Source organism: Ostrinia nubilalis, chromosome 7, assembly GCF_963855985.1.
Source record: "Ostrinia nubilalis chromosome 7, ilOstNubi1.1, whole genome shotgun sequence".
Taxonomy (NCBI): Eukaryota; Metazoa; Arthropoda; class Insecta; order Lepidoptera; family Crambidae; genus Ostrinia; species Ostrinia nubilalis.
Window position 1 is genome coordinate 6122784 of NC_087094.1, and position 138071 is coordinate 6260854.

Consider the following 138071-nt stretch of genomic DNA (forward strand, 5'->3'; position numbering starts at 1 on the left):
CATCAAATTGACAAATCAACAACTCTTGGAAATGCTGCTATGCGATGTCCCCTTAATCCTCAGAAATAGGCATGTTTATGTAAAGCGATTTCATAGCAGCTATTTTGGTTGTTACTTCGTGCACTATAGGATGAACAGTTGGCTGTTAGATGTGGGAGATATCACCTAGTACACGTTCATAACTTCCCGTTGCGTAGAACAGTAGGGTTATAATAAGTATTTGGTCCACTCGTTGTATGGCATTTGGTAAGGGGTTTCAAAGAGCTTCCAAATTATGAATCCAGAAACAACACCGTTTCTTTAGAGACGCGGAACCTCGCTCGGAATTGCATGTCATTATAATAATATTTTTCAATAGCGTTCAGCCTTATTGCGTTCCTGCGATTAGATCTAGGTATTTCCTCGAGGCTCGAAAGAAATGATAACGATGACAGACATTATTTACCACTATTTAGGTCGATTTAGGTATAAGAATAGGATTTAAGATAACGCGCAAGCACTCTCAAATTTAACAGCTGCTTAAGACGATTTGACAGTTGTTTGAGTAATGCTTAGCGTTGAATGGCGTTTCAGTATGTGAAAATTCATTTGAGTGGCGTTTGAGCGCAACTTAATTTGAGAGGTGCTTAAAAATTGAGAACTGCTCAGATATTGTTTTGAGTATGCGAAATGTAAGTTTAGGAGCTGCTTAACTATTTGAGAAGCCGTCAAATATTTAAATGGCGTTTCAGTATTCGGCCGTAAGGCTGTGGGTCTAGTCAAAATGCACTTTAAAATCGCAAACCCATCGCAAACCAGTCGAAAACAAATAAACAAATCGCAAAAGAGGTCGATAACAAAAAAGGCTTAGCCAAACGGCAAAAAATCGAATCGCAAAGCCCTACCTATCGATAATCGAAAGACTGGATTGAAATTTCCCATACAAAGGCTTAGCCAACATGCATTTAAGACTCAATCAAAATCGAATCGAATCGCAACACCTGCCATTTTCATTGCGATTACTAAAACCCCGGTGATAAGCTTCGATTCGATCGAAAACCAATAGGGTGAGTTGCACCACCTAACTTTGACCGTAACTATGACGTTAACCGGTGTTTTTTGTATGGAGTTTGACAGATTTTAGACGTTTGTCAAAGTTAAACTAAGATGGTGCAACCCACCCTAAGGCTGTTTTGACAAATCCGTATATCGCGATGTCGCACAGTAGTTTGATTTAAAAAAAAGGTGGACATACGATCGAAAGTCATAATTTCACCGAAACAAAAATTGTTTTGGATAGCATTTTGAATGCTGATCAACATTTGTCATTATGCATTTTTCGATAAAACGAGCCTTAAATGATTTAAGGATCTATTCAGGACTACTCTAGAAAGTTAAAAAATCTTTCATAACCATTGAAGTCAAGGGTTCTTGCTTGAAGACCAAGAAGAAGGTATATACCTATGGGGGATATTTGCCAACAACCCACCATATATTTTCCTCGGAATCCTATTCCGATTCTTAATCGTTAAGATTATTGTTAGGCAGTTCGAGTCAGGAAATAAAGGTAGGAAGAACACGGTAGAAGGAAGAATATTATTAGCGGATTGGAAATTATATTTAACAACAGGAATAGCAAGGGATTGATTAGGATACAATAGCAATAAAATTAATTAAATCTTAAGAGCAAGGCGATCGCGGAAGAAGTGTCACGACGACATATTTCAAATCTCTTCAACGGCGATGAGTGAGCGGAGATCGGTGACCGGCGTTGAAGCGAGACGGCAGCATACGTCTTCATGGGTGTGCGAGTGACGCAGACGTATTGTGACGGCCGCAGCACGCATGCGCCAACCATTCGGTCACGTTCCGTCAAGTCGGGGTTGGCCCAATCTCACAAGCGGAAGCGGATCGCTCCGAAATCTAAGGCGGTGGTCCAAGTTAGGATTGTGGCGGATAGCCGCCACAGTACTCCCCTCCGCAGACCGTGACTACGGTCGATAAAAATCGGGCAGCCGGACTCTTCGACCACTGGAAGTCCGCACGACGTCTTCTTCGGCTGGTTGAGCCGTCTTCTGAACTTCTTTAGACTCATACGCTGCCTTGAGCCGGTCAATGGAGACATTGACATTCTTGGCGTTGACGTCCAAGGTGAAGTATTTAGGTTGTCGGCTGACAACCTTGTAGGGTCCAGCGTATGGTGGCTCCAGGGCGCCTCTCACGCGATCTTGACGAACGAAGACGTGGGAAGAGGTGTGGAGATCGCGTGGAACGTAGAAGGCCGAAGTGGAGTGCCAGGTGGTAGGACGAGGAGCAAGCTTCGCCATGCACGCGCGAAGACGAGTCGCGTACTGGGTGACGTCAGCTGTGAGGTAGTCGTCCTTGGGGCACAGGAACTGACCGGGTAGGCGAAGTGCTTCGCCGTACACCAGTTCGGCAGGGGAAGACTGGAGATCTTCCTTCCAGGCACTACGCATGCCTAGAAGAACCAGTGGCAGTGCTTCAGTCCACTGTGAAGCTGGAGCGTGGCACATGATCGCTGCCTTGAGCTGGCGGTGGAGTCGCTCAACAATACCGTTGGCCGCTGGGTGGTAGGCTGTGGTGCGTAGATGGCGCGCACCAACCAAAGAAGTGAGGGCCTGGAACAGGTGGCTCTCAAATTGGCGACCACGGTCTGTGGTTACCCGCTCAGGACAACCGAATCTGGCAATCCAGCCAGACACGAGGGCAGCAGCACAGGTCTCCGCGGTGATGTCCTTCAGCGGATACGCTTCAGGCCACCGAGTGAACCTGTCTATGACAGTGAGGAGGTATCTGTAATCACAGGACAAAGGTAATGGCCCTACGATGTCGAGGTGTATATGAGAGAACCTCGAGGAAGGTGGAAGAAAAGAGGATAGAGGAGAGGTAGTGTGTCGGGAAACTTTGCTTTTCTGGCATTTCAGGCATTGCCTAGACCACTCTCTACAGTCCCTGCGAATCCCTGGCCAAACAAATCTTTGTGTCACCAGTCGCACAGTAGCTGATCTTCCTGGGTGGTGTAAGTCGTGTAGCACATCAAAGACTTGCTTGCGGAACTCGGGCGTAATATACGGACGAAGAGATGGCAGAGACGTGTCGCAGTAGATAGGCGTGTTGCTTGCCTCAGTGGCAACTTTTTGCAGTCTCAAGGCTGTTCCATGCTTAAGAAGCTCTTGCAGCTCTGGATCACTCTCCTGAGAACGTGCAAGAGACTCGTAGTCCACGGCGCAAGCTACTTCTTCGATCCGTGATAAGGCGTCGGCGACGATGTTGTCGCGCCCAGGAATGAACCTTATGTCGGTGGTGAACTGTGAGATGAAGTCAAGGTATCTGAATTGCCTAGGCGAACACTTGTCTCTGTTAAGCGAGAATGCGAATGTGAGTGGCTTGTGATCCGTAAACACAGTGAAGGTTCGGGCTTCAACCATATGTCTAAAGTACTTGATGGCTTCGTATACTGCAAGTAACTCTCGATCGTACGGGCTGTACTTCTTCTGGGAGGCGCTCAGTTTGTGAGAGAAGAAAGCCAAGGGTTGCCAGACTCGATCCTTGAGTTGCTGTAGCACGGCTCCGATAGCTACGTCAGAAGCGTCCGTGACTATGGCAAGTTCAGCAGAAGGGTCTGGATGAATAAGTTGTGTGGCTTGCGACAGAGAAGTCTTACAGTCTTCAAATGACTTCAGCATTTCCGGCGTCAAAGTAATAGGCTGTGAACCTTTGATCCGAGGGCCAGCAAGAATACTGGTGAGCGGTGCTTGGATCTTAGCGGCATTTGGTATGAAGCGTCGGTAGAAGTTGAGCATACCGAGGAAACGCTGAAGCTCCTTGACGGTCTTCGGTGGTGTGAAGTTCTGTATGGCTTCTACTTTAGTCCCCAGAGGCTTAGTTCCAGCTGCAGAGACTTGATAGCCGAGGAACGTAATCTCCGACTGGCCAAGATTGCACTTCGAAGTGTTAACTATAGGTGTACCAGAATCTCATGGCAAATAGGGAAAATAAACTTTGTTGAGAGCAATACTGGGGAAATTGGAATAAACGATCTTGATACTGTTTAATTTTTTACTTTTATGACTTTAATATTAATGAACATGAAGTACGAATATACATTTTAGGTAGGTATGTGTATGAAGAATGTTGTTAATACATCGGGAAAGTGTCTTGAAAAATAAATAAATCGTATTATTAATTTAAGTAACTAATTTTATTATGCATCATACTTTTAACTTGTCACTTCATTCAGAACTAGAAAACGATTCTAAGAACTCCACTTGCAATTTCTTGTTCTTCAATAGATGATCAAAATAAAGAGATAAAATCTTTTTCAATTTTCTTTACATGGTCATAACATTTTGACCATTCCCCTGCACCAATTTGTGAGATATACCTGAAAACCCCGATAAAGCAGCTATTAAGAATAATATAAATAAACATAACCCTCCTTGTGACGTAATTGGGTAATAAACTAAATGTATCAAAATATTTCAGTCCAACTTACTGTCAACTCGACGACGCGCTTTAGAATCAAAGATTGACTTTGAATTATGCTTTATTTTACAATTCACATTGAAAACAATATGACTTGCTTGAGCTTTTTCGATTTTTTCACAAAAATAACAAATAGTCAAGAAGAGATTACAAAATTTTTGCAGCGGCTGACAGATTTCATAATTTTCGTTGACAGGTGACAATTAAACCATAGACAATTGCCATATGAAAAACACACTTTTCCAATATTTTTGTTTGCCATGAGATTCTGGTACACCTATAGTAACCCGTACTCTTTCAGACGTTCAAACAGCTGACGCAGGTGATCCAGGTGGACTTTTGGGCTGCTGGAGAACACCAGGATATCGTCAAGGTACCCGAAACAGAAGTCAAGACCCAGAAGAACTTCATCGACGAACCGCTGAAAGGTCTGCGCAGCGTTCCTTAACCCAAACGTCATGTATGGGAATTCATACAGACCAAACGGCGTGGTGATGGCAGTCTTGGGGATATCAGCTGGATTTACCGGAATCTGGTTGTATGCCTTCACCAGGTCGATTGTGGAGAAGATGGTACATCCTGAGAGCTGGTAGGAGAAGTCATGTATGTGACGGATGGGATACCGATCTGGAATAGTCCTGGCATTAAGCGCACGGTAGTCGCCGCATGGTCTCCATCCATCGTCCTTCTTCCTCACCATGTGCAGAGCAGAAGACCATGGACTCTCTGAACGTCGAGCCGTACCACACGCAAGCATGTCCTCAAACTCCTTCTTCGCTGCTTGGAAGCGAACTGGATCAAGACGTCGAGGCTTGCAAGATACCGGCGGACCAGGGCTGATCCTAATGTGGTGTAGTGTGTTGTGCTTGGGTGGAGAACGAACGCCTGCTGGTCTGGTAATTTCTGGGAACTCGCGCAGAAGTGCGTGAAACTCGGTCTCACCAGTGACGGCTTTGACAGAAGCGATGTCGTCTGAGGTTCCAGAAGTAACAGCTGCTACGGACAGGGTTGTGATTCCATCGACCAAACGTTGATTTCTGCAGTCCACAAGCAAATTGTAGTGGCTCAGGAAGTCCACACCGATGATGGGCTTTGAAACGTCTGCTATGATGAAGTTCCAAGTAAAATCTCGCCTGAGTCCCAAGTTCAGGTGTAACAGTGCAGGTCCATAAGTGTGAATGACAGAGTTGTTCGCTGCGACGAGATCATACTTGGTCTTAGTACAGGGCGTCTTGATAGCAGATCGCGGGAAAACACACAGGTCTGAGCCAGTGTCCACGAGGAACTGCATTTTCGATGTGCGATCCGTAACGAAAAGACGGCCTGTTGCAGAGGGGCAGTCGTGGGCCGCTACTTCCGACCGCCCTTGAAGTTTTCCGACGGGAAGCTGCAAGGCTGCTTACACTTCTTCGCCTTCGTACCGTAGGTGTAGTGGTAGAAGCAGTGTGGATGGTCAGGCGGTGGTTGTCTTGGTTTGGAGCGGCTGCATGAGCGATTGTAGCGGTTGTTATTTTGAGATCTCGCACGCGATCGGTTCTCCGACTCCTCAATCCTGCTAGTCAGCATAGCCACTTGCTTGGTCAACTCTGCAATCCGGTGTTTCATGTCGCTGTAGGGAACTGCAGCAGAGGAAGTGCTGGCGACTTGCGGGACTCTTACGCTGACTTTTAAAATTTCCTCATTGCCCATTGTTACAATTCGAAAAATCGCTCACCGCTTATGACCACACCGCGGCCTTATCCTTTTGTAGATTTTTTACAATCTTCGACTGCTTCGGAAATTCTCCTTCTCCGTCGTCGGGGTCACCAGATATGGGGGATATTTGCCAACAACCCACCATATATTTTCCTCGGAATCCTATTCCGATTCTTAATCGTTAAGATTATTGTTAGGCAGTTCGAGTCAGGAAATAAAGGTAGGAAGAACACGGTAGAAGGAAGAATATTATTAGCGGATTGGAAATTATATTTAACAACAGGAATAGCAAGGGATTGATTAGGATACAATAGCAATAAAATTAATTAAATCTTAAGAGCAAGGCGATCGCGGAAGAAGTGTCACGACGACATATTTCAAATCTCTTCAACGGCGATGAGTGAGCGGAGATCGGTGACCGGCGTTGAAGCGAGACGGCAGCATACGTCTTCATGGGTGTGCGAGTGACGCAGACGTATTGTGACGGCCGCAGCACGCATGCGCCAACCATTCGGTCACGTTCCGTCAAGTCGGGGTTGGCCCAATCTCACAAGCGGAAGCGGATCGCTCCGAAATCTAAGGCGGTGGTCCAAGTTAGGATTGTGGCGGATAGCCGCCACATACCTAAGTAAAGGGTTGATATCTACTTAATCTATCTTACACGATAAGCAGTAGACCAGTAGTGAATATTATAATGACAATAAAAACAACTTAGACTACCTAGTACCTACATACAAACTTAGGTTCTAGTTTGAAAGGTTTTAGCGTGAAATGAGGTAATAGGGGGCTGTAGTAAGTTAGACTAAGTATATTTATCTATTAATAATTACTTTAAGTGCATTAAAATCAACAATGAATAAATAAAATATTTAAAATTTTGCATGTCCATTACTCGCTTGGCCGCGCGTGCCCGCAAAAAGTATTTATGTAGTAATGTTAGGCACCATAGGTACTTACAACTACATAAGGTTTGCCCGCTACAGTTTGCAACAGTAGCCAGAAAAAAAATAAAAAAGATTTTTCTCCATACAAATTTTCTTGTCATATTTTTTTTAAGCATGAAAGGCTCGTTTTATCGAAAAATGCATAATGACAAATGTTGATCAGCATTCAAAATGCTATCCAAAACAATTGTTGTCTCGGTGAAATTATGACTTTCGATCGTATGTCCACCTTTTTTTAAAATCAAACTACTGTGTGTCGTTTTGACAGCTAGTTTGACAGCGAAGCATAGACGTATAGATGACCCACGCTGAACTGTCCCGCCAAACTCAATGACAGGGGGGCGCTACCATCGTTCAACTTTATGGTTTCCAACATGGCAAAAATCGGAACCAGCGATTCGGTATTGACGGTGGCGCCCCGCTGTCAATGTCATCGATAGGACAGTTCAGTATTTTGGAACTATAAACAGAGAGCAAGGAAGAAACTAATTTAAAAAAAAAAGCTAAAAAAAAGTAAAAACAATCGCAAAGTCATAGACATTTTTTAACTTTTATTCGATTTTGAATGAACTTTTATATCGCCGCGTCCGTTGGTGGTTCAATGTGCATTTTGGCTGCCATTTTCCGATCGAATCGAATTACTGGTGACGCGGCGACTGACATTAGCGAAAACTTCCTATTGGTTTGCGATGGCATTTTGACTAGACCCACTGGGTTGCATTGCACCATCTTACTTTGACTAACAAACGTCAGAAATCTGTCAAACTTCATACAAAACACAGCGGTTATAGTTCCAAAATACTGGACTGTCCTATCGATGACATTGACAGTGGGGCGCCACCGTCAATACCGGATCGCTGGTTCCGATTTTTGCCATGTTGGAAACCATATAGTTGAACGATGGTAGCGCCCCCCTGTCATTGAGTTTGGTGGGACAGTTCAGCGTGGGTCATCTATAGTTGAACGATATATATCGTTGTATAGTTACTGTTAAAGTTAGGTGGTCATAGCCCCGATTACGGTAACTTTTAAGGTTTCCAATCCAGACACGCTTCTCGATTCTGCGATACGATTGGTCGTTCAACAGCGTACGTCAGCTGTTTTGACCAATCGTATCGCAGAATCGATGAAGCGCGTCTGGATTGTAGACGTTAAAAGTTACCGTAATCGGGGCTCTGCCTTACACAAACATTTGTCAGCTGCCCCCTAGACAAGTTGCACTTTTTGATCAAATAGAAAATCGAATACGTCAAAACGACTATTCGACTGGTTTGCGATAAAAAATTCCCATTTTTTCTAGCTAGACCCACCGATTGCCCTTGTTCCTTTCCTTTCCCATCGTGTATGTATGTATAGTTCCAAAATACTGGACTGTCCTGTCGATGACATTGACAGTGGGGCGCCACCGTCAATACCGGATCGCTGGTTCAGATTTTTGCCATGTTGGAAACCATATAGTTGAACGATGGTAGCGCCCCCCTGTCATTGAGTTTGGCGGGACAGTTCAGCGTGGGTCATCTATACCGAGCACGAGTCAAATAGCTTTGGTGACGGACTTCACATGAAAATGCTGCCAGAATGAATATTGACCAAACATTTCTTTTTTCATACGTTACCATCTTACCATGGTGCATGGATAAGTTAGAGAATGAGCTAAACAGTCGTTTATAATCTCTCTCAAAGGGGCCTCTCCACATAATTTACTCTCCATGCCTTCCATTTATTTAAGCAGTTGACGCTGTTTTTTTTTATCTATGACGGCAGAATTGTCAAATTCCAAATGTCAAAGTTGTCAATCTCAAAACTGTCATTCTCATTCGTATCGTGAATCGATTTTAAAATTTTGTTTAACAATTTTATTTCAGAAATACTTTATAAAATAAATTGTACCAGCATTTTAATATAAGCGTACGCTGACCTTTCAATAGAAAAAATACGTGCAGTGTTCATCGGAATATCTATCAATCTTAAAATATTTTTTAACATTAATCAGGTCAGGAAACACAATGGTTCGTCAAAGAAATACTCGCACAACCGATGAAGCAGGTGATGTTCAAGAACCCATCGTTTCTTCCACCGTTGACATTCCTTTCCCAACTATCACGAAGCCAAGAGTATGCAATATACGACAAGAACGTATTGGACTCTTCTATCCTCTCCCTATAACAAGTACCTATCGTTCCTTCTATTTGATTCCTTCCTTATTCCTTCCTGATGTAAATAATTTTATCTTATAAATAAATTTTGGCATAGTGTTTATTAATTTCATCTTTAAACATTTTCTATTCCCATTTACAGACTATCAACCCATGGTCACTACTACTACTGATAAGAACATAACTACTTCAAAGTCTCTCTTTCTTGTGCTGATAATCTTTGTATCTTCTGTGATGACTTTGGCACTCGTTTATACCCAATTCCCAGATTTAGAAGAGTAAGTTGTGAAAAAGAATTTAAGATTTTAATCATTGTTTTTTGTGATGGAAATAAAATTTTAATATTCTTTTACTATAATAATATGTTACAGACATGAGAAACCTCATGTAAAACTGCCATGGGATTTGGAAGAGGCTAAGCAACTGGGACTTGTATTGGATCGCTACAAAGACAAATACTTTTATGAAGTAATGTTTGGAGTGTTTGTCATTTATATTTTGTATCCTTTTCATATTATAAAAAAGAAAGTATCATAATATTATGTAAGCTTTGTAAGAAACTAGTATTTTTATCGCCAAATCTCATAAAAAAATATTATCCTTCACTCAAGTTACAGTTTGCAAACATTTGCAATACCTGGATCAATTTTCCTGAGTATACTTTCAGGATTTCTATTCCCATTTTATTTAGCTCTTCTTTTAGTTTGTTGTTGCTCAGCAATTGGAGCAAGTTTATGTTTCTTTTTGTCTAATTTACTTGGGAAGAAGCTTGTGAACAGATATTTTCCAGAAAGAGCAGCACAATGGTCAAAAGCTGTTGAAAAGCACAAAAATAACTTGCTGAACTATATTATATTTCTGAGAGTGACTCCATTTTTGCCCAATTGGTTTATAAATATGACTGCACCTGTAATAGGTGTGCCTCTCATTCCATTTACTCTAGGAACATTTATTGGTTGGTATATTATTTGTGATTACAAACTATTTTAGAATTAATAATTGAATATTTTTCATATGGAATTTGTTTCATTTCAGGAGTGGCACCTCCATCATTTGTTGCCATCCAAGCTGGTCAAACACTGCACTCCCTGACATCCACAAGTGATGCTTGGTCATGGACATCAATCATCGTTCTTAGTGCCTTTGCATTAATATCACTGATCCCAGTATTATTAAAGAATAAACTACAGGAAAAATTTGATTGAATATGAACTAGTAATTTTTAGTTAAATGTATTTAATATTTATTAAATAAATTTGTTTTGTACATTCCATTTTTTCTTATTTTTTTAACAATATGATCCAACATGGCCAATAAATGTGTCATTGCTATGAGATGGTTGTATAATAGGTCTCCAGTACCACCAGTTGTACCATACTGAAAATAAGTTTTTTTTTCATTTACCACAGCATAAAATTAAACAATAGAGACATGTATAAATTAACATAATTAATACTTACATAAGTATTGTTCCTTCAGTTCGACTTTCAAAGATTTACACTGATGCTTGCACTCTTCAGCGGGTTTTAAGTTAATTATTCTGCTTCCACTCAGTGCAAGTAGAAATGAAAAATTACATTCAGTATCAGGAACTTTGGATAAATGTTGACTTGAGTCAATAATAATAAATCTTTCAGTACTCTGTCCAAACTTAGGTACTACCTTTGGCCTGGGAATAAATTGTCGCAATATTCTTGCTGCATGCATGTTGTTGAATTTCCTGAAATTATAATTGGAATATGTTACTACACAAATAAATATAGGTCATTATAAATAATTAATATTATGTTGTAAATAAAACATACACATACCAGACATAAAATGTGCTTTCCCCTATATGATTTTTTGTAAACATTTCAGTAGGTGTAATATAATATTTGTTGTCAACATGAATCTTTGGTGATTCTCTTTCAAATGTTACTTTATTTACATTGAATATTTCTGTTAGCATGTGAAAATTTATAACTTGTTGATCTGTCTGAAATGTTTGACAAAAGTGGAATTGAATGTCAATAAAATGTGATGTTGCGTTTACACTGGGCGCAAATTAGCAAAGTCAAAAAAACAGTGGGGTGGGGATGAAAAATGAATGAATTTCATCCTCACTCCTCTGTTTTTTTTACTTGACTCGGCTAATTTCCGCATAGTGTAAATCCGCCATTATAATTTTAATATGTATAGTTGGTTTTGTTATTACCTCATAAATGAAAGGAGCGTTTTGTTGGTTGTTAGGTGTTGGGTTTATCATCTCTCTTACATTATTGACTGAGCTACACGGCCAGCAATCCATGTCCACCACAGTGAAGAAAGGGTTTTGTATCAGGCACGTTTCATGGTATAAATCTGGAAAATGTAAAGTATTCTAATTAAAATTATTATTGTTTTTAGTAAATAGAGTATGATGCTAATCCAATTTTAATGATAACCTATGCCCTTTAATGAACAGAAACATATCAAATATTTGTTGTAAATAATTATAATTATGTGTTTTAATCAAAGGTAATGATAGGAAAATAATGAGCTATGAACTCACCAGTAAGAGACGGGAATAGTGATATAAATGGTATTGCAATTTTTCTAAACAATCTCAAGCCAGGATAAATGTATTCTTGTAAGTGACAAACAATACAGCTGTATATTATTTGGTAATGATAAGCACAGCAAGCTAACACGATTGTTAAAAAGAGTAAAACTTTGTATTTTGTTTTGATTCTTTCGTTATTGGATTCTCTGCGTTGTTTATTATCCAGTTCTTGAAGGGTCTCAATGTATATGTTCCTGAATTCTTCTTCACTTATTCCAGAATTCAAACATTGTTGACGAAATCTCTTGATTGACTCGGAATAATCCTGTAGAACATTTTGGTTCACCATGGTTTTGTAAAAAATTAGGCAAACAAAGTAAATATATTATTAATTATTAGAATAAAACAGTAGCATTGGCCACATCTGCATTTAAAGTATTTAATTATTTTAATTATCTTCTTCTTCTTCTTCTTCTTTTATTAATGGCGATGAACTTGTGTATTTTCGCCACAAGGCACACTGTTCCGCCAATATCACGTGCGCAGCTTTTACACAATGTTTTTTGAGAAATTTAAATTCAAAGGTATACTAAGCAAAATACCTAAAACAAAGAGACATCACAAATAAGACAACACAATACATAAAAATAACATATACGAGTGAACACAAATGGGGAGGTTTAGTTTGGAAAAAGTTTTACTGCCAACTCTTGCTTGTTACAAAAGGTTACAAATTAATTTTATTAATGTTAATGAATTTAACTAGAGATTTCAAAGTATGGGGATTAGTAAAGTTAAGGACACATTTAAGGTTAGTTGGAAAAGGGAATTTTTTGGGAAGGAAGTCATACAACGAATGGTCAATTTTGGGGCAGTTGAAAAAGATGTGATTAGCTGTTCCTTCATCCAAGCCGCATTCGCATATGGAGCTATCCTTGATCCGCATTTTTGCGAGGTGTACAGGGGTACACGCGTGACCTATACGCAGGCGACAGATAATGGACACTGTTCTTTTTGGTAAGTGGCGGTGCTTGAAAAACCAGGGTCTTGAGGGAATATCCTGTTGGATATCAGCATAATATCTGCCTACGTATCTCTTGGAGTTAACCCAGTGAGTATTCCACGACTTGAACAGGTGTTTACGTGGGAGCGAAGAGACATCATGAGCAAATAATCTGTAGTGATCCAGTGAACCTGTGGATATAGCGTTTTTAGCACATGAATCTACAGTTTCATTGCCAGGGATACCTCGGTGACTTGGGATCCAGGCTAAAGTGACATTTAAACCGAGCTGTTTACACTCAAAAAGGGCTTCTCTAATTTTGAAAACGATGGGGAATTTAGTTTTGGATTTAAATGGATTGGCTAAAATAGATTGGAGGCAGCTCAGAGAATCAGTAAAGATCAAGGTGTTATTAAGACGGTGTGAGATAGAGTAACGAATAGCTTCTAGTATAGCGACTGATTCTCCTGTGAAGACTGATGTAACTGGAGGACACTTAAAGCTTAGTGCTATTCTGTATGCAGGTATCCAGACTGCTGCGCCAGTGCATCCACCTTCGTCCAGCTTGGAGGCATCAGTGTAAATTTTTAACCAACCTTGCCAGTGCTCAGAGACAATATTAATGAATTCCTGACCAGCTGAGCACGAGTCCTTAGATATGCCAAAGTTGAGGATTATTGAGGGATTGAAAAGAAGGGAATCATAGCTATTGCTGAAAAGAGGATTCAATGGAATTTTCTCAATTGGAGTAGGGAGGCGGGTAAATTTCCTGTAACTCAACAAAACACAAGGTGAACTCTGAGAGGAGTCAGAGCTACTCAGTGAAGAGAGGAGAGCCAGTTTTTCATGCAGAGGGTGATTGGAATTTTGAGAAGTTTTTACGTAAAACCGGTCGCTTAGGTATTGTCTACGCAAATATAGGGGAGGTTCCACACATTCAATTTGCAGAGCATTAATAGGCGAAGATTTCATAGCTCCCAGTATAATGCGTAGACACTTCGACTGAGTTTTATTAAGTTTTTCGAGAGCAGCTTTATTACAGGGGTCCAAAAGAAATGAGGCATAATCGAAGTGGCTGCGGACAATAGCGTTGTAAAGTAATTTCTGTGAGTATGGATGGGCACCCCACCAGGTGCCTGAAAGGGCCCGGAGGATATTTAGCCCTTTTTCGGCCTTACCAAGGATGTAATTGAAATGAGGGATGCCAGACAACCGGGAGTCTAAAATTATGCCTAGGAACTTCACTTGGTTGTTACAAGGAACGCTATCACCGTTCAGTGTTATATCTACCTCTGGTGTATTACGTTTACGGGTGAAGGTGACACAACTACATTTTGGGACTGAAATGGATAATCCATGGTTTGTCATCCAGGCATTGAGATATTCCAGAGCAGTGTTTAGGCGCGAACTTGTTTCGGATATAGATTTGGATGAATAATAGAGGGCAATGTCATCTGCGTACTGAAGGATGCTGCAAAAAGATTCTACAGTTCTACTAAGGTCGTATGTGTAAATGCTGTAAAGTAGAGGGCTGAGTACGGATCCTTGCGGAAGCCCTTTCCAGACAAAACGGGGAACTAGAGAGTCTTGGTATCTCACTGCTATTGATCTTGACATCAATGTGTTGCAGATGAGACGAACCAGTTTCTCCGGGATACTCAGATAGAGCAATTTTTGCCTGAGTATTGGGAGTAACACATTATCGTACGCAGAGGCAATGTCTAAGAAGACCCCAACGAGGTACTCCTTGTTTTTAAAAGCTACGCGAATATCCGTCGTTAAAATACTTAAACTGTCTAGAGTACTATAACCTTTGCGGAAGCCAAATTGGGATTTCGCCAAAATATTATTAGATTCCAAGAACCACTCCAAACGATTTTTAAGCATGTGTTCCATTATTTTAAGGAGCACGGAAGAAAGGGCTATGGGACGATAAGAATTATGATCTAAAGGTTCTTTTCCTGGTTTGGGAATGGGGATTACAATTTGTTGTTTCCAAGCTTCCGGTAGAGTACCTTGATCAAAAAACGAATTTAATAAATTAAGAAAGAAAAGTTTAGCACTAGCCGGGGATTTAATAATAAAAGAATAAGGGATTCCATCTGCTCCAGGAGATGAATCTTTTAAGCCGTCAAGAGCTGATAAAAGTTCTTCTAAGGAAAAGGGACCATCAAGATTATTTGATTGGGGGAGAAAACAACTTGTTGAAGGAAGATTATCCATAAAAGGAACAAAAGGAGGGGCCAGTTTGTCTGCAAAGTCATTTAGCCAAGCTGTAGGGTTGTTTGACGGGGCATTTATAGGGATTAAGGAAGTGCGGTATCTTTTGATTTGTTTCCAGACAATTGAGGAAGGGGTCCTTGGAGACATACTCTCACAAAAACTAATCCATCCCTTCTTTTTTTTTTTGGCTAAAAACTTTCTAGTTTGTGCAGCAATTTTTTGGTAAAGGATGTAATTCTCCATGGTCATTGAACGGTTGTACCTTTTTTCAGATTCCTTTCGTTTTTGGACACTGGCTGTACATTCAGAATCCCACCAAGGAGGTGATATTTTCCGAGACGGATTTTTCAAAGGTATGTGATCATCTGCTGATGTTTTTAATGTGTTCACAAAATCACAGTATACTGAAAGGGAATTAACATTATTTACAGAAGGTAAATTCTTTAATTTTTCGTTGACTGATGCATGATAGGCAAGCCAGTCAGCTTTATTTAAATTATATTTTAAGAGGGGAGGTGGTCGATTTATTGGGGGGTTATTGTTAGGCAAAGATACTAAAATGGGGAAATGATCACTACCGAGCGTGCTGTTTAAAACTTTCCAAGAACAGAGTGAAGTCAAATTTGGTGAACAGAATGACACATCAACAGCAGACGCTGGATTTTGTGTAGGGGCACATCTTCTTGTTGGACAGCCATTATTCAAAATACAAAGGTCTAGTTCATCCAAAAGGTCTAGGAGCAATGAACCTGGAGAGTCGGAATGGTAGGAGCCCCATAAAACGTGGTGCGCATTTAGGTCACCTAAGATGATAACGGGAGGAGGAACAGATAAAATAGCAGAGCGCAATTCATTGATGGAGGAAGCGTTAGGTCGGGGAATGTAAACAGATAAAAGGGAGATATCAAATATTCGCATAGCCACGACATTAATGTCTTGGCTATGCGAAGGAAGGGGGAGTTGATTATAAGGAAGGAAGCGTCTTACAAGTAAGGCACTTCCCGCGTAGCCATCATTCCTATCATCCCGGAGGCATGCATATCCCGATACACGGAAATGTGAACCAGGAACCAGCCACGTCTCCGAGATAGCTAGGACTGATGGTGAATATTTATTGATAAGATAAGTTAAATCATGTTTTTTGCGTCTAATACTTTGGCAGTTCCACTGAACCACCTCCTTGTCCATTATTATTGTAGTTTAACTGTGAGATTTGGGAAAGCATTTGCGCAACGTTGGGCGGTAGGGCGGTATTACGACCAGAAACAATATGGATGATGAGAGATAGAACCATCTGCAAAAGGTTATCCTCTCCCGGGGAAGGAGAAGAGTCACCGTTCAAGGCACAACCATTAGGTAGGGAGGAGGCACAATTGCCAATTATGGCTTGGTGTGCCTGCTTGTCGTAACCCTTATCTAACGGTGCATGAGGGCGGGATGTTCGGGGAATGGTCTTTCGGTATGAGACGGTTTGGTTGGGGCGTGAGGAGTGAGGTTGGGAAGGTTGAGAAGCGTAGCTGCTGGTTTGATGGGAGGATGGTGATTTTGTAATGTCCGCATATGATGTGCGGACAGGAGGAAACTGAGAGGAGGCCTGGGAGTATGAGATGTTATCCTGAGACATTGTTACCTTAATAGCCTTTTGACGAGAGTGCTCAGGGCATGATTTGTTTGTTGCAAAGTGGGAACCTAAACAATTGATGCAGGTGGCTTTGGCTTCTGTGGTATTACATTCCTCTGCCGTGTGTGGTTGGGAGCAACGATAGCACCTAGGTTTAGACCTACATTGCGTCTTGATGTGTCCAAAACGACAGCAGTTGAGGCATTGGATTGTCGGCAATTGGTATGTCTCGACCGGAATTGAATTATGGCAGCAGAAGACTCTTTGTGGCAGGACTTGTCCCTTGAATGTCACTACCACTGATTGTGTGGGGACCCACGATGTTTGATTATCCTCCCTAACCAGTTTTCTGTTTAGCCGACGAGCCTTTAAAAGTATACCACAACCGTCGGGGGTTGTTAAAGATTCTGCTAGTTCGTCCATTGACCAGTCAGTTGGAATGTTCCTAATGAGGCCCATGCGGGTCACATTATAAGTGGGGATGGAAGCAACATATTTATACATGGGCAGAATTTCATTGTTCAGGAAGTTATTTGCTGCACTGGCTGAAATGAATTGTACAGAAATCTTGTTTCTGCCGATTTTCGTGACGCCGTCCAAGATGATGCCTTGAATTTTATTGGTTACTAAAAATTTACCAAACCTCATGGGTTGAATGTAGGCTGGAGAAGAGGGTTCCGATTCTACATGGGAAACGTGAACTAAGAAAGGTCCTTTGTCTTCGTCACTATATGTTTTTGGGGCTATTACAAGTGAGGGGTGAGTGTACATCAATTGGCTATTTTGAGTAATTGATCCATCTGTATTCGTCCTCTTGGCCGGCTCGGTATCAACTACCGTATCTACAAGACGGCGTTTGGTCGCCGTTTGGGAAAATAAAGGCGGGGAAAGCTCCATAGCGGCGGCCTGATCTGGAGGATCAGGCGGATCGGGAGGAATCACCTCCATTCTGCTAGGTACTTACCAAGGAAAGATCAAGTTAAATTACCACCACCGTTGTTTTATTGATAATTGAGCTTAGGATTGGATTTCTGTAAAAATGAACAGTGAAATTACAAAAAAATACGCTAGAATTCCAGAAACACGTGTAGCCACTGATACTCGCGAACGGAACCTCCTTAATTATCTTTATTTATTTTCAAATAAAATCGTACAACTTATTTTGACACTTTTTTGACAGCAATGACAGGATCATCATTTTTGTTTCTTTTTTGTTTTTCAGCAAAAGGCAAGGACATTATATCATACAGCCGTGCCAGAATACTTCCCACCCCTTGAGTTTCAGCAAAGTTGTGATGCTTTACTGAGACGTCATTATGTAGACCTAAGAGAATCCGAAAACTCATGGTGCACTGTTTTTTTTCATTTGCCTATACTCTGTACACTCATGCACGTTCACGAACAACTCCTGTCTTATAGAGATGAGACGTATTTACTAGAACAGATCCACACACTAGGTATTTTACAGTACTAAGTGGCACCTATTCCAATTTTTAAAATACTTGATCCACCTAGTATTTTTTAAATTACACGATTTCCGACCCTACCATCAAAGTAATAGAGGTTATTATTGCATAATCCGTAGTCGTGTATTACGCGCACCGCGTATTTCTCGCTAAGCTTATGTGCGAACGTAGAGATTCACTCCGTCTCTGTCTGACAAACAAATTTGAGCGCAGGCAGGTGTGAGATAGGAATAGGTGTTTGATGTATTACGTAATTTAAACTCTATTTGTACACAGGTAAGGTTTGAAGTATGAAGGGAGGATATCAATCAATCAACAGCCAGCAAAAACATTATTATTCAATTTCAAATTGCATTATTAATACTACGGTTGTATCTTTTCAAAGAAAATTGTATTTTAAAGTCATAATACGTGGATTAGTCCGCACTAGTCGCGTCAAGTATGGTAAATTACTACGTACTAGGTGGAATAGGTATTTGGATCAAGTATTAATAAATACTTGGAATAGGTGCACCTAGTATCAAATTTACCTAGTATAACCCATCTCTACTGTCTTAGCCGTAGCTATAATGTAGTATGTCTACCTATTTACTAGTTACTACTCTCTTCCATGCTTTCTACATATTTTTTCTGATGGCTTGCTTGCATAGTCTCTGTTCTAGTAAACTCTCTAGAACCTCTACCTATTATACACCTACCTACGTAGAGTGACCGAGCATGAAAGAAAGAAACGGACTACTGCGCCGGTATAGCCTACTTATTTTCAACTAAGTAGGTAAATGTCTATTGAAATACCTATCTGAAATGCATCATTAAAATTTAAACTCTACATTAGTCCGCGAGTATGGGACTCCATGGAACTTTAAAAGAGCTCGCTGCCCAGTAAACATATACGACGGTCTCAGAACGTTTGTTTGGTTTACCGCTCTTTTTCAGTGCTGATGTACCTACTTAATTACTCCTTCACGCTCACAAGAAGAACTCTTGAACCTTTGAAGAGATGCAGTGCTGATCAATTCATATCCTATTAGCACCGAATGAAGAGTGTTACATGGAAAAATGAATGTCTAGCTTTACGCATTACCGTTACTAACCATACCTACTAAATAATGTAGGCTTTATTATAACGAAATATGTACTACAGTTAAAAATTAATTAATAATTTAAAGCACAGAACTGGGAAAACGGGTCAAGGTGAGGAGTGACCACGCGAGGTACCGACATACATTACTTACTTACTACTTACTTCACCCTTAGATTAATGAAGCCTTCATCTATCATTTCGTTCGTTTCAGCCGAAAGACGTCCACTGCTGGACGAAGGCATCCCCCAAGCATTTCCACAAAGACCGGTCCTGCGCTGCTCACATCCAGGCACCTCCCGCGACCTTCACCAGATCGTCGGTCTGCGTGATCGAATCAGAAATGAGGAGATCCGTAGGAGAACCAGAGTGACTGACATGGCAGTGGACGGGGCATATAGCTCGTAGAGCTGATGGCCGCTGGGGCAGGAAAGTTCTTGAGTGGCGACCACGAGCCAGAAGACGTAGCGTGGGCAGGGCTCCCACTAGGTGGACCTACCATTTATCTTTAAATATTTCCGTGTTTGCTGTTTCCATTACCTACTAATAAAATTACAATAATTTTAATGATTATTTTACTTATTGAATAAGGTACCTATTTGCTTTAATTTACGGATTTTAAATAAGCATTCGTCATTTGCCTGTTTTGCTATTAGTTTTTACCTAACGATCATCGAAGTCAGTAGGTTGCTGTTCCCCATCAAAATGGGTTTACATTAAAACATTGTAGGTGATTGTTTCATAAGAGATCGACGTAGAATCGACCAATATAGTACATAAATACAAAGGTTTGCGAAAGGTCCGTTACACAAATTGCATTATTATGCATGTACTCGTAATTACCACGCAAAAGGGATATCACATGCACAATGCACGCATTGCCGATGAAATTCAATGTAAAATGCATTATTTATCATCGAATGAAAATAGTCCTTGCTTTGATTTGTTAATATAATACAAATTCACAAATAATTTGCTATAATTTGTATTAGGTATATTGACTTCTTTCACTGAGACGATAAGATAAGACAAAGTAGCTATGACTTGGGGCCTTTCGATAAGGCGTTCGATGTAATAGAGTCCTGTCAATACGCGACGATAATAATATGCTCTCTGTCTACAACTATTGAAAATAAAGTGAATACAGTTAACTAAGAGAAAACAAGTGAAGTGGGAATGTTTGTGTTGTGTTAGAAAATCTATTTGTGGTCCTTCAAAAATGTTGATACCGTTCGGAGAATGCGGAAAGTTAGTGGAATAAGATGGACATCAACTCGAGAGCACAAGGTGTGGGATCGTGGAACTGGCCTCTTCTGCTGTCGGTTGTGCTCTTGAATGTGCGTAGGTATTTCATAAACTAGAAAATCATGACCATAGAGATAGACAGGCAATTCATCAGTGGAAAACACCCTTCTTTTCTTTTTCCATAATATAGACGCAATGTTTTAGCCGCGCCCATAAAATATCCAAATAACAAAGAGCAATAAGAATATCAACCTCACCTTCTGGACTTTAATGTTGAGGATTAAACGTGCTCTGCTTAAGGGCAACGATGTTGTGGAACAGGTTAACTCTACCTTATAGTTACAAAATTCGTCTTTATAACCATAAAAAATAATATAATGTGCCAAGATAAATTATTTACAAAATTACGCCGTACAATGACGTCAATGACTTCGCCTATTACAAAACACACGAGAAAACAATGTCAAATATGCACTCTTGAAAGATAACGGTATGATTCTACCTATTTGCAAAGTTATTTTCAAATGCAAGTAATCATTTTACAACTAATGCATACCCACTTACCTTACTGATGTTGTCATAGATTTTAATTTAGTCGCTTAACTCTATCGAGTAAAAAAATAAGTACCTAAGTAGGTGATGTGCACAACCGTTTGTCATCTTTGTGTACTTTTATCTGCTCGTATTTTTATGCAATGGTACTTTTGTCAATATTAACTTTTCAAATAACTAAGAATTACTCAGAAAGTTATAAAATAAAATAGTACGAATTGAATAATAAGCGCAAAAGTCACGCGGTTAACTTATCATGGTGACGGGGAATAAGGCGTTTTGTTCAGACGTCTGTTGATTGCTACTGATACGTAATTACAGATCATCTAAGATTGTATTTAAAGATAAAAACTAACATGCTTATTTCTTTAGATGAAAAACGAACGAAGTAGGAAATCGTCTGAACCACCATAATTTCCTTGTAACAAACGAAGAAGGAACCTAGGTAACCTGCCTAGATTTAAGTCAAGGTACACCATTTAAACATACTAATTATAATCGAGTATCTTTTGATTATTGGCTAAATGGTGCATCACCTACTTATGTTGATACGGGATTATTCCCACCACTGCAACTCCTGTGTAGCCAGGATCTACAGCTTGACCGCCAATAAAAACCTAACCAGTGAAGGTTAAGTTTGTCCCGGGAGAATATTAAACTGTCATTGGACCCGCAACGAATTTAATCAGAAGAATATTGGAGGAGTTTATAGTTAATGTTAGACTTAGGCTGATATAAAAAAAAGAAAATAAGGAAACATGATTACTATAATAAACTACTTAAAAGTTAAGTCAGTTTAATTAAATTTAGCGACTAGACTCGGAACGATCGTCGACGGTATAATAATATCGCCTATTTGGAAAAATACACATTGACCTGATTTATCACTTCGTTCGTACTAAAGATAAAGCGTATGTTCTATCTACATTCGATAGAGTTTCCTAGAATATTATGCACTTAGACTTACAATACGTGCAAGGTACACTAAGATAAGAAGGTAACTTAATTAGTAATTTGGCACCACCCACTTGATAAGGTATCTTTACAACACGTTACTTTGTATCTTTATTTTTTCTATAGAGCTAAGTATCCTGATAAAAACGTGACCAGTAGTTGATACTCCAAACGCGAAAAAGGTGACGCATGTTTAACTTAGATTAAAAAATACTACAACTTTATCGATAAGAAACAGGTGTGTAACCGCAGGCAGAACTTAGGTTTAGGTTGTTACTACTTATGCAGTAATTAAAATTTTCGGGCTTTCAGATTTGCTTGCCCAGCTTGGTGCTATCGTATGGGGTTTTCTTGGTGCACTCGACAGAACTAGGCATCCCACTATGGCTTGGCCTGTCCACTCCTGCAATATTCGTGCTGACCTATGGCCTTACCCGTAAGTGTACAATTACATGATCTTCTAAGAGCTCACGAGAATTAGAAATGAGGCTATTTTTTTAGTATAGCTATGACTTATCAGACTGACATTAAGCTCTAACAAAGCCTTTTATTCCTTGTACCTAAGTGATTTTACTAACGTACCTAAACTTGTAAACATAAATGTGCGACGATGTTTGAAATAATTTCAGTGACTGTCACATGAAGAAGATTCTGTTGCCCAAAGGCTCCGAAATTTACAAAAATGGTCTTTGGTTTGTTGTTTACAGAGATGTTTTACAGGTTAAAAGGACCTGGGTTCGATTTCCAGATGGGAGTTGGGTTATGGTTCTGTTTTAAAGAACAGAGAGGACCTGTTAAGCTGATGTCTATCATCAAGTTTGTTGCAGCCTATAGATGCGACGATACAAAATGTTAGTTAATAGTAATGTTTGATTGCAGAATGCTGGTGTCGCGATGCGGCAGACACGTGGGGCGGGCCGGTCGGCTACCGCGTGATGGCCACGGTCGGTCTGATGCTCGTGGTCGCTAGCCTCATCCTGTGTGTCTTCGTCCCTTACTACTTCCAGCCTTGTGTATATGGCGTTTTAGGAGGCATGTATACTCGTAATCACCACAAATACTCTTTATTTTTTCCTCAATTTATTTTAAATATTGGCGAGGCCACTCGAATATAACTTACCTACTTGTGCATATTTTTTGATTTACCTGTTACAAGAGTTAAGAATATAATAAATGTTTCAGGATTCGGGTCTTCATTAATATCGGCACAAGTCGACGCAGTTATCTTTGACACATACGACACTAACTTAAGCATTATACGAGGAATATGTTTCGCCGGCCAAGCCATAGGACAGTCTCTATTCCCTCATATTTTATCAGCTCTGATAGAAACTTACGAATACTCATATTCTTATATGGTCTTAGCTGGCATAATTCTCCAAACATTGCCGGGAATTATGCTGTTAAAAGTCAGTGAAAGAACCAAAAGACCGCTATCGTTCTCTAGATACAGTGATAAGACTTACGCAATATTCAATAACGAAGGAATGAATGGTTACGTCAATGAGCTCCAGTTACACGATTTGAGCACGAAATCCTGGCAGAGTCCATCGGATGACAATTTACATAGACACGAAAATGGTGGTGAACTTGAGTATGACAATGAAGCCAATGTAACTATCACACCACCACCAAGCCCTGAAGAGAAAAGGCGAAACATATTTGGCGTGGAAATACTGCCAGAAATTCCGGAGGAAAGTGAAGATAGTGAGGACGAGTTCGATGATGATGTTAATGAAATTGACACTGATAAAAGTAATAAGAAACGATTTAGTTTGGCTATTAAAAGACTGAGCACTATAGGTGATAGTTTCGATGAGTACATAGTAAAGCAAATAAGAAGAGATTCGGTGCAAACTGAATACGATGGTAGTGAGAATAATAAGGAATACTCAGAAATAGAAGTTACATACGACACTATATCTCCAGTGACAGATATCCAAAGAGAGAAAATATTTAATTCTTTCAGCTTCCGTTGTCAGTCTGCCTATGCAAGTATGAGAAGAAGAATGAGAATGCCTTCGTACAGAGTGTACAGGTTACGACGGAGGCTCGTGTATGTGATGTATAGTATCAACGACACTTTTATCAAGCCGCTTTCAAGGTCACTGTCATGCTGGCGGTTTTATCCCGCGTTGATGATGTGTTTCTGCAAACTAAGCTTATCGGCGGTATCGCTTGTATTGATGCCACTGATTGCGACACAAGTTAAGCCGAAAATATCTATGACAGAGACGAATTTCCTTATTTCACTCCACGGATTTACTTGGATTTGCTTCTTATTATGCACTCCCTGGTTAGCACAGACACCAAAACGTAATTTTAAATACGTAGCTGTATTTGGACTTATTATATCGACTGGTGCAAGCTTTGGTAAATATTTAATCTAAGTACTATTATTTAGGCTACATACTTAAGAATGTCATCAGCTAAGTTTACCTTTCTACTTGTTTTTAACGAAACAATATCAATTATAATGAAAATCTTCAGGAAATTAGTTTCTCATTATTGATTAAATTAATACCATTTGTTTTACAGTTTTGGCAGAAGCAAACAACCATGACCATTACTCTATCGGATGTGTGGTGGCCGGGATCGGCTACGGAGCCATCACCTCGTGTTGGGAGACTTCGGTTCAAGACTTTGTCGGGGCTCGCAAGTGGCCGAAGTTCCATAGCACTTTAGAGACCCTTTCCTCGATAATTTTGACGCTGTTTGTGGTCGGACTGTGCTTCATCGTAGAGCAAGAAGGAGGCTTACAACGCAGTATGTTCGTGTTAGGCGTAATACTAGCTGCAATCACCTTTGTGTGGTGCATCATAGCAGCTGTTGCCATTTATGTTACCAAAGTAAGATCTCTTATTAGAGGTAGATAAAATATGATTGAAAATTAGTCTCCTTGTATTGTAAATAATTTGAAATAGTCTAAAACCCTTGAGCTATTTTTATGGTTTAAAAAGAAAATTAATTTACGATCAATAAATTATTTTTATATCAACGAATTAGCTACTTTAATTTTATCGTAAGTGTTTTTACAATCATTTATAAGAAAGTTGGCAAACAAAGATTCGATAAAAACGGTTTGCGGAAATAAAATTTTCCGCTGTGATAAAATATAATTAAAGTAAAGCGCACATTAGATAGTAACAATCACAAGATATCAGTTCGTTGACTCAAGAGTTGGTAGGAAGGAATACGTCATAAATAAGTAATAATAGTAATTTAGCACATGAGTATTTCTCAAAAAAAATGTACATCTTGAAAAAAAAAAGTGTGCTTTGAAACAGTTCAAAAGTTTTATGTTTATAAATCATCACACAAAAAAAACACACACACAATTTTAAAGGATCAATATTAATCTTTAAGATAACGAAGAATTATAGCTATAATCCTACTTATTACCAAATATTTAGATATTTTAAAAATAGTCCTTTTTTACCTTTCATACAAAAACCTGTTTGCCACCCTAGCTTTTTCATGTATTTTTGTTTCATAAAATGCGATACGTAACTAAATTATTGTAAATTTCTTTATAATATCGTTCTACAGTAATCGCAGTTTCTGTATCAAATTGATTTTCTATGGGGTGTCATAATGAATTGGCAATTTAAAGCAAAAAAACAAAATGAGTCGCTCTCATTTACTATTTCGTTATTTACTCTTTAGTTACGATTTATTTCTACTTTCCCATGGTTTCTGAACAATTCCGTATTTATTTTACACGGACAACAATAGCTGCACTCTGAATGGCTGTTGGCCTGACGTCTCCGCCATTACATCTATCGCGAAAATTAGTGAAAACGTGTGTGTTTTGTGGGATTACTTTTTCGTAACAGGAAGTAAAATCAGCGATTATAGAACGGTAAGTCTTCATTTAACCATTTTTTGTAATACGTGTGGTACGAACATTTAGTAAGCTTTTATATTTGCTGTAACAGCTTTTATCAAAAAAATACTTGTGTCTGATCTCATTTTGTCTAATATTTCGTTACGTTTTTTACGAATTTCGTTACGTTACGAAAAAGTACAACATAATGCTGAGTGTATACTGTTATTACCTGACTAAGCATAGTAATATTCACTACTTAATTTATTTCAAAAAATATAGAGCGTCAATAACAAAAGGATTGGATACTATCTGCTTTACAGAAGTGCCACCAGCAAAAAATAGTCAAATCATTTAGATTACGTTTTTATGTGATTACTTCTTTTGTTTTTTTAGGAATGCCGCCAAAAACCAATGCCGAAAGGCAAAAAGCTTACAGAGAACGACTCAAAATGGATAAACATGATGGAACAAAAATAATTTTATTAAAATAGTATGAATGATTCCTCCCTTATTTTATTTCTAACCCCTTAATATTACCCCGTATTTGGGTGCATACTTACAAATATTTCGAATTGAATAAATGAAGAGCATTCACAATATTTCGCCAATGTATAACAAGCCTTATGGCCTTACTATTTCGTTACTACCGTTTCGTTACGTACATTTTTTTTGAGAAATACTCACATGCTAATTAATGCCTACATACAAATCTCTACAATCTGAGACTCCGAATAGACTACTTTAACAAAGCCGACAAGAAGAACAGGCGAAGAATCTAGTGAAGTTGAATTTTGAAGAGAGTTTAATACTACTCACTTTGCTAGTATTGATCCTTACTTTCTTGAGTAATTCTCAAATCTTCGACAAAGCGACCGAGTCTATCCATGAACTACATTATAAGTAGGTTTCTGACTCAGGGTAGAAAATAACTGTTTGTAGAGCTTTCGTTAAGTAACGCTTTAATTATTGTTGACACGAATCTTTGTTGTAAAAAACATCCGTTTGATAAGGATTCTGCGGATGGTGGAAGGTGTATACCTACATACGAGTGTTTAATACTTCATTATCAGATGGAAAATTACTATCTTTCAAGAAGTTTTCCTCGTAATTACGTTTAGAATTTTGGAAACCAATTTGATAAGTACGAGTAGCCTTACGTTAAGCTTTAGATCCTCTTAAGTGCACACTGTGAATTGTCTCATAGTAAAAGAAATTTTGACAAAATTAATACCGTCTCCAAAATAGGTGGGCTAAATAATTGCGTTATTCACTTATTAGGGCGAAAAATTACCATGATTTTATTACCATACTCGTATTATATCCATGGAAATATTATGTACAGTTTAAAATATTAATGAAGAAGATTTCAATGCGGAAGAAAAGAAATTGATCTATTTCGGTTGGGGTTTTTAGATGTACGCTAACAAAATAATATTTCTACGAACTGAATGACAGCAGAAAACAACGTAAAGGCCGAAGGAAATAGCGCATCAACAGTATTTGTGTACTGTCAGCTGTAATCTGTGTGTGATGTGATATAAATGAGTTGTAAAGCTAACAATAATATGTATTACACGACTGTACAAATTGTGTCAGCCTCTCACGAGACCCTCACTTGAATGTAAACTACGCGAGATAACTAACTAACGAGACGACTCTGAAACGACTGGATGCTGCCATAAGTGGAAAACAGATACGTGGCAATGGCGTTCAAGGCAACAGTTTTAAACGAATCAATTCGAACAATTATTTTGGTAATCACCTTTTTAAAAGTGAAGATTAAAATGAAAGTACCTAGACATTTTTAAATAAATGGTGTGGTTAATTTACAGATGGTGGTTGCGTTACCATTGGTAACGTCGAACATCGACTGCGGTGGAAAAGCGTTCCATTGTGTGAACTCGACACATTTTATGATATGCGTGGATCTCGGTGGTGGTGTCTCCAGTACCATTGACAGCTTCGTCATCCCCTGTCCACCGTCCACTGTGTGCGAAGGAAATAACCATTTTGAGTGCGAATTTCCACGGACAACGACTGTAATACCTATAACGGAAAAAAATGTGCCAAGTGAATTAAGATTTAGTGAAACGACAATTACGGACACTAGTACAACTGTTATTGAAACCAGGAGTGAAGTTCTTCCAACGGAGGCAAATTTGAACACCGTGAGTACAACCACATTGCAAGAAGATAGTGTTACAACAGATATACCAGTTACTGGACCTAGTATTTCAGAAAGTTCATCTGATTATACAAATATAGTGTATACTTTGACAACAGTACCAGAGGAAATAACCACTGTTGCAAATACCATTGATATATCTGCAACAACTCCCAGTGGTACTAGTTTAGCGGCAGACACATTATCACCATCAACATTCCCCACCATAAGCGATACATTTACAGAAAACTTTGTAACTACTGATACGACATTGTTAAACGATTCTGAAACTGTGACAATTAATGAAATTTTATCAGAACAAAGCGTAACGGAGACTTTGAATAACACTTCTGATATTTACGCAACAGAAGGTTACTTTGCTGCTACAAATGATGTAATTGTTTCAACAGTGAATGAACCATCTCTTGTAAATAACACAATATCAAGAACATCTCTTAAAAATGACGTTAATGTTACAGAAAATACTGTAACTATTGAAAGATTATTGTCAAATTATTCTGAATCCGGAATAATAAATGAAGCGATAACTGATGAAATTACCACAGAAATTGCTAAAAACACAGTATTAAAAGATAGTTATACAACTGAAGGATACTTTTCTGTTACTAACAATAAGACCTCAACCAACGTACCAGCCAAAGTAGAGTCAATGACTTCAAGAAAAACGTTTAAAAATAATGAACTCACTGGTTCAGAAATCAATAATACTACTGACAAATCAATGTTAGATTATACTGAATCTGTGACAATAAACGAAACTGTGGCGGATCAAATCGTAACGGAAACAACAATAAACGACGCTGTAACCAATCTAATCGTAACGGAAACTGTGACTAACGCATATGACAGTTACACTACAGAAAGATATTATGTTGATGCAAATACAATTGCTACAACAATAAATGAACCATCCGTAATGGAATCTAATACTTCGGCTTCAAGCAAAACTATTGAAAATAATTATGTTACTGGCTCAGAAAATATTGTAATTACTGAAAAATCATTATTGAATAATTCTAAAACTGTCACTATAAACAAAACTGTAAGTGATCAAAACATTACAGAGACTTTGAATACCGTATACGATACTTACACAACTGAAGGATATTTTATTACTACAAATGAAGTTATCACTACAACGATCAACGAAGCATCCGCTGTTGAATATAACATTAGTAAAACATTTGAAAACAATCCTAGTACTCTTATAGAAAACAATATAACTACTGAAAAATCATTGTTAAACTATTCTGGATCGATAATAGATGAAACTGTTACTGATCCAAGTGTAACGGAGATTTTTAATAACGGATATGATACTTACACAACAGAAGGATATAATATCATTCTTACAAATAATGCGATTGCTACTACAGTCAACGAACCATCGGAAGTTGCGCATAATAAATCTTTAGCAAACAATACCTTTGAACACAATGATGTTAATGTAATAGAAAACAGTGTAACTACTGAAAAGTCGTTGTTAAGTTCTTCTGAACCTGTGGCAATAAATGAAGCCGTAACTGACCAAACCGTAACGGAGATTTTGAATAACAAGTATGATACTTACACAACAGAAGGATATATTGTTACAAATAATGAAATTGCTGCTGCAGCCAACGAAATATCCGGATTTGCGTACAATAAAACCTCGGCAAACAATACCTTTGACAACAACGTTAATGTAACAAAAAACAGTATAACTACTGAAATATCGCTGTTAAGTTCTTCAGAATCTATAGCAACAAACGATGCTGTTACTGGACCAAACATTATGGAGATTTTGAGTAGTACATATGATGCAACAACAGAAAGCTATATTGTTGTTACAAATGATGCAATTGGCGTTATAGTCAACGAACCAACGATAGAAGACCATGAAACATCCATCAAATATAATACTTTTGTCAACAATGCGGACCTATCTACTGCAAAAGGGATTATTGATACTACAGTAGGTATATCTACAACAGTAGCAAATATAGATAATGTTAACACAGATACCATTGTTACCCAGTCTTTTGCAGAACTTATTACTCCTGAACCAAGTCAAAGGTCTACTGATAACATTTTATCCGAAATTGCAACAGAAAAACTTACAGAAGCAAGTGACTTAAAATTAAATATGTCTGGAATTCCTTATGATAGCACAAGTGTGAATGTTGCACAGGACTATTTTACGACTGAAATCACTTTAAAAGATACTTTAACGAACAACATAAATGATATTGAAGAAAATTTACAAACGACGCCAAGTATACAGACGTCTTCTATTCTTGTACTAGACACAGTGAATGATTCGAATTTAGAAACCGGTGGATTTCCACTAGATGTATTCGCGACTACTTCAACGATAAAGACAGAATCGATTTTACCAGAAGAAGTGACAATATCAGTATCTACAAATGTACCTGCAAATACTAGTCAAATAATAAACGAATATAACAATGGATTATTATCAAATAATGAATTTACAACGAATAGTTTTGTAAGTGATAATAGTTCACATGATACAGCTACACAAAAAATTGATAATTTACAAGATATTGCAACTACGGCTGGAAATATAACAAACAATAATATGATAGCGGCTAATACTAGTAACGTCGACTATACAGAAGCATCAATAATAAATTTGGTGAACCCCGGTTTAGATACTACGACAATATCAACAGAAAATAAGCCTAATGTTATCGTAGAAAGCAGTGATACACTTGTGAAAGCCACTGAGGGAACTGTTAATGAATATAACTCCATGGCATCTACGTTTGATGAAATGGTGTCCACAGATGCTACAATGCCAGGAAGTGAAATTATCTCTACAACTCTCGATGAAAGGAATGCAACAGTTTCTTTAAAAGAAAGTACTGTGACTAATTCATTTGCAGACACGGGAAAAGAATATTCTACGCCTTTAGCCACTGACAGCACAAACCTTAAAAATGTTACTGAATCTATGACTGAAATTTCACTTGTGATTAACGACTTCACGGAGAGTGTTGATAAAGGTGGTGATAATTTACAAAAAGAAATTATATATAATAATAATAGAACTGTGGATAATGTTAGCATAAATGAAACTAACTTTAAAAGTGAGAATATTAATGAGGCTTCTAGGGCTGATATGACTGATGATTTGCAATCACGACAAAATAATTTGTACGATAATAATAATGAAGGAATTTTGAAAAACAACAATCAGAATGTTTCTGTTCAAATATCAAGTGGATCTGCAGATGTCAATAAAACTACAAAAGATTCAATAAATCAAAGCTCTCTAATCGAATCTAAACCATTATTAGAAGTATTGGCAAAGGAATATTACGAAAATGAAAACAACACTAATAATGCGCTATTAGCGAAGAATATAGAAAATGAATCGAATGTGGATTCACAAACAATTTCATCACCACAAAATACTATACCAGTTAAAGAACAAATAAATATAAGCAATGGCTTACAAGCTAAGTCGGAAAATAATGCAGGGACACAGTCATTGGTAAATGACCAAAAGCTAAGTCAAGATGTAGAGCTACAAATTGACACCATCAATCAAACCAAAGTACATTTTGAGGAAACAAATGTTTTGCCTATATCAGATAACGGTACGTTAGATGATTCATCAACACTTCAACAAAATGTTGGTCAAAACTCACAAGCCAGTATAATTAATGTAATCAATAACATCATACCTGATGCAATAGTTATAACATTAACATCGGATGAAGGCTTATTACATTACTCTTCGGCACCTGATCAAAAGCTAGAACAACATGTTCCAGCTAGTGCCATTAATGTCATAAACAATATAGAGTCACCTGTTGAAACAGTTGCTGCATCGGCCACAGATGATATTCCATTACATCAGTCTACAGCGCTTTATGAAATACTAGATCAACATGGCAGTACCATTAATGTGATAAATAATATAAAGTCTTCGGATATAACTGCAACATCAAGCTCCGATGATAGTTTGTTATACCCGTCTTCGGCCAGTGATCAAAAGCTAGATCAGTATGCTCCAGCCAGTATAATAAATGTGATCAATAATATTGAGTCTTCTGATGTCATTGTAACAACAAAATCTGAGGATAATTCATTACATCAGACTTCAGGACTTGATCAAACACTACACCAACGTCTGTCAGCTAGTACTATCAACGTGATCAATAATATAAAATCGTCTGATGTAATCGTAACGTCATCATCCGTTGATGCTTCAATGCAACAGTCTTTAGTACATGATCAAACTCTAGATCAACATGCATCAACTAGTAATATTAATGTGATAAATAATATAAAGTCCTCTGATGTGTCAGTTACAACGATAACGTCAGATGGAACTCCTTTACATTATTCTCCAGATTTGGATCAAATAGAAGCACCAACAAGTTTAAATAATGTAATAAACAGCACAATGCCTTCGGAGGTAACAGTTGAAACCTCAACATTAGATGACAGCTCATTACATCATTCTTTGGCACTTGACCAAACGCTAGATCCACAAGCAATAATTTCGACAAAGTCTACTGACGGCACAAAAGCAGCCTCGGATGGCAGTAGTTCAGGCCAGTCATTAGTAGTTGATCAAAACATAGTTCAAAATGCGGAACTGTCTTCCGCAACACACACAGTTAATACTACTGATGTCACTTCTAACAAAACGACTATTTTGGCAGTAAATGAAGATAGCAGAAACTCAAATAAAGTAATAGTGTCGTCTGGAAATATAATCAGTATAGTATCAAACTATGGCTCTAACCAACCACCGATTGATCAGAAGCTAAATCAAGCAGCAGAAATAAGTTTGACAGAAACAATTGACAAGACTAGCGTGACTTTAGGTGACACAAAAAAATCTCTTACAACAACTGATAATTTAAAACAATCGTCGTTTTCTGAGGATAAAGGTGTGGTGTCGCCAAATATTGGTACAAATGTTGGTAACTCTGAAGGTACCACTAACGAGAATTATGAAAGAGAAAATAAAACTTTGACGTTAGATTCATCATCATCTGTATCGATCGCGGAAGCCAATGTACATAATCATTCAGAAGGAGCCTTGGGGAAACCAAAAATATTACCAAATATTTCCAATAATGTAGGTGTTGCTACAACAGTCGATGTCACTACTATTTCACCGAGAAGCACTGTACATTCTTCGACCCAGAGTTTGAACGTCGATTCGAACAGTGGCGACAGTGTCAAAAAACCAGTAGATACATTTTGTTTCACCCGAAATCGTGGAAGATACGCTGATCGAGATGACTGTACGAAATTCTACATTTGTATTGGAAAAACTGAGCCTATTGTAGGAAAATGTCCAGCAAACACAGTTTTCAGTGAAATTAAGAAACAATGTACCAAAAACAGATCGCACTGCATCAGGGGAAATGAATTTCAATGTATATCTGAAGGTAGATTCAGTGATGTATTCAGAAATAATGCTTATTACATATGTATAAGAAGACATAACAATTTCTATAGATTTAAATTTCAATGCCAAAATGGATATTACTTGAACAAAACAACAGTGAAATGCACTCAACAAATACAAACAACGACACAATCTTCTACTTCTGTGGACAATAGCAACAGCGAGAAAAGTGTGAGTGAAGGTGTAAATAGTACAGAAAATAAAAGTAAAAATGACAAATACAGTCAAAAAGAAAGTAAATCTGGTGAAGAATTTGAATGTAAAAAGGAAGGAAAGTTCCCTCATCCGGATAACTGTCGAAAGTATTATGTGTGTACGAAAACGAAGAAATCCGAGTACCGTATGAAGAGAAAGAGTTGCGATTCCGATGAAGTTTTCCACAAGAATAAAAAGAAATGCGTGGACGCAGATAGTTATGAATGTTAGGAGGCGCTAGATGAAAACAAAATCCATACTTTAATCTTTCCATTAGTTTCGTAACTATGTTTTTAATTATAAAATGTAAATAATTTGTTTGCTTTATTGTTTATATCTTAAGATGTTAAAATTGTTAATATAATTTATTTCTGTCTGTATTAAAAATAAAAAACAATTTTAGTTTTCATTAATTGTCACCTACTGCTAATTATTTAAAAAGTAAATCTTACAGATATTCACAGTCTTATAACTCGTCTACATTCCAATTCGTGGTCTTCTATAGGCGGCACCAAAGTTGTTTATGAACTGGTCTTCATCATCCCTTTCTAAAGTAAGGCAGAACTTGCTGGAAAAGACTGTGCATCGCACAGCAGTCTCCCCTTGAATGGGTCTCGATGGACAGAAGTAGGCTGCCCGCACTGGGCTGTTATCATCAGTGACACTGAACTTATAGTTCTTGCATTCAGGTCTGCCGTGGACTGGTTTTAAGTTAGAAGAAACGCCATTGTCTATTCTACGGTTTTGACTCTCAAAGATCTCTGGTTTAGGCGAAGTTGCTTCAACAGGGCACTTGTATTTTTCGGGCGATGAGCAGGTTCGAGTGAAGCCGTTGAATATGGTGTTGCCAGCGCATTTGAACTTGATGCCTTGGAAGCGGGTTTTGTTGGGTATGCAGAGGATGTAGCCTTTGCAATCGGGTACGTTAGGGTCGGCGATTCTTTCGTTTTTGTGGCAGCGTAGAGCCCTGGTCAGAGCAGGGTCCATATAATTTATGGTGCTATCACATACGTCACTCGAGTCTTCGTTGCAGACGGTGTTGGCAGGACATTTAAAGGTAGGACCCATGAGGTTATTGCCTTCGCAAAGCCGCAGCTTGGTAGTTCCTTCGCAGACAAATCCATAGGGACCGCAGTCGAAACTTTTTGTGTTGAAGTAGGTTGCTCCCGCATGGTATGTTGTTGCCTAAAGACAATAAACAAGATAAAGTTAAAGAAGTAGTAGGTGAAAAAAATTATGGAAATTAATAGAATTTGGACAATAGAGCAATTTATAATAATTATTAAAAATTGCGTAAAAATATAGTTATTCTTCGAAATGGAAAATTATAATAATAAATTGTCCAGAAACACCCGGATAAATGCATTTATGTTCATAGAAAAGATATTTTGTAGTGAACTAACTAAAATTAATTTGGATGCAATAAAATAAATAAATAACTTTTTAACTTACCAATAACATAAACAATAAAACACGTTTCCGGAAGGACATTTTCACAGTTCACAGTCAAGGTTCCTCTCAAGACGTCTGCACCGCGACTAACGGATGTTCTCTTGCTTTCTTCAAAATCACTTCACGGACAATTATCGCATTTAGCACCTCTCATAAACACTTGGCAGCCAAAATATTCGTCTATTTTCGTTCTTATGCTAACACAATAGAGTCGTAAACTTGATGAAATGTGTATGTGCTTGACTGTACAGGTATGAAGAAATGGATCTGTGTCACCGGCCCAATGACCAATGTGTCACTAGTTCTTTGAAAATTGGGATACTTTTACACATTTGTCTTGAAGACATTGTTTGTATGGCCGAAACAGTTACCGGAGACGCAAGCTCAATAGTAGCGTAAGTGGGTTAGCTAAATTGTATGCATATTGCTATTTTAGAAAAGTGCACAATAACTTTCACCTTTTCTTGTACATTTTAGAAACTAAAAATCAAGTATATTCTGAAATGACATCATCAGAAAGCACGTAGTGAATGATTGGACGTAAGCCCAAAAATGAGCACCAATGTTCTCTATCCTTGGGAGTCTCCCGATTTTTCGACCAAGCCGAATTATCATGAGGTAGTCGGTCTATTGAGATAGTTATGCCCTACACTCTACGTTTGGTTAGACTAAGAAGTAATCTAATCGTAAATGTAGTAAACTATGGCGAATGCCCGTTAATGCTATTTTTCATCAATTCTGCGACAGATATGGCCACTTTAAGCTTGCTAAATTTTTAGCTACTCTACTTATACAGGGTGTTTGGCGCATCGTGTGCCAAAATGATTTGGCGGATAGAATGGGTCATTTCCTATATTTTCAGCCCCCATAACACGTTCCATGCCAGGCGGCTACTTTTATATTAATTTTTTTAGTAATTTCACCAAAATACACAAATCGCATCATTTAATTTCGATTTTACAAAAAACTACTAGGCGTAGCCTCAAAGTAAATATTTTGTTTTGACGTGCATTGATGTAGGGTTGCATCAAATCTAAATTTACTGGCAAATATCATCTAGTTTTTTTTTAATTCAGCTTTGAAGTTTTCCGAAAAGTTAAAAATGGACTGAACATTTAAGTTTACATGGCTATAAAAAAATAAATAAAAGAGATAGCGATCTTCGGATTTTATCAAAAATTCTCTAGTCTATCCCCATTTAAACGGTATACTAATCTTGTTTAAATAATAACAATAACTTCACAAATTCCTTAAATTAGTGCATTGACTCTACTCGGACTGATTTGCGAAATTTGTGTTTATAGCCCCTTTTGTGTGAATAGTACGTTATTAAACACCTAACAGGTAAAAATTATTTATCTTATGCAATGTAAAAACCTTTTCCCTTTCGTTTTTCAATGTGGATTTCTTGAAATTAAAGACGAAAATAATTATTTTGATCGTTTATTAATTATTACTAATTTTGTTCAAAATGTCCGCCTCGGCAACTTATACACTCACGACATCTTCTTCTAATTTCGACTGTTTTCGTATGCAGCCACATTTCTCTTTTTATTACTACAAAGGCGTTTTCTATTCGTTGTTGTAGTTCTTCTATTGTTTGAATCCGTTACGTACACCAGTTCTTTAGCTCGTCCCCAGACGTAAAAATCTAACGGAATTAGGTCTGGGGAACGTGCAGGCCACTGTATGTATAGGGCCATCTCTTCCAATCCACGAGTAGAAAACGCCTTTGTAGTAATAAAAAGAGAAATGTGGCTGCATACGACAACAGTCAAAATTAGAAGAAGATGTCGTGAGTGTATACCTACGTTGCCGAGACGGTCATTTTGAACAAAATTAGTAATAATTAATAAACGATCAAAATAATTATTTTCGTCTTTAATTTCAAGAAATCCACATTGAAAAACGAAAGGGAAAAGGTTTTTACATTGCATAAGATAAATAATTTTTACCTGTTAGGTGTTTAATAACGTACTATTCACACAAAAGGGGCTATAAACACAAATTTCGCAAATCAGTCCGAGTAGAGTCAATGCACTAATTTAAGGAATTTGTGAAGTTATTGTTATTATTTAAACAAGATTAGTATACCGTTTAAATGGGGATAGACTAGAGAAGTTTTGATAAAATCCGAAGATCGCTATCTCTTTTATTTATTTTTTTATAGCCATGTAAACTTAAATGTTCAGTCCATTTTTAACTTTTCGGAAAACTTCAAAGCTGAATTAAAAAAAAACTAGATGATATTTGCCAGTAAGTTTAGATTTGATGCAACCCTACATCAATGCACGTCAAAACAAAATATTTACTTTGAGGCTACGCCTAGTAGTTTTTTGTAAAATCGAAATTAAATGATGCGATTTGGGTATTTTGGTGAAATTACTAAAAAAATTAATATAAAAGTAGCCGCCTGGCATGGAACGTGTTATGGGGGCTGAAAATATAGGAAATGACCCATTCTATTCGCCAAATCATTTTGGCACACGATGCGCCAAACACCCTGTATTATTCTAAATAGGTTTATAGTTTACCACCACCACGACTCTAAATAAAAAGCTGTATAAATAAAACTTGTTTTATAACATCTAAAAATTATTTTATTGTGTATTTCCTAAAAATAAAACTAATAAATACATCACTCATCGTCCGAAGAGGACTCGCCGTCGCTATCCGAGCTCGTCGTGCTGTCGGCTTCTCTCGCGGGAGTTCCCGTTTTGGCCCTGAAATAGGGTAAGTATAATTTTTTAACAACTTTCGTGATTATTTGCGCGTGATGAGAGGACTGGTCAGTAGTCATGTTTGATTTAGAGAAAAAGTGTAAATAACAAATGTCTTTATAATATTTTTTTTACTAAAAACCCATCATCAAATCCGGAACATCATTCATGATACAAAATTAGTCAAATCCATTGACCTAAGATATAATTTTGAAAGAACATAAAAATAACATCTTGAAGAACTGAATAGAATGAATGGATTGCCTTGCACTACACCTCAAAAGAGTCTATTATAATGATCTTAAGAACTTGTATTTACACTTTAGTATGAATAGCAAAAAAGATTTGAGTACTGAATACTCGGTGCTAGTATAGCCAGCTCCCCAAGTAGGCATAGAAAACAAAACAGGCGGGTTTAATGTACAAGGATTTCACGAGCGAGTAGTGAGTGACCCATTGTAAAAAAACTTATACACGGTGCTCGACTCGTGAGACAAGCTAAATTACACCATATTGTTGAAGACATTGAGTAGACATATTTTTTTTAATACCTTTCTGTACCTAGTACCAGGCCTGTTCATCTCCGCGAGTTTACATCGAAAACAAAACACGCACGATGGCCCACCTACAGGATACTATTTGACAAGGCCTCACATACGAGCGAACATTGACTCACGCACGCGTATTCTTGTGTATGACGGAAGAAAATAAAGAAAATGGTGTACTAAATACTGTGCAGTATTTAACTACCTAAATAATAATAAAAACACAGAATGTACTTTTTTAAGTTGCCTCAAGACACTGAGTGGTAAATAAGTAGTTAATATTATTCATGATATTCATGCTAAATCATGTATTTCCTCCGCCATTTTCCGCATTTTGGCTTCCTGGGATCTGTTCAGAACTGCACCTGAAGCTTGATGCTGTCTTACTGTGCCAGTATAGCCAGTACTTACATGTAGTAAGCGTCGACGAGCCCCAACGCCGTCGGGTGGATGGAGCCAGTGAGGTCCGCGCGTTGCTTCTCCAGTAGAGTCTCGACTTCTTCCTGGGATCTGTTCAGGACTGCGCCTAGAGCTTGAATGCTGGCCGGCACTGCTTCTTCGAAACCACACTCGGCTAGGTATTCCACGGCTGACTGTATAAATTGATAAAAAAAGATAATATAAATAAAAGTAGTTTTGGAAAAACGGTCAGTCAGTTGACTTAAAAATAATGACGTCAAAAGTAGATGAAAATATCGTTATATCGATTTCCGTGGCTTACGATGAAATAAGTGGATAGGAACTAATAATATACATACATACGATAGCACATCATAATACAATTTTTTGTTGCAAAATCGACCCTATTACAGGTACATAAGATACAATAATGTTTAACGTAACGTGCCGTCGTCTGCATAATATAAATCAAAGACATCAAGCTACTTACCGCAGCAATTCCTAGTTTCCCCACACTAGCGGCCTTCTGGGCTACATCAGCTAACACCTGCGGCCTGCTAGGCACTCCAGTGGCCTCAGATTGCTTGAGCTTCTGTAGGGCCTCAGAGACTGTCTCCCATTTTGTATCTGAGCCGTCTTTGACGTCGGAACACAGCTCGATTATATTCGAAACGGCATTTGCTGACAATCTGGCGGACGAAAATTTATGTGATATAAATAACATATAACTTTTTAAAAAAATAAAACCGACTTCAAATGCGTGAACACAAAAAAAATCTAAAAATTAAAAATATTGCGTATAAAAAAGTTCATCCCCAATTTTCCACCCTTGGGGGTGAAATATTTTCTTCAAATTCGCATGAAACCACCCTTTTGATAATACCTATTCAACAAAAAAATAATCGTTCAAATTGATTTATAATCGGCGGAGATATTGCGTATAAAAAAGTTCATCCCCAATTTTCCACCCTTGGGGGTTGTTTTTTCTATTATTAAATTTAAATGGGACCACCCTTGAGGTATTACCTATACGCCGAAAAAAGATTTGTTCAAATCGGTTCATAATTGGCGGAGTTATCGCGTAACAAACATAGAAAAAAAAAAAAAAAAAAAAACATACGGGTCGAATTGAGAACCTCCTCCTTTTTTGAAGTCGGTTGAAAAGTAAGTCAAGTTTGTAAATGTATTTGTGTAAATTAGTAAGTCAAGTGTATAACAGTATAATAATCTAACGTTTGACAATTTTCAACCGACTTCAAAAAAGGAGGAGGTTCTCAATTCGACCCGTATGTTTTTTTTTTTTTTTTTTTTTTTTTTTTCTATGTTTGTTACGCGATAACTCCGCCAATTATGAACCGATTTGAACAAATCTTTTTTCGGCGTATAGGTAATACCTCAAGGGTGGTCCCATTTAAATTTAATAATAAAAAAAACAACCCCCAAGGGTGGAAAATTGGGGATGAACTTTTTTATACGCAATATCTCCGCCGATTATACACCAATTTGAACGATTATTTTTTTGTTGAATAGGTATTATCAAAAGGGTGGTTTCATGCGAATTTGAAGAAAATATTTCACCCCCAAGAGTGGAAAATTGGGGATGAACTTTTTTATACGCAATATCTCCGCCGATTATGAACCAATTTTTTTTGGTCTCAGTGTACTGCCTACCTTCAGTGGTAACATCAAGGTAATAATTAGTTAACTAAAAAGCAAGAAATAAGTAAAATTTTATAAAAAAAAAATAAAACCGACTCCAAAAAACCTACACTAAAACGTAGAAAAATAATTACTAATTACCTACTTATTTATTAGGACGAATTATTAATATTTATGTAGGTATACCATGATTGATACTTTTGGAGTCGGTGCAGGCAAACTTTACATGTTTCATAATCTTGGCACCGACTCCAGAAGTATCAATCATGGTATACCTACATAAATATTAATAATTCGTCCTAATAAATAAGTAGGTAATTAGTAATTATTTTTCTACGTTTTAGTGTAGGTTTTTTGGAGTCGGTTTTATTGTTTTAATATTTCATCTTAAAAACATGAATCAATCAATCAATTTGATACTTACTTTTGCATTGGTGTTCTGCGATCATTTTGATTCATTTCTGTCTCACTTAAGTTGCCGAATTTCAGTATATCCGCAGCTGCATTTCGCATTTTGTCTTTTACTTCTTCAGCTGAAACAAGAAGAACATTTTATAAGCCCTGTCATTATAAAGTTGGTTTGAAGAAAGAAGAAAGAGATGACGCCGATGTCCTTTGCAGGGATTTTTAGCGGGCTCTATCTATCTGAGAATCTATATAGCTGAGAACCGTTAATCCAAGAGTTGATATTGTCGTCTGATTCATGACATTAATTTACATTGGTAGAGGTAGGTGCATCCACTCCTGCGCAAAGCGCTCGTCTGCGCTCACCATTTCCATATTTGATTGACCCCTTCCCTTGGGCCAAACCCTCTGACTAGTAAGTAGCTGGCCCCCTCACTCAGAAAATGGCCAGATTGCCCCCTTCGGGACAAAATACCCTCCTTGGCTCAAAAAATGGTCAGATTGCCTTCTTTGGGACAGAATACCCTCCTTGGCTCAGTAAATGGCCAGATTTCCTCCTTGGGTCAGACTACCCTAAGGGGTAGGGTCAGGGTGGGCTAAGGCCCACCATTCTACCCCCACTGACTCAAAAGCTGGATTTACGCCCATTTTATTATGTTGTCTTCGTAACATACATTGGTACTGGTAGGTGCTGGCCATATACTGACGAGGCGCACGCGCTTGGCGATGCTGAACACCACGAGCTGCGACCACGCCTGCGTCAGACGCTCGCCCGAACCCGCCACTTCCAGGGTTGTATGGTATAGTGTTTATTGACAAGGGTTAGATGAGACTGCCTTATTTTGGGTCAGACTGCTCTCTATTGGGTCAGACTGCCCTCTTTTGGGTTAGAATACCCGCATGGGCTCAGTAGTTGGTCAGACTGCCTTTCTCTGGGTCAGACTAACCTCACGGGCTCAGTAGGTGGTCAGACTGCCTTTTTTTGAGTCAGACTGCCCTTTTTTGGATCAGACTACCCTCACGGGCTCGGTAGTTGGTCAGAATTCCCTCTTTTGGGTCAGACTGCCCTCTTTTGGGGCAGACTGCTCTCTTTTGGGTCAGACTACCCTCACGGGCTCAGTAGTTGGTCAGACTGCCCACTTTTGGGTAAGTAGCTGGGTCGCTTTGCTGGCAGTAACTGGGTACGCTCATGTATATTGTGTTGTTTGGTTTTAAACATACTCACATTGGTACTGGTAGGCCCAAGTAGCAATTGGTATTAATGGCAAAATCTTACTTGTCTTAACCCTATCTAAATTTACACTTAAGCTAAAACCAAATTAACTTAGAATAGAGATTTTTTTCTTTAAGACTTTATATTCTTCATCGAGCGCTACTTAAGCAAATTAAGAATACCCAAAACCAAGTTAAGTATTCTTTAGATAATTTGGTCTTAAGTTATTCTTAGCTTAAGTTAAAAAAAACTTATTTTACTAAATTATGATTTTTTGTATGCTCACTTAATACTAAATAGTATAGATAAAGTATTATTTAAGTGTTGCAAAGTAAATAAAGTATTCGTAGATTTACTTAGGACTTTTTAAAGACCATTGTCTTAGAAATAGTTTTCTGAAGATTAAGTTAATTACTTTTTGACTAGAATTAGTACATTTTGAGAAAAAATACTCTTAACGGGACGATTTCGATAAAACAGGATCACGCACGCCTATTAATTCAAGGTAATGCACCTGCGTGCGCAGCTTATTGTATTAATTTTTGATACAAAATGCGTGCGGTCGCCCGCAAACTAAATTATGCTATTACTAGCGGCCGCCCGCGACTTTGTACGCGTGGATCCCGTTTTACCCCCTTCATCTATCTTACGCGGTTTAGATTTTTTTATACAAATGTTTTTTTCCGCTAATTCCCGTTCCCGTGGGAATTTTGCAATTTCCTGTTGTAAGTAAGCTTTAAGTTTACTAAGATACCTGCAAGCCAAATTTCAAGCGTCTAACTTAAGCGGTTTAGATTTTTCATACAAAAGGATTTTCCCGCTAATTGCCGTTCCCTCGGGAATTTTGCAATATCCTGTTGTAACTAAGCTTTAAGTTTACTAAGATACCTGCATGCCAAATTTCAAGCGTCTAACTTAAGCGGTTTAGATTTTTCGTACAAAAGGATTTTCCCGCTAATTCCCGTTCCCGTGGGAATTCCTAAGTATACTATAACCTGCCCAGAAGTACGAAGAATAATTGTACCAAGTTTCGTTAAAATCCGTCGAGTAGTTTTTGTTTCTATAAGGAACATACAGATGGACGTACAGACAAAAATTTTACTGATTGCATTTTCGGCATCAGTATCGATCACTAATAGTTATTTTGAAAATATATTCCATGTACAGAATTGACCTCTCTACAGATTTATTATAAGTATAGATAAGTAAACTGAAAATATGATTTAATAAAATATTGTCTAAAATATTTTCGAAATTGTATGGTAAAGTTGGGTACAACATGATATTATACAATTTAACTAACTAGGTGACCTTTAAAAAAATCTTAACATAATAAGTACCGAAAAATATTTCTATTAATTGTAATCCACACTTATTTACGCTTCTCAATCTTCTCATTTAATAAATTAGAAACACTGTGTGATTAAATTTAACAAAATCACAAATTGTTAAAATTCCATAAAAACAATTAATTAAAAACTTTTCACAATAAAATACGTCATGTGTTCATTAATACGGCAAAAATCATATGGCCGATATTCAATAAATTAAATTGCTTATCTCTGAGTGTCGCAATTACAAAGTTCAAAGAATACTTTACGAAATATGCGGGTGGTGCAATTTACCCGCCCTATATATTATAACAAAACTAAAAACGTAAAAACCAATTAAAATCCTATTAGAACCATTTTCGACTTCCACACGGACAATCCGAGGAAGAAATCATATAATTAATAAATTAGTTAGTAAATGAATTGTTCTTTAATGTATAGCAGGACCAATAATTTAGCAAGACTGAGACAGAATAAAAACTATATAGTTTTAACTAAATAAAACTAAAGATCTACTTGATACCATATGCACTTAAGTAATACTTCATCAAGTGAATTTTAAGTGTAAGTTAAATCTAATGTTTCTAAACTAATACTATGTAAAGTATAACTTGACTCAACTCTTTCTTCACTAAACTTACAAATTCAAAATCTTCTATACTCTTGCTACATTAAGACAAATTAGAATTACCGCCATTATGAGCTATGTGTCACAAAAAATAAATCAGAAATTAACCAATAATATCATAACAAGAGGACATTTAAATTGAAATACGTCTTTGTTACACTTTTTCTAGTTGCATAAATGTCTAGGAACGTTTGCATAAAATAAAATCTTATTTTATAACCTCAAAGTTTTCTTTATACAATTCAATTTTGTAATATTTTATTTATCTTATTAGGTTTTTTTCAAGGCCCTCCTGTTTTATAACATTATCCATTGATTTTACACGAGAAACCACAATGCGTTTTATATTTCCTATGCAAAAATGACATTCACGGTCTATTCTAGACATAATATAAATTAGTTATTAAAATAATTTAATCGCCATTTTCATTAACCTTTATCTAAAGTTGATTTAGTGTTAAAGATCACAATGTTTACTAAATTAAAGTTCCTCTTTAATAAAAAGTGTCTTACATAGTTCTTCATGAAGTTAAATAAACCTTAGCTGTAAAAATAATTATTACTCTTAAATAAGTATTCAAGATATCTTCAACTCTATTTCCTTGTCTACAGTCATACTACAAGTTATATTATAGTACTTGTTTAGAAATTCTTAAAACTACACTCTTAATTAGGGTTTAAGTCTGCCTTAAGCGTTGTCTTAACTCTGTCTCAGTGATTTCCAAAGGATTGTGCCCTTTTTTGCTTACCATTGTCTTGGGGCATAACTTCAAGATTTCTTGAGTGCGACTATTGTCTTGGCCAAGACAACGGCTGGAATTAGGCTACTAGTCTTCAAGATATCTTCAATGCCTTATGAAGATAATCTGTTGCTACTTGGGGGTGCTGGCCATAGCGCTGAGCAGCCGCTCGACGAGGCGCACTCGTTTGGCGATGCCGAACACCACGCCAGCGCCAAGCGCTCGCCCGAACCCGCCACTTCCAGCGTTTTACAGTATAGTGTTTTAACATTATCGTATTGAGGAGGGAATGGGAGGGCAGCTGCCCCGCTTGGAAATGATATGTTCCTAGCTGGGCAGGCTGCTCCTCTTAGTTCAGACTACCCTTACGAGCTCAGTAGCTGGCCAGATTGTCCCCATCCCCTCTGGCTTAGAAGCAAGCAGGCTACATTCTTTCCCCCACCTCACTCAGCTGACAGTACCTGGGTGCGTGTATATTGTTATTTCCGCAACATACTTACTTTGATACTGGTAGGTGCTGGCCATAGCGCTGAGCAGCCGCTCGACGAGGCGCACGCGCTTGGCGATGCCGAATACCACGAGCTGCGACCACGCCTGCGCCAGACGCTCGCCCGATCCCGCCACTTCCAGCGTTTTTATTATCTGGTTTAGTTAAAAAAACATATTTGTAACTGGATTTTTGGGAAATTAAAGGTAAGATCATCAGATTATCATTATCATCGACATTTCTATGTGACTATTAGAAAATAAAAAATATTCAATGCTTCGGAGGGTTAAATTAAAGTCGGCCAAATTGAGCCATATCAAGCGCCAGATTTTCGCGTTTGCTAATAACTAGATTCTTGCGTATAAAGCCTAGCCGCAGACTATAGACTTTTTTGTCGGCATCGGCCGACTAACTATCGAGTTAGGGTCGGGCTGTCAGTATGGACATGTATGAAAGTGCGCACACTACACTGATTTGGTATCGGCTGATTCTTTATACAAATTAGAATCGGCACAAACTATCGGCCAACTAAAGTCGGTGGACTGCACCTAGGCTAACTAATAATTCAGAATAAGAAGTGAAGAATTAGCCATACCTCTTCCATGACTGACGGTTCTGGTACATAAACATTAGGTACCAAGGTGTCCAATAGATGCGTTGTTCTTTCGAAAGGCGCATGTCTGAAAAAAAATACATTATATTTTTTTACAAAATGAATATTTAAGTTTCGATATCTTGTTATAATAAAGATCACAAACCTGCACGCAACTGTGACCAAATGTCTGTAGTAAATGCTCTCTTTGTAGGCGTCTCCAACCAGTTTGTAGTTATCACCTTTCATTAGAAGGGCGTGGACTCTTTCTGCCAAGTTTATATCCTATAAAGAATAATTTATATGATAGTATAAATAACTTTAACTAACAATCGAATTAGGTAATCGTCATAACCAATCAAAAGATACTTGAGATAGCTACCTGCAAGTGGTCACTACAAACACCCATGGCTGTTATGAAAAAGTTTGTGTCTGTAGGATGTTGGGCATCTAACTTTTCACGACTTTCCAAATCAACTAGTATACCCGATAGTATGTCGATGCGAGGTCCCCCTAAAAAGATAATGGCTAATTATAAATCTGTTTAAAATTAGTCAGTAGCAATAATAATACTATTTATTACGAATTTTCATTCGCCATAAACCACTGCTGGACAAAGGCCAAGACAGGATTTCCACAATGACCGTTACTGCGTCGCCCGCATCCAGGCACCTCCCGCGACCTTCAACAGATCGTCAGTCTATCTAGTGGGGGGCTTGCCCACACTTCGTCTTCCGCTCCGTGGTCGCCACTCGAGAACTTTTCTGCCCCATCGACCATCAGATTTACAATCTAGATAGACTTATAGATAGTAAAACTTATAATTCAAATAATATTTAACTTACTTTCTTTGCAAAATAGACATAGTAAATGGTAATAGGCGGCGAGTCCTGGTTGAATGCCCAGTCGTTTGAATTCTGCCACGATTTGCAGTCCCAGTTCCTGTAATGTCTTGCCTCCACCCCAAGCAGAGACTGATCGGAGACACGACGTTAATGTATCTTGATTTGGTGACAGGCCCTTGAAAAGCAGGGAGAATATTTAAACATTTGTAGTACCATAAAATATTCTCCAACTAATTCGTCGCCGCCGCAAAGGGGCGAACCCTTGGCGAACCTTTTTTTTATAAAATTAAAATTACACAGGACAGCGAAAAACGAATAGTGCCTGAAGAATGGACCATTTCTTTAAACATAACTAAATATTTGACCGTTTATATGATGTTCGCCCTTTTGCAGCGTTGGCGTTATCCTAAGTGTTGAAAATACTGTAACCAAGAAACAAGTTCAAAGTATGATGAAACATCTAATTTATGCCACATTTTTCATTTTAGTCCTGTAAAGATAAAATTATTTCAAGAAAAACTTGTCTTTAATATTAATTACCAGTTCTGCCATCTGAGTTAGCAAACTCTTTAGTGCTTCTGCACGCAAAGCTGTGCCTTCTTTTAGGAAACCAACAGAACTCAATAGAGTATTGAAGACACTTGTAGACAGAGGGATTCCTTTTTCTATAGCTTCTTGAGACAATATATGAGCTCTCTCTGCCTGAAAATGCAAAATTAATTATGTATTTCAACTATCAAAGTCTTTGAAGCTTGTAGACAATACCAAAATGGGGATTCTGGGATGGCTTAAACATGGAGTGCAGGTGCGGTTTTGTTCCCCATTCGATGAAGCACCTGATATCGTGCCCTGAGTGCCCAAGCAACTGCACTCAGGAGGATTTGATGAGTGCTACTGACAACGCCACTCTTGTGGCAGAGTTTTGGGCTGACACTGTGTAGGTTTGTTATTGACCCGAAAAGAAGAAGAATACCAAACATCATTTTCATCCTCTTATGTATGACAAATAGTAAAAGTTAAGGTAGATAATAGTAATCATCATCATCATCATTTCAGCCAGAGAATGTCCACTGCTGCACATAGGCCTCCCCCAATGACTTCCACATCGCATGGTTGGTAATAGTAATATGTTAAAGTTATTAAAGAATACAATGTTCACTAACTGATGGATAAGAGTAATAATACATATGAAAAAATAATACCTGGTAATGTTTTGCCATTCCTTGTATGATAGCACAGTATGCTTCAGGAGTTTTTGGTTCTATTGAAGCAAAGATTTTATCAGCTAATCCACCCAATCTAGAATACAATGATAAACAATGTTTCAAACCTAATAAAATTTAAATCAAAAAGAAAATTGTGCAAAATGTAGTTTCCAAAGTTCTAAATGTATAAAATTTATTTATCATTTTCACTAGTTCCAATAAGAACAATGAAAACAGATTTTTTCTATGGTATTTAAAATTGTATTCCTAGTTCACATTAAAACTTACTTCCAAGTCATAAGTTGTCTTTCCCTGACATTTGCTGAAAACCACCTCTCTTCAAGCCACTCCATGGAATCTGGTTCTTTCTCATTATAAAAGCATAGGAATTGTAAAAAATCCATTTTTGTCTCTTCGCTGATACTCTCAATGCCACCAAGGAGTTGGAATATTTTTATTGAGTCTTCTAAGAGGGCATTACTTATTGTATATTTTAAGTCATCTTCTGTAACCTGCAAATATACATTTTTGCGTAATATTGTTCATATTCATTCTGTTTGTGCAAATGTTAGTAAATACACCAGTTAACTATCAATTAATTACTACTTCTTAATACATGTAGTTATATTACCTTGCTCTCATCGTTATAAATAGGTCTGGGCGCGAAAGCGTCAATAATCGGGTCAGCATTGTAGTAAGGAGTTTTCAGCTTGGTCGGTGGGTCCCACTCACGGGTGTTGAACAAAGTGGCGTGCTCATCTCTGACCCACGCTGCGGCTTTGCGACCAGCCTCCGCCGACAACGCATATGCTCGCTTACGGTAGTTTGACAGTGGAATCAAGTATGGATCATCGTGATATCTATAAATAAAAAAATATACATAACTCTGTGGAGTAACTGATGATGTAGTTTTTTAAAGAATTGTTATTATACTTACTTGTAATGAGCAGCTGTAGGATCCGGCCCCACAGTCGCAGCCAATGCTTGTAAGATATCAGTAGGGCTTCTTGGAATTCGCGGCGGTGGAGAAATCCCATCACTTGACTTACCACTTTGAGGGAGCTTCTGACCTTCGATAGTAGATAGCCGGCAGAAACAGGCCAATCTAGACCACTGCCTGAAAGTATTTCATTCACAACATCAACATTAAAATTAAAGATACATGGTACATAACCTATAAAAATTGTGCCCAAATTACCTTGGTAAAATAATGTTAGAATACATTTTCTGTATTAAAAATACAGTAATATAGATTTTTGAATAGATTTTATGAATTAAATCAAATGTTAAACAGGTTTAATGTGTACAAAATTACACAAAATACATTGAGGATACTGTCACTGTCATTGTGACATTTTCGAGTTGACATTTATTATCGTCTAGCTGCTGTGCAACCCAGATATCTGAAACTATACAGCCTACAATAAGTTAGTCGAAACTATTGATTAACATGAGCGAGAAGCGAAATTACGAGAATAAGAATGGTACTATTTTGTTTTTCAATTTTCTAAATTATTAGTTTAACACTGACTAGCATTAATAAAAAAAATGGAGACTGGTTTGGCTGTATCACAGATATGGATAGATGCAGCATGTGTCAAAAATTGTATGAAGCCGAGCGTGCCACTTTTTAAACGTCATTAGTGTCATTTTAGCGAATTTTAGTGATTGCCGCAACGTGAAAGTAATCGTCAGTGTTGCCAGAAGGTTACTTTTGTAACCTTTTAGGTTACTTTTGAACTGCTGTGGTTACTTTTAGGTTACACTAATGAAAAGGTTACTTTTAGGTGATTTTTCAGAAATTGTAGAATTAACTTTACAGGTTATTCAGTAAAAAATATTAATAGTAACAATTTAAAAATTATGTCATAAAGTGCATTTAAACTTGAATTTGATTTATTATTTGTTAAAAAAAATGAGTTTTAGCGAATGTTTTTCGATAATAAAACGCAAATCCATGAAACGTTTTTATACGACTTGTCACTTTTCGAATTTAGATGATCAATTGTATTCATTTTCCATCCATGAACAACCTTACACAATCATCGCTCCGCACCCCCCCCCCCCTATTAAGGTTACTTTTTATTCAAAAAGGTTACTTTTTTTTATATTTCTGGTAATTTCTGACTAGACCCGACTGGCAACACTGGTAATCGTATCATCGTACTGCATTCGCAAAGTCATCGAATGATATCGTGTGACTCGATTCGAAAATTAATTAATTCCGATAAAACTGATATTTTGTTAAATTTATAGCTAGTCTGACTGTGGATTAAAATAATTTTGTAGCGGTACACGTTATTCTACAATTCTACATTATTAATTTGCAAATAATGTTATTATTTTTGTTGTGCCTAATGTTTATGAAATTAATGATCGTTATTCCATTATGTTAAATAGTACTACTAGTAATTCATACTTAATTCCATACTTTTAAATATCCTAGTAAGTAAATGACATAGTTTCATAAAATAAAGACTTTTACTCAAGCTTTTTATTTTTAATAAATGTAAAAATGCGTAGTTTTGCCAATACGTTTTCTTTCATAAAGCTAAGTCAGGTACCTACTTTTGAAGATATTTCTAAACGACAAAATCTCGGCCGTCGTATACATAGACTAGTAATAGTGTATACTGCGATCACTGACCTAACTTCTCGATTTGTATATTTCGACGTTTTATACAGTGCACTCTGTCTTCCGCGATCACTGATCTAACTTGTTTTATAATTCTTCTACTACTACTTTATTCTAATTAATTACATATTTGTTACTCGTTGCTGTTAATTACAATTCTCAATCCGTAAATAATTTCTTCTCTCTACCGTGTTCGTACTACTGTCCTCGTAAAATCATCGTATCCGATTGTTGTAATCGGATTACATGAACATCACTCGACCATGTATCGTCACCGTCGTGGCAGAATTAAATAACTGACACTTTTGGCAAAAACCACTTTTTCCACTTTTTGTATAGTAGAAAGTGTTACCTATATTTTGATCTTACTCTCGTGGCAATATCTATGATATTTCCAAAGATATCTTCAGTTTAGTGAAACTATTGACCATAAATTACAACTCTGTTTGTTGTAGAATTTACGTGGCAAAACTGAATAAGTGACTTTATTTAATTCTGCCACAACTCACTGCGAACGTTGCTCCAAAATACTTGTACTGAGAAAGTCAACAAGTGACTTTATTTAATTCTGCCACAACTCAATCCGAAACATTGCTTCAAAATACTCGTACAATTGTGTTTTTGATTTATTTCATTTTTGTAACATTACTTTAAATGTTACTTTTAATTTCAATGTTCATTACTCAGATGTTGAATCTGGATAGTTACCTTCATCATTATCATCATTTCAGCCATATAGGACGTCTACTGCCGAACATAGGTCTCCCCCAATGATTTTCAATATGACCGGCTGGTAGCGTTCTGCATCCAGTGCTTTCTTGCTACCTTTATGAAGTCCACGTTGTGCTTTCCGGTACGTGCCCTCCACTCCAGAACCTTGCTGCCCCATCGTCTGTCAGTTCTGCGTACTATGTGCCTTGTCTCTTGTACAGAAAAACCGAGCATAGCCCTCTTCAAAGCACGCTGTGCAACTTTGAGCTTATTTATAAGGCCTTTAGTAAGAGGCCGCGTTCCCGAGCCATACATCATCAGTGGTAACAAATACAGATCGTAGATTTTCGTCTTTAGGTACTAACATATTTTGGATGAAAGGATGTTGTGTAGTTTCCCGAACGCTACCCAGCCGAGTTGGATTCGACCTCTTTCTCTACCTAGTTAACGTTTGTCCGAGGTAGACATACTTGTCAACAATCTCGAGATTCGAGCTCCTAACCGAAACTGGGTAGGAGGGCGCAACAGACATTCGACAAAACTGACAAAAGCTTCGTTTTTCTATGTTGTTCACCCGAAGGCCTACCTTTTGGGAGATTAAGGTCTTCGAGCATTGTGCCGAGGTCTTCCAGTGATTTTGCACTGACCACACAATATCGTCGGCAAACCGAAGGTGAGTGATGTACTCGTCGTTGATGTTTATGCCGAATCCTTTCTATTCGAGGAGTTTGAAAGCGTCTTCCAATGCAGCGGTGAATAGTTTCGGAGATCCGGAGATATAACATCTCCCTCATGCCTCGCTGCAGAGGAATCGCCCTCGTACTCCACTCCTGTACTCGGACCAACATGGTGGCGTGTATAAGCACATCAGCACCTCGATATGTACCGATACTTTTCAGAAACCGGCTTGTTCGGGAGGCTGGAAGTCATCGAACCTACGCGCGAGATCATTCGTGATAACTTTAGAAAACAGCTTGTAGACATGACTCAGAAGTGAGATTAGTCAGTAATTCTTTAGCAAGGTTTTATCCCCTTTCTTGAAGAAGAGTACCACCACGCTTCTGTTCCATGCCTCTGGCGTTGTTCCCTGGAGTAAGACGAAGTTAAATAGTCTCTGAAGGACTTGACTTTAATATCGATGTTCCACCCGCGTTCAGAAGCTCCGAGGTTATTCCGTCATCACCCGGTACCTTGTTGTTCTTTAGGTGTTTGAGAGCCATCCTAATCTCATATAGGCTGATAATGCTGATATCCACAACATCTTCGTCGAGGTATACAGCTGTCCATAAAACTTTTCAATCTCACCCAGAACCTCGGCTTTTGTTGACGTTACACTACCTTCCGCAGTCTTCAGCTTCGTAAGCTAGCTTCGCCCAATAGAGTAGTCTCTTGCGAACACTTTCGAGCCTTGGTTCCGCTCTATCGCCTCTTTAATACGATTTGTATTAAAGTTGCGAACATCATGTTGTAAGGACTTCCATATCTGTCTATTGAGCTGCCGATGTGCCTTAGCGTCAACGGAGATCTGCAGAGACATTGAACGTCGTTCTGCTATGACGTTGAGGGTAAGGAATCCCTATGGATCCCTAGGGAGAGATCCCTATTACGGTTTTATTGTTTTTGGATTATTTAATTTTGATATTCATTTCGATGTTGGTTCTTTCAATTGTATTTCAATGTTATAGGTATCTGATGTTGATGGTTACCATACCAATTTGTTAAAAATTTATAAGTATTAAATAAGTAGGTATATTCTAGTATTATTTAACAATTTTACAGATTTTGACTAAAATTGCATTGACAAAACAAATAAAATAAAATGAATAAATCAACATTTAGGTCAATAAAAGTGTGGCAAAATTAAACAAGTGTACTTATTCAATAGAAATATTCGTTTTTGTAATACTTGGTTGAGGCAAAACTAAATAAGTGACATACAAAAACTAAATAACTGCAACTTAGTTGTAAAATACGGTTGTGGCAAAACTAAATAATTACATTTTTATTTTTTTATTTAAAATAATACAAAGTAACATCATCGAATACTATTGAATTAATAAAGGTAAATTTGCTGTATAAAATATCAAAAGACCGACAATAAAATATTTTAACCCTTAAAAGTTATCGCCATTTTTAACGAAAAAAAAACACAAAAACGTGAATATCTCGCAACTTTGGTTTTGTCAGTTATTTAATTCTGCCACGACGGTGACGGTATGTCCATTTGGACATATCGGAATGGTACGCTTTGACTAGCAACTTGCTGTATCTACTCTAATCCATATCTGTGGGCTGTATAGTGGAAATATCCATGATCGTAAATAAAAAAAGTTATTTTGGCGCCAATGCAAAAATTTTTTTCTGTGAATCCGGTAATGATAGAGTTTGTAGGTACTATCAGTACTATTCTCTTCTATTCTATATCAAATCTGTGTGTTTCTATGACTCTTTTTAGGGTTCCGTATCCAAATGGCAAAAAACGAAACCCTTATAGATTCGTTATGTCTGTCTGTCCGTCCGTCCGTCTGTCCGTCCGTATGTCACAGCCATTTTTTTCCGAAACTATAAGAGCTATACTGTTGAAACTTAGTAAGTAGATGTATTCTGTGAACCGCATTAAGATTTTGATGCAAAAATAAAAAAATAATAATAAATATTGGGGGCTCCCCATACTTAGGACTGAAACTCAAAATTTTTTTTTCATCAAACACATAGTTAAGTAGTTACGTGTGGGATATCTATGGATAGGTCTTCAAAAATGATATCGAGGTTTCTAAAATATTTCTAAACCGAATAGTTTGCGTAACAGACGCTTCCACTTCCAAAGTGTAAAAAAGTTGGTCTAACTTCTAAAGAAAATGAAAAATCTAAAAAAAACATAATAATATGATGTACATTACTATAAAAACTACCAACGAAAATTGTTTTGAACGAGATCTAGTAAGTAGTTTTTTTTTAATACCTCGTAAATCGTAAACCAATATAAATTAATTTCATAAATCAATGGTACGGAACCCTTTGTGCATGAGTCCGACACGCACTTGGCCGGTTTTTTTTATCTCTACAACGTCTAAATATTGTGGTCTAAGTTTAAGGTTGAGTGGACGTCATTTGGCTGAAACGAACGAAGCTTAAGGTATTAATAGTTTGTTTTCGTGTTTGATGGTATACATTTCATATTATCGAGGTATTTTTCTGCAATCTTCCCTTCTCGTCAACCAAGATCTTTAATTTAGTTAGAGAGCTAGGTGCGAGTATCTGTTGCTTGTGATAATATTTCATAGGAACGACGAGGGAAGTCAATGACCGTTAATGCAAATAAAATTCTAACACACAGAATGCAAAAATTTAAGATGAACATTTTTTCAGGACCTACTCGGAGCTTTCTACCTACGTAGAGGATGTGGGAATTTCTAAAAAAACAAAGAATGGACAACAAGTACCTACTTAAGTATAACAATTTAATTTTAATAACGTAAGTATTAACATTTTTAAATTAAGTAATATTATCTAGGTCAATATTGTTTATTTCTTAATCGTAGGCAATTAATTTTAAATTAGTATAAACAAATTACTTTTATAACATTAAGTCTTAAATTACACAAAACAAAAATGAACAAATTAAAACAGCACTATACGTAACAGAATTAAACCTAAAGCTTGAATTATCAACCGACTCCGCCACTTTAAATTCAATATTTTCCGAGCTGTGTTCTTCAGGATGGCACCTGAATAGCGTTTCATTGCGCATAACGCACGAGCCGTTTACTGCATCGAAAATTTCACCTTCCAGGCACTCTATAGACCTGGCTGTGATGAAATCGTTGACACCTTCAACGCATGCAATGTATGAAAAGCAGTCGTCACTGTAAGGGTTGGGGAAATTCCCTATGTCAGTGCAGTTGTACTCGGGCGCGCACTGGTAACTGGTGACGTTGGTGCACTGGCTGTGTACGTGGTTGTAGATGAAGCCAGGAGGACAGGTGAGGTTCATCTGGGCGAAGTGCCCAGGGCCTGCAATAAGGCACATGGTGAACCCTTCGCAACTCCCCACATGGTCGTTAGGATACTTCCCAGGAGCCGTGCACTGCCTCGCTATACTGGCACCCTGGTAGAAACCCTGAAATGATTTAGGAATATTATCAGTCATGTTTGTAAATATGAAGGTGTACACAGAAGATGGGTGTGCACAGTACATGGTCAATATTACCTTGTGCATTGCTTTATCTTTATCAATAGTAATAGTAAATACACTATGAGTAGGTATTAATATTTGATCGTGATAATGTCATGGACTGATTTTATTAATGGGTTGTATAAACAACAGATGTGTTTATGAGGAGGTGTAGAATAGAATAGAATAGAATTTTATTTATTGCTTAATTGTAAGATGAATGAAACTGAAACACTTTTTGATAATTCACACTAATTAGGGGAGGCCTAGTTCAGTAGTGGACGGCTTGCAATGATGATTATGATGAAGTAAATTAAAGTAAAGCTAAATGATTGGATATTTCTTTGACACCGCTTTGAATAAGTTTATCTTAGCTACGAAATTAAGAGTTAGTGCTGTAGTATTAACACATATTACTATTATAAGGAAGCTATAAACTTATTGAGTATTGAGTCTAAAAAAATGCACGACAATTTCTAAAACCATATAAACTGAATTTTCGAGTTAATCATTTAAAGAATGAAATGGAAAATAGCAGACAGTCGCGTAACTGTCCTAAAAATACGTGTATTTGATAAAAAACATAAAATCGTTAATTATAATGTAAATATGTACTCACAATAATAATAATTAACGTCCACACATGGTTCATCTTGAAAAACGAATCACCACAGCGCACGATAACGTATTTACTCAAACTAAACAGTAGTCGTGTAATAAGAATTTGAAGATAGTAGCGTGTTTGCGACCTGATATATTTTGTACCGAATTTAAACCACTTAATTATATTTTAATGCCCTCCATATCTTTCGGAAACTGAGATTGTAGGTGGAAACTAGATGAAGATCATTGCTGTTGCTATCAGTTAGTGATGCAAGTGGTAGAGTTAGATGAACTTTATCGACTGTTTGTAACCTACTACTTTCTGAAAATGAATTTAGTTTGTTCAAGTGGTTTTTCTATAAAAAACCTGATGTTCCTTATAATTTCCTTACTCTCAAACCAAAAGTTAACGAATACATTCTAGAAGATTCATTTCATCTCTTAATTACAATTGAGAATGTTACTAGGTATACAAAATCACTTGAAACCTATGTTACAGTTAAGCTTTTACATTTACAAATACATTACGACACCTTCAGGTTCAATTGTCGTATAAACCATTTTGGCCAAATCGAGTTATATATACCATTTTAATCAGAATTTTTTTCTCTATCGAGCTGTATATTCGAAATATTGAAATTCGCTAAAAAAATGTTTATACGCCCCAAAAAACTATAGCGTAAAAAATAAATAAATACCTTATAAACAGTGTAAAAACCGAACGCTTGTTTTTGGTATTTTTGCTAAGATGTATCAACCATACATTTTTTTAAGCCAGGACGTAAAACTCTCTCGTAATTGAAAATGGTTTTTACGCCTAAAGACATGGCGTTTTATGTCCAGATTCAACGTCGTAAGTCCACGTATTCAATATGGTAATTATCTGTTTCATATTCATATTCATTTATTTATTGCATCACATATGTATGTATGTACAGTAAGTAAGTTTTTCTTATTTATAAAGTTAAAGAAAGTTGATTGTTTCTACTTTTAAAGATAATAACTAGATATATAAGGTTGCTTTCCAGGTCCAGTACATCCGTGAATAGTAATGATGACCGGGTCATGAAATCGAAACTCTATTTAGTCCGTCAGACAGAGAATTAGAAAATTTAGACTCATACTTTAATTTTTTCCCATAATCGAAGAATTACTGTATTATATTGAGTTGAAATGTCGCGTGACGTCACTTTTGAGTAAAAATTCTACTCAAGCGTGACGTATCGCGCCATTTCAACTCGATGTAGCACTGATATTATTAAATTATGAAAGAAAATAAAAAATATGAGTCTCATATTTTCTAATTATCTGTTTGACGGACAAATAATTGAAATTTTGTCATCTAGCCTATTGATCTCGACTAAATGTGATGAATTCAAGACTTTTAAACAAAGAAAACAAGCCATAGTGTGCTCATTTTATACCCTTTTGAGATGCTCTGTAATAGTTTATTACTTTACAAGTACTCCAACTTTTAATTGTTGCCAGTAGTGGTTACTTTTAGCTGTAATTTAAATTTGGGTTTCTTGTAAAGATATAAATTCCTTAGAGAAATTCTCAAAAAATTACAAATCCTTCTCCTGAGCATACTGGGGCTCTTCTCTTCATGCAAAATTTATCATAACCAAACGAAATCAGAATCAGAGAACCAGAAAAGCTGTCTTAATGTTTTGCTGTAATTGTATTTTTTTGTTCAAAATTTATGGTGATTAGTTTTGTTTAGAATTATTAGAAATATTATTTGTTTTGCCATAATTTTCCTGCAAAATTTTAAAAATAATGTTATTTTTCGTATGCAAGCAAATTTATTATTTCTACCTCAACCAAATATAGTTTTTACACTGTTAAATATCTTTGTGCAAATTCTCTAAACAACAAAAGCCTGGAAATAGTAAACAATACATTATTTACATACATAGTTTTAATAATACATTTGAATAAATCACTTTATCAATGGGTATATAAACCAAAAAAAATACATCTAATGGTCTTTAAGCCATCAATTTCAGTCTCGTGTTTACAAAAAAATCAAATACGACGTAAAGAGTTATTTTTAGGTCAAATATAATGGGTCGTATAAACCACCGAGTGCCTTTTTCAACGACGTAACTCCAAGCTAACTTTAAAACTACTGAAGATGCCCATTTTTTAAATATTTAGACTTTTTCATCGCAAAAATTGAAAAATGTTTTCTCTTGGACATTTTTTTATAACTTCTCAAATAAAAAAGTTACGAATTTTTTATTAAAAAAAAATCGTTTTTTGGCTCTCCTGAAAAGTAGGGTTTTGGTTTATACGACAATTGAACCTGAAGGTATCGATTAGTTTTTATTTCATTCAAAAATACCCAGTAGTTATGATTTTATAGGCATTCAAAGTTCGCTTAAATATTGAGTCCCGCCGACGGTCACGTGACCCCGCGTGACGTACATTCACAGCGTCCGCTCACTAGAAAACGGATATAAACATACTTAAATATTTTTTTTTTGTAAATACAAACTTATTATACATATTAACACCCAGACCCATCACAGAAATTAAAATTGAACCAAACCCAAACTTGATGCGATTGTGTCGTTTTATTGCGAATTACCTTCCAGCTCCATCATTAGACCCCGATTACAATATAGAATTAAAATACTCATCAATACAAAACGAACGAGCCCAAACTCGATGCATTTAAGTCGTTTTATTATAGAGTTCCTATGGCCACCTTCCAGCTCCATCATCAGATCAGCTCCATGTCATCATAATATTGCATGGTCATCCAAATCACATGTGTTTGCGAAATTTCAGCTTAATCGGTTGCCTGGAAGTGGGTCTTAATTCAGTTTGCAAGATTCCACCCATACAAATATGAGCCAGTCGTTGTAATATGACGTCACGCGCATAAAATGGCAGGCCGGCCGCCGCACGCACTTTTAAAATTCAATATCTTGGAAACTAATTGACGTATCGAAATAATTCTTTCACGTGTATTTTTTATTTTTAACAGAGAATACAGAAAGCTAAAAAACAAAATTAGTGAACATTCTTCATTATTTTAAGGCAGACCATTAATGACCATGCTATGGCTAGTGATTAAAGTTAATATTTCAATCAAAATCATTAAAATGTGGGCGTATTATGAGGATATGTAACTATTACAATGTTTTTTTGTTTGGTTACGTAGATAATGCATGCTTGATTACTTTGGAGCTGTTGTACCTGTACTAGTACCACCTAGTACGGAAAAAAAATCAACAATGTACTTACACAATTTAGTTGGTGCAGATATAATTCGCTGGAGCAGTACACAGACGAGTGTTGGGGTTGAACACAGACGTGGTGGGACAGGTGTAGGTGTAGCCATAGAGTGTGGTGTTAGTAGTGCTGGACACGCAGAGCGTGTAGTTCTTGCACGTCGTGTCTGACGTCACAGCAAACCGGCCAACGGCTGTGCAGGTCACTGTCTGTGCGTGCACATACACGATCATTGCAGAGCAGAGGACCTGAAAAAGTTACCCTCTCGTTAAGGTTACAAATATGTGAATAAACCTTTGACATGACGTGATGTTACAAGTCACAACTTGAATTAACTTAAATTGATACCACTTGTTAAACATGACTATAGAGCAGCGGTTCCCGAATGGTGGTCCGCGGAACCCTGGGGTTCCGTGAAAAGGCCGCAAGGGTTCCGTAAAAAATATTATCCCACGTTTCGTGACCGACCGCGACGTTGTTCGCTCGCACCGACTTGTTTACGCACAAGGGAGGGGCAGGGCGTGCGGGCGGAGTAGTACGGGGGTTCCGCTAGGAAAAGTATAATCAATTAGGGTTCCTTGGCAAAAAAAATTGGGAAACCCTGCTATAGAGGACTCTTTAATGATACTAATGAAAAGAATGATACTTACAGCAAAAATGATGAAGTTTATCTTGCAGCTCATTTTTGTAAAAAGACTAAACTAGTTCAGAAAGTTCAAGAATCTATCTGATGAATAACGTTTTCAAATCCACCATTTTATACCCTGAGCGAAGATATGGTCGTAAAAGAGACGAAGACGTAATTTATGAGTTGAATCCTGAATTAATAAAATCCAAGAGTCCTTGTGCATATGATTTGTGTGTGATAAAAAGCCTATAGATAAGCTTGCACTTTAACAGCATTACTATGTTGACCATCCATTACAGTCGTTAAGTATATTGCCCCAATAAACTCTTTGAAAACTATCGACTTTCTGACGGCACTATGTTGGTTCTTGATAAGAGATAACGTTGTTTGAATACGACTCTAGCTTTACCTAGATTCCTTGGAGGTGTTGTTTGTATGATTGTCAGTTGCACAGTCATGTAAAAGTATGTAATGATGTGTCACAAAGTTATTTCCTTGTTTCATATAGCTTACTCGTGAGATTCTGAATTCTGAGTAGGCCTATTTATTTTCCCAATACCTACGGCTAAAGAAAATTTATCAGCCTTTTAAGTCTAGGTTACTACTAAGTAATGTTTTACAACAGATCACTTAATAAGTGGATAGTTACTAGTTTTACATCGATTTATCTATGCAAGTATAATATGAAATCTAACAGAACAATAGTAGGCAATGGTAAAACATCAAAGGGGAATCGAAGTAAACAAACAATAACAAAACAAAGGGTCGTTTTAATTAGCAAATAAACGGTAATTACTAATTACATAATCCGTTGTTTGTGGATAGCCTTATCCGACTAATAAACCCCATAATCTTACATCGGGGATGATCTATGTTGATTTTGCGGCTAGTATAAAAGTAAGAATCTTTGATCGGATAATTTAGTTAAGATCATGGCGAATCATATTAACATTGCTGTTTTTCTCGTGAGTGAATCTATTTTTAATTTTAAATTATGCGGATCGATGCAGCAGTCTTTAGCTTGATTTGTTGTCCACCCGGCTTCTACATACATATGATTTCTTCTTGCAAAATTAATATGTGAATCAGTTCAAATTATTTTATTCTAGGTCCTGTGTGTAGCATGGCAAGCCTATGGTGCAACAGTCAACTGCACCGCGACCGGCGCTGGGCGTTTCGCCAACTCTGATGATACTACGTGCCAGAACTACACCTTATGCGTGTACGACAGTTCCACCGGCACTTACCTCAGCTACGACTACGTTTGCCCCTCTACCTCTGTCTTCAATCCCAACACTGGGCTCTGCACCGCCTCAAGCAACTACGCCTGCACCGTCACCACTACAACTGTAGCGACAACCACCGTCTCCACTGAAACGTGTACAGCCGAAGGCTTTTTCGCAGACTCGAGCTCTTCCGACTGCTCTACGTACATCCAATGCGTCCTAATTGACGGGACCTACGATGAAACCACTCTGACATGCCCAAATAATACTTACTACAATCCAAACACTACTTTATGTGATTCTGATTACGAATGTACCACTACTACGACAACGGTTACTACGGAGGCAACCACTACGGTATCGACGTCATTTTCGTGTACTGCTGCTGGGCGATATGCGAACCCTGCAGATTCAACCTGCAAAACGTATTATTACTGCGTGGCTGCCACCACTACAGGAAACTTCACGGAGTACCTCTACACCTGTCCATCTACTTCTTTGTTCAACCCTACGTCCAAGCTATGTTCGGGTAGCTACACTTGTTCATGATTTCCGTCGGGCACAGTTGTTTTTAGAGTCATCGGCTTTGTACTTATTTGTTTATAGTTAATTAACATACAAATTACCTAAGTAGAATTTAGGAGTTAATCAAAAAAGTTTATTTTTTGTTAAAAATGTAATAAAAATTGAACGGAAAAATCATAACAGGACATGCTTAGAACGATTTTCCTTCATTAAACGCCTTTTTTTTCTTACTCCTGAGAACTTAGAACTGACTCCCTGTGTGTTCTGACCTTCCATTATCAAAACCGAAGCAAGTTTCCTAGCTATAACAAGGTTGTGATTGAGGTTTAGAGCAGAATCCTTAGGTTCTAATGACGATTCACTAAGGCTCAAATAGGGATGACTCTTGTGTGGTAACAAGCTAAGGTTTGATTTCTTCATAGTAGCGTAGAAATGGCGAAAATAGTTTTCTCTAGCCTTGTTTATAACTGACGCAGGGACTTTCTTCTTGGCTTTATCCTTGTTGTCCCCAACAGTAACCGTGCTTGAGGTACTATCGAAAAATGACGCAACAGTAGGGTATGGTGACCTTTTATCATCATTCAGGGATAATTCTTTAGTTGCCGTCGTTTTGTCACCAATGGATTTTGTTAAATCCTCGTAGTCGAATTCGGGAAAACTGGTCACTAAGTACGTAGACTCATTAACCCGACGAACTTGGTAAGTTTTCACACTGGTTGAGAATGTAAAAAAGCTAATTAAAATACATTTTATTATTAAAAAATAGTTGAGAGCAATCATTAAAAATTGGGCAAATATAGATTTTGCTTTTGGTGAGCGACATACTCGTTCATGACATTGACATAAACCATAAAGTAATTTTGACAAAATTAAAAAGATTCGATTTGCAATAAAACTTGCTTTTGGTTTTCAGCAACTTTTCCCGCTTTTTCTGAAACTTTCCTACCATATTTTTTTTTAACATAGGGATGTTTGAACATAAAATAACTTAGTATAATTAAACATTTCGCAAACTAATGTGAACAAGTTAAAGTACCACAGAAGCGCGATGCTATCACACCATCGAGTAAAAAGTGAATGAAATCAGACAATGGTCGTCGAGAGTAGGCTCCCATACCGAAGAATCAAGGTCAAATTTGTCTGGCAAATCATCCAAATACACCTTCTTGAACCTGCAAGGTAATTTTTACTTTGTTCTTTAGATATAAGTGTTCTTGTAGAATGGAAGGATGGATAGCTCATATGCCGTCTGGGGGAAAGAGTATGAGACAGTTCTCGGTGTTGTTATTGTTTTCAATGCCGCACGTACACTCTTCTTAATTGCTACTTCCGCAAATGAACAGAACAACTGTGGAGTAAGTGGCATGACAGTCATATAGCATTTGAAATTTAACTTAAACACAAAACAATACATTTTAAGAATTAATTCATAATTTGTACATTCATAATTTATCTAAGCTAACCTACTGAAATTCACTTAATGTAGGTAAAAAGTATTAATTTATTATAAGCGGTTACTAAATAAAAATAACTATCTTCTTACTTGTGTTATACTCTTGTACTGTAACTTTATGTTAAGCTGAAAAATATCAGCAAAGGCAGCCTGATCCACCTACTTATGTAAATAATTTTCCAAGAGGCTGATACAAACTACTCTACAGAGTTCCTAGTTCTTTATCGCCATTAGTGTATCAGCTTTCGCTCAATTGTATTTATAGTTTCCAGTAATCCTTCGATTAAAAGCTTTACTTAATGGTTTGTAATTTTATCTACAACAAGTTCAGTACGCGTCATCATACCTACGTGTCAAAATGTTTGAAATTTTTCGGTTTTTGCATTTTTCATTCATGCTCCGCTCCTTTTGGTCGTAGCATGACTATTGATATTGGCCTTCCTCGATAAATAGACTTCAACACAAAAAGATTTTTTCAATTCGAACAAGAAGTTCCAGAGATTTAAGATGATGATACTCGTAGATGTAAAATGTGATCTCTTACTTATGTCGGAGCAAGCTTTCGCGAAATATCGTTAGAACTTGTCTCAGGAGACTTGGGAACATTGAAGCATTATCAGGGAACTAATATAATTTATGTGCAAGTAATGTTAGAAATAACAAAATGAAGCACTTTGGAATATTCCAATGTACCTATGTATAATAAGATTTTTCAACGGATCACTCCAAAAAGTTAGTAAATTAGTCACGGTGACCATAAGTTCTTGCGGAGTGGCGATGATTTAACGAATCCTTTTGAAGCACACAGATACGAGTAAAATTTGTTTTTAAATAACACTTTTTAGAGTCGAAACTACTCGGAAAAGTCATCTCTTCAACCACTAAGCCGAGTGTGTCACATAATTTTAAAGGCACATTCCCGATAGGAATGTTTTTAAGACACTGATTTTATGGTGTCGAGAATGGTCACACACAGTGCCCCATCATGGGTCATTGGTCTTGATGGCAGATGGCGGACGATGTTATGTCTGATATTTCGTCACCTCATCGGCTATGCGTCGGACAATTCGCAAAGTTTCGCACTCGCTATGCAAAACGAATAGCAAAAGACGCACATTTCGCGTGATGCGATTTTAAGATATCTGTGCAACTCGAGGAACAAAGTTATTTCCATTCGTTGCACTATAATGCGTTATTTCAATACATGCATAATGCATTTTATGTAACACTTGGTAAAGGACAACGTAATGTAATGACCGATTCATAAGTTAGGGATGTTCACCATAAATAAAAATTAAGAAAATGTTTCCAGGAAAATATTATGTATGTGAACCAATTTTAATTAATATTGGTAGAAAGAAGGACAATAGGTATTAGGTAATAACTACTAAGTAGTATGCTTTTTATGTTGTGAAAAAATCGTGATAGTAGGTTTATAGGAAGACTCTACATTCTAGTTCTTCAAGTTAGTGATGGTGAAAATACATATTTACCATGATTTATTTATTCTGAGGAAATTGCAATTAGTGAGTAGGTACGTCTATCCTCATTACCTGCCACGATTCAGACACATTATTTATCTCTATCATTAATCATAAATTACATCAGTAGGTATTATTAAATTTCATACATTCATAATAATGTAGGTATTACTTCCTAACTTTAACTACTTTTTCGCCATGATTCCGGTACAATGCTACCGTTGAAATTGTTTATAGGCAGTTTTAATTAGCATTAGCCATAAAAATAAGGTTAATATGCATGAAATAACAATGTTCATAATTTTTCATATTGATTTACGTGTTTGTGAGATTGAAAGATAGGTAATTAAACTTGTCAATTACCTAACTAACGTTACAGCGTTATTGGTAACGTTTCCGACGTGTTTATTCTTCAATAACATACTGAGTCCATAACCGAGTAAAAGTCTGCTCGTTCACATACGTGGACGGAATCGCACTACTTTGCGAAAGCAGCTGCTTGCTATTTAGTAAATAAAACATGTAATCGTTTGCACGAAATTTTACTTTTCACTAAATAACATTGAGGGAGTTGTGAATGCTAATTTTGTTGTGAAACCTATCATTGGTTTCGCAGTCATGGCTGATCAGTGATCAGTAAAAGAAATGTTCGTGTGTGGGTATAATTGATTTGATGAGTGTAACATCCTGGATTACTTACAGCTGTAAGCATTGGGTGAATCCGTTATGTATACAGAAGTCGAGAACATCAGACGTTATAATATTATTATGACCTTCAGACCGCGATAGTGGCGATATTTTTTGCGTAATAAGAATTACTCTATCTACAGTTTCAGTTAAAAAAGAAGATTTAATAAGATTCAATAGTCACATTTAAAAGTTAAAATCTAAGGCTGAGTTGCACCACCTAACTTTGACCGTAACTATAACGATAACCGGTGTATTTTGTATGGAGTTTGACCGATTTTTGACGTTTGTTAAAGTCAAAGTAAGATGATGCAACCCAGCCTAAGTTTATATTAGAAACTTTGGGTCAGATTGAAAGAATTCCTAATTTTACTCATAGGACCTAAGCACAAAAGAGGAACCCTAAGTAAGTAACATTAGGTTAAATACTGATACAAGTAAGTAAACTTAAGAATCTGTTTTCTAATGGATGCTTAATGCTCTTGTAAAAAGGAGAAAACAAATGAATAGAGTCGCTAACACGGAACGATTCATAATTGCATCCAATCGAAGGCGCCTGAGATATGCATTCACCTTTCAAGAGCGTGCTGTGCCAGATTTTGTTTCACACTGTTTTTGCATCGCGGTGTTGATATTTGTATCGTTTAATTAGTCTAATCTCGAATGGCAGACACGCATAATTAATAAGCATCGAAAGGCGTCCATGTGAGACGCTTAAAGTCGGAACGAATACAAATAAAGTAGCCAATACGTTTCTGACCTCATCAAATCGATGGCTCCTACGTATACTGGCGTAAGTGAAAAAAGTAAATTTTACAGGAGAGCCATTTTAGTGGCCAGAACCATATTTTTGGGTCATATCTTCTGACCTACTAAAACGAATTTAATGAAATTTCACATTTAGCCTTAACATGTAATGCTTTTGCTACTGCTGTTATCAATTTTTATATTTTTCTTATATATTTTGAGATTTTACGCATTGCCCTTTTACGTCGTCACATTTCTATAATTTCATGTATATTGTTCAACGTAAAGAGACTTAAATGACAACATAAATATAATATTTTATGCGATTACTCTCTTTATTTATGCATGTAATTATTTTAATTATTATCATGTGCTATATCAATAATAAATCAGTTAGAAAAAGTTGTTTAATGTATCGTTATTACGTTTTAACGCAAATACGCCCATATACTGTGCTCGAGATTTAGTTAGGTCTTTTAACATAATGTGTCATATTTTTAAAAATTATAAATAACTTGAAAAAATCGGACTGCCTAAGGCGGGAATTGAACCCACGATGCCTTAGGCAGTTCGATTTTTTCAAGTTATTTATAATTTTCAAATTAGTTTGAGATGCGACTCTTAACGCTAAAAATTAAATAACTGTATAATGTGTCATAATTTATAAATAAAACAATTTGCTAAATATTTTCATGGCTTTATTTAAGATTTGGATTATAAAAAATATATATTTATGTAAGCAACTACTCGTATAGATTGACGAATCGTATGATTGGGCTTTATACGTGGCGTAGTTTTGCACATACGCCTATTTGCCTAAAATTTTATTTTGTATCTAATGGAAAAAAAAATTTTTTTTCTTACTGACGTTATATATTAGAGCAAAATGAAATCATTGCTTAAATAATTGGAAAAAGGCGTAAGCGGCAGTTTCGCCTTTATACGTAGGAGCCAATTTTTATGTAACCTTGTATCCGTTTACACCTAATAAATATGAAAATTGTCTTGTTAGCATTTAGCACCGCTTATGTTCATACATGAGCTACATATCGAGAATGTTTAATATTTTAACTTATATTACCTACTAGTGATATAATTATTTACCGAATTAGTAGTTACGGCATGGTTTTAAGAGTTATTATTAATTTAAAAACAAGGAAACTAGATACACCGGCTGTTGCTGCAATGGAAATTAATATCCATTTAAAAATATTTTAGTCTAAATTATGAATTGTTAGGTTGTAAATGATAGCATAACATAAGGTAACGAAGCGCGTCATTTACAAGACGTAGTGAAAAAGTTGCACGCGTCCGATCGCACGCGCATCGCCGTTCCTTCCGCAAGAGCGGACTGCGGAATTGTGGCGGACAGAATGTTGTTGATGTGCAGACATTAGCTTAACAGTTATGAAATGTCCAGGTGCTTCCCGCGATCTTTACCAAATCGTCGATCCACACTACGTCTTCTGGTCCTGTATGCCTGCAGCGCAGGCAGGGCCGGATTAACCATCTCAGGGCCCCTAGGCACAGCTCGTTTCGGGCCCCCCCACAAAACCGCAATTTGTAAATTTTTACTGTCTACCTTACGAAATAGAATGAAGGTGCCATCATCATAAACAACAGACTTTGCAAAGGTATACGCCTTCCTTCAAATGAAAATACTTTCGCCACTATCTATGTAGTACAGCACGAAGTATCGGAGTCATTTAAAAATGAAACAAAGAATAGGAAAATCTTGCATATTTTTATAAAACTAACATAAACATTAAAAAATAAAAATGTACAGAAAGTCATGTAAACCAAAGCAGTAATGCCTCCTAGGCAAGTAGAATAAGACATGAAAATCAATCAAATCGGAAATAATTCCGCGCCTTCACCCGCGTGAAATTTCGTTTGTCACAGATCGTCATAAATTATAGCCTATTATGTTATTCTGGGTTATAAACAATAATACTGTAAGGTTTCATAAAAATTCGCTCAGTAGTTTTTGCGTGGAAGAGTAACAAACATCCAGACATCCAAACTTTCGCATTTATAATATTAGTATAATGGTTTCATTTGTTGCTCTTTAAGACTATCCTAGGTTTTCGACTTCGACGGAGTTGTGCTTAAGTGGTGTAGCCCCCCGAAAGGGGCATTTTTGCGGTTTTACGGTTATACCGTGTAAAGGACTTGCAGTATCGAAAACTAAGGTGGAATTGTGTAAAGAAATCGTAATCATTTAATTTTCACAGTTCATAACGTACGATAAAGTCAGTTAAACAAAGCGCTTGACAGAATAATCGTACGTTACGTCGTAACTGTCAAATGATTACGATTGCTTTACACAATTCCACCTTTGATCTTCATGATGATTGAAGGGCATTTAATCCTGCATTGAATAAGACCAATTTCATATATTTTGGACAAACCGTTCTCGTGCCTATTCTTCGACAAAGTAGAATAATTAATAACCCTCTCTACGTCCAATGGCTCGTCACAGTCGTCACCCGCAAGTTCCAAAGCCTTAAAAAGGGCCACCTTAACCAGCATATTCCTGTCAAGGCTCGCGAGTTGGATTCGTCTATCCTTATTCATCCCAGTGCAGCCGTTCCTTTACTACGGTTGCTGCACCTCTTCCTTGCACTCTCTTGAACGACTCCAGTGTTATCTAATGTGGCTGCCCCTCTTCCTTGCACCCTCCTGCACGACTGCGTTGCCAAGTCTTACAGCTGGTCCAAGGTCCGACTCCAAAAATCAACAACAACAGGTTCATATTAAAACGCTGAAGAGTTTGTTTGTTAGTTTGTTTGAACGCGCTAATCTCAGAAACTAGTGGTTTGATTTAAATAATTATTTTTGTGTGGTCTAGCTCGTAAATTAAGGAAGGCTATATAGGATATATACCATCACGCTACGACTAATAGGGACGAAGCAGTAAAGAAAAATTTTGCAAGCACGGGAAATAGTATTCAAACTATTTTCACGCGTATGTTTTTCGTAACGTATTTCAAAATCAACTTGATTTTGTGGCGTCGAACCTTGGACCAGGCGTACGGCTAGGCAACGCAGTCGTGCAGTAGGGTGCAAAAAAGAGGGGTAGCCATAGTAGATAACATAGAACATAGAGTCGTTCAGGAAAGTGCAGAGAAGAGGTGCAGCAACCGTAGTTAAGGATGGAGGAACAAGGATAGGTAAATCCAACTCGTGAGGCTTGACAGGGATACGCTGGTTAAGGCGGCCCTTTTCAAGGTTTAGGACCCTGCGGGTATATTTTCTACTTTGTCGAAGATAAGCACGAGAACAGTTTGTCCAAAACATATGAATTTGGTCTTATTCAATGCAGGATTTCCTTCAACCGTCATGAAGATCAGTTTTCAATACAGTAAGTCCTTTACGCGGTATAACAGTAAAACCGCAAAAATGGCCCTTTCGAGGCGCCCCACCACTTAAGCACAACTCCGCCAAAGTCGAAAACCTAGGATAATATTAATGGGCAACAAATGAAGCCATTAAAACAATAAAATCTTTTGTAGGAATTATTTCCGATTTAAAATCTAATTCTATGGCCTAAACGTTACGAAAATGAATTAACTTCCACAATATCGAAATATGACGATTGAATGTGTAAACCAATGTAAGGCGAAGTTTTGAGGTGGTTTGAGTTTTGTTGCATAAAAATAATCTTTAACTTAACATATGTTTTTTTTTCTCATTTTTTTAATCGGGAGTGGGCCCCTGGTCATAGTGGGCCCCTAGGCACTGGCCTAAAGTGCCTTATGGATAATACGGCACTGAGCGCAGGACCGGCCGTTGTGGAAATCCTTGGGGGAGGAATTTGTCTAGCAGTGGACATCATTTAGTTTAGTTTAGTTGAAACGTATGAACTGGAATGTGTCATCGATCTTGGTTTCTAGTAGGCCATCTACTCGTACTGTAACGTGACAGATTTTTCTTTTTTTTCAGCTATTACGAAATTCACTCAAGCGAGATAATTATAAAAATAATAATAACAATTATTTTTCAATTAAAGTATTACGTACGTATTTTGTTTGGCATCATAATATTTTCATGTAACTCGGAATTATAAAATCATATTTACATAACGATTATAAAATAAATCCTTTGCTTAATTAATAAAATTTATTATGTTAGTGTGTTCCTAATCTCTCTAGTCTCGAACCAAACCATTAAATTAATTGTACTCTACCACGGTCCATGATCGAATATAAAAAATTGATATCCCTCGCATTGACCCCTTGACTTGTAGATACGCATCTCTCATTCCATGAACTTTACCACAGGCTTCTTATATTTTTTCCTTTAACTTGTCCTGACTGACGTCATTCATGATTACAGAAAAAAACGTAATAGTTAGTGGTGAGGCATAGTTCGGGCTGTTCCAACTTAGGACATTTGCTCTATAAATAATTTATAAATATTTTTGGAAATCTTACTTGACAGGGTTTTTTGATAACCTACAAAGATTTTTCTAAAGAATGTACTTTGAGATAAATTGCGCATATCTTAAGAGATGATGACGATGAATTCAATAAGCCTCTTTTTGTATATAAAATACTAGTAGGTAATAAATAATACTTAATTAAGTACATTTAAAGGTACTGGTAATTAGGTAAAAATAACGCAAATGAAGTCAATTTACCTATCAATCCACAGATTTTTTTAAAAAGCCTCGTGATCCTAAAGTTATTTAAAAAAAAAAGACACTAACTAGACAGGAAGTGGCAAAATTGAAAACGTTCAAAAGTCCACAGAACGTGATTGGAAATGGTACTAGAACGTGTAATTTATGTAAAAATAACAATCACTTCGGGGTTGTCCCAAAGGGATGCTAACTGGACAGGAAGCGGCCGAAATTGAAAACGCTCGAAATTCCACCGTGCGTGATTTGAAATGGGTCAGCAGGTATAAGCCGCGGTCCCATCGTGCGCGCCCGCGCTCATTCGCTTTTTGCCCACCTTTCGACTCACGCGCACCAGCCTCCACCATTGTTCGCGCGCATTTCTCTCACGTGGGAACTGTTGACTTTTTCGTGCTTTACCCGCATCGTCATTCATCTGCATCTATTGGAGCGATCGCACGTAACGATGGCTCTCTGAGTGCGGGACGTGTTATCAGTTGTTGTGATATGAAAGGATAGGATGCGTTACATCCCGACGTTAAACGGTGAAAGTTAAGTGATGATCAAGTAGAAGATCGGGATCTTGGTATCAGATAAGCGGAGATCATGGCCCAAGCACCGGTGAGTTACTTTAGCATTTAGGTTTCAAATACATTTACTAAAATTATGATTTTACTTTATTTTCATTGATGATTATAGTATTATTTGTAACATATCTAACAATACTTACTCGTACTATACATAAGTTAACCCTTGAAAGTTTTATGGTTCAATAACAACTGTCATCTCGATTATGATCTTCGCGGTTCGGTAGAGCTTTTGGTGCTACGAAAATACTCCCTTTGTCGGCGCTTCAGAAATTGTTTCGATTCCCACTACCTCATAAATTATCGTCTTACTATTATTATGTGTGCTATAGCAACAAATTGTAGCATACTTGAATATAATTCGATATATTAGAACACCGATTGTGTCAATGAATTTCAGGTTTTTTAACAACGTAACTAATAAACTTTAATCATGTCACTACAAAATTAATAACACCACAGAGATTATTGAGGTATGAATTAAACAAGTTTACAGAACACAAGAGGTATCTAAGTATGTAATTGAAATTTTGAAAATTATGATCTGCCTGTATTGTTGTTTATGTTTGTACCATATTAGATCTTTTCAGTTAAAAGCTTTACGATGATGTAATACTTTCCTAAAAGCTCTACTTAAATAAGGCTGATGTTATACGAACACCCATTAACACAAACGATAAATAGTTTACTACTGTAGCCTGCTTGTAACTCTATCTAATCAAAAAAGCAAAAAGGCTCAAATCCGGTGCGCATGAGTTTGTTGTGTAAACTTAACCCTTTTCGTCAAGGAATTTAAGGAAAGATAAGCTTGTGTTATCTAAAAACTGGCCTAAATGAGTGTTGAAAGCAATGGAACACTTAAGCAAGGCTTTTATTTTGTTTCCAAATGAAAACTGACAATCATTTCGGTGTTGTTACATTGGTGATAAGTGTTTTTTTTATTTCGCTCGAGTTTAAAGTTAATATGAATTTGTTGTGAAGTAAGAGATTCTGTGAGTAGATTACGCGATTTCAGAGAAAAAAAGCTCGTATTTTGACACTAAGAGACGAGAGAAATTTGAGAACAAGTTTGTGTTTGCTATTGAAGACGGACCGTGAGTGTTCACCGGATCTATATTACCGGTACAATCTCAGAGAAAATGCGCTTCTATTCTTAAGAATCGTTGATGTAATTTATTGAATAAGTTGTTACTTCATGACCAGTAGTTCCTGAAATAGCTAGCGATTACTCACTGATACGCTCTATCAATCTATTGAAACAAAGAGTACCTAACCCACAATTTTCAATTTTCATTATTACAAGATAAGCAAAGAGGTGAAAATTGAACTAGCTGAACAAAGATTTCCGGCTACAAGTATCCATCCATCTTAATAGTAAAATAGTACATCTTAAACGTGTGTTTGTGATAAATGTTATCACTTTTCTCGGCGACTGTACTCATTGCAACTTGCTGTAAACCGAGACGGTAGAGTCGTGTCGTAGCGCCGTCCTCGGAGCTTATGATTTGTCAAGCTTTGTTTTTGACCAGTCTGATGTAATGGATACCTCAGTGATTTATAGTAGGAAAGTAACAAAAAAATAATGATTGTTGGGAAGTTAGAAAAGAGATGAAATTAAATAAGAAAACTTTGTACACATCGGCACATTAATTTAAAGACTATGGCATGTTATAATGAATACGTGTATTTTGCAACAAAAATGTAGAGTCGGACGTGCTGTCGCACAATATCGAGATGATATCACAATCAAATATTACCATATTATGCCAATAAAACTTTTACGATTTACTTTCCATTTAAATAACAATATCCTGTTCCCAACTCAATGTAATTATGCAAAATGAGCGGTCTGCGCGTACGCACGTCCAGTATTACGCTGCGTTTTTACTATCGCACGCGCGGTAATTCACTTTCAGTTTCTACGCACTAATACTATAACATAATTTCCAAGCATTTCGAGCTTTGAGGAAATGACGCAATGCAATGATGATCTATGAAATTAGATGTGGGAAGTCATGTTTACCTTTTAGATTGGACTTTACGGCATTAATACTGTTATTGCGATGAGAGTTCTTTTGTTGTTTTATTTTTTGGTTGAAGTTTTTGATTTGTTCATAGTGTAATATTTTGAACTTCCACGGATTTTAGCTTCATATAATTGGGCTAAATAGAGCAAATTACTTAAATTTTGAGAATTCTAAAATCTTCAGTCCTATTAGGTAACTTTAACCTGTTTTGGCCATAGAAAATTGCCTTGTTCTGCCATTCGAGTAAAAGATATCAATCGTAGCTTATGGTCTATGACAAATAGAGTGTAGACAATATCTCGAGGCGCACTTGAACTCGGATCATTGTTCCCGCGATTGTTCGCCTGGGAACCTGCTGATCGTTGTGAAGCCCGAGAAAGCGCGTTTCTCGACGACCCGTAGTAAACTATAGCTAGAGGTGTTCGTTTCAAAAATGTTACCCATTCACACATATAACGTTTGTAACGCCGTATAATTCCGTTGTTTTGCGTTATGTTACCTTTTGGCTTTCATAACGTTGTTTACGGGAACTGTGGCAAATAGAATTGAATACAATTTCGAAAGAGTTTGCAACGAGTGCACAATATGTAAACTCTGTGTTAGCTAGATGTTGTCTTATTAAGTTGTCTCCCACAGTTGTAATTAGAACTAAAATAAAATGTAATTAAGAAAATGACACAAGACTCTAAATACTCTGAAAAAAGAAAGAGTCATTATATCTGATACATAATAATTAATATTACCTTGTGGAAAAACTCTGTCAGAATGAAAAAAAGTAAGAATTATGGATTTCATTATACAGAAGAAACGGCGGAATCTTTATCTGCTTAAAAACACATAAGAAAATACATATAAAGAAGCTAGTTAGTGCTATAATAATTGTACGTTATGTTATAGCACATCAGGTTAAGATAGTGGTTGTAATATTTTAAAACAAAGGCAAAAGTGGGTGTAGATGAGAGCTGAGGTCCTAAAAAAAGTTACTTCACTAGGATAGGCTCTACCTAATTGCCGGTGCTATGTAAAGTATAAGCAATCAATCATACCTTATGATTTTTATTTGCATCGTAACACCTCGAACTCTATTGTTTATATTATGCTGAACTACACAAACAAGTTCTAGAATGTTTTTCCACTGAACCGTTTTACTTCATTATATAAATAAATCGTTTAAATGTAAAAAGACAAAGCACGGAACTATAAATCTTGATTATACGAACAATTACAAGGTAGCCGCGCTCATCGGTGAAATGTGCGAGCGGTAACTGTCTCTAATAACCGGTTAAAATGCGAACAATAATAAACCATTCATTGTACAGATTTGTAAGTACCTTATGATTTGATCACAATAGAAAATCAATTGTCTCCGGCTACCTTCAGACCACGATTCTTGAGTCGTATATGGACAGTCTAACAAGCCCATGTGTTTTACATACCAAAGATATCACAATACTGGACTCTACTCTTCTGAGCCAGTTTTAATTTTCAATTAGTTATGAGCGTATGATCGATAAATAACTGACACATGTTCACGAATTACATACATATCGGTCATCTCGATTTAATCGACATTTGGAAAACTGAACTCAATTGAGTTTTCTGCTACTAATGCAACTGTTAGACTAATTCCAAATGGGTTTATAAGTTTGTGAACTACGATGCCACAGAAACATCCATCCAAACTTACAACATACCTCGTTTACCTCTTAAAAGTCATCAGATAAAAGTTATAAAAGCAGTTAAAGCTTAGTAGTTTACATTCAGATTTTATGGTATTTATTGCTATTATAATGCTGTCCACGTAAATGATAGAGCTCCACGAAAATGATGTAAATAAAATGAAATTACATAAATTGTCGTCACATGTAAGTATTATTACGTTTATGTTTACTTTCCTGATTACACACCGTGAAACAACAAATTGAAATAAGCTATTAAGCCTTGGACCTTTCACCCCGAATGTACATGGCTAATGTTAGAAGAAACAGCACGCACGATTCCTTAATGTATCTGTTTATGTAGTTATTTTATGGCTCTTAGTTTTCTTAGGTTCAAAGTTATAATCAACTGGTCTTACGCCCGCACCCACAAACGATGCTTGCTTAAGCAACAAATCGAACTCACAGCGTTGAATAGAACTCTGTGATTGGTTCGTGTGTCACCCTATACCTATTTATTAAAATAATTTAGATTAAGCTTAATTAATATTATGTATAATGTTGCAATGCCCTCACAGGGCTCATGTTCTGGGACTATTTTATTTTTAATACCTTGTTTGTACCACATGAAGCAATAAAGATATTATGATTATGATTATGATTATGATTATACGTCCACGCGCACTGTGAGACCTCATAATAGGTAAATGTTTGTAAATAGGTACGGGCGATAGAGTCGCTTGAAGTCTAATCAGTTACTTTGATGGTGTATCCTATGTTTCAAAGTTAATTGTTATATCGTTGTAATATAAATAACTACTCATACAAAAGCAATTTGTTTTATTTGCTATCAAACATAAAATTATCCAGGAATTCTTTACAATTGCCTATATATCGATAAATCATTTACAAGTCCAATGTTCGAAATTACGCCTATTGACCGAACCGGTTGTGTAGGCTCCCCGGGAACACCCAAGAATGCCTTCACTCTCAATTTTCATCCGAATTGTCTTCCCTCTCGATGTTATAATGTGTTACAACATCAGTAATGGGTAGGGTTGTCAGGAATTCGAAATTACTAACGACGTTGTCAGGAATTCGAATAACGAACAAAAACTCACTCTAATTTGATTGAAAGTATTATAATGTAAGTTACACTGGTCATCATAAAAATCGACCCACCCGCGACAAGCACTTTCAAACGTATGCATCCCCACTTCCCACCAATATTACTATACTATTTCGTTAGTTAGTAGTACCATTAGTTCTAAGCTTCATTTCATTAAAGGAAAGGTTTTTACCCCAAAAATGTGTCTGTAGAAGAATCCAGAGTCACTTCTTCAAAAAATAGGTAGTTACGCTTGAGCCAACTTTTATGGCTATAAAACTGTTAAGTTGGGATTAATCGCTATCCATCTGTTAAAGAGGACACGTGAGATCATTAATTTTGGTTTTATAACCATAAAAATTGGTCTAATTGATCCCAGAGGTGAGCCCAAAGTGAGGTCTTTTTTCAAGTTTTTCAAGTCACATTTATTGTATAATATGTTAATCGTTTATTAGGAAATTAAATGTGATTTTCTTTAAGGATATTTATTGGGCTTTCAAATGACACCAATATTGTTGGGGCACCATGATTGTGTCAGTAGAAACGAGTTTTCCTGTAAAACGTAGGTGGGCCGATTTTTGTGATGACCAGTGTAGTTGCGATTAACTATCAACGTACCTAAAGCCTAAACTTGTTAAGTCTAGGCAGTAGAATTTAGGGATACTCAGTTAGAATGGGTTTTCGGAACTTAACTTTAAAGACAGAGTTCCGAGCAAGTAACACTGTTAAGTGGCGTTATGAGCTTATGAGTAATGCAATAAGTAGTATGTAAATAAAACTTTCATGCCAACCTAGAAAAATCTGGTGCAGTGATGCTCAAAGGATATTTTATTATTATATGTAGATATTGCTGGATTTGGGGATTATGCTGGAAAAATATTTTCATGTGTCTCTATAATTTTTCTTTAAAATACGAGACGGTTACAAAACTAAAGATTTCCAGAATGAAATTGAATAAAACCTATGGACAACCATGGTTTGTTAACTCAGGCTCGTAGTCATCACGTTCAAGCTAATGAAGTTCCAAACTATTTACGACTTCAAATTGTTACCAATCTGATGTAATAGGATGTCGACGCCCAGAGAATAAATTAAGACATTTTGTACGCGTCTTCTAATTACAGATTCCATGGAAAGTTATTTTTTATTGTTTCTTATGGTAGCTATTAAAAATATATGTTTTAATAAGGCATAAATAGTCGATGTGGGCAGAATTCTTTGTTTAGGTCTTAAGAAAAACTAAATATGTAGTGGCATTAAAGTAAAGTAAAGGTTAAAGGATGGGACTGGATGCTACAATGTTACTAGACTAGGGATCATTCAGTTTTTATAGATGTATGATGTTCACATTAAAATGTTGTACTGGTTATGTAATCGACTCAGACCGATTTAGTCTAGCGCTAATAATATTATGAGAGATGCATAAGAAATGCAAAGTTCCGTGATTCCGACTGCTAACGGTTTTTGTACGATTAATAACGTGGACGAATAATTACATCACCCATTAGTCGATATGATCACCTTCCGACGTTATATTACGCAGAACGTTCGCTCGCACTTCCACATCGCGCGAGAACATGCCATCATTTCCTATAAAACATTGCCCAGTTTTTCAACGACACACGATGCGGTGATATTTAATAAATTAAAAGTCGACATATAAATTACTCGAATGATGATGATGATGGACGCGATACGAGTGAAAAGGTCAGAAACAATGTAATAACAATTATCTTGATTGCTGATGACTTCAGAATGAAAGGGTAAGAAAGTGAAGCATGTTTGACGAGATCAAGGAATGATTCAATCAATTAGATTCGCTTAATTACCTGCACCGTTTTAGTTAATTAGTTCATGGGCACTTACGAACATTCAACTTCATCGTCATCATATTTTCAGCTGATGTGTCACTGTCCCAAATCCGTTCATCCTTTAAGGAATGCAATAAGGCACGAATTTTCTGGTTTTTCATTTAGATTCCGTCTAACATGATCTTCTTCCTTGATGGCATCTCTACATCGTCCAACACTACGTTTCCCAAGAAGTAGGTAGGTAACTAGGTACTTAATAAATCGTTTTCTTAATGTGTTATGAATTAACATAACCTTAGGCTTGGATCTTGGTCTTAACATTTGTAAAATGTTTATTTCGGTGTGATGAAAACGATGAAGCCATTTTCTATGAATGTTACAAGTTTCTTTTCCTGTTTCTTTATAATTAAGTAGATAATACCTTTTAATTCTATATTGCACATATCAAAAAGTCACTTAAGATCAAAGATTAACTAGTGTGACATGCGAGTTTGTCGAGTAAGTCTAGTTAGAGTCACTCACGATGAGCTTTCTCCTCGCGTTCCCAGCCCGTTGTTTTATGTTCAGCATTTGGCTGATCGATCATGGCTGTTCATTCATAAGTGCTAATGGTGATCGCTGAACAATGCCGGTTATCAATGACTTCCATATTTGATAATGTGGTCGTGAAGCGACAGTTGAGTGGCGGAGTTGGTGACGAAATTTTGGTGATGGAGATACTTTATAGTTATTTTTTGTTTCACCATTAATGTTTGATTTGTTGTCTGTTGTCTGTTTCTATGTTTAAATTAACCTAATCATTGTGTCTGTTTTTATTCATTTCAAAGTTCAACTAAAAAAAAAACTTACGTTAATTAATTTAGATTTAGATTTTGTAACAGTTGTAGGAAATTTCTGCTCTTCAAGATCTTTAGTAAGCGAAAGGCTAACCTTTGGCCTGCGCGGGCAAACGTGTCTTATCCTCTATCTGAGGCCAACGCCAAGTGTCGTATACGGCACTTGATACATACTTATCTATAGTACGTTTGTCTCTTGAATAAACATACCTACCAAAAAGAAAGGAAAAGCGACAAATAAAAACGAGGATCGAGAATTGGTCACGCTTGGCATCCATCTGTTTGCCGAAGATTGAAGTCACGATATTGATGACCGTTCAGTCACTACCACAATGCACTTGAACTGATCTCTTCATTGGCCTTTGTGTGCTTTCAAGTATCCACTTTCTGTACCAGTACTAGTACATGAGAGACAATGCTGTTTTTGTTGGTGCTCGTAGCATTATTAAAACTGACAGCAGCTTGCCTCGTTAAACAAAGAATATGAATAGAGTCTAAAATTGAGACAAATCAAAATTTTGATTTGTATTTTGTAACGTAATTGTTTGGTAAGAACTACGAATTGTCGTTACGTCGCGGTTTTAACAAATACAAAAATGTAACTGGGTTAGTATTGTAAACAAACAATGGAGACCTAAAACGTAACAATAACGATTCCGTTCGTCTTTTAGAACTGCATAACAGCAGGTCGTTATGCATTTGAATTTTTGGTAACGCTTGCACTGACCGCAAGCACTTACTTGAAAGCTTTTAACGTAAAGGGTAATCAAAACGTACTTGTAAATCGGAATTGGTGGTGTTCATCACCCAGTTTTCACTTTCACGTATTTCGACCATGAGAAAAACTGCGGTGGCCTTATGTCATAGGAAGAAAGCATTGCGTTTTGTGGAGCAATTAAGTAAAAGTTCTTTTGATGAGCCGTGCGAACTGAAGCCTTCGAGGTGACCGCGGTCAACATGAGTAAATGCTATTGTAATAGCAAAATAATGCGCTTAAGTTTTTGCTCAGTAATATTGTTAGGTTCTTGCTTAATCTTAGGGCTGGATAGAAACGTCAATTTCTTATAAGATCTTTCTATTTCGTTACAACAATACCTCTATTGTCAATAAACTAATTAAAGTAAATTAGCTCCTGGGTTACTCGTAGTGTATTTTTTTGAATATCAATTATCTCTTACACATGAGCACCCATAAAGACCCATAAGATAGAACTTCACTTTTGCACGTATTTATTTAAATGATCCCAAAAATTATGCGGCACATGTACTTGAGTTTCGAAATTCGGTCACAATACGGACGCAGAATTCATCACAAGTGCTTTATTTGCTACTGATGCCAAGTCACGCATTCGGTCAGGCTTTCGATTTATTGTCTATTTCATACGCATATTCACAATTAAGTGTTGCGCAACAGTGTTACTCACCTTGTCTTGGAGAGAAATGTCATCTACTTTCTGTATCTGAAGCAGAATACTGTTTAACTACTTCATTGATCCACATTAATCCACTGACCTTAGCTTTTAAGAAAAATTATTGAGTCTTTTTATAAGAAAACTTTATCACAAATATAGGTACAGGTTTGAAAAATTTTGTCTGGAATTTTCCCGCTTATCATTATTTTTCTCGGAAATGAGCAACTGAAAAAAATTCTTTTTTTGCTGGGTAAAACAAATGTGTCAGATTTTCAGCTTATTTTTATAGTGGATTTAGAGAACCACTAGCAAAATGAGAAACGCTTTGAGATAAAGATTGAATTTAAAAACGTGGCATCTTCCGATCGCGACCATCAGTAGCATATTATGAGAAAAGAGAAAAGTTCAAAGAATAGCTCGTGGTCGTGGGAAGGCGCTACAATGGCTCCGATATGTCACGGCGGCTGTTTCACTGTATTTTCTAATGATTACAAAATTAATACCAATCTATATGGTGTTAGCTAATTGATGCAGAGACACACACATAAAAACTGCCTAATTCTTAAAAAAATATTAAATTAAATTTTGATATATCTGTTTCAGATGCTGCCATTCCTGCTAATTCTAGCAGCAACCAGATGTAGAAGCGCATCTGTCAACGGATATCATAATGGAAACGGTGCTACGCAGTTCGGAGAACTCTTGAAGCCGCCTCCGCCACCACCGCTATCTCCAATAGCCCCAGTGCCATTCCACGGAGGATCAGGAAGGCTACAGCGGCAGAATCTAGACACTGGTTACCATTACCAACCCCCTCCACCCCCACCGCCTCCCCCTCTCCCACCATCAACCGAATTCAAATTCCCTGCCCCATTTTACAAACAGTACAACTTTAATTTCGTCCCACCTCCTCAGCCATTCTCTACGACGCCATCTCCCACGTTGTTCCAAAAAGTTTCAGGCTGGTTGTTTTCCTCACAACAGACAAATTACGATGCAGGGTCAAATAATGTAGCACCAGCCCCAATAAAAAAAGATTGCAATCCTTGCAATTTAGTGCCATGGATACCAGTAATAAGATACAATGTTGGAGCTAAAAATATATTTTCAAGCTCAAATCCTACTTATGGACCACCAAGTCCCACAGGTTACCTTGAACCACAAAAAGTAGTAGAGTATAAGCCACAGCCTTTCCAAACTCCGCACCAGAATCTTCCACAACTATCAACTGGTATTCCACATGCAGAATATGGTCTACCCGTAATATCTCATCCTAATAGTTTTAATGGTCCCAGCTCCACATACGGGCCTCCCATTTCTACTTATGGACCACCAAGCCCAACGCATACGGTGGACGTGTCGTCTCCTAATGCCTTAAGTTCAACTTACTCCCAACCAAGTAACTCTTATGGAGCGCCTAGCTCATCTTATAGTGCACCTAGTTCATCATACGGTGTTCCAAGCTCATCATATGGTGCCCCTAGTTCATCCTACAATGCACCTAGTCATAGTTCTTCAACGTCGATTAATTACCCTACTTCTCCATTCAGTTCACACAGTTCAACACATGGTGGATCAAGCACTTCCTTTAGTATATCAAGTTCATCTTTTGCGACCCCTTCTCCTTCTTATGGATTTTCAGAATCTACAACGTATTCATCAGTAACTCCCCTTTATGAACCAGAGTTATTAAACAGTCAGTTACCACAACAAAATGATATTGGTGTATCAAATCAACCAGAGCTTTCAGGAGACTTCCAATTACCTAAAGTGACACCACCAACGACTTTCAGAAACTCTTATGGAGAACTTATTCCTAATAATTATATATCGGATATTCCTTACCCAGTATCAGCTACCGCTGCTGAATCAATGAAAATAAAAACTGAAGTGTTGCCAAATAGCACGCCCTTATCGTCACAAAATGCATCTTTAGCATTAGCAAATCCAGCACCTTTTACGTTAAATAGAGGAAGAAACATTCACACTTTGCAACCGGTTGCTTTACCAAATCTGAGTGTGTCTCCATTACCGCCCATATTTAATGCAAGACCATTTAGACCCACAAGTCCAAAATTCCCTACAATATTAGTTCAGGGAATAAACTCTATGCAACAAAATTCCAACAATGTTAAGATTGAACAAAGTGTTCCCCTTGCTGAGTTTACACATTCAGTTGATTATCCAGCTTCCTTTGTCCAATCACCAGTAATTGATGTAGACGTTCCTCCTAAGACTCGAAATGAAACCAAAGCCTATAGAAATATACCAAATGCTTTTATTTTAAATGAACTCAGAGATATATCTTCGCAAGCTACAGAAGATCACGCAGCTAAAACTCTTCAAGACTCGAGTTTTGAAAGTACAGGTACTGACGTTGGAAATGAATTATATGACTCAGGAATACCTATGGGATTTAAACTAAGAAACGTTCCTAGTGCAAACAAAAATAAATTTGCTGATTTGAGGGGAATTAAGGACGAGGACGTAGACAAATACAGGACAGAAAGCAACTTACAGTATATAGACTCTCCTCTATTATATCTGAAACCAAGTGCTCCACATAAAGAACATGGAAATTTTGTGTTAGCTATATCAACGCCAATAAATGATCATGACTACGAAATATACGACGAGAGTCCAACAACGGCTACACCGCAGATTTCCACTCCTCAGAGTGCTTGGGACGAGGGCAGGAATGATTATAATGAACCTCCTCCAACAGCAGCGCAAGAGAGCATAGACCGTCCCAAAATTGTGCAAATCATTGTCCCGTACACATCTGGTCGTAATCAAGAGGATTGGGAATATACACAAGACGAATATTATCGAGCCCGAAAAATGCCATCTAATACAGAAAACTCAATTCTCAGTACAGTCACAGAGAACTATAATACTCCTAGCACAACTACAGAAGAATCAACACAAAGTGTGCCAGATAACTATGATGCAGAACGTATAAAAACAGCCGAGATACTTAACGATTTATACGATGTCAAAGAACCACCATTTGATATAATTAAATTGCAACACACGATTGATGATTGGACAGAACAAGAATATTCTGAGCATTACAAAACTCCACAAAGGACGCGTGGTTTTGAGAAATATGCTAAGCAGATTCCTGATGAATATTTTACGACTACAATGCCAACAAACTATGTTACTAGCAACGATTACAACTACGATTTTAATGACCACGAGGGTTCAAGCAGTATACAACATTCCGTGACGGAAGATCAAAATTATATTCCAAATTCACATAAACCACGCAAAGAGTACAATGTTATAGCTCGAAACCGAACTACACATAGCAATAGACAAGAGGAAAAGGCGAGGGAGATCGAAAAACTGCATATCTACACTGCGGCTTCCACTTTTAGAAGCACTACCACTACGCCCGCCCCTTGGGGTAAAATTCTAACTTCTATATCCCCTTTAACTAAAGAGAAGGTTTATGTTGTTACATCAAAACCGTGGCGAGACTCGCGGAATGTAACAAATGACTGGTATGCAGTAGAGTCGTTTGAATCTAAAAAGACTGACAACGATAACGTTGTGTCTGCTTCAGACAACTTGCCTTTTAAATCCCCTAGGTTTGTAAATAGACCCTCATTAGGATTTTCTTCCGAAGAAAGTAACTCTATGAAGTCAGATTCTTCATATGGCTTTTCTAAAAGCTGGTATCAGAGCAGTAAGCATTCTTGTAACAATGATTTTTTATTGATGTTTTATTTAAATTGTGGTTAATGATTTATTATTTTGTTTCAGTAAATGATTTGGAGAATAGAGGTGCCAGCAGTAATATGACGTGGCCAGAAGGTTCTCCCCAGAAACATACCACTAACCTGGACGAGGTTTTAATTTTTACTTACTAACTTTCCTTAGCACAGTCCCTAATAGCAATACTTAACTAAAGGAAAAGTAATGCCGGCTGCTTATTTTAATTTATTTATTTCTGTCTTTTTATCTCAGTTAACATTTGATAATAAGTATTTTTTACCATTAAACAATTGAACAATGTAAATAAAAGCACACGAATTAACTTAATTGTAGAACAAATTATTATTATCACAGTAGTTAGGTACTATATAGGTGTACCAGAATCTCATGGCAAATAGGGAAAATAAACTTTGTTGAGAGCAATACTGGGGAAATTGGAATAAACGATCTTGATACTGTTTAATTATTATTTTTTTATGACTTTAATATAAATGAACATGAAGTACGAATATACATTTTAGGTAGGTATGTGTAGGAAGAATGTTGTTATACATCAGGTTTTTAACATAGGAAAATGTCTTGAAAAATAAATAAATCGTATATTACTTTAAGTAACTAATTTCATTATGCATCATTCTTTTAACTTATCACTTCATTCAGAACTAGAAAACGATTCTAAGAACTCCACTTACATTTCTCTGAATGGGATTAAAATACAACGTATTCCTTTTGATATCCCATAACTCTAGGGTATTAATACGACCACATAATAGGATCGAATGGCATATTTAATATTTTTCAATTCATTAATTTTTTTCATTTTAATTTTTCAAACAAATTAATTCGCCAAAAATAATAATAAATAGTTGGGTAATAAACTAAATGTATCAAAACATTTCAGTCCAACTTACTGTCAACTCGACGATGCGCTTTAAAATCAGAGATTGACTTTGAATTATGCCTTATTTTACAATTCACATTGAAAACAATGTGACTTGCTTGAGCTTTTTCGACTTTTTCACAAAAATAACAAATAGTCAAGTAGAGATTACAAAATTTTTGCAGCGGCTGACAGATTTCATAATTTTCTTTGACAGGTGACAATTAAACCATAGACAATTGCCATATGAAAAACACACTTTTCCAATATTTTTGTTTGCCATGAGATTCTGGTAGACCTATACTAGTTAATATAGCATACTTACCTATACATAGATATATTTAATAGGAATATCTAGGAGTTTTATATTATTTTTGTTCCAGGTCTTAACCGATACCACGACTGCAGATCTTCATAGCAACTCGGAGACGTAGATGGTTTGAGTATAGAAATACATAAGGACCATAATACAAGTGCATTATAGTGACTTTTCCGTGAAAGTGATTAATGTTAACTGAACAGTGCATAATGATAAAGACACAAAAGTGCTAATTGACAATTGTTTTGTGGAACTGAAAATGACTTTAAAAAGTAATAAGTAGGTTTTAGATAAATGTGGGAAAAGAGCAAATTAGAAAGAATACTGACACCTCGTGTATTCTTTTTAATTTGATCGTAGTTTAAGCAAAGTGAACCAAAGTAGGACTTTTTGTACGCAATAATTAGTTTAACAACGATAATGTTCACTGAATTCTGTTAATTTTAAGATAAAAATATGACAATATTAAATAAAGTATTGAAAATTTAACTAATGTAGGTAATGTAAGAATTGTAAATATTGATACCGTGATTGTAAATAAATGTGTAGACGTGCAAAATGATGATTTTTTTCTTGAAATCAAACATATAAATAAAGATAAATTATAATAAGCGATGTTAGAATTGATATGGTTTACCTAGCATCGAGGGGATAGAAAATAAAAAAAAATATAATAAAATTAAATTATTTTATACAATAGCCTACTATTAAGTATTATTGAATATCTTACACCTACCTATCAATTTACATTTAAAAGGCAGTTTTTCTAGCCCAGCTAGATGGTTTGTTCTTTCGTAGTTGTTTTGTTCTTTATTCGGATGTACAAAAACTCAGCACACCATATAAATACTGTAAATAGGGTGACTGCATTTAATACTAAAATTGGCACTTCATAGGACCCTGAAGTTTCACGTATTCTTCCTGAAAAAGAAATAAAAAATTAAATTGATAACTCAATACGTGACTGATTGTAACAATCAGTTATTAATTTATTAATCGTCTAATATTCGTTAATTATTTAATCTCTTTCAAGGATGATGTCTATGATAAAGATCGCTACCGCCACATTGTGACGGAGGTATGTTTTCCTAATTCTTATTAGGGAATTATTGTTCCATTTGTTTTTTTTGTGTTCCATTACTGACAACAATAATAGCACAAAAATATGATTATTGGAATTTGGCCATAAAATATTTACTTTATCTGGGCACATTGTGACGTCTTCATTCATCAGTTGATTAGGGGTATTATGGCCGGGTACCTCCTACTCAAAAAAGCAAAATCATGCTTATAACCAAAAATTATCAAAAAAATCACGTGTCACGTGAGAAAGCGTTGGGATATTAATACCTACTTGAGACAGATCGATTTCTTTTATGTTGGTAACAATTCTTCTAAACTAAAATTCAAACAAGTCTCAGGTAGGTAAAGTGGTTATTATCCTACTCGGAACAAGAACATTATGTCTTAAAAGTCATCTATTTTTAAAAGCCTGAAACCCTTAGTGGATCTAGAGATCCACTATGAAAATCTCTAAGGGGAGATAGTAATTTAGTCATATATTAGTTAAACTAAGATACACTTACCCAAAACAGATCCTAGACCAATGATGGTGATGCCGTTAAGGAACATTTGGATGCCCGAGGCGAAAGCCAGCCGCTCTATGGGCACGTAGCTTGGGATCACTATGTTCATGTATACCGTCCGCAGGCCTTTGGTGATGCCGATCGCCAGAGCAACGAATATCATGCCCAGGTAGGTTGTGGTGAACAGCATCACTGAAAAGTTATTACAATGTATAATTAGAAGTTTTTTTCATACACTAAAGAGGTGATAACCACCGAGATATACGAGGTACGTATACGTATTATAGAATATGAAATTAATAGAAAAAGAGAAATCCGGTTGTCCATACTAATATTATAAAGATAATATTTGAGATTGTTTCTGCAAAAAATTAATTAAATTAACAATAATTAAATAATAAAAAGGGCCGTAGTGAAGAAATTTTGTGATCGAATCGGTCATAAAGTTTACATTGTAGTTTTTACTAACTCTACAAAAAGATGTCAGAGTCACGAGAACGAGCATAATAAGGCAATTTATAGCATTTTGAAGATACGAGTTTTGTAAGAGTTCTTTGAGGTGCATTATGTGCAATTAATTCCAGTAGGGCTTACATAAAAACATAGATGTTTTATGATGAATAGATTACTCATTGAAAAGATCACCTTCAAACCTAGTGCTCCAATTTGGCTATAGATATCTTAAAAATGAGATAAGCTTGCAACGAAGTCTTATCTGAGGATATTGAACTATCGATTCAATAAGTAAACGAATCCGGCCGTCATTTGACCTAGAAATGCAAGGTAGATAACCGCACTACATTGTTAACTAACTTAGGCCATTACCTTTTGGGAAACAAATAAAAAGTCATAATAATAAGTAATGACATTATTCTACATGATAATCTGATCATTGTTTGGTCTTCGATATTATGAGCTATGCTTCATAAAACAAAATTACTTAATATGCTTGAGTGGTGAACGCGTGACTTTGAAAATTTTCGATAAATTATTACTTTTTTAAAATAGAGGTGATATAATAAAAGAAGTGCTTGCTACTTTAATGCATTCAATAAGTAGTGACGGGTAAAAGTAAATTACTACTTACTTGTTCTAGTGAAGACAATCAATACTAAGCCAATCATGTACATGACTCTCGGTGGCTTATGGCACCATTCGCCAATGAAAGGAGACACCAATCGGAACAACGTGTCCGAAAATCCTATCACTGCCATTATTTGTCCTATTTCACTAGTTTCAAACTTCAACATGTCCTTTAAAATTATAGGGAACAACAACGAAAAATTCGTTTCAACACAAGCAGCTACAGACATTCCGATCAAAATGTTCACAAATATTGGATCACTTAATAGAGTCAGATCAAAAAAGTCTATGAAATTCTGCATAAACGTTTTTTCAGGCTCCTTTTCTGTTATGACGACTTCTTTAGGCTTTGTGGTTTTCTTTGCTTCAGATTCAAGAAATATATTGAAGGAACTACCCAGATTGATTTCTTGAGATTCCCACCATTTGTACTGAGCTTCTCGTAGCGGAGGCTCAGTCGATGTTTTACGTATGTCTGGGTGCGATACTGCGTTTCTTGTCTCCAAACTATTATTACTGGTTAGAGATCTCATTGACAAACTTTTTGGATGTGGTATAACGCCATTTTCTAAAGATTCTTCTAATTTTGGTAGAGATTGAATACCTGAAAGTTTAAAAGGTTCATGTTTATTGATAAAGCAATGTACAATTTACTATTCATAATTTACGAGTTAATAATCCATACCAGTTTGTTTAGATGAAGTTGTAACGCTTCCATTTACAAGCTCAGTACTCGGTTCCCTATTTAAGGGAATTTCTTCTTCGGTGAGTGGAGGGTCTTTAAAGTACCATTTAGCTGGTCTCAGCAGGCAAGCGCCTACGAGTGAGTGGAGGCAGATGGCAGCGAGGATTAGGACAGCATACCTCCAGCCGAAGGCGTACATTAATGCGCTCATGAGTAGGGGCATGTAGATTGCTCCCAATCCTGTTAGGGACATAGCCACTCCAATAGCTCTCCCTCTCTTCTCTTTAAAGAATGAATTGATTGCTAAAGCAAACGCTGCCATCACTGCAGCTACTCCCATTGCTGAAACATAAATTAGTTTGCTTTTTACTTGTTTTTCGTAGATAACTTTATTTAATTCAAGAAGATTATTGCATGTTGTGTTATCCTTTACAACGATACGGATACGCCGACGAGATAAGACTTTTACAATGGAAAAATAATGCAGGTACGTGCAACATAGATTTTAATAACATTGTGCTGGTTTCTAATAAACATTACTCATTCTGTCGCAGACAGTTTCTTTGATAAATTATACAAAGGCTAGATAGATAACTAAATATTAGCAAAATGAAAATCCCATAGCACTCAAGGTCATGAATGAGTTAATAGGAAACTTTTTTTGTACTAAATGGCAATGTTAAATGTCAATGTATGTATATGTATGGGGTGGCATCTACTTAACTGCCTAATGATTACTTAGGAACTAATAATAATGGCTTAGTACCTGAGTTTTAAAAGACCAAAGTATACTATCAGTCTTGCATTACGAGTATTGCATAATAATGTTCCTATAAATACTTACAATTGATAATACTGTAAGATAATATGAAGACCCAGAAGTTCGACGCGGCTGAGGTCATCAAGAGGCCCACACTGATGAATATGGCTCCTGCGGCTGCGACCTTCCTGTACCCAAATCTTCGAAGGACAGGTCCTCCGAAGAAAGAGAGCAGCATTCCGTTGCCATGGTTGAGTGTGATGACGAGGGTGCCCTGCGTGGCAGACATGCCTGTCTCGGCAAATGCCTCTTGGAAGACTAGGCCGAAGCCGGCAATGAGGGGCAGCACGACAATCTGGAATGTTTTTACAGCAGATGCTTAGTTTCCATTGAGTAGTTTACGTTCGTCACCTATCACTGAGACAGATAGGTTCCTTGAAATTTTCTACTTTTATGATACGCCGGACTTTTTTAAATGGTAAGACAGTATTTCCTTACTGCGACATAATATACAAGCCGTTTGTAGAGTTGATAAAGGAAACCGCAAAATAAGTATTTTTTCGACTACTAGAGATGTTTAGTTTGGTTGTTCCTCGAAAATATGTTACAGCCCTCTGGTTAAATTAGCTAATTGGATTTCTAGGCCGGTCATTAAGTTCATTAATTAAACTTTACTAAATTCAGCCTAGTCTGAGTTGCACCATCTTACTTTAACAAACGTCAAAAATCTGTCAAACTCCATACAAAAAACACCGGTTATTGTTATAGTTACGGTTAAAGTAAGTTAGTGGAACTCAGCTTAACTGTAGTAGTTACAGAAATCGATATTAGAGGAGTGTTTGTCTGTTGGAAGCATTTTTAACTGCATGTTACTAGTATGTCTCTTTACTAGAAAGTACAAAGGTCACTTGCACTAAGTAATTGATCTACATCAAAAATCCAGTTGATATTCCGTCTGGTCTTATCAATTGGGTTTCAATATTTGGAGTACTACGAGTTTGCTATACCTAGTTGTCGAACTCGTAACTATCACAAGTTACGATTTCGGTGCATAAGTGTCATATAATAATGTAAAATACTCCTAGATATCGTGACAGTATGCGATCACAATAACAAGTACATAAAATAATACAATAAAGTACATAATACTAAATTGTATTTTTGTATTGCAATTATAACAAATTAGACCAATGTTGCCATCATTTCGTATTGAACTGTTTCTTTTATATATTTTTTGTCATAACTTGTTTTAGTTATTATATTTAAACTATAGTTGAATAGTGGCGGCACCGACGAACATCTGGCTAAAGATTTGTGATGGTGTTTTGTTTTACAAATTTGTCTTAACTTCTTCTTAATAACAGGTGTAAGGTAGAAAATACCAAGAGAATACTTACATTGTTCAAGGCATAAGCGAAGGCCACGACCCATCCGTAGCCTCCGTCAGGCGGCACTTTGTTCCCCATATTCGTCATTTTGTTACTAAAATTTTATTAATCACAATCCGTATCACTGTGCGTTGAAAGTCATCTTCAAATTAGCAGAAAGTCACTGATACAGTCGGCGCCATAACATTCACTATCACTTATTTGCTCAGCTTTCGTAAGATTGTTGACTCCAGAGTCAGGCACTCGACACAGCGATGCTCTCGGCTGAAATAATGTAAGTGCCACCTAATGACGGATACCGACTTGTTATCGGTTTGACTTTAATAATGTTCCCTGTTATCAAGCGAGAATGTTATTTGCTCGTAGACGTGTTTATTTTTCGCCGGTACGAGTGGAACGCGAGAACAACGGGCTATAATTACTTATTGATGCAGCGTTGACCCAAATGACAGTTAAAACTAATCAAAATGCACACAAAATAACGTTTGAACGTTGTAGCCGGTTTTTCTTGGATTTGATTCTTTAATTTAAACTTTTTATTTGTAATAACATTGTAATATAAACTGATAATTAAGAGGTAGAGTCAATATGACCATTTTGTAATGAATGAATTAGAAATAATAGTTAGACTTTAAATTGAATCTTTACTTTGTCAATAATCGTAGTAGTTATTTGACTTTAGACTCTACAAAAGTAACCGTGTGACTAGCTATGATTTCTTAAATACTTATATAGCTGAATAACAAATGGTAGAATTTCATTACGTCATACATTTACATAAAACGTACAAGTTAAAAAAAAGTCTGTATCTAGACGATTGTGGTTAGTTAATTAGGTACCTACTCGTACCAATTTTAATTTTATTCTGATAACATAAGTAGTTATTATTGTCACGTTTTTGTTGATCTGATTAAAACATTCAGTGCTTTCAGTAAAAACTGTTAATTGGAGTCCTTTTTAAAAAATTTTGAAGACAAAAAAAGTAAAGTTCGTTGACCAGCTGCTTCAATTTTCATATTAACTAGACTCTACAGTTTACAGTCTTGGTAAACATTAGTAAGAGTAGACAGCTTCTCAATCCTCATACGATCTTATTTTGTTTTAACTACAACTGTACCTACAAAGACGCACAAAGTACGGTACAAATATGGATAAAACTTTGTTACAAACAACGTAATGTCACACTGCACTATCACACAACAGGGACGCACTACGATTACGAACATACTGACTGATTGTACCAAAAGTCCTGTGGGCGATTATAGTACCCATTACACACATCTGCCCCTCGTTGTAATCCCGTTCTTGCTACCTGCGTCTACGCTGCGACCCTTCATAGCTCGTTGAGTTTAAGATTTGATGTCTGTCACCGATATTTCGAGATTCCCTATTTTTGTAAACTTATGGCCATAATGTTATCAGTTTGTTACAAAATCTCAACTTCCCTAAGCTAGTTAGAAGAGTTATTTAATTCTGTAGCACCTACTTGTTTGTTTCTGACTGAATACAAAATCAGTGATACCCGCAGACAAACAAAAGCACGTCAAGCTAAATATTACGGCATCTTATGCAATTGCAATAAGGTTTATTTTGCTACAAAAATAGAGTCTGATGATCTGGTCTGTTCAAATATTCTCGCCCTCATTTTCCTCCACATAATGATAACAATTTATGATGCATTGAAATGTGAAATCTATTGGGCAACTATCACTGTGGAGATTAGTAGGGCTATCAGCGATTACTTGGTCACGCATAGAATTACCTTATCGTCTCGCGAGGATAAAATATACAAGTGTAACTGTGTATGTAATTCATTTAGATTATTTCGGTGGTCTTTATTATCTAAGGTGCCTATCTAAAATGTAAATACATAAAAATAAAATCCGCTCGGTAGGTTTCGTGTCCTAGAGCGGAACTGTCAAACAGTTTAAACATCTAGAATTAGTTTATTATAGTCTGTTTAAAATTAACTAAATAAGTAGGCAGGTAGTTTGTTTTATAGACTACGATAGTTGCTTTTACATATTTATTGTCTTAAAATTTTGATACACAGACATTGGCTAAAATGTCGCCCTATGCTCCATTTTACTTGAAACTACTGTTGAACAAGATCAACAATTAGGTTTTTTTTAAATTGTAGTTTACAGTAGGTAAGTTAAAAATTAAATACAGGGTGCGGTTTTGTAAAACAACGCCCATAAAAAAAATTAAATTTTCATGGAAAAATTCATGAAATCAGGAAAATTGAATTATTATGCGGGCGAGCTATACAGTCCCCCCGTTCTCCCAGGGTGGTGGCCGCATGTGCTCGGTGGTGTAGCGGGGTACGCGGGGGTGGTGTAGGCGGTAACAAGCGCCATCTCGAAACTTTTAGGAGACGTTTTAACAAGATTTTTTATTATTAAAGTAATAGTTAAAATTTTATTTATATTTTTCTTGTAATTACTTTCATATGTACTACCACCCCTGAGATGGGCGTTGTTTTACAAAACCACACCCTGTATTAGAAAGAAGAACATTCCTAAATTATGCTCTATTATTTACCTGTTTCAATAAAAATGAGAATACACATCACACTACAGCGTCTTTGCACCATACGTTTTATTAGGCGTTCGGTATTGCTCTATGAATGATACCATTATCGAAACCGGTACGATAACAACCACAGCTGTTTTAAAATACATTTTATCAAATTATCATTCGGTAAAGAAATTGAATCTGCATTAACATTTGCGGATGGCACCATTCGCGCACTATTAACATGCGCACTAAATTCCTACATTATGTAACCAACACTTCTAAAGAAAATATGTATGTAGAGTTCGTAAAACTAATTCACGTGTAAAATTATCACTTCTCGTTTGAACACGTCATATCGATGCAATGACCCGCACGCACTGTCAAACTCCTTTGACCCCACACTTGACGTTTGAACACCAGTTAATTTGATTCCTTGATTAACGAGTTCCTGTTCTATTGAACTTCAGTTCTATTGACCCACTCTTTAAATCTAGAATGACAAATATTTTTAGTTTAATCTTTAGTTAATTCAATGACATGACATTGTTCATACAATGGCATTTGTGTCGATAAAATAGTTAAAAGTACCTACCTACTCGCATGTTTCACCAAACAAAAACAACAATTTATTTTGATATTGTTTAATTTAATCGGTTCATTGGAAGTTAACAATAACAATTTATTAATACCTAGATTAGTTTTCCAATAAAAAATAAAGACATCATATTATAAGTCATATCACTCATACTATGAACATAATATTGTTTAACATACCTAAAACCTGAGCCTAAAACAAAAGCTCTGGAAATTTTGTTTAAAATAAAAAGATACACTGTAAAAATTATTGCCACTTTTTCCTAGCTAAATTCTATCGTCTACTTTAAACATTGCTTAAGAAGCTAAATTCGCTGGAAAATGCAAAACTATACACACTTAACCATTATCTTCTTAATATATTTAAAAAAAAAAATCATACGCACATCTGCTTTTTTGGAATCTTAACTTACTTTTTGCTATATTTGGTGTTTCGACTAACATAGCGCCTAGTACAAGTGTACCTTAACAATAGTTTAATATCACTTAAATAATATTCTACTTAATAATTAAAACTTTAACATGATTATAAGTCCTAGGTAAAGTAATTCTCATTACTATCACAATGTTCAATATTGTTATACTTATGTAACTATCTTAAATACTTATTCTAAGTTAAATTCTATTTTTAGGCCTTGACGAGTTCTTCAGTGCTGTTCTGTCTTCTTGACCTTATGTACTTTTCGAGGCCCCATGAAAGAGCTGTAAGCCATGTGAAGATGTTGAGACAGTGTAGAGTTACGGCTGTAGTAGCATTGTCTTTGATCCAACCTGCAAAGAAATCAAAATTGTCATCATCATCAGATCATTTAGTCTAATATAACTGCAGGATCACGATCCTTTTTGATGTAAGAGGCAAATAGAAGATTTGGCCTTCACGCGCTGGCTAGACGGTTTGGGGATGCCAAAGCATGTAAAATGAATAAAAATAGCAAGAGGAAATGAATAATCATTATTCATTGAAATTCTTTTCATTGCCCTATATCCTGTCTTTATTGACTGGCAATGTAATATTTCATTTACACTTATCATTATATCAATGCAATATAATAATCGTTGATAAATTACCCAAATAACTTCAGAATTTTACATACCTACAAACGGTCCCAATGTGAGGTACACTATTCCAGCAGTAAGGAGTTGAATTCCAGAGGCTCCTGGTAGTTTGTGTAGAGGCACATGCGTGGGTATGACCAGGGCCATGAAAACGGTTCTAAGTCCCTTCCCAAAGCCAATCATTACTGCCACTAGTAGTACCACTCCGTAACTCTGCCAGATTGAGAGAACTGAAACGGAACAAACATAATTTGTCATATAAATCAAGTTTACTTCTAAAAATTACAAATAAAATCATAGTATAAAGTATAATTACCTACTCTCCCCATCGCCATTGACATAACCCCGAATAGGAAAAAAGAATTGTTATCCCATCCAATCTTTCCAGCAACAAATGGAATACAAAACCTAACGCACAGATCGACTCCAGCTAACAGTGACATGAAGAAAGCCACCTCCGATTTAGACAAACCATAGTCTCCAAGAATGAATGGCGTCAATATTGAAAAGTTTAATTCATTGAAATTAGCTAACGTAATACCCAACATCAAGTTAATGAAAGTTGTGTCTTTGAGAAGATCCAAATCAAAGAATATAGCAACTTTTTGACAGAACGTTAAATTTTCCTCTTCTGCATCATCTTCTTCTTTCTTTGGTTCAAAAACATCATCATTCTGATCGTCTTCATCATCGGGACCGTTAATTAGTAATTTGATTTTATCAGCTTGGTTCTTGTTATCCTCATTATCCTTCAAATACTGTTCTAATTTTAGGGAAGCTTGTTTTAAAACTTCACTTTCATAATTAAAATTATTCGATTTTCTTCTATGTCTAGTGCGATACGATTGGTTACTATGATTGTCTTTTAAATATTTTTTCTCATCATTGTCATCTTGATTTTTATAAGAAATGTTACTGTGATTATCTTTTGAGTATTTTTCTCCATATTGTCCATCCATTCTAAATGATTTCATACTTTTGCTAGTTGCAAGATGTTTTTCTGCTCTATCAGCTATAATTTTAGCTTTTTCAGGATCAATGTTTTCGACTACAGCTTTTTCATCAGCTTTTAAATCTTGTGGCGCTTTTAGCGTAGGGCAGTCTTCTATTTCAGATTCTGGAATCTGGGTGTCTAAAGTGATAGATGTCTTTCGTTTTGGTTTATAAGTATCTCGTTCCTGAATTGCCAATGCTCCAAGATTTGCAGTAGAATTCTTTTTAGATTCATTCAAATATAAAGTAGAAGATTTTCGTGAACGATTCTCAGTTAAGTTTGTCATCGATGGTTTCTTAGAATTTAAACGAGAATTCTTATTAGAACCTTCTCTTGAAGATAATCGACTTCTTGACTGCCTCGATTGACTGAAGTACCCATCATTGGCACGAAGCATCATAGGAATGCCGGGATCCGTTATCTCGTAACCCGTGTTAAAAGCATCATCTTCATTATAGAGGTACTGACTAGAAAAGGCACTTAAATTTTTAAATTTTGAAACTTGGCTGAAATAGCCACTCTCTTGATTATTTTTTTCTAAGTCTGCGTGCTTTCCATTGAGATCATTATTAAGAAGCTTTTTTTCTTCCACCGGTTTTTCTTCCTCTGGAGATTTAGAGTGCCATTCAACTGGTTGCAATAGAAGGGCGCATGCGATGGCGTGTAGTGAAATTCCACTTATTATAAGAATAGCTCCTGTTTCGCCAAACACTGCAAAGAGACCAGTGATGATATGTGGCCATAGCATAGGGCCAAGTCCTGTCGTGGTCCATGACAAACTAGTTGCTAGCCTCCTTCTCTTCTTCCAGTAAGTGTTCAGAGCCAGAGCATTAGCAGAACTGCTGATACCGTAACCAGCGCCTGGAAAATACAAATATACCTATTTGTTTAATAAATACTTATGTGATAAGCAATTGCAGTAAGCACCAATAAAGTAATGCGATAAACTTACCGTATAATATGGAGAAAGATATGAGGTAGCTCATAAAATTGTAGGAAAATGTTGTTAGCATCAATGCTATGAAAACTACCGTGGCTCCTGTGAGAGAGACTTGACGGTAGCTGAATGTTTTGAAAACGGGGCCATTCGCTAAACCTGAAATAAAAAATACGACGTTATTGTCTGATATCTTTTTAATCTTTGTTTCGATAAGCTATGGTGTTAAGTGCAATTAATTTAAGTTAATGAATTAAAACAAGCTCTACATACTATACCGTCCTGAAAAAGTACCTACCTACTGAGGTTTTTTGCCATTCATTGTTTGTATCTAAGAATTTTAAGCTATAATTTTTGATATCTCATCTATATGTGAGAAGGCTCATTAATTTGTACGTCAACTATTGCTCTAGTTAAATATGATGCTTCATGGAAGCATTACCAAACCTGCCATCCGAGTTATACCTCTATAGTCTGCTAATACAGCAAACAAGCCTTCGACCGGGAAGTGAGCAATACAATTGATGGAAAACTGCATTGAAGATAGGACTCAGCCGCGCTATCAAATAAACAAATAGTGTAAAAGTTACAATGGGCCGGTATGGTATCAGAGAGTTACCATCGAGGCGCGTCACGCACCGACGCAAGAGGTCAGGGCCGAGTTCATGTTGATGATTGTGGTGGTCTGCGAGCTGCTGATTCCAAGCCGAGCGAACTTGTCACGGAAGAGTAGCCCGAACTGCTGGAGAATTGGCAGCGCTGACAGCTGACAATAGAAAAGTAAACATGTTTTAAGACTTTCCCCTGCGACAAATTTGACTGGTTGGGTTTTTATTGACGGTCAGAAAGCTGCAGATCCTGGTCACGGAGGATGCAGAAGTGGGAACTAGAGGTAGAAATACTTAGTCCCGTGAAAAAGCAAATATCAACAAAATTACTTTGATTGGTAAATAATTTAGATCGTCATTTGTGTGACGAATTGCCAGACATGCCCTATTTTTTATTTATTATTTGACTCATATTATGCGATAAGCATTTTTCACAATAAGAAAGGCTATCACGAGACATAAATCGCATAATAAAGTAAGTATTCTGCTTAATACGAGATATGAGAAGTAGGTTTAATATTATTTTCATCACGTGTCTAGACTTCTGCGCAACGAATGAATACCTACACAATTATGAGTACGCATTTATAAACTTGTTAAATTCTACTAATATTATTTATGCGGATATTAGTTTGTGAGGATGTTCATTAATACTCTTTTACGCAAAAAATTCTGATCAGATTTTGATGAAACTTTACATGTAGACTATAAATAATAACGATCTGCGACCAAACTGAATTTAATCGGGCAAAACTGCAGAAAAAAGCTTAGGTACACATTATTATAAATTAGTTCCTGAATGACACCGATATAGTTACTGGTGGCAATAAGCAGTTACGTAATTCGGAAGAATCGGGGAAGAAACATTATTAATTGGCAATTGCATTTAGTTATAACTATGGGTCTAACGAGAAAATCTTTAAAACCATGTATATTTGATAATGATCAGATACATTTTCCTAGTTTCCCTTCGTGTCTAATGCTATTAAAGTAATCGACGTAATCATTCTATATTTATTTAATAAGGAAGCTTGTTGCATAGGCTTGAATTACAATAATTGCCGGTGTTTTTCCATTCTCTTTTGAAGATTTATACATTTATCTTCGGGTTTAATTAAAAGTTTAGAGAGATCCAGAACTTGGACAGTCGTGTGATACGAATAATCGAATAGTACTATCGCAAAGGTCACGACCTATTTAATAAGAAGACTTTGAAAAGCAGTTGTATCCGCCGTGATATTAGGGTTATCAAAAGTATCTCCCGATTCCAAGGAAATAAAAATTAATTGCTACTTAAAAAGATGAAAAAATTACCCGTGCAACGCAGTTCATTAAATTGTGTGTTGTAAACATTTCTTCGTAGTGTTTTTAAATTATGATAGCGTATTGTTGTTATTAGGCATTGAAGAAGTCGGTAAGATTACTTACTTAGGTAGGTAATTCACATTTTACGTGACTTCTGAATGCACGTCATCTTTTGTGAGAACGTGATTGAAATCAATGTTTTAATTTGTTCATATTCGTGTATGCAGTGCTGTTGTTTGTATGCAGTTGGACTGTAAAATATTTCTAGTAATTGTAACTAAGGAAAATTGATTCTGGTCGACTCTGGACTTGTCATCTGGCTAGAAAATATTTGAGACTGCAGTAAGTTAGAAGATAAACTGAAATTAGTTTCAGAAAGTAGACCGCTACAACCCTGGTTATATTGTGTGATAATGTTCAGTATTGATAAACTGCAGTCGTAAATAAATAAAACATGCTAAGCTATAAATTCGCTTATTGTCATAAGATTAGCGTAAGTAGGTACTTACATATCTCCTATGTAATATTATACTAGCTTTTACACCGGTTATCGGTTTATTTTTATTTTCCCTATGTAAAGAAAAAGCTGAAGAGGTCCAAAAATCTATGAAAAACCATCGCACAATTTAAAAAATCTTTTATTTTTCAAAGGTTATTCATACCTCTCTACTGTAAATGATGATAATAACTTTATTTATAAAATACGTACATTCGAAAATCCAGCTGCGAAAATTATCATCCAGCCCCAACCCCCGTCGGGCGGGATGAAATCACCATCTTTTTTCACTTTGGATTTTGTCACTGGTTTCGCCATTTTTATTATTTTATTTGCTTAATGCTTATCGGCCAATAAATGTGCCACACTGGAGCGAATCGAACGCTCTTTGCATGCGGTTCCTACTGAACTGATAAAATACATATGACACACTTGTATTTAATACAGTAATGATTCAGCTCCATGTAACAGACGGAGCCCTTGTAGATATAAACAATTAAGATAAAAACTATTCTACACAACATTGCGTTAGCCGCTGTCCTCGTCTAGATCCTTTAGATTAAACTCTACATTGTAACTTCATTAAATCCTCCTGAATCGAAACTTTTCGTTAGGAAATTCTATCAAATACCCTGAAATAATCTGCTGAAAAATGCACAAAAAGTATTAATTTTTCGATATCTCAATTCTCATTGAAAGCTTTTTACTAATAGCTAATAATATATATTTTTTAAATACCTACTACAATAAATTCATACAAATGACTCAGAAAATAAAGACGCTAGAGTCCAGAGTCTAGACTAATAAAACTCTGACAGCCGTATGATGAATTGCCATAAAGTAATTGAAATGGAAAATTATTACATGAATAATCAACGTAAAGTTTCCAACGTTTGGAAACTTTAATGTTTCGTAAAACGCGATTGCTTTTTTAAAATACTGGTGAATTTTGGTGATGAAATTCACACCATATTGTTTAGGTATACCTAATAATAATATATTTTGGAGTAATAAGCAAGTTTTTCTTCAATGGATGAAAATGATGCAATTTGTTTATTCTTATCGATTGCCAAATTTATCATCATTGATCATCTTGACGTTTTACAATTTATCAATATGCAACGTGATCCAACCGTCCAATACAACTATGTATTTATGGGATAATATCGCTCTCATTCTTCTCATCCGTATGTTGACTATGAGGAGCATGACAATAAAATAAATTTTAATCATCTTTGTTCTGAGAAATAACAATTAAACACAGTATCATAAAAAACTCTAGAAAGTGAGTTTCTGTCATATTTATGTAGTCCCATAATAATCAACCATTAACATTGATTTGAAAATAATGGGTCACAGCAAAGTTATGCATATGAACTCAGATAATAACTAAATTATGATAAGCAAAAAAGTTATTGTGCAAAGATTTGATAAATTCTTAAAAGATAATTGTTTACTTTCTCTACTTTTCATTAGTCATCGTTAAAATATGAGTATTATATTCATAAACTTAAATAAAAACGAAATGCGAAATTTCCAGGAAATGCACAAAGAATTCTAGGGAATACGATTGAGGAAAAGCAAGACCAAGTGCGATTGTTTTTAAAAACATGTTGAGATTAAAATTTCATGAACAAGATTGGTTTAGGTTTTCTCCCGATCCCTTGTTGGAATTCATTTTTTTCTGAAATCACTGTAATATTATATTTTTTATGAATCACTTTACTTTTTAATCAGTTTGATACAAAATGACACCACACGGCTTTAATAGCAATGTATTGGATAGTTAGTTTTAATTGTACTTAGATAAATAATGTAGTCTGTATCTATTTTACAATATTTAACAGCGCTAAAGTAACCTTTATTTACCTACCTAAGTACCTAGGTAGGCGTATTGATGTAAGATAGGTGACACATAAGTGGATTAGATAAGTTTGTGATAAGAACCTTCGTAAAGCCTTAGGATTGGTAGGGGTGCCATCAAATTTATTTAGACTTAATACTTACCCATATCGCTAACATTATCTTGTGAACGGCAAGTAAGTATTAAAAATTAAAATTAAATAAAGTAGGTAATTTTCTTGAACATGGTAAATATAACTCGATGTTTGAACTTTTATCACGTGAGTTAAATATTTCTATCGAGTCAGTTTTTTCCTTGAAATCTTTTATTAAAGAGCTGTTTAAGGAAAACGTACATTACCTACCTACACAGCCTAGGTACTTAAATCAATGAGATAATAGCTTTGTATCAAAAGTGCATAGTAACTAGCTAGGTAAATAGAAGGCACAGTATAGAAGGTGAATTGATGAAGTTTATTGACATGTAATGATAACGAGATCAGAGAACTGAAAACATGCACAGCTTGCTCTTGAGAGGTTGTGAACAAATCCTGAAGGATTTTTCTCAAATGACTACTTTTGCAATAATTACGTTGTCTTTTACATTTTGATTACTTACATCTAAAGCTGAGTTGAACCACCTAATTTAGACCGTAAACAGCGTAACAGCCTAATGATAGATTGCCCGGTGCTTTGTCCTGCTGGAAGCTCTTCTGGAAGGACTGGTTTTTTGTTCTAAACGTCCTGCCAGAAGATCGTCGCAAGTCCTGCCCGCAGTACGCAATTTGTACGTTTTTGCTTGCTGGTCCTTCCAGCAGTACGGTGACCTTCAAATTTGAACTCATCCTCACCAGAAGTAGTAAACACTTGGTTAGTGTTTATTAAATAAAAAGTCATCCGTCAGACCTCCTTGAAGGAGGTCTCAGACTGGGGTCGACGCAATTTGGTCCAATTTAACCCTACAAAGACACAAGTTTGCGCGTTCACCGCCAAAAAGTTGCCGTTTGTCGTATCCCGCTGTTTCGAGAGCACTCCCCTAACTGCCTCAGCCAATATCGGAGTACTTGGTGTCGATATATCGAGCGAAGTCCAGTTCCGTGGTCATTTAGAGGGTAAGGCTAAATTAGCCTCGAAGAAGCTTGGTGTGCTCAATAGATCGAGACGGTATTTCACTCCGGCCCATCGTCTGCAACTTTACAAGGCGCAGGTTCGGCCTCATATGAAATACTGTTCTCATCTTTGGGCAGGTGCGCCCCAGTACCAGCTTCTCCCTCTGGACCGCATTGAACGGAGAGCAAGGACTCCGGGCAATCTATCACTAAGGCTGAGTTGCACCATCTTACTTTAACTTTGACAAACGTCAAAAATATGTCAAACTCCATACAAAAAGCACCGGTTATCGTTATAGTTACGGTCAAAGTTAGGTGGTGCAACTCAGCCTAAGATATTTTTAATCTTCAGCTAACATGTCTGAAAAATTAGTAAGTATGTATTCTTTTTCAGAGCACTTTCAGACAAACATTTTGTTACCATGTGTCTTTCTCTCATGCATCTGGGTAACCTTTTTTTTATATAGCATCGAATATTTTATATTTTTCATGGAATATTTTCCAGCCACTAAAATGAGATGTGATTATCTAAATGCCCCTACGATACGACGCAAATGAGTGCTAGCTCTACTAAGAATATGACAATAAACTCCGTAGGTATTCTAGACTGAAGATTATATTATTTCTGCGTCATAACTATAACAAACATTGAAAGGGATAGGTGAAAAGCACGATGCGAACGTTTTTCCTACTCGAAAGTTCTTTTATACTTTCAGAATATGCTGCCTGCCAGACAACAAAAGAAGTCTGGTGGGGTGACTGGGGTGAATGGTGACTAAGGCTGGGTTGCACCATATTACTTTAACTTTAAAAAACGTCAAAAATCTGTATAACTCCATACAAAAAGCACCGGTTATTGTAATAGTTACGGTTAAAGTAAGTTGGTGCAACTCAGCCTGAGCATTGACTGACCAATTACCAGGAATAGGTGCCAGACGATAATACTTAGAAGTACTTACCTAACATTTTTATTTATTAACCATCAATAAATTACATAAAGAGTATGGCTCATGTCATGCTGTATGTGCATGCTCGTGAAGCGTGTTTCCGCCACGACACCTACGAGTATTCCTAGTATTAAACAAACCATATTACCACAATAGGAACCTACTTAGTATTATATTATGGGTAACGACGAAAATAAAATTAAGGGGACTTTTGTTTATGTGTAGCCTAGTAGCCGAATGGTTGGGCTATTTACAATCGATTATTCATAGATGCAATGCACAGTTTTATCTAAGTAATCTACCTAACAAGTCAGACAACCTATGTTGCGTTTCTACTGCTATCAATATTCCTAGACGTAGGACATAATACATACCTACCTACAATATTAGACAGCATTATCTAAATGCTACTTAAGGCAAAAAGATAGCAACACAAATATACCAGTCATTTTTATTAGGTTCTTATTGGAAGACACATTTTTCTATATTGATTTTCGAGAATTTCAAGTTCGTAATTATTCTACAGCCATGCAGACCATAAATTCAAATCAAGTAATTTTCGTGTTTCCAACTTTCCAGTAAATATTTATAGAACATAGAACTTCACTTTAAAATTATTAAATAATAGAAATCCACTTATTTACATAGTCATAGACATACACTTTCACATTTTTTATATAGGTTTATCGAAATTCAAAACTGTCTCAAACTATGCACAAACACATGAAAAAACTTTTAAGTTTTCCCGCGCCTAGCCTTTGTCGCCATCTGTTGTGACATTTTAGAAACTGATTGTACCTAGTCCAAGGTTAATAATATTCAGTGCCAGTACAGCATATTATTAAAAAAGTTCTAAATATTTAGGAAAATGGTTCTATCTTTTTAGCAGTTGGTTTTAAAAATATTTATTATAAAAAAAACTTCGCATTTGTTAACATCAAACAAAAAATGCTTGCGTGGTTAGGAACGTTACGATTAAATAAATAGTGATGTCAGGGAACCTTTATCGATACCTTATGGTTTTTTTGTTTTAGATTTACTGTCAAAAATAATGATGTCTCTTTAAATAAAAATGATCGTTAGTTTTGACATTAAATTTCATAAGCAGCGGCTGATAACACGAATGCTGGCTAGATGTTTTCATAAAAATTTAGCACTATTTGTCAATAATTTACAATTATGTTTGACCTATAGCAGCGTATCTTGCTGTAAGCACCAGACCAGAGCCCCGATTACGGTAACTTTTAACGTCTACAATCCAGACGCGTTTCTGATTCTGCAATACGATTGGTCAAAACAGCTGACGTACGCTGTTGAACGACCAATCGTATCGCAGAATCGAGAAGCGTGTCTGGATTGTTGACGTTAAAAATTACCGTAATCGGAGCCCAGAAGATGTCTTCGTCTTCGGCTGAGGTTTCGGGACATTAATTTTTTATTCATAATGTCTGTTTAAAAACAAACGTCATTAGCAAGGTTGCCCTTTACAAGATATTACCTACATAAACTGTCGAAGTTACATTATTTTTATCATGACCGGGCTAGCATGAACAACACAGTAAAATAGTGCAATGATTTTATTTTCAAACTAATACCCAGTTCTCTTCACCAGTTAACGATTTTTGTTCAGATTCATCGATGTCGATAAAAAAGGGATACTCATGATGTACGTCTCTTTGCTGTCATGCAGGCCGAAGCTGTCATTTTGACATTAACTTGTTCCTATTTCAATTTGTCAATTTGTAATTTTTGTTGGCTGTGGTTGCACTTGCACGCACAGTACAAATCCGTACTTCCAATTTTTTATGCCCAATGTTTTAATTTCTTTTGTTGTATTAATTTTCTAACGTTTACAAGACTTATTTACATTATTCCAGTTTAGTGCAGCCTGTTCGTGTCAGTATTTCTTTAATCAAATTGCATTAAAATTAAGTGGGTATATTTTGACTGAACTTTTCTTTGTGACTTTGATCTAAACTCGTAACCAGTGAATAATAATTCTTTGTCGTCATATTTGAAAACAGTGGAATGATATTGTATTGTTGACAGAAACTTTATGGAAACCTTCACCAAGGTAATGTTCTTAACTTCTTATTCTTTTCTTCTTATTTTATAATAACTTCTAATGTTTTTAGCATGATTATGTTATATTTGCAATGAACTAAATAAAACTTTTCTTTGTAGGCTTTATAAATTCCAAGAAAGTTATATTTTATTTATTTTATTAGGCTTGTAATATAGGATAAATAACATAAATTATAAATGAGTTAAAAAGTTTCATTATTTAATATAAAATGGGTAAGAAAATAGTAAATAAATCAAAGTAAAACAATCATCTTATTCTTTTTGGATTGCTGTGTTTATTGAAGTTAAACTTAGCTGTAGCACATAGGTACTTTGTAACAGTTTATTCCCACAAAGAAGGAGTAGTAGTGAATTATGGTTGTATGTAGTTAAAAATAAGTAGTTGTAGTTAACATTGATATATGCCTCATTACATATTTTGTTAATTACAAACATGAATTGTATGTTTATTTAATCAAGCAACAAGTATAAAAACAGTTGAATGCAATCAAAGTCATTGACCTATTTGCTTTGATTTTCCTAACACAGATGTGGTAATTGTTATCATCGTTGAAATTATCGGTTTTTATTAAAGACTCTATATTTACTAGTAGAAGGAGCCTTATTAAGTGGCACAGGCAACGGACATTGATACTTTTAAACGGTAGAAACAAAGCCATTGTTGCTACACTTAATAAAAATGTGTGAAATGTTAACTGATTTTTTCTGTTGCTCAAAGATATATTTTTATGAGACAACCAACTTGTATTTTCTTAGATGTTTGATATTCTTGGAATAACAGAGGTATTGGCTGAGCCCTGTGGCATAAAATATTTAATGTTTTCTCTTAAAATTAAAAAAAAAAGACCAAGGTGGTAACCAGCACTGTAAAATTATGTATCTCTAAGGCTGTATTGTACCCTCTTACTGCAACTATAACATACATCAAAAGTATGTCAAACTCCATACAAAACACCTGTTATGGTTATAGTCACGTTAAAATAAGGTGGTGCAACTCAGCCTTACTCTGTGTAACTGGAATTAATACAAGCAACATCCAGCTTTTAAGCAATTTACTATCAACTAGGCCAGTCGTCATCATAGTCATGTATTGTTTTTAATTAATAAACAGAAAAGCATCAATTAATTACTTTGAGGCAGCACATGGTGTTTAACCCATCAACTCGTGTATTAACAATGGAGATAACAAGGAAACTCTCATTTAACTTGTAGAATCAGTTAATGTAAATAACTATAAATTAAACTGTGTCATGAACTTTACGGAAGCTCTGTTGAAAGATGTATCGTACATGGAAATCTCCATGTATGTTTTTCAGTTAATATCTGTTCAGTGTTGTTTAACACAAACTTGATATATTTGTCCTTTATTAATGGATTTGATCTCTAATTATTCACAACAAGAAAATACGAATTAGTCTGCTCTTATGCGATCAAGTTTGAACATAAAAATGAAATAATTTGAAATAATAAAGCCACATCAACTTCCACTCTGATGAAGCAGCTAGAACTTGTTGGAAGTTAATTTTGAATATTAAAAAATAGAAACAAAAGATGATGAATGATTACTCAAATGATTTTGAAACTGGAAATAAAAATTAACTAAGGCCCTTTTGAGGCAAGTAATTTGAAATAACTAAGAAAACAAAAGAAAAATCTGAAATATTTATAAGAAGATATTTTTTATTAGTTGAAGTAAATAAATCAACTTATTTTATTGAGCAAGGTTAATTCTTATGGCTAAAATTAATATCGAGACCTCATTGCTCATGCATGTAAATCCCTTCGCGTGGGCGTTAACGCCAATGATTACGTATACCAGTTTTTTGGGATGTCTCTTTATATTGTTTGTTATTGTTACTTTACTGGAAGATATGACTGAGAATTTATTATGTGACTTGAAACACGTACCTACGTACGACATATGTTTTTCGCAGAAATTACTTTTTGTATCTATAAAAGCGAAAGGTCACTGATTGAATGACTGATTCACTCACTCATCACGAAATCTCAGAAATTACAAGTGCCAAGTATTGAATTTTGCATGGGGGTTCCTTTTAGAACGTAGGTGCTCACTAAGACGGGATTTTACGAAACACCACCTCTAAGGGGGTAAAATGAGATTAAACCTTACTATGCTGATGAGACATTTAGAGATTAGGTAATTAATTACATTATTATTAGAAAATAAATTATTTTCGGCGTTAATTGAATGTTCACAGTTCAGTTCATATCCAAAATTAGTTGGCAACTGCGTTCAAAAATATCCATAGCGCATGGCCCGCCTGGCCTCGAAATCCGCTTTTTCTATGGAAAATAACACCATTATTTCCGATAAAACAATGCATGTTGTGCTTGCATACTAATACGATTTTTTGTCAACAGGACATTTACAAAAGGCACCTACTATTGAGTTAGTAGTAATTCATAGTGGTATTATTCGTAATGCCTTCATATCTCAAAACAACATTTTGATATTTTGTAATTTTGAATAGATTAAGATCAGTATTTATGTTACGAAATATATTCATGATGCGCACGATATCTCCTGATACTAAGTAAGTATACCTTATATCACCGCTTTATGTTTTACTTAAAATGTACTTGAAACTTATTACAGTTAGCTTTTAAAGCAAACTATACACTGTAAGGCCTGCGCTTGTAAACACAAACGTTACGAAGCTGTGACAAGTTGCATTAGAAAGTCCCCTACATACGAGTCCTAGATCGTCTGCCTTTAGCCCGTTTACGATGAATGCTAGCTCAATTACTGTATTTTAATTAGTACTAGCTTTTACACGCAATAAAAACTAACGCACACTCGCCAATCTTACATGATCCAATTGCAATTAACTAGATTAATTATTCGGATTTATTTATCAGTTTCATATCCTATTGTAGGCATATTATAGGTCACAATAATAGGTATGTAGCGTACCTAATTAGAACTCAAATATTATTTAAGCTCCGACAGTTAAATAAATTGGTGTCACATGGTTAAATTGGCGTTTTTAGAATCATTTTAGTGCCCATACCCAAGCACGCTCCGACCGAATGTTTGACTGTTGATTTATTTCCAAACAAACGGGCTATCTCATCAAGTATGTCGTCATGCTGGACTCGTACTTCAGTATCGATAGCAACCACTGATTTTCACGTGATTTGTACGGTCCACTCGTCAACAAAAGAGAATATGTTGTTTTTCTTTGATAAATTATTGTCGCAAATATTTACATAGTTGTTCATCGGCAAATCGATAAATGATTAAGTTTATCGAGGGGGTATTGCTGCCTTTGTCGAAAGACAAGCTGTTAAGAGGAGAGATAAGCCGAATGCCGAGAATACTATTTTAGTTTAAATGAATTTTTTTTACCTCTAGTTATAATTTGTAATATTATGTATAGTGAAATAAGTTAAAAAATTAACAGCAATAAAGGCTTATTTTATTTTATTTTATTTTATTATTGCTGGATTAAACTCTTTGAGATTTTAACGTATTAGCGAATTACTGATTAAGAGCGTGTTCCAAGACGCGGAACTGAAAATTTAGATTCTTGAAACGGTTGACCAAGGATAATTTATTTGGAAACGTGTCAACGGTTCTATTGTTAGATTTTAAATTCAAGGCTTCTTGCTCTATCAATAAAGTGCCTAGAATTTGGTAAAAGCCGAGAGTCGACAAAGCGTCTGTTCATCTGTTTACATTCCATTTGCATGAAAGTGCGCCACGAAGTGTGATTCCGTTGCTTTCTACTTCTTCTACTAGCTTTTGCCCGCGGCTTCGCCCGTGTGAAATTTTGTCCGTCACAGAAAAACTTTATCGCGAGGGTCACTGTTTTAAAAACCGATATAAAAACTATCCTATGACGTTTCCCGAGACTATCTATCTCTATGTATACCACTCTATATCAAAATCCGTTCAGTGGTTTAGGCGTGAAAGCATAACAGACAGACAGAGTAAGGATAAATAGTGGCATATTCCGGGGCCTAAGCACTTGAGTGCAGTTTTTTGCGCTCTGACATCAGCCAGGTGATCGGCCGCGGTTGTTGCCAGGCCAGTTTTTTTGTTCGCAAATCGCTGTTGCCTGATATACAAATTTTCCAGTGCGTCCTTTCAGTATTCGTTTCGTTGAAAAAAATCTACTTAACTTCGTACCTGTCTTCTTAAAAGTTTCCAAAGCTATTGTCCTGTCCCAGTAAAATATTAGATAGCATTTAGCAAAAGATTAAAAGATCACTAACAAAAGAGGAACCCACAAAACGATTAGTGCACTTAGTTCTCATTGTGTGACGATGTTTAATTATCTATTCTTTGTAAAAGCACGTCCTGTGTGCACGCATATTAATAACTCGACCTACTTAAATCAAATCAATAGATCTTCGATTTTGTGATAAGACAACAATGCCCACGTGACCGCTATCTACAACTCTACATCAGTAGCCGTAGCCAAAAAATACCTATCCACCTACATCCCGAGCGGAAATCTAATTTTGGACACTTCAGATGTTTAATTAAATTCAACGTTAACGTCTCTCATGAAATAGTGCACGCACATAATTACAACAACCGTTCGAATCGAATAAATAATTTTGTAACTTACATTGGTGTTTCACCATTGAAAATGGGTGTTATATTACACACATTTCAGGCCATAAAACAAACAAAAAAAAGAAAAACTGCATAATATCGTAAAATTACAAAAACCGACCGATTTTAGAAACATAAATAAATTCGTAATAAAAAAAGTTGAGTTCAGTGAAGTGATGAGAATTTATTGTAATCAGCTGTTTTGTAATAAGAATGCTGACTACTCGTAAAATATGATATCTAGATATATTAACTGCCAAAGGCTTCAGCCACTGTGATAAATAATTGTAATAACATCTTATTACTTCATCGTGAGTCACATGACATATTTATTGCCCCAAATTCCTTGCGTTATTAGAGCTTAGCCTTAGCTACAAGACCAAATAAAGTCTTAAGGCAGCTTTATTTGTTATAATAACCATCCAGCAGTTTTCATAAATAAATTTTTTAAGTCTTTTACAAGATCTATTCTGATCTTTTCATTATTTTATTTTTCTTCAGATTACTTCTCGAGTGGATAAGTAAGGTAATTCCCGATTGTTTGTCATGTCATTGAATCAATAATATGACGTTTATAAAGAGGTAGAGTTTCCCGATCAATAAATAACTCAAAATGATCTAAACAAACTGTCTTTATTTCGAAAAAAATTTAGAGTTACGATCGATGAGGCTTGTCTATTTCTCATTGAGTTGCCGTTAAGAATTTCTTCATTGAACAGGTAGGACTGATTTCGTAGTAATTTATAAACTACTGGATACTTAGGTAGCGTTTTAATCAATTTTTTTTTACAGTGAGTTCAACTGTCCAAAATACGTAAACCGTAATGACGTCTTTTGGAAAAATCTTATGTATTGTTTAATAATAAGTGCTACTTTAATTTAATATTTGTTTTAAAACATCCTATATTGAATAAATGCGTAATACTTATCACCTCAGATCTGCAGATAACAAAAGGCTAATCATTATCCTAGATACGAATTTATTGCATTATTACTTTAAGAGCGTTGTCACATTTTTCATGCAGAAATCGAGAATTTGGCAGATTTCGAAATGATTTTAGTCATATAATTTATTGTTATAGCTTCTTTTGACTTATATCATTGTAATTATCATACGTTTTTACGGAATGTCTATTGACAAAATCTCGTTCAAATTGGATTTTTGCCTACGAAAACAGCGAATTTCGAAAGCCCGATTTCCAGGTAACTCGCGAAGGCACAACTTTGAACTAATATTACAAGAAATTTATTTCTAAGTAAGAAGATAGAATGTATTTATTAGAATAAGCATACCCTGAAGAAGAAAGTGTATTGAGAAAATTTTGATGTTTAATTCATTAAAATGCATTTTTATCATGTCTAAGATAGTCAAAATTCGAGAAAATTACTGCAAGAAAACAGGTCACATCTCATAATCTAAAAGTCATTTGGCAACATAAACTACTTTATACTTAAGAAGAAACATAGTACTATTATTGTGTGAAAAAGAAAAAATATCTATCTTCAATCTTCAAATGAAAAATTAATTTGAAAATACTATAAAATCGGGTGCATCAAATGGCATAAATCAGTCGTGCTTTGGCACTCGTAGACGCCGGGTCTATGTCAGTTGACTGCCCACTGACGTATATGCGTCACGCGTGATTTTTTCGTAAATTGTAGTATGATTGAGTACTTTTGATCCGCAAGTATTTTTAATTTATTTGTTTAGGTAAATCGGACTTGTAATTTCTTTCTTTTCAAACTTTTTATTATTTTACTTACAGAATATGGGTAGAATAGATAAAAGATATTATTATGGTATCTGTTTGGTCAGGAAAAAATAAATGACTAATAAAAATTTTAACAGGGTGTCAAAACATTAGTCTATGCTATTGTGTTTCTACCAACATGAAATACACTCTTCCTTACTAATAAAAGTTGAATAGCGTCTGTATGGTCACACAACGTTTCGTCATGTTTTCCCGAAAGTTCAATTACTGACGACTGAATGAAAGAAATTGGTGCGTAACTATTCATCTGATATTAAACGTTTAGTAATAAAGGGGTAGGTCAGGTAAATGGCAAATCCACCAGCGGTCGCTCGATGACACTTAGACAAATAGTTTTATAAAACGTCAACTAAGTTGGTTAGGTATTTGTATTGTAGATACTTATACAAATGAACGTATAAAATGAGTTTATTTTTAAAAGTTTAGGTACAGGGTGGAAACGATAAGTGATTTCACTTGATTTTTAATTATACAAGATATCGAGAAACTGTTTACTGTTCCTGTAAGTGCTTCATGAGCTCTTTAAAACAATAACAATAAATAGGTCAAAGAATAAACTGGATCTATGCGAAAATTCAATGTTTCCGAATGTCATACTAAATGTATGCCGCCAGCCATACCTACCATATTAGAAGTGTTAATTTTTTAAATTTAAATTTTTAATTGAGTAATATACAATAATCAAACAACAAACTCGTAAATTGCATTCTTATTTAAATTATTTATGGAAAACATGATTTTAGGTTTAACTTGCTACAATATCATTTAGAGATACTAATTAATAAATACTAAATAAACAGATAAAGGGGACGGCATTAAGGCACTCAGAATTCTCAGAAACCATTGATTTCGTGTTTGTGTGTAACTGTATTAAATGTATGAAAGCTGGAAATATAGGTTTTTTGAATAGATTCAGTTCGTTCTTAAACATATTATTGATGCCGTTTGCTAGGTCTCATGAAGCACTTTTTCAGTAAGTAACCATTTGTTCGACATCTTGTATACCTACTATAAGAAATATTCGAGTGAGATCACTTATCGATTATTTTCGTCATCCTTATTTGTATTAAATTTAATTAAAATACACTAAGGCTGAGATGCACCACCTAACTTTGACCCTAACTGACAATAACCGGTGTTTTATGTTAGACAGATTTTTGACATCCAAAATTTTGATGTCAATGTTAAAGTAAGACGGTGCAACACGGCCTAACAAATGTATCGTAGACAGTACTTTTTATTTTCTTCATAAATCTTTCTTTTCTTTGTATAACTATCTACAAGCTTTTATTTTCTTTGACATCTGGAGTTGTGAAATCTTGCAACTTAAAATTTACTTACTTCCCGTTTTCCCATTGAGCTGAATTTTGCATGTCTACACAGGCATGCAAAATTTCGTTTCATTTCGCACTAAATAATTTTATTTACACGTGTTTTCATGCGATGGCCAAGTCAATATATTTATGTAAAACGTTAATGATTTCCTGGACTGGACTTGGTATTACATGGATCTCACAACTTTTTACCGTAGAACAACTGAGTAGTGAGACTTGGTTTTTTGACAAGTATTGTTTTTGATGGGTTTGTATTACAGAACGCATGTGTACCTAATGAGATAACTGTTTAAAAACACGATTAGATAAATTTTGCTCTATGGATAAAAATCTTAAAGTTACCTCTGATTTTTTAGCATTATACGACCGTGGTTTATAATAATAAATTCTATAAAATCACAATGATATCAGTATTTACCTCTTTGATTTCCTGACTTGTTTAGATTTACAAAAACTAAATATTTATTATTAACTTTTAGATAATAATTTGAATGGCGCTTACGATGTTTAGTTACGAGCTCTTTTATGGACGCAGATATTATAGATAACGTTTAAAAAATGGCACGCTCGTTTTCATACATTTCATTCTATTTATTTAACCTATCCATATTTATGTGCGGAAACGTCACAAAATCAGAATAAATTTTAATTTTCCATCCCGCATCATAAAAACTAAAAAGTCAAAAATAAAATTTAAATAGTTAATATTTTTCATAAACAAGCTGTAAAAAGAATAAAATAAAACATAAATTCTTTCAAACCCATCAACTTATTACTTTACTCAATTTAAAGATTAAAAACTTGTCGCGGGATTTACTAGTGTAAAAAATACATTAATTACGTAACTTGATTTTGCTAAAAGTCTGATCTGAGAAAAAATCAAATAGGTAAATTATACATTATTTCTTTATTATTATGTATGATGTACTGTCTTAGGTACGATACAACTACGGATTAAGATCGTTTAGTCGACGCAGCGTTGAAATTGTACAGATAAATGCAGTTTGCGCACTCACTACGCGACGTCAAGCAATAAAAACCTAAAATTCGAATACCAACTTTTTGCTACAACGCTCTTAAATTGGCACAACACAATGATCAGACTGAAGTAGGTCGGCATGACCTCATTATCTAATTCCTTATTCATTAATTGTTTCCATCTTTTCTTAATTACTGTCTGACCTTAAATTATTCCTAGTAACTTATAGACCGTTTTTTCAGCTCTACATTCTGGATTTTATATTTCGATAGCTATATTATGATTAAAAACTAAAATAACACAAAACTGTCAATAAACACAACAAATGGAATGGCATAATTTAACCAGTCTTGTCTCTACATAATATCCTTTTCTTGTTTGAAGTAATGGGATTTGCTGTAAATAAATAGGTACTTTGGATACTGAAAATCCCCTTATCATTTTCAATTTCATAGAAGGGACCAGCATGGTTATTCCCTAGCACCCATCTGTCACCGTCGTTCATGCCGGCATCTTACTTTGCGTGAGAGGGAAGGAAACATTCAAAACTTCAAATAAAGTTGGGAGTCTGTAGCCCTGCAGGCACTCCCATTGTCAGATATAGGACCAGCAGGGTTATTTCCTAGCGCCGATTACGTAGTCTCGGGTCTATCTGTCACTATTGCTCATGCTGGCATCTTGCTATGCGTGAGAGGGTAGGAAACATCGGAACTTCAAAATAAAGTTAAGAGTAGCTTTGCAGGCACTCAATGTCAGATATATAGGACCCTGGATTGGAAGCGTGTCGCAAGGTCGAGCGCGAGTGAAGTGGTGGACCGAGTCTAGTTCAGTGGATATTCTCTGATGTTGTCATCGTCACTCATGCGGAAATCTCTCTTTGCGTGAGAGGGATGAAACATTCGAAACTTCAAATAAAGTTTAGAGTAGCCCTGCAGACACTCAATGTCAGATATAGGAGCAGGCTTGGGAGCGTGTCGCAAGGTCAAGCGCGAGTGAAGTGGTGGACCGAGTCTATTTCAGTGGATTCTTCCTGGTGTTGTCACCGTCATCCATGCGGGCATCTCGCTTTGCATGAGAGGGAAAGAAACATCTGAAACTTCAAATAAAGTTGGGAGTAGCTCTGCAGGCACTCAATGTCAGATATAGGAGCAGGCTTGGTAGCGTGTCGCAAGGTCGAGCGCGAGTAAAGTGGTGGACCGAGTCTATTTCAGTGGATTCTCCCTGGTGTTGTCACCGTCATCCATGCGGGCATCTCGCTTTGCATGAGAGGGAAGGAAACATTCAAAACTTCAAATAAAGTTGGGAGTAGCCCTGCAGGCACTCAATGTCGGATATAGGAGCAGGCTTGGGAGCGTGTCGCAAGGTCGAGCGCGAGTGAAGTGGTGGACCGGTCTATTTTGGTCCGTTCCGTGCCAACTCGCTGATGAAATGCACTGTTTATAAAATCTATGTTTCGGTAAAAGTCCATGTTTATGTCAGCTGTATCAATAGCCTCACTGTGCTCTATTTATCGGGAACTAAAAACAAGAGGTGAATGACCAGCGAGTCGATTGGTCACGATTATGAAATGATCTATTCGAATGAGCGTGAGCTGAACGATGGTTTTAAACAATTCAGTGTCTGGGCACTTGAAAAACGCGTAATAATTACGTTCGGTAACGGATATTACCTCACCATTGATACGTGTTCTTTATTATAATGCGAACTACCTGAAAATTAAGATAATGCTATTTTCAGTGAGAGTACTAAGTACCTGTATTTCAGTGTGTTATTTTGAATATTAATCTATACTTATAATAAATCTGTAGAGAGGTCAATTCTGTACATGAAATATATTTTCAAAATAACTATTAGGGGGTGATTAGTGATCGATACTGATGCCAAAAATGCAATCAGTAAAATTTTTGTCTGTCTGTCTGTCTGTCTGTATGTTCCTTATAGAAACAAAAACTACTCGACGGATTTTAACGAAACTTGGTACAATTATTCTTCATACTCCTGGGCAGGTTATAGGATACTTAGGAATTCCCACGGGAACGGGCATTAGCGGGAAAATCCTTTTGTATGAAAAATCTAAACCGCTTAAGTTAGACGCTTGAAATTTGGCAAGCAGGTACCTTAGTAAACTTAAAGCTTAGTTATAACAGGATATTGCAAAATTCCTACGGGAACGGGAATTAGCGAGAAAAAACATTTGTATGAAAAAATCTAAGCCACGTAACATAGACGCTTGAAATTTGGCATGCAGGTACCTTAGTAAATTTAAAGCTTAGTTACAACAGGATATTGCAAAATTCTCACGGGAACGGGAGTTAGCGGGAAAAAACATTTGTATGAAAATATTTAAACCGCGTAAGTTAGACGCTTAAAATTTGGCATGTAGGTACCTTAGTAAACTTAAAGCTTAGTTACAACAGGATATTGCGAAATTCCAACGGGAACGGGAGTTAGCGGGAAAAAACATTTGTATGAAAAAATCTAAACCGCGTAAGATAGATGAAGGGGGTAAAATGGGATCCACGCGTACGAAGTCGCGGGCGGCCTCTAATGAATAATATTTTTAAACTGTTACTTTTGTATTTATAACCATTGCTATAGAAATTATTTTAAGGTAAAAGACTTGTTTCGTTATGGTAATTTTTTTCCGCAATGTTTCATAATCACTTTTGGATTTTCAATAAAACCTTTTCATCTGCTTACAAATGACCTTAATCGTAATGCACCTCGCGTTTTATAATGTAAAAACATTTTTAATGCTATGATTCGTTTAATTTTACAAAACATCTGGATAAAAATTTGGCCTAATGAACATTATGCTACAGCCATTCGTGTGAACGCGATAAATGTCATTAGCATTCGTAACGAAAAATAATGTAAACAGATTATTACGCAGCTGAGCGTTTTACGACCTATTTGAATAATGTGCTATAACAATGCCTTGCTTGCAAGGATATTGCCTATTTCATAACTCCTGAATACATGCGAAGGGCACTTAATATAGGGCAAGCATTAGGCATAACGAATGATTTAGTATTCGGCTGACCTAAGATGAAGCGCACGTGCCTAACAGGGTTGACTATCCATTAGAGATGAATGGGTCTCGCATACGAAGGCCGCGTTAGTTTCATACGTTGAACATCGGTGGCTAGACGTCGCGTAGTCACGTTACTAATCTAATTTGTGTCGCAGTCTTCACGTGTAGTTCCACCGTTATTTTATTATTAAACATTGTGAAATACTTGGAAGAAAACTCTATGTTGCTGAAGTGAGTGAACGGTGTGGTGTTTTTGGTTATTACCTCGAGTATGCGATTATAACCGGTTATTTGACAACCCTGTTTGCTAACACGTGGTGCCAGCATGGTCTGTATGGTACAACTTGCGTACAACCTACATGATGCTCTATCTCGTCTGCACAAAGCTCAGTTCATGTAGTGTTTGTTTTTAAAGTGAGCCGCGACCGGCCGGCAATCGAATCACATGTTGTCGTTACTGATAAAGCTATCCGTGTGAGCAAACTGTGTTTGTACCCGAAAGAATTTCGGCGTTGTTCTCTGAATATGAATTCGACTGCAAAATGACACATTCTCTTTTAACAGTTACATGAGCTTTAAGTGAAGAAGGAGATTTATATGAATTCCTTGAAGATAGTTATTGTTTGTCCAAAAAACTGGTTCTAGGAGTTAACAGCGCTTGTTTTGTTAGCTTGTAAGTTAGATGACATCAAAAATGCCAAGGTCTTTTTAATTCCACAAAATTTTCGATTTGATTTATAAATAGCTACAAATTAATTAATATCTAGAGACTCATAATGTTAGGCGAGCTTTTACATCTATAGATAGATAGAGTCATCACCGTAGTCCAGTGCTCTAGAGAAGTGAACTCTGACTCAAGGATTTGTACTTTTTTATTTTTTTTTTATTTAAAATAGGTACACAAACAGATCACTGTCAATTATACTCGTATAGCCATGAAATTAACAAAATATTAAATAACTAAACAGAGATCCAAAATCAGCGTACACAACATGCTTAGTATTAAATAAAGCTACTTATATTAAGACAAATGTAAATATACATAAAAATAGGGTAAACATTGGATAGGGTCGAGGACGATTATTTATTTTTAAAGATTTCTGTTACCAATCTCTTGTACCGGGGAAAACTGCTATTAAATATGTCAATGTCTCCACCACTGCGAACTACCTCGTTGTATGAGCGACACATTCTCACCATGGGATTGAAAAAGGAGGTGTTGTTTTTATATACCTGTAGGGAAAATATGTTTGGGTTACGGGATCTAAACCTGATGTTGAAATTTAGTGAAGACAGCAAGTCTGGAGCATCAATAGATGAGTGCACTATTTTGTGAACATGTCAGTTCTCAAATTGAACACACATAGTATAATAATCACTTGTATTCAGTTAATTCTCAGTTTGGTTAAGACACTGGGATGAGCCAGAGTCAGACGAAGTCCGAAAAACAATGTTTCAAGTTCTTCTGCTTATAAAAGAACAAGTTTAACTTAAATGACTATTAAAAATATCCTTTGTTTCAGACGGATAGGTGACAAAAGCTAAAATGACGGCGGAGAAGAGCAAAGGCCAGAAGACCAAGATGCCGCCAGCCACGAAGAAGGTAGCTCCGGACGGCGGCTGGGCGTGGATGGTCTGCCTCGGAGTTAGTTTAGTCAATGTAAGTAAATTAGAATATCAGAACTGACTGCCGATGGGGCAGCAAGGTTCTGGAGTGGAGGTGGACCGACGACCCCATAAAGGCGCTGGATGCTGGCCGCCACAAAGCGGCCATTGTGGAAATTTATGGGGGGAGGCCTATATTCAGCAGTGGACGTCCTATGACTGAAAGGATGATGATGGATGATGAAGTAAATTAGAATTAGAGTAAAGTAAGATTGCTACTGCAGAGCACAGGCCTTACCCCAACTGTGGGGTAATTTAAAACATACTCCTTCGCGCCCCAGCACACTCCAAATAAGGTTGTTTAGGCCATATTATTCCACCACGGCATATGCACGGAATATGGCCTACCACTGGGTAGAGACCCCTCTATACTTAGGAATCAGGTACATGGAAAGTCTTTCCTTTACCTTTCTGTTAGATTTTATCAAACTAACCCAAGGTTTCTGATTAGGCTTAGCGACAAATACCAAATTACCAAGTGATATTGAACGGGCGTTTAACGTGCCTTCAGAAACTCAGAAACATCGGATGCTTAACATTTTCACTAAATATGGTCGGAATTGTAATAAATAAAACCTATCTAATATTTCATTCTGAGATTTTTGAGTCAGTTTGTTTTTCAGTCAATAATTAAGAAGATTTCCGAAGTGGAAAAATTAAGAAATCATTCCGAATTACCGAATCGAATCTTCAAACGATCGTGCGTGCGATTTCGTACGGAATTTATTTTTACGTTGAAGATAACTCCAATGATATTTTATTTTAGGTTATTTTAGCCACTTTTTATTGATAAACATTCAGACGTAATAATATTTATTCACCGTGGATAAAGTCGCGGACAGTTTTATATTAAAAAGCATGGGAATTAATTTATTAACTGAGTCGCGATTGTCAAGGTTATACTCCGAATTGCGTTCCAAAACAAACAGTTCTCTTTAAAATCTCGTAAAAATAAACTAGATAGCTATTTTGTATAGATTGTGTACACTCTATTACAATTTAAAAGTTTATTGCAAAAAAAATCGTTTTATTTCGCATTAACAATTTATTATCGTTACAACAAATGAATGTAGGAAGTCGTAAAAACATAATGGTCTAATAGAGCCTCATTGTTGCTAACTTTGGTGATAACTGATGCACATCTGCAAAACGTGACTCGAAGGCTCATCTTATCGCTAGCCTTTCAATATTTATCTACAGAATACTTTGCCGGACTGTGGCTGATATGAGCGACAATTACTATTGCTAAACAAGTCACATGCTCTTGAATGAATGACACAATTACTACAAAGTACCGCGTTGTAATAGTACATTGTTCTCGTGTCCGTTTGCACGTAGCACTTACATTTTCATCTATCACTTTACTGTAATTCATCATTTCGTACCATTTCAGTCGTATGCGACATTATTTTCGTGGTTAATCGCGGAAAATATTACTGTTTTTACAACTTTTTTCAATGGTGTTTCATTGCTATTTTTATTATGATTAGTATACATCGTAAAGTTAATGTTCTTCCACTGTTTTCTTACTCTGCTATTCACTAAATTAAACCTAAAATGCTACAGAATACCATGACGTAAGATCTTTACGTCTAGCCCCAAGGAAGGTCAAGACCTTCCCGTGATTATCGTAGAACAGAAGGCACTGTAATTAATTTCCCATCTCTATTCTCTATCGAAATTAATGACACAATAATCTCCAAAGAGTTTTCAGTATCTATCTACGTTGTAGGTATTACATACTCTGGAATATGATCTTACTTTTTTGCTAGATCATAGATCTATCATTAATGTAGAGTTTTTAAATATAAAATATTTGTTACTGTATGGATTAAATTCGACCGCTCGAAAGAAAGTAAAATATTTACTTGCAACGCCAACCGGCCCGTTCCGCTTCTGTGAACACGCACAAAATGTAATTGGATATAAGTAACGCAGCACAATCACTGACTATAAAAAAGTGCTACGTAAATATGATCACTGTTGAATTATAGTGACGCTGACTGAGTTTTATACGCTGCATCTATAGCACTGGCCCACAGTCATTGTCAAAGCGGTAGTAGAGTTAGGCTGAGTTGCACCACCCAACTTTAACGGTAACTATGACGATAACCGGTGCTTTTTGTATGGAGTTTGACAGATTTTTGACGTTTTTCAAAGTTAAAGTAAGATGGTGCAACCCAGCCTTAGTAAAATGAGACTCGGCCGTGTTTAATTCCTATTCAAAATCCTAAATGCTGAATTTCTTGCGCTGCCTTTTTCAAAATTGGCCAAGATTTTTCCTGAACAGTGGTAGAGCTAAAATTACTTAGGGGCTTGTGTGTAAGTAACGCCGTCGGCGCTACACATTGGGAATAGAGCTCCAAGTCATAGTCTTGGATGGATCCAATACACTCTTGGCCTTACGTTTATGTTCAAAGACCGATCTACACATTGATCTATTAGATCCAAGACTATAACTTAGAGTCAATATACCCAAAGTGTGGCGCCGGCATTAGTCTACATTTAAAAATAAGTTTTTACGTGTTATTTGCAGTTTTCAACGCGGTCCCTCGAGCCGTCGTTCGGTCTCCTCTTCAAAGACTTGCTGGACGACTTGGGTGTCCACACCACCGGTGCCTCCGTGATCGCGAGTACGCTCGACTCCGTCGTCAACTTCTCTGGCTTCTTCGTGGGGCCCGTGATCAAGACCTTCTCATATAGGAAGGTCTGTTTCGTGGGCTCTACGATATGTGCGCTCGGATTGCTGTTCACGGCCCCAGCGAACAGCATGGGGCACATACTGGCGACTTATAGTACTTTAGGAGGTAAGCATAAACGATTCATTTTGTCAGTGTCGTGTGGTGTGCAATAAAGAGTACATTTGATGTACATTAAAGTACATTTCTTTCATAACATTGTATCTTGTCAGTGGAATATTTCTTGAGACAACGATGACACAATACGGAAATACCATTTGACAATTCCAAATGGAGAAATCCGTTTCTTCAAAATCAGCAACGAAAACAAGAACAGTGTTTTTTCGCGTAAATCTCTTCAACAATCTGTTACACAATAAGTACATTAACCTTTCCACATAATGTATTTTTGCGTGTAACAGACTTGTGTTCATTTGCGAAATCATATACCTTTGTGTACTTGATTTTAAATAATGTCGCAAGTACACTATGAGGGAAATTGTTCGAGAGGTATAGTGTAAAAACGCACTTCAGTTAGTTTTGCCGTGCGTCGCCCATACTTCGGTGAGCGGGCTCGCGCTTCGTCTCGGTTAATTTCCCGCATAGTGTACTCGCGCTATAATGTTCTTTAGTTGCTATGCGCTGTGACTTCTGAATCGATCCTATGGTCGATTACTGATTCACAAGTGTGTATGATGTGCAACTTCGTTGGCATGGAGTTTGGACTTTGTTCGATGACTGAGATTGATTTTAATACGTGAAGTTCATTCGAGTGCTCTTAAGACTTCATCAATGAAACGCATTCGATGCACTTCATCATGATTTGTTAATTTAAACGTTACATTCACACTGAATATGGTTACGATTTGGATAATGTTAACTGTGCTGTTTTTGGACTTTAAAAAAGCGATTATTATAATGTTTACATTTTTCAAAATTTGACGATATTGGGCGTGTCTTTGGATGGAAATTGTTAACTTAGGTAATTGTTGTGCAATCATTTAAAATTTCAACAACTAGCTAGGCTCATTATGTGAATGTAGATCATAATTATAAAATTATTAATTTACTATCAAGTAATTAAATTGATAACAATCATCGATTGTCCTATACTGTGAGATTAGAAAGCATGAAATCTAATTTACGTTTGAAATTTAATTTTGGCAATGACTTGATGTTTTAAATCCGCTTTTCGTTAGGTACCTACTATGGTTTCTTTTAGCAATTTGAAAACGGTATGAGTACAATTTGAGGATATTTTTGAACAGTAAATTACCTAGTTAACTACTGATAATGAGTTTTGTATTGATATTCAAATTGAAACCCACACTTAAAGTTTTTTAACTTCCTACTCATCAGTGTTTGATTGCTTGCCATTATTTTCATCATTTGCCTCATCGCCGGCACTTTTGTTTTTAGAATAATAAATTGTTCATGAGACTCGTTCTGAGAAATCTAGTTTCTGGGAATACAATTGAACAAACTTCATATTGTTTTTATGTATTTGTCTTTGAAATAAATGTAAGAATTCTTTTTGGTATTGACTTTTAGCGATGCTCAGCTAAGAAATTTTCCCTAATTTTCTACCTAACCAGCGTATGTACGAGTATACGTTAGTAATTGATGAAAATAAATGCAAGTTCTATTTTAAGGTCTTACACGTTGTAATGAGTTTTTGTTTATTTATTAAGTGGCCATATGTGCAAACGAGGTCACTGTCTGATGACTAACTAGTCCTTGTAAGTAATGTAAGATTACTTATCCTTTTCGGTTTGATAAACTGTTTTGCTAATTAGGTGACGTAGCGGATTACGAAATCAAGTATCTCAAATTATAGGACCGCCATACACGGACAGCTCGAGCAGTCAGCTAGTGATAATCATGCATGGACCGCTCTTGTAGTCATAGGCTAGTTACACCACCTAACTTTGACCGTAACTATAACGGTAACCGGTGTTTTTTGTATCGAGTTTGACAGATTTTTGATGTTTGTCAAAGTTAAAGTAAGATGGTGCAACCCACAGTCAATTAAATTTCACCGTGCTGCCGAATCAGTCACAACTGCTCGAGCGGTTCCGTGTATGTGTGTCCGTAGAATACTGTAGTTTGCTATGCAGTCGCAGCTTGAAGCTGTCCATACTATGTCCGTGTATGGCGCGCCTTATCTCCAAGCCCCAGTCAGCCTAGATATAGTAACATACATGACTTGCATGTTTTTCTTCGGCGAATGTTATTTATTACTTCGCCTCTTGAAGCGACTGTTAACACGACTCAGCTTCATTCACAATTTACTTTTTTTGTATCACCACAATTTTAACATAATGTCATATTATTTATTTCCAGGTTTTGGAGTGGGCCTTGCTTCGTCATCGTCGTTCGTGTCGCTAAACCACTACTTCTCCAAGAAGCGTGGGCAGGCCGTCGGCTTGTCCATGGCTGGGACTGGCTTCGGCCTGATGGTCATGCCACAGCTGGTCAAGATCCTCCTGGGAGAGTACGGGTTCAGATGGACCGTAGTCATCCTGGGCGCTTTGGCTTTCCACGCAGTGCTCGGTTCCTGTCTGCTACAACCAGTTAAGAGGCATCTTAAAGAAGTGCCGGTGGACTGTGAGATGCAGACAGTAAAGGTAACAACCAATTGTGTAAATACACTCTTTGGATAGTCTCACACCCGTATTCACAAACATTACTATGAGGTCTCACAGTGCGCGTGGACGCACAGGGCGACACATGAACCAATCACAGAGCTCTATTCAACGCTGTGCGTTCGATTTGCTGTTTCACTTAAGCAAGCATCGTTTGTGAATACGGGCGTCACTTTACTTCAGTCAGATGAACTGTGGCCATTTTGGGGGCATTACCGTTCCACGCAAACGGGCAAATAAGCAATAGTATTCTGTGAAATGTTCTTTGTTTGGCTTTGGCATAATAATTAACAAGATAAAACACGTTTATAGATTTTTTTCACGACGACAAGTTACGCCAGCTATTTTTGAAGTCGAAAATTAAATGTGAACGATACAGTTCAGATTATGGAAATTCCCTGACCTCGTTTACGTGAAGTTAAATCCACATAATTTCATGAAAATCCGTACTCATCCACTTATCAACTAGTACGTAGTCCAATCGGAATGTCAAGCAATATGGTGTTGTTTATAAATTGACATAGGTGTATCATACTCTCACTCATCCATTGTTCATCTAATCATGTAAGGCATGCCTAAGTCCTAGACCGTTCAATAGTCCATTCTTTAAGGCTGAGTCCGCACTACGGATTTTTCCCGCAAGTGGTAAACCGCCAAACATGAGACCGCCTGAAACGTATACATGGGAAAAAGCCGCAGTGCGGACGCTTATAAAATCACGCGGTTAAAAACCGCGGCAGTTTAGCCGTAGTGCGGACTCTGCCTTATATCGTAGTTTAGAGGTACATCAAGCTTAACACTGTTGCATCTTATGACAGTAGTAATAGGAGTTATTTTGCAATAAAAATGCTAGTCTGATGTGACGGAGTTTGTACAACAACAGGAGTCATAAAAAACCAAAGCACAATATTTCTAGTTTCTACTAACACGAGTCTAATATTAACTTTGATTCATCTATGGCACCAAAAGGTGATTACGCCGAGTTATTTATAATTTCATTCTGAACCTAGGATCTAATGTCAACGACTAGGTATCATTTACATAACATGATTATGCTACGATTGCGGTGTTAATGTAATAATTGAATTGAGTTGTTAAATTGAATTGTGTTGATTAGATCACCGTTTTGGACACTGCCGGTGTAATTGAAGCACATGGTCGCCGGTCTGTCGTCGAAATTGAACATTATTCTGACAATCTGGTTCTGTTATTGAGGATACCGAATAATATGCAATTGGGCAATCCATCAATTATTTATCATTGACATATTCTGAGATTTGTAATGTTAATGATGAATAAAATTTCTGTCTGTCTTTTATCATATGAATTTCGTTTCTGGACAGAAATATTTACAAAAGTAATATTTAATATACATAGAAGATATTTTACATTATGAGACCATATTTTGGAAGTTGAAGATCTTTGACCTACTTCAGTACAGCTGGCTCAATGTAAATTAATCTGAAATATAGATTTACGTCAGACAATTTGCAACCTTTCATAAATTAACAATAATTCCAGTTTTCATTGGCAACAAAAAGTACAAAACAATGAAACATTAACAGAAATCTGTTATTTTGTATTCAGCATCAGCTGAGCAAATAACATGTTTTCACATAGATCTGAAATGATTGCGTTTAAGCATTATTCATAGGTATTGTAAAAAAAGACACAGTTTTAGTTGATAGACACTGTGTAGGTTTGTTGTCGACACGAAAAGAAGAAGAAGTTGATAGCATTTAAATAATGTAGAATAATTCAAGCTCATTGATCACACTGATTCTTGCGAATATTATTCCCTATAATGCATAATTTTGGCGCATGGTGCAATGAAGAAATTACTTTTTTATTATTTAGGTATCTCTAGATACATTTGCAATACTACTTACACCGTATGGATCTAGTCTATCTAGAAGACTTTTCCTGAATGTTCTTATTAGTCTCATAGGAGTCCTCTGTCTGTTTCCGTTAATTATGCTGTTTAAAGTACAGTTACTTGATTCACACTTAGTTACTTGATTTTAACTTCAGCGCATCGTATAACCCAATAGCGTGGGTGTTTTTCGCGCGTAACATTCCACCAAGGCCCTATGTAAATTCTTAATTATCAATCAATCGTCCGCTTTGTATGCAATGAGCAATGGTTCAAAACAATCAGTTACGCTACAAAACAGATGCGAAGTGCATTGTACCTTACATTATCAATTATTACTCATCGTTGTAACTTGTAACATGCCTGATTAGAAACGGTCACGGTTTTATTTTTTGAATATACAACTATAGTAATAAGTAATAAATTTATTTTAGAGTTATTTCTGTCAATCTGAACAAAACAATTGTTGAAGTGTAAAAAATAGGATTATGTATATAATTACATTGAATAGGTACTTGGATTGAATACCATGTAATTTATGTTGATTTGAAAACAAAGTAGATATGTATTACATAATTTCAAATGTTCTGCTGAAAATAAAATAGGAATATATCACTTTAAATACCATGCAATTGTAATGTGTTGCATTGGAAACAGACTAATATTATATAATTTCAAGGGCGATGGAGGAAAAAAATACACTAAAATTTTGTTATTATGTTGTATGCCTACAAACTCCAGTTTTCACTTGGTTTTGATATTTTCCCCCTTTTCTCACACAAAAACATCTTTATTTCCAGGAAATGGAGTGCATCCTCGAAAGCGACGAAGAAGCGGACGACAAGTTCGAAATTAACCCTCTCGTCACGCACGCGTTGCCAAAACTGACGCCCCAGCGGTCTCACACTAATATGAACCATCCGTCAGTTAGGACGATCGGCCTCCCGCGAGCGAAGACATGTGATAAACCACTGCAAGACTTCGACAAGACTTCTAGGCTAAGTTTAGGGTTAACCACTGCGGCGTCGGTGGCCGCGATGCCTCGCGTGACGTCAAGCGGCAGTATGAGCGAAGCCGCCCGAAGGAGAAAAGTCTCGGTTATCTCGAATATATCCAACATGGACTTTACGGGCAGCTATTTGCAGCTGTATCTTGATGTAGGTATTGGATCTTTTTATTGTTTTATTCATTCTGTTGTGTGTGTATAGTTTGTTTCAAACGTAACGGTCCTATTAATTTAGTTTGCATTAATTAGGTGGCGCTTATGTCGTACGTCGAACATATCCAGTTCGGGTCATAAAATCTACCATACATATGACGAGACCATGCTGAACTATGTTTATTAATTGTATGAATCGATCTTAATGTATCATGTTTTTATTTAAAGACAAGAATTGAATAAGGTCTACTATCATATTTGTGATTACCTATTGGCGCCACTGGCGAGTAACGGGATCCTACAGTAAGCTAGGGGTTAAAATAGTTACAATAGCCCTTATTGACACAGAGAATATGGTTGAGAAAACACAGAATACCAGATGAAGTAATCAGTCAAGTAGTCTGATGTTAGAACTACCGTATTTTGATTAAAATTTCCATTCGTTCATCCGTTTCCATGTTTGAAACAAACTATACGATTGAGCTTCAATATTGTGTAACAAAGGATAATCCATCATTTCTACTCGTTTTTAATCCGACTATTGGAAAATACAACCGATTATTGATGATTAGTAACCGTATTGTTCATAGATTAAATTAATATCTTGTTATCAGTGAATGACATAATTAAATTAAGTATTTATTATTTTCCAGACGGCAGATGACGAAGCGATACAGATGAAAACAATCAAGAAAGCCGAGCCAGAGCAAGAGAAGAAGAAGAATTTCTTCAAAAGATTCGTTGCACTAATGGACTTAGATCTACTGAAAGACTGGTCGTTTTTGAACCTTTTACTTGGGCTCTCACTTTTTTGGAGTGGCGAGCTGCAGTTTAGGATGTTGACGCCTTTTTTTATAAGAAGCCTGGGGTACAATATGAACGACACGGCGTTTTGCCTATCCATGACCGCGATCACCGATATATTGGTGCGGTTGATACTACCCCCCATATTTGATAGGACTACTATATCCAAGAAGATGATATTCTTCATATCTGCATTCTTTTTGGCAGCGACAAGATCAGGTGAGTTTATGCTTCTACTCAATACTAAATACTCAATTCTTTATTGTATCCATAATATATTGCATACTATTTATTCTTATTCGTTTTATAAGGTAACAGGATTTAGCAGTGAACGTCCTGTGGCTGAAACGATGATGATAATAAGAGGGGGTTTTTTGATCACCTTGTAATAAGTGATCACCACCGCCCATATAGCAATATTAAAAGAGTTACAGATGTGTTGCCTGTCTCAATAATGCAACAATTCTGATGGTTATGTCATTCTACAAAAGATTTATACGAAGTAAGAAATTAGAACCAGTAAATGCATACCGTAGCTGATCATTAGCCATCAAGATGTTATTGACGATGAGAGTGAAACTTTGGTCTTTTGTGAGAATGCGTTACGTGGACTCACGTTGTAGTAACGCGGATACTCATGATACTCATATGACATGTCCGTCTTAGAATGTTCTCATTAAAGTTAGTTATTGTGACCATTTTGGCACGAGAAAATGTTTGTCCGTCACGTGATAATCACGTTGCCACTATGCAAATGGTGTCGTATTTCAGAGCGATGATTGACTTTTATTGTGACGACGAACGGTTTAAAATACAAGTAAACATGTTATTTTAGAAGCAGACTGATATATTATCTTATTTTTCTCTATGTTACCTCACTTACCTTATTGTGAATGAATTGTGTTGAATCTTAAAGTGTTACATTAAGTAATATGCTAATATTTATGTAAATTATGGGTAATTTGGTAATTTAAATGTATAATTTTAATCTTATGTGACAAGTTTAAAAACGGCACGGTTCAATCATTTATAAAAACCAAGTCGTAAATTTTGTGACTACTGGTTCGATCCACTTCCTAGATTTACGATGTCTTAAGTGCACAGGGGGCATAGTGTGAGTTTACATCAAATGTATTCGATATCGAGTGCATCAAAAAAAAAATGAAGATTTTAGTTCCTAAAAGTTTCCGCTAGGGGCGCTGTACAATCCGTCATACAATTTTAATGTCACTTTTTTACGTAGTCGATATCGAATACGTTTGAAGTAAACTCACACTACGCCCCCTGTGTGCTTACCATGAGTTTACGTTAGGTGTGCTCGCTAGCGACTGCGTAAAAAAATGACATTACTTGTATGACATATTGTTCAGCGCCCCTAGCGGCTACTTTCAAGAAACAAAATCTTCATAGATATTTTTGACGTACTCGCTAGCGAGCATACTTATCGTAAACTCATGGTAGGTCACTGATTACTGATAGAATTTAAAGTAGGTCACAACTGGTTCATAGATATTTTCTAAAACTATTCTCAATATTAATGTCATTATTTCCGCCTTTCGTACACATCCCTACAATACTAATTTTATTTTTAATTTATTTCCAGTATTAGCAGAGCAAAGCGAGTGGGTGCCACTCATGATTTGGCTGTCAATTTGCGGGTTCTTCCGAGGGATGTGCCTCAGTAACTTTACATTGACGATATCGGAGTACTGCCCTCTTGAAAAGTTGCCAGCGGCCTTCGGTCTGCATATGGTCAGCAAAGGAGTCTTTGTGGTTGTCATCGGACCTCTTATTGGTAAGTTTTAGTAGGTGAAACATTAACCGGTGTGATTTTGCTTTGAATTAAGGTTAAAAGTTACTACTACATAATTTAAAAATGTAATTTATTTATCAATTAAAAAGACTCAAATTTTTTGGTTTTGCTTTAAAAGAAAAAAAATAGCTACGCTCCACCTCCTTCGGATATAAGTTGCTATGCTAGTTTTAGCATAGTTAGTAGAAATATAAATAGGTAACACAAGTTATAAATGTGTTTTCAGATAAATAATTCTTTATCGTCCTGGGCGAAAAAGCGCTATTTGATTAATTGCTTACAAAAACCTAATTAACATCTATTTTTAGGTTACGTCCGCGACTACACCGGCAGCTTTGCGATTTGCATCCACGTGCAAAACGCGCTCATAATGTCGTGCGTCCTTGTCTGGGGAATCGAATACGCGCTTGCCTTCACTAGGAGGCGCAAGGTCGTGCAGATTTAGTGGTGACGTCAGACGTATGATGTAGACAGTGCGGATCTAGTGATAGTGACATCTATGGTCGCACGAGTGATACAGAGCCGTCAGGCAGCTGATTCTGTGGGTCTAGACAAAGTGCAATAATCGCAAACCAGTCGAAAAGTGGTCGAAAAGCCCCTTTTTTGTATGGAGTTTTGACGGATTCGACTTTCGATTCGATCAAAAAGTGCGTTTTGTCTAGGGGGGCTGGTTGCTATCTTTGAAGAAATAATGAAAATGACAGATGTCATTTTTCTGTCAACCTGGAATGTGTGACCAGGCCTAAAATCAAGCAGAGACGGGAAAAGCCGTGATAAAGAACAGTCTTAATCGAAGAGTAAAGACACTAAAGACGGCCAAAGATGTAAAGATTAAAGGTGTTTCTACAGCTGTGGTGTCAAAAGACATTGTGTGAAGTGTAATATTGGTGCTCGGTTTGTTTCAACTCGGGCTCAAAGTCGGAAAAATCGTTTAGTGTATTAGTAACTACAGGGTGTTATTGAATTATCGCAAAATCTAAAACAAAAAGATTTTTTTTAAATCACCATTTTTCAAGCATTGGTCAAAAATATTTGATCAATGCTAGATTATTTTATTGAATTCAATAAAAATCAGTACTGTCTGAACTTTTGCGTTAATTCAATTACACGCTGTATATCTTGTTCCATTATTGATTTGAAAAGACCATAAAACATGGCGACATCTTTAAATAGGAATTTGAATTGTGCCAATGGCAGCAGCTCGGTTATAGTGTAGTTTGTACGGACCATTTTGTTACAATAGTTTATTTTATAAATAGATATGTACTTAGAAACATTTTTGTCGTGTCTGAAGAGTATGCTATCCGTTTCTGTGAGAACTACGTATGTCTTTGTAGATGGCGCCACCGACTTAAAACATTTAGTAGAAATTGACGATAGTTTCTTAGAACTTTAAAATGCGCGCGCCTTTACTGACACAATAAAGTAAATAATCCATTTTGTGTTGCAATAGTACTTAGTTGTTCAAAGAGGATATATTTTATTAAATAGTTGTTAGACATTTACTTCTATTAGACAGTAAAGGGGCGATCTCAATTATATTTCTAAGTGGCGCCATCTGTACATCAGTGGTGATATTTAGCGTTTGTAAAAGACGGGTTCTTCAAACGTAACTGATGACGAAAGTCAATGCCTTTGTGGTATATCTATATTTTAATTATGGCAAATTAATAGTTAATTTGCTTCAAACAAGCAGGCGCGAACAGAAAGCAATAAAAAATTTAACAGTTTCGCTAGTGAACTCTCAACTTGAGCATTTCTCTGCTTCCTCAAGAGATGGCGCTGTTTACACATTAGCTCGCAGTTGGCTAAATGTACTTTTTTACATACCTAATATAATCTCGCCTGTCTGTATGTACTTAATGTGATAATAAGATAAACGCCACCTTGTTTGAAGCAAAACTTAGTTTACTCTGTAGATAATAAATGCAACAACTACTTCCATAACTTCTCTAATCCAGTGCCAGGAACTATCATGACATTTTAGTGAATTTACTACGGTTTTTGCATCTTGTAAGCTTGCCTTTATTTTATTTTAGTTAATTGTATGGAAAAAAATTGCCAGATTAAGTAAATTAGAAAGCAAGTATGCAATTTGTAAAATCCGTATTTTATTTTTGACATGGTAAACTAAACATGACTAAAATATTAATAATGACACTTATTAAGCATTTTGACTTTTATATTAATTTAATTATGTTATTTAGATATTCTATATTTTTAATATTGACTAATGATTGGTACATTCTAAGACTACCCTCGTATTCCAAGTTGATCCTTTTAAATTAAAATAGGAGCAAGCAAAATCAGTTATGTATTGGGGTTCAATTTTGCTTGTGCTCAATCTTGGTTTTAATATAGATATTTGAGAGTTAAATAAAAGTATGAGGGTAGATATAAATCGTAAAAGGATGTTATAAATAGTATTTCTCTATGAATGCAGTTGGATCCAGTGATTAGCAACTGTCGTTCCTTTTCTACACTTACGTGTAATTAAAACGTAACCAACTTTTAGAAATTGATTTTTAATGATCATATTTTTAGATGGCTGTTTGTAGTTTTGAAAGGTTTTATCTAATTAAGCGTGTATCTAGGTCATAGCGAACTTCAGTAGACGTATCTTCAAACAACGGGGTCTATAGTAATTTAACCTTAGAAGTGTAGGTTCAAAAAATTATGATGGCGCGTTAAGAATATTGTATGTGCATCTTAGGTCCACTCGTAATGCAAGAGGATCGTAATAGGTTGTTAATTATTGTTTGGTTAAGGGACTTGACACTTTTCGTGAACTAATAATGTACCTTTAACTCTAATAACTGTCGCGGGACTGTACGGCACTCGTACATAGTTTTTTAGGTCACAAACTCCTATCACTAATCTGTTTAGTCTTCCAGGATCATAATGTAAATATTTAACTATATCAATATTGCATTATGTGCTTCTCGATGTGATTTTATTGACCAAATATATTGAAGTACTTACGGAACTTTTATAAAAATGTATATTAATCGATCTTACTCAATTATCGTACTTATATTGTTTGTGAAACTTCCCCATAATACATTGGAGTGCCATTTTTAAATGTCTGTTGTATTTTTGTACTTATCAATTTTAATCTTTAAAGGTACTTAAGGTTTGTAATCGTCGCAATCATGAAATGTGTGTGCCAATTGTGTATATGTCTTTATATAAAGGCTCTGGCAGATCTGGTGTGACTGTGGCGCGATTGTGGCGCTACCTGACATTTTTTTAATAAAATATCCTGACCTGGCAAGGTGACAGCTGTCAAATTAAACGTCACGTCGCGCCACAGTCACGTCAGCTGCATGCCAGAGACTTGAAAAACTGTAAACATTATGTATTTTCTGTACATATTGGAGATGTAGCAATAAAGCATTTATGCTTCGCAAGGAATTGAACAGTGAACAGAAATGTGATCTGTGTTTTGAAGAAGTGAAGGAGTGAGGAGTAAGGAAGGATTTTTTCAACTTATTCGTGTTAATTATACTGAATTCTTAATTTTACTAAAGACAACACAATATAAATTTATCAGACCTTGAGTCAATAGACTTTAGTAATCTTGTGAATGAGATAAATATTAACTGTATAAATTAACTCAATATTGTTACTTTGTAATAAAGAAGTATTATTTATATCACAAAGTCAACTAGAATTAACATTGTTAATGTGACTGCGATATTTGGATAGGTCAGCACACCACGTAGTAAAGCTAATATACCTAGTTACAGACGATTTTATATCAAGTTAAACAAAGTTGAATCTTATGCAGTTGTAATAGAGGCGACTTAAAATGATATCGACTGTACAGTTAGATGGGTTTCCTCGATTCCAAGATTGCTAGATTCTATGATGTTTGAGGAAAAAAAACTTACCTCAATGGTTGAAAATTCAACAATAAATGGTTCGAGCAGCTTATGGTCAACATGTGACCACATAACGAACATTTTTATTGTAAAATACACATACATACTATACAAACACGTAGTTTGTATTGTCTAAAAATACATATATCAAGCAATCAAATTAACGTACAAAGGTGATATCTTAAAATCAAACGTAGATTATATTTATTTATAGAATGGCAGCTGCTAATGGGCCGTAAACTATCGTGTAGACATTATTGGTATGTTAGTGTCAAACTTGTTTTATTTTATTATAATTATGACACTAAAACTATACTTAGTATTTTTTAAATCCTTTTAGCAGCCTCTTAATTAAAATTGCTGAGTCGCGCATTGTTTCAAAAGGTTGATGCCTATGAAATTGCCGATGCTTTTTAGGTTCACGGATTTATGTTTACGCATTAAAAAAACAGTCCTAAATGTCATTCATTACCATCACAGATTTTCTGTTCTGTGATTTCCATGATAAGATTTGTTATCTTTTTCGCAGATGACATTTTTAAAATCCATTTATTTTGATGTTAGCTTAATGTTGTCTGATTCATACATGTTTTATAAAATTATGCCATCTGTAACCTTAGTTAACTAAAATTTAGTTTTCCTAAATCGTCTACATAAAACGGCAATTTCATAGGTTTACCACCATATGTTTTAGTAAATATAATTATATTTTAAAATATATTCCTAATACAGAATTACGTGCCTTAATTTGCACATTGATTAATGATTATTTTAAAGTCTGATGTCGAGTGGAAGAGTTATAGGTAATGATTTATTTTATATGACAATAATTCGTTATTCCTTCGTGTAACACTGTGTGTGACATGTATTGTTATAGATAATTGTTTTAATTACTTACATGACATTTTGTCTCTTGAACTTTACATTTTCGAATACCCGTTTGTTTTTTATGAATCAATTATGTGACATTATCATTGTTAAGTTATGTAAATTGCAGCTTTTATTGTTTAAATGTATGTTTTGCATTAGTTCAAAATAATTACGTCGGTGCAAGTTATATAATTTAATATTAAGGATGTATTTCGATTATTTGTTGAGAGAACAATCATGAACACGTCTTATGTATGAGTGAATATCAGAAAAGACAGTGGAATGAAAATAATAAGTGGTTACCGAAGTCAATTGTTTTATTTAGTGTCCTTCTCTTTCTTTCTTTTTTCAAAGTATTTTTTTGATCAGAAAGGGGTGATTTTGGTACTTAATTTGGCCCCACATAACCTACCCTGCGGGAACAGGGTAGGTTATGTGGGGCTCCCCTCATCAGAATGATGATGAGGCATACCCACTAAAATAACCCCGATGCTCCGTCGATCGCCTTGGTGGGAATAACTATGGGAATCCGGACAAAGCCTTCAACTACCACAGTCCCGTACTTACTTAATTACATCAACTTTTGGTATCATTGGAATAAAAATTAAATTCACTTCCTCATATTGAAACAACTGATCGATCAATTAGTATGGAGAGGTTTTTCATGTTCGACATTCCAATACATCGTAAAATGCTCTAAGAAGCTGTGAATGATTTGAATTGAAATATTTTTTCTGAGCAGAAATCGATACTTTGTTGCTAATTGGAAAAATACTCCCATAATCGCCCTGTAGGTATAACAAGTTAACGATGTCGTTTACTTTAATGGCTTAGGATTAACTTGTACCTACACATTAGGCACCTAAACAATTTGTCATTAATATGTATAACGAGTTAATGTTGATTATTTCCCCTTTATAATTACAGGAAACGGGCACGGTTATAGAAAGACCTTCTACTTGGTTATGATGTATTTTCTGCCAATGCGAACTTTACTATGAAGTACTTAGGTAGGTCCTTAGAGACTTATTAACTACTCGCTGACCACTTGAAGGCTGTATGTAACATCTTAATCATAGTACAAGTTATTTATAAAATACCTTATAAATTGCCGCAATGTTTCTAATACATTTGCATTTGATTTTATAAGCTGAATTTTACACCAAATTACAATTTTAGTCCTTGGCAATGACTTTATGTAGGCTACTACCGAAAAGTTATGAATGAGTCTCATGACCTTTCTAGTTTGTTTTTTCTATGATAGTTAAAAGCATAGAAGGTGGTAAGAAGTAATAGATAGGTACCTAATTACCCCCGAAAAACTTAATTATTGGTGATTACCTAATTGTAGAACTGGTAGAACTAAGCAGTGGGACCACGGGGAACGCACTGTGACAGACGGGCCTAAGAACGATTTTATATATGGGTTCTTATGAAAAATTCATGGACTGAACCCGTAAAATCACCCTACTAAATAAGTATGTTGTCGATTGAAATGGCTCATCAATATTCAATGTTCCAATTTCCAACGTCAATTTCGTTTTTGATTAATGCTTGAAACAATTTAATTTCAAAGACATCTTTCAGAAATGATACAATTCCTTCCGTATCGAACCCGGAGAAGTCCGAAGTGAACACCCCTCGAATTTAGCCGGATTAACTTATTTTTATTGGTTTCCCGCTCCTCACGCTTCGTGGATCACCTAATTTTTAGTAACCCGAGTCTCGATAGCGTGGTGACTAAGCTGCCGGTATGTCAGCCGCTCGAGATCATGGCCGGTTGAGAAATGTGTAATATCTAAGTTAGTTGTATCGGTTAGTATAGGTACATATTAGGTATTAATTAGGTGACGTGTATAATCACACGTGTATAACCGTTACATCAATGCAATCATAAGCATTTGGAGCAAATTCTATCTGAAGTCTTATTTACGAAGTAAAAGGTTTTGTGGGGAGTTAAAGCAACGTTTGTTTATAATACCAAATACTAACTAGCGAGTAGTGACACCTAGCGACCCGCCCCTGCTTTGCACAGGTAGGGTAGACCGGGGACAATAGTACCATTTTTTGGAAATAGTTCAATATTGAGAAATCTAATGAAATATAACTTATTCTGTTAGGATGCTGTAAAAACTAGACTCTTAAGCTACAAATTTAAGCATGCAGAGTTAAACTATTCTTTCGAATACTTAATGAAAAACCAATTTGAACTGAACGATGTCTCATGTTACAATTGACCCCTACAACGGGTCAATTGTACCAATAATATATGAGGCAATAAAAGTAGTTATGTTTATCTAATCATCACCTTTATTGGTATTCTGTACTCTTAATCTCCTACAATCATCAGTATTTATTAATTGAGATCGAAAATATTTAGGAACAAGTATGAAAAATCAACACTTAAGTTTAAAAACAAAACAATAACATTTCTTCCATAAAAACGAAAAAACTAACTGTTTCTACATAATATGCCATCTATTTGGCTCGGATATTGCTTCTGAAACAACAATAAGCATAATAACAATGACAGAAATATCAAAACTGAAAAATCTATTTTTGTATGACGGTACAATTGACCCCTGGTACAATTGACCCTGATTATTTATATCTACTACTGCTTCGACCTTTCAAGATTTTTTCATAAGCCTGTTCATGAAGGAATAGATCCGTTGATCCGCGATCCGTACTTTTGACTCTACGCCGCGGCATCTAAAACAAAACGTTCAAATACTTAGTTACTTACTGAATTAAGCTAAAATGTACATATTCAGAAGGGTTTAATGCCTGGTAGGTATGCCTAAAATTGTAAAAATAATAACCACGTGAATGTTTTATAATAACTTATTTTATTATTATAACCAATTTAAAATATTATGTAGTAAGTATAAAATAAGGTTCCGGGGGTTAATTGTACCACGGGGTTGATTGTACCGCTACAATTGACCCCATGGAGACTGGTACAATTGTTCCAAGTATGTAGTCAAGAAAACTTCACCTAAAATTCAGTCATTTTCACAGTGAATGCTAATTATTCGCTGTCGATACAAAGTTTAGAGCCTGGATAAACTATTGACAACAATACCTTGTAACAAATATCATATTAGGCAACTTATGGGCTCATATATTTGACGTAAAAACTTACTGCGGCTGGGCAAAAAACAAAAATCCTTCCTGTACATCTTCGTTTCTCAGCGCAAGCGCCGCCGACTGGTGAGCGGATGGAAACACAAAAAGCGCATATTCTGACGCTATGCACACAACCTAACGTCGCTTGTATGAAGAAATATCGCCGATGGTACTATTGACCCGTGGTACTATTGTACCCGGTCTACCCTACAATGTATTTTATTTAAAATCTTCCTCTTGAATCACTGTCTATTTAAAAAAAACCGCATCAAAATCCGTTGCGTAGTTTTAAAAATCTAAGCTTTTATCTAACTTTGTCTTATAATGTAGTTATTAGTTATATTGATGCAAAATTTTCTATCTAGGGACACTTATAACTGCAAAAATAATAAGTAATTTCTCTAACAATCTCACATTTATACCGGTTTTAACTTGAAATACGGACACGATAACAAAGTCATGAGAAGTACGGCACTGTTTTACAATCTTAGACTTATAATAAGAGGATAGACAAATAAAGAAGATACACAATCATTGAATGGCCATAAAGATTAATTTCTGAATTAACACGCGGTTACAAAGGACGCTGGATCGTTTACCTACGAGACTCGTAACAGTGTGTAGTTGTAGGGAGGGAGGTGTAAGGGTGTTTCCATACCACAATAATTATTAGTTAAAGCGAAGTTGATATCATTACTCTGTGGTTAAAAGTATTAGAATGCTTAAACTGTAGGTACCTGAAAACTTACATCGTTGGCAAGATTGGCTAGTACGAGTATCATTCGGCTGAATATCATTGGCTGGTAACCCGTAGCACGTTTCTCTTTTGAATCCTATTTCAGGCACCAGTCCCTCGCACTTTAGGTTAGAAATCCTTAGCTTAATTTCTATTGTATTGTGTTGTGTACCTGAATTGTGAAGGGTAATAAATATTTATGATTT

General features: G+C 36.1%; 11 protein-coding genes and 1 long non-coding RNA gene across 18 annotated transcripts; 6 read left to right on the top strand and 6 right to left on the bottom strand.

The window, feature by feature from the left end:
• The first annotated feature begins 8919 nt into the window (after nucleotides 1-8919).
• LOC135073123 (transmembrane protein 41 homolog) lies at nucleotides 8920-10553 on the top strand. 2 transcript variants are annotated; one of them, XM_063967164.1, is made up of 6 exons: nucleotides 8920-9032; nucleotides 9118-9170; nucleotides 9423-9558; nucleotides 9652-9780; nucleotides 9898-10235; nucleotides 10316-10553. In XM_063967164.1, exons 2-6 carry the CDS (start codon nucleotides 9131-9133, stop codon nucleotides 10483-10485), a joined length of 813 nt encoding a protein of 270 aa, XP_063823234.1. In that variant the 5' UTR covers nucleotides 8920-9032; nucleotides 9118-9130; the 3' UTR covers nucleotides 10486-10553. The 2 variants fall into 2 exon arrangements, with proteins under 2 accessions (XP_063823234.1, XP_063823235.1); XM_063967165.1 differs by lacking the exons at nucleotides 8920-9032; nucleotides 9118-9170 and adding an exon at nucleotides 9177-9293.
• On the bottom strand, nucleotides 10500-12257 carry LOC135073122 (uncharacterized). The gene is made up of 5 exons (XM_063967162.1): nucleotides 11814-12257; nucleotides 11478-11623; nucleotides 11092-11258; nucleotides 10741-11000; nucleotides 10500-10657 (listed from the first exon to the last, which is right to left on the bottom strand). Exons 1-5 carry the CDS (start codon nucleotides 12151-12153, stop codon nucleotides 10569-10571), a joined length of 1002 nt encoding a protein of 333 aa, XP_063823232.1. The 5' UTR covers nucleotides 12154-12257; the 3' UTR covers nucleotides 10500-10568.
• Nucleotides 12258-20238: 7981 nt separating this feature from the next.
• LOC135073121 (uncharacterized) lies at nucleotides 20239-24951 on the top strand. Its single transcript, XM_063967161.1, has 5 exons — nucleotides 20239-20535; nucleotides 22262-22385; nucleotides 22829-22981; nucleotides 23132-24322; nucleotides 24488-24951. Exons 1-5 carry the CDS (start codon nucleotides 20461-20463, stop codon nucleotides 24823-24825), a joined length of 1881 nt encoding a protein of 626 aa, XP_063823231.1. The 5' UTR covers nucleotides 20239-20460; the 3' UTR covers nucleotides 24826-24951.
• A 270-nt stretch (nucleotides 24952-25221) lies between these two features.
• Nucleotides 25222-33992, top strand: LOC135073125 (uncharacterized). The gene is made up of 3 exons (XR_010257582.1): nucleotides 25222-25811; nucleotides 26172-27532; nucleotides 27611-33992. It is a non-coding gene; the product is annotated as an uncharacterized LOC135073125 (long non-coding RNA).
• On the bottom strand, nucleotides 27610-35694 carry LOC135073124 (uncharacterized). Its single transcript, XM_063967166.1, has 2 exons — nucleotides 35048-35694; nucleotides 27610-34780 (listed from the first exon to the last, which is right to left on the bottom strand). Exons 1-2 carry the CDS (start codon nucleotides 35084-35086, stop codon nucleotides 34073-34075), a joined length of 747 nt encoding a protein of 248 aa, XP_063823236.1. The 5' UTR covers nucleotides 35087-35694; the 3' UTR covers nucleotides 27610-34072.
• Nucleotides 35695-37627: 1933 nt separating this feature from the next.
• LOC135073126 (small ribosomal subunit protein mS39) lies at nucleotides 37628-49177 on the bottom strand. The gene is made up of 15 exons (XM_063967167.1): nucleotides 49015-49177; nucleotides 48754-48933; nucleotides 48448-48676; nucleotides 48105-48328; nucleotides 47814-47910; nucleotides 47152-47313; nucleotides 46612-46786; nucleotides 46149-46279; nucleotides 45933-46051; nucleotides 45770-45854; nucleotides 45188-45329; nucleotides 40795-40903; nucleotides 39202-39400; nucleotides 38724-38905; nucleotides 37628-37770 (listed from the first exon to the last, which is right to left on the bottom strand). The coding sequence occupies exons 1-15, from the start codon at nucleotides 49038-49040 to the stop codon at nucleotides 37686-37688; spliced, it is 2145 nt and encodes a 714-aa protein (XP_063823237.1). The 5' UTR covers nucleotides 49041-49177; the 3' UTR covers nucleotides 37628-37685.
• A 5414-nt stretch (nucleotides 49178-54591) lies between these two features.
• Nucleotides 54592-59925, bottom strand: LOC135073127 (uncharacterized). Of its 2 annotated transcripts, XR_010257583.1 has the most exons (3): nucleotides 59833-59925; nucleotides 59195-59430; nucleotides 54592-55282 (listed from the first exon to the last, which is right to left on the bottom strand). XR_010257583.1 is itself a non-coding variant. In XM_063967168.1 (2 exons), the coding sequence occupies exons 1-2, from the start codon at nucleotides 55986-55988 to the stop codon at nucleotides 54755-54757; spliced, it is 561 nt and encodes a 186-aa protein (XP_063823238.1). In that variant the 5' UTR covers nucleotides 55989-56179; the 3' UTR covers nucleotides 54592-54754. The 2 variants fall into 2 exon arrangements, 1 of the variants encoding a protein (XP_063823238.1); XM_063967168.1 differs by lacking the exons at nucleotides 59195-59430; nucleotides 59833-59925 and adding an exon at nucleotides 55956-56179.
• Nucleotides 59926-60735: 810 nt separating this feature from the next.
• Nucleotides 60736-62456, top strand: LOC135073565 (uncharacterized). The gene is made up of 2 exons (XM_063967733.1): nucleotides 60736-60775; nucleotides 60920-62456. Exons 1-2 carry the CDS (start codon nucleotides 60743-60745, stop codon nucleotides 61583-61585), a joined length of 699 nt encoding a protein of 232 aa, XP_063823803.1. The 5' UTR covers nucleotides 60736-60742; the 3' UTR covers nucleotides 61586-62456.
• An 8432-nt stretch (nucleotides 62457-70888) lies between these two features.
• LOC135073128 (ras-associated and pleckstrin homology domains-containing protein 1-like) lies at nucleotides 70889-85469 on the top strand. Of its 4 annotated transcripts, none has more exons than XM_063967169.1 (4): nucleotides 70889-71171; nucleotides 80592-83682; nucleotides 83760-83845; nucleotides 84975-85469. In XM_063967169.1, the coding sequence occupies exons 1-4, from the start codon at nucleotides 71157-71159 to the stop codon at nucleotides 85023-85025; spliced, it is 3243 nt and encodes a 1080-aa protein (XP_063823239.1). In that variant the 5' UTR covers nucleotides 70889-71156; the 3' UTR covers nucleotides 85026-85469. The 4 variants fall into 4 exon arrangements, with proteins under 4 accessions (XP_063823239.1, XP_063823240.1, XP_063823241.1 ...); XM_063967170.1 differs by having other exon boundaries at nucleotides 83760-83810; XM_063967171.1 differs by having other exon boundaries at nucleotides 80592-83400.
• A 115-nt stretch (nucleotides 85470-85584) lies between these two features.
• On the bottom strand, nucleotides 85585-90905 carry LOC135073131 (monocarboxylate transporter 9-like). The gene is made up of 6 exons (XM_063967175.1): nucleotides 90422-90905; nucleotides 89109-89379; nucleotides 88265-88606; nucleotides 87584-88183; nucleotides 86497-86688; nucleotides 85585-85831 (listed from the first exon to the last, which is right to left on the bottom strand). Exons 1-6 carry the CDS (start codon nucleotides 90497-90499, stop codon nucleotides 85686-85688), a joined length of 1629 nt encoding a protein of 542 aa, XP_063823245.1. The 5' UTR covers nucleotides 90500-90905; the 3' UTR covers nucleotides 85585-85685.
• A 2652-nt stretch (nucleotides 90906-93557) lies between these two features.
• LOC135073130 (uncharacterized) lies at nucleotides 93558-99350 on the bottom strand. Its single transcript, XM_063967173.1, has 6 exons — nucleotides 99136-99350; nucleotides 97153-97279; nucleotides 96529-96672; nucleotides 94899-96437; nucleotides 94621-94812; nucleotides 93558-94297 (listed from the first exon to the last, which is right to left on the bottom strand). The coding sequence occupies exons 1-6, from the start codon at nucleotides 99238-99240 to the stop codon at nucleotides 94155-94157; spliced, it is 2250 nt and encodes a 749-aa protein (XP_063823243.1). The 5' UTR covers nucleotides 99241-99350; the 3' UTR covers nucleotides 93558-94154.
• A 5201-nt stretch (nucleotides 99351-104551) lies between these two features.
• LOC135073140 (uncharacterized) lies at nucleotides 104552-134307 on the top strand. Of its 2 annotated transcripts, none has more exons than XM_063967181.1 (8): nucleotides 104552-104894; nucleotides 118133-118269; nucleotides 120811-121081; nucleotides 123296-123579; nucleotides 126271-126627; nucleotides 127283-127652; nucleotides 129037-129228; nucleotides 129555-134307. In XM_063967181.1, the coding sequence occupies exons 2-8, from the start codon at nucleotides 118156-118158 to the stop codon at nucleotides 129689-129691; spliced, it is 1725 nt and encodes a 574-aa protein (XP_063823251.1). In that variant the 5' UTR covers nucleotides 104552-104894; nucleotides 118133-118155; the 3' UTR covers nucleotides 129692-134307. The 2 variants fall into 2 exon arrangements, with proteins under 2 accessions (XP_063823251.1, XP_063823252.1); XM_063967182.1 differs by lacking the exon at nucleotides 104552-104894 and adding an exon at nucleotides 116721-116840.
• The last annotated feature ends 3764 nt before the right edge of the window (nucleotides 134308-138071 follow it).

Coding starts and splice junctions, on each gene's coding strand:
- LOC135073122 (XM_063967162.1), bottom strand. CDS start 12,153: ATGGTGAACCAAAATGTTCTACAGGATTATTCCGAGTCAATCAAGAGA. Junction 11,624..11,813: donor ACTATTCCCGTCTCTTACTG/GTGAGTTCATAG, acceptor TACATTTTCCAG/ATTTATACCATGAAACGTGC. Junction 11,001..11,091: donor GAAAGCACATTTTATGTCTG/GTATGTGTATGT, acceptor TTATAATTTCAG/GAAATTCAACAACATGCATG.
- LOC135073126 (XM_063967167.1), bottom strand. CDS start 49,040: ATGTATTCTAACATTATTTTACCAAG. Junction 47,911..48,104: donor AGACAACTTATGACTTGGAA/GTAAGTTTTAAT, acceptor ATTGTATTCTAG/ATTGGGTGGATTAGCTGATA. Junction 46,787..47,151: donor TAACTCAGATGGCAGAACTG/GTAATTAATATT, acceptor CTGCTTTTCAAG/GGCCTGTCACCAAATCAAGA.
- LOC135073121 (XM_063967161.1), top strand. CDS start 20,461: ATGGACATCAACTCGAGAGCACAAGGTGTGGGATCGTGGAACTGGCCT. Junction 22,386..22,828: donor GCTGACCTATGGCCTTACCC/GTAAGTGTACAA, acceptor GTTTGATTGCAG/AATGCTGGTGTCGCGATGCG. Junction 24,323..24,487: donor ATCGACTGGTGCAAGCTTTG/GTAAATATTTAA, acceptor TTTGTTTTACAG/TTTTGGCAGAAGCAAACAAC.
- LOC135073140 (XM_063967181.1), top strand. CDS start 118,156: ATGACGGCGGAGAAGAGCAAAGGCCAGAAGACCAAGATGCCGCCAGCC. Junction 123,580..126,270: donor GTGAGATGCAGACAGTAAAG/GTAACAACCAAT, acceptor CTTTATTTCCAG/GAAATGGAGTGCATCCTCGA. Junction 126,628..127,282: donor ATTTGCAGCTGTATCTTGAT/GTAGGTATTGGA, acceptor ATTATTTTCCAG/ACGGCAGATGACGAAGCGAT.
- LOC135073130 (XM_063967173.1), bottom strand. CDS start 99,240: ATGGCGAAACCAGTGACAAAATCCAAAGTGAAAAAAGATGGTGATTTC. Junction 96,673..97,152: donor GGCCCTGACCTCTTGCGTCG/GTGCGTGACGCG, acceptor TTTTTATTTCAG/GTTTAGCGAATGGCCCCGTT. Junction 96,438..96,528: donor ATCTTTCTCCATATTATACG/GTAAGTTTATCG, acceptor TGTATTTTCCAG/GCGCTGGTTACGGTATCAGC.
- LOC135073124 (XM_063967166.1), bottom strand. CDS start 35,086: ATGTCCTTCCGGAAACGTGTTTTATTGTTTATGTTATTG. Junction 34,781..35,047: donor TTTTATTGTTTATGTTATTG/GTAAGTTAAAAA, acceptor TATTGTCTTTAG/GCAACAACATACCATGCGGG.
- LOC135073123 (XM_063967164.1), top strand. CDS start 9,131: ATGGTTCGTCAAAGAAATACTCGCACAACCGATGAAGCAG. Junction 9,559..9,651: donor CAATTCCCAGATTTAGAAGA/GTAAGTTGTGAA, acceptor AATATGTTACAG/ACATGAGAAACCTCATGTAA. Junction 9,781..9,897: donor GTGTTTGTCATTTATATTTT/GTATCCTTTTCA, acceptor CTCAAGTTACAG/TTTGCAAACATTTGCAATAC.
- LOC135073565 (XM_063967733.1), top strand. CDS start 60,743: ATGGCGAATCATATTAACATTGCTGTTTTTCTC. Junction 60,776..60,919: donor TTAACATTGCTGTTTTTCTC/GTGAGTGAATCT, acceptor ATTTTATTCTAG/GTCCTGTGTGTAGCATGGCA.
- LOC135073127 (XM_063967168.1), bottom strand. CDS start 55,988: ATGAACCATGTGTGGACGTTAATTATTATTATT. Junction 55,283..55,955: donor GGACGTTAATTATTATTATT/GTGAGTACATAT, acceptor AAATCATTTCAG/GGTTTCTACCAGGGTGCCAG.
- LOC135073131 (XM_063967175.1), bottom strand. CDS start 90,499: ATGACGAATATGGGGAACAAAGTGCCGCCTGACGGAGGCTACGGATGG. Junction 89,380..90,421: donor TCGCTTATGCCTTGAACAAT/GTAAGTATTCTC, acceptor AAAACATTCCAG/ATTGTCGTGCTGCCCCTCAT. Junction 88,184..88,264: donor AACTTCATCTAAACAAACTG/GTATGGATTATT, acceptor TTAAACTTTCAG/GTATTCAATCTCTACCAAAA.
- LOC135073128 (XM_063967169.1), top strand. Junction 83,683..83,759: donor TAAAAGCTGGTATCAGAGCA/GTAAGCATTCTT, acceptor ATTTTGTTTCAG/TAAATGATTTGGAGAATAGA. Junction 83,846..84,974: donor ATACCACTAACCTGGACGAG/GTTTTAATTTTT, acceptor TTTTTGTTCCAG/GTCTTAACCGATACCACGAC.